Genomic DNA, 144,179 nt, shown 5'->3' with positions numbered 1-144,179 from the left:
ATTTAATATTTTTGATCCATAATTTAAGCCATTTGTTGAGATTGTCCCATTTCCAAGTGGAAAGATTTTCTGACTATCTTACAAAAATTAATTTTCTGTGTTGGGTGTGAAATAAGATTCCAATTATGTATGTTTTCCCCGTGTAAGAAGGCAATTGTCCAGTGCCATTGAATGGACAGCCTGCTCTTCCCCACTAATGTGAAAAGCCACTTGTGTCAGACACCACGTTCCCGTGGGAGTTACATGCCTGTCTCTGGATAGTTAAAGCTATCCATTTTATCCCCCAAATTTTATATTTGTATTTTCTTTTTTGTTCAGTTCTCAATGTTTCATAATTTTTGTTTGATTTTGGCTTTGAATTACTTAGCGTTTCTGAAACTTTTCAAACGTCTGAATTTGCAGTTTGTTTACATTCGTTATTGAAACTTCCAAACATCAGAATTTGTTATCGTTTAAGCCACCTTTTGATTTCCCACTGTATTACATAGAGGTCTGACGGTGGTCTCTGGGACACGGGGCTGCTCTGTCCATTACAGCTGTCATTAGTGCTGTGTGGCTAATGAGCTCTTGAAACAGGGCTGGTTCAAATTGAGAAGTGCTGTGTTCCTAAGTCTTAGTTTGAAAAAGAAATAGTATTTCGGTTGTTAGATAAAATAAGATATATCATTATAATTAATTTCACCTGCTTCTTTTCACACTTTCAAATGTGGCTGCTAGAAACACAAATTACCTACATGGTTCACGCTCTCTTTCTATTGGACGGCACAGATCATGGTTGTTTGGTATTTTAAACACTTGCTTTGTGGCTTAGTGTTTGGTCAATTTTCGTAAAAAAAGGTGTACTTGAAAGGAATGCCGAGTATTGGTGGTTACAGGGCTCTCTACATGCTCATTAGATCAAGCTTGTTAATGGAATTGTTGTCTATCCAGTGGTCGGCAAACTCGTTAGTCAACAGAGCCAAATATCAACAGTACAACGATTGAAATTTCTTTTGAGAGCCAAAATTTTTAAACTTAAACTTCTTCTAACGCCACTTCTTCAAAATAGACTCGCCCAGGCCGTGGTATTTTGTGAAAGAGCCACACTCAAGGGGCCAAAGAGCCGCAGTTTGACGTCCACAGGACTCTATCCTATATCTTCCTAATTTTTTACTTTCTTTGTCTATCAGATTCTAAGAGAAGTGTGCTAAAATTCACATACTGGAGCCCTGGCCAGTTGCTCAGTGGTTATAGCATCGGCCCGCTGATTGAATGGTTGGGGGTTCAATTTCAGCATGTACCTAGTTGCATGTTCCCCAGCCCCATACAGGAGGCAACCAATCGATGTGTCTCTGTCACGTCAATCTTTCTCTCTCTCTCTCTCTCTCTCTCTCTCTCTCTCTCTCTCTCTCTCTCTCTCTCCATCTCCTCCCTCCCTTCCACTCTCTCTAGAAATCAGTGGGAAAGATATCCTCAGGTGAGGATAAAAAACAAAACCCACATACTGGAAGTATGCATTAATTAATTTCATCTTGCAGTTCTGTCTCTTTTGTCTCATATATTTTGAGACTGTATGGTTATCCGTGCATATGCTATGTTCTTAGTCTGAGGGTTGTTGTATCTTTGGGTGATTTTTTTCTTCTACCTTTGTATATATTTCTGTTCTTTCAGAGGTTATTCAAAATGTTAACTAGTAATGGTAACATGAGTATTTCTCCTAACTTAACACGAAAATGGGAAACATCAAGACCACTGAAGCTATAGTCAGAACCTCCTATGACATAGGATACAATTTAAAGTAAACAAAGAATTCCCTACTACAAACAATCCAACACGTGTAGTTCCCTAAAACAAACATTCATGGTTTCAAGGTTACAAATCATCAGTCCTTGGAGATACTAAAAGAAACTTTAACACAGGAAAGTTCTTTGCATTTCTTAGAAACTGAGTGAGGATAATTAGTTTTATAATCTTATTTATCTAAATGAAGACTAATGGCTAACCTGGGACTCTGCATTCTTGAAAGTTTTATGGGAGCTGTCTTCTCAGTCTCCTGATGTTCTTCATTAACTGCTACTGAAACACGTGCCCTCTAGTTTTGAACTATAATTGTAACAAATGTATTATTAAAATTATTCAGGGCTTATAATAATTTAGTTCCATGCCCCCATTTTTTCTATTCCATATTACTAGAACTTTTATGTATGCTGGACTTTTGCTTTCTATTCTGCATGCTTCTTAAACTTCACTTTGTATTTTCTATATTTCTTTTTTAAGCTGTCTGTGCTATTTTCTAATCTCCCAAATCTGTCTCCTAATTCATTAATGCTTTCTTTATAAGTGGCTAATCTGCTCTTAATGCAGCCATTAAATTTTTAAGTTCAGTACCTCCAACGAAAGAAGTTTTATTTGATTTTGTTCAAAATCTTTTAGTTAATTTCACTGTATCCTTATATTTAATTATGATTTCTGTTCCTTTATTTCTTTAACCATTTCAGATATATTTCTCTTATAGTTCTGTTAACATCAACAAGCTCTAATTATCCTATTAGTTATGTCTGCTGACTCTCACTTGTTGTGGATTATTTCCTCATTGCTTTGTAATTCTTTAGGAGAGACTCCTCATTAGTAGGGATTTTTAAAGGGAATCCAGTGTACCCTAGATTATGGTTATGGGAGGGTCTTTATAAAGCAGTTTACTTCTGTTGGGTGCCCTTAGACCAGTTTTTACATTAAATTTTCATACTGATATTCCAGAATGCAGGGTGATAAAAGTTCAGACTCAACATTTGCAAGTCACCTAGGCTTCAGGTCTCTTTGCCTTTTAGTGGGAGACATTTGAGTTTTCTAAACCCTTTTTTGCTAGGAAAAGCATTTAAGAAAAATAGAGAGACAGTTCTCTTAGAGGTCCCAGTTTTATAATAGGTTCTCACTAATTGTTCTTCAACTCATGTAGACGAATATGTAGACTTTAAAAACTCATCCTAGCCCATCCAGTATGGCTCAGTGGTTGAGTGTTGACCAGGAGTGGTTGAGTTATGGTTCAATTCCCAATCAGGGCACATGCCCAGGGTTTGAGGCTCAGTCCCCAGTGTGGGGCGTTCAGGAGGCAGCCGATCAATGATTCTCTCATCATTGATGTTTCTATCTCTCTCTCACTCTCTTCCTCTCTGAAATCAATAAAAATATATTTTTAAAATAAAATAAAATACAAGTCATCCTAGCAGTTAGAGTCTACAACTAAATATAATATTTTTCCCGGTCACCATGGTATCAGTTCAAGCACAGTAGGCTAGTATCTGTTTGGTATGAAAGGAAATTCCCATATGAAGTAGATGGAAAGAGTTGGCATCTATCAATGTTCCTACTAAGACTAGGTTTTTACTCTAATGATTGGGATTATTTATGGGCCCTACAACAGGGAATAATATACATTTCATAACTGAGCTGTGATTTGAATCTAAGGATACATAGGAAAGAATTCATGTATCTTGAGGCTTGGTTAAAGAGTCTTCTTTGTGTCTTGAACATGACCTGACAGCAGAGAGCCTATGATGATGGGGACACCTCAGTGTTTGCAAAGATCTAACATCCTATATAATAAAAACCTAGGTGGCGTCATGCAACATCATCACGAGATGGCCGCCCCCACGTTGTCACAAGATGGCCACCACAAGATGGTTGTCACAAGATGGCTGGCAGGGGAGGGCAGTTGGGGGCAACCAGGTCAGCAGGGGAGGGCAGTTGGGGGTGATTGGGCCAGCAGGGGAGGGCAGTTGGAGGCAACAGGGCCTGCAGGGGAGGACAGTTAGGGGTGACCAGGCCAGTAGGGGAGAGCAGTTAGGGGCAACCAGGCCTGCAGGGGAGGGCAGCTGGGGGCTACCAGGCCTGCAGGGGAGGGCAGTTGGGGGCGAGATCATGCCAGCAGGGAAGGGCAGTTGGGTGCATCCAGGCCAGCAGGGGATGGCAGTTGGGTGCAACCAGGCCAGCAGGGGATGGCACTTAGGGGCAACCAGGCCAGCAGGGGAGGGCAATTGGGGGCCATCAGGCAAACAAGGGATGGCAGTTAGAGGCGACCAGGCCAGCAGGGGAGGGCAGTTGGGAGCGACCAGGCCAGCAGGGGGGGGGGGGGGAGCTGGGGGTGATCAGGTCGGCAGGGGAGGGCTTTTGAGGGCAATCAGGACAGCAGGAGAGGGCAGGGGAGGGCAGTTGGGGGCAATTGAGCCAGCAGGGGAGCGATTAGGGGGCGATCAGGCAGGCAGGCAGTCAGGCGAATGGTTAGGAGCCAGCAGTCCCACATTGTGAGAGAGATGTTTGACTGCATGTGTTTCGGACATCTCCCAAGGGAGAGGTGCAGGCCGGGCTGAAGGACACCCCCCCACACCCCTATGCGTGAATTTCGTGCACCAGGCCTCTAATTATATATATACTAGAAGCCCGGTGCATGAAATTCGTGCATGGCGGGGGGTTGTCCCTCAGCCCAGCCTGTACCCTCTCCAATCTGGGACTCCTGGAGGGATGTCCGACTGCCCGTTTAGGCCCGATCCTGGTGGGATCGGGCCTAAATGGGCAGTTGGACAGCCCTTTCACAATCCAGGACTGCTGGCTCCCAACTGCTTGCCTGCCTGCCTTCCTGATTGCCCCTAACCGCTTCTGCCTGCCAGCCTGATCACCCCCTAACCACTCCGCTGCCAGCCTGGTTGATGCTTAATTGCCCCCCTGCCAGCCTGTTTGCCCCCAACTTCCCTCCTCTGCCAGCCTGGTCACCCCTAACTGCCCTCTCCTGCAGGGTTGATCACCTCCAACTGCCCTCCCTTGCAAGCCTGGTCTCTCTCAACTGCCCTCCCTTGCAGGCCTGGTCCCTCATAACTGCCCTCCCTTGCAGGCCGGGTGCCTCCCAACTGCCTTCTCCTGCTGGCCATCTTGTGGTGGCCATCTTGTGTCCACATGGGGGCAGGATCTTTAACCACATGGGGGCAGCTATATTGTGTGTTGCAGTGATGATCAATCTGCATATTACTCTTTTATTAGATAGGATAGAGGCCTGGTGCATGGGTGGGGGCCAGCCGGTTTGCCCTGAAGGGTGTCCCTGATCAGGGTGGGGTTCCCTTGGGGCGTGGGGCAGCCTGAGCGAGGGGCCTGTGGTGGTTTGCAGGCCTGCCACGCCCCCTGGCGACCCAAGAGGAGGCCCTGGTATCTGGGATTTATTTTCCTTCTACAATTGAAACTTTGTAGCCTGGAGTGGAGCCAAGCCTGCTGCTCCCTCCGGGGCGGCAGCCATTTCTGTGGCAGTTAATTCACCTTCTACAATTGAAACTTTGTAGCCTTAAGCGGGTGAGCCCGGCCAGGGTGTGCGGAAAGCTTTGCTTCCCCTGTTGCCACCGGCAACCCTCGCCTGCTCTCTCAAGCTCCATTCTGCTGCCATTTGTTTGAATTTGTTTACCTTCTATAATTGAAACTTTGTAGCTTGAGTGGAGGCTTAGGCCTGGCAAGGGCAGGCAGAAAGCTTGGCTTCCTCTGTTACCTAGGAAACCTTGCTCTCTGTGGCTATAGCCATCTTGGTTTGGGTTAATTTGCATACTCGCTCTGATTGGATGGTGGGCATGGCTTGTGAGTGTGTCGGAGGTATGGTCAATTTGCATATTTGTCTATTATTAGATAGGATATATATATATATATATATATATGTATATATATATATACACACACACACACATATATACATATATATGTATATATATGTGTGTGTGTGTATGTGTGTGTGTGTGTGTGTATATATATATATATATATATATATATATATAAAAGGCTAATATGCTAAGTGTCCGACTGTCCAACCAGTCGCTCTGATGTGCACTGACCACCGGGGGGCAGATGCTCAACGCAGGAGCTGCCGTGATGCTCACAGAGAAATAGCACTGTGGACCTGGCACTCACAAAGCAACACTCAGCTCCCCCCAAGTGGGACACAGGCCCTGCCACCACCCTGGAGCAACAGCCCACCAAATCACAGCCAAAGCTGCCAAGACCCCATGGCGCAAAATGTGGCCCACAGTCCAGTCCATCCTGGAAATGGTGGCTGTGGGCGCCAGGCAATGACATCATGTAGCAGCGCCCGGCTTCCTCTCCCTTGCAATTTATAGCCAGGTGGAAACATTTCACACTGTAACCAAATGTCTGTGAAGTGTTTTCCCGTGCCTCTTCTCATTTGTTCCTCACAGAAGTCCCGGAGTAGGTAGATAGGAGACTTGGTGGAATCCTATTTTCTTCTCATTAGCCGGAAAATGGAGATTTAGAAACTAGACCCAACTGAAAAGAAGTAAGAATGGTGGACCTTGAAAATGACTTCAGGTTTTCTCACTGCACAGAATATAGTCAAACACTGCTGCAGTTAAATATTTTACCCTTTGTTCTCCTTGCATGATCTACAATAATCTGCTTCATGTTAATATTTACTGTTGTATTGCTGACAGTTACCTGAAAGATAAGTTGGGGTGATTCAGTGGGCTGGAAAAAGTGTAGCTACATTGGAATGCAGGTCTAATTAAGCAAATTTATTCTATATATACAAAAGGCTAAGTTGATTTGTGCTTTTGCAATACATTTAAAGCTCTCTCTGGCGCCAATTGCACGCATGTGTTTCGATCTGTCATTGTTGATCGTGAATTTGGTTGACACTTATATTATAGAGAAAGGGCAAATAGCGATATTAAAATAACTCTTCTAATTAATTTCCTCCCAATGTGCACGAATTCATGCACTTGAACACTAGTTGAACTATAATATTTTACTCAGTCTAGGGAAAGAACCACTTCACTCAATAACACCAAAACTGAGTTGCTCCCATCTTCCATTTTTTGAGATGTTGGAAGGTAGAACTTGAAGTTTCTTTTACATTCCCTTGCCATTTTTTTTTTTTCTAGCTCACATAGTCACTAAAGTTCTGAGTGGCTTGTACTAAGCTAAGTGTTTTGGTGTGTTTTTTTTCCCTTTCTTCTTTAAGTCATAAATCTAATGTCTGAGTCTCACTAAACTACTGGTAGCAAATTGGGGAAAGAAAGAACCATTGGAAATCCCGCTCAAAAGTCACTGGACACACCATTCCCAAGTTTATATAGCTTTAGTATTCTATGATGACATATTTTTTACTGAACATTGTTATTTTATCATGTATTTCAACATTATCTGTTCTCAGAAAATGAAAGAAAAAATGATTACTTGATTGAACTGTGTCCCTGTGACTCCTGCTGTTTGTTTCAAGGAGCATTACTGTTTCATTTGTTTAATAACATAGTCATGCCAGATACTAGGGCCATTAGCTTTCACTTTTCCTAGCTGCATGTAAGTACCCTTATTCTAATTATAACCGAGAGGTCATTCCTTAGGAATTACTAACCTTCAAAAGATATGAGATAATTATTCCTTAGAGAATCAAACAAATTTGTAAGACAAATACAGTTGAAATTTCAGACATCAATCTCTTTTTTACCATAGCCTGGGAACAAGGGAACTATGAAATATAATTTTACCCCAAGGTCCAACAAATGACTACATGAAAATGATTTCCCTCCTGCCAAAAAAGAAGAAAAAAAAAGAACACTTTATTTTGGTACATAGCCTAATACTTGTGCAGAGAGTGTTGTTTTGTTTAAATAATAAAAATTCCCTGAAGGAGAAAAATCATTCTCTTCCAAATGAAGAATTTTAAAAATAAATTCAGTATGTATTTTAGGAACCATTTGCTCTGTGTTCGTCAACAATTCTGACTTAGTGTTGAGTCAGTTCCGAATGTAACCAATAGCATATTGGACCAATCTTCTCATTTAGAGTAGCATTTGGCTTATTGGGTTGATCCAAGCTTCCCACTGAAACACAAGTGAAGATATTGAACGAGGTGAAACGCTTACCATTGCCAACAAGTGGAACTCACAGTCAACCCACAGACCAAATCGGAGAGGAATTTCCTTTAGATTCAAGACCAATTATTCTAGATTTTAAAGTGAATAGCCCACCTTCCTGAACAGTGCTTGTGGAAAGAGGGAAAAAAAAAAAAAAAAAAAAACCTCCCTTGGTACCAACCGCAAAATCTTGGAAGCAACCCATTTATAGCAGTTTCCCAAACCAGTGCATCTAGACGCCTAATTCCTAAGGGATGCTCCTTCTAGAAGAGGGCACATGGTCAAAAGTTTGGGCACTTCTGCAAAATATATCTCCTTTTGGAGATTCAGAAAGTACATTAGCAATACGAAAGTTTGTGAGAATTATTACAGAATAAAAGAAATTAATTTAACCACACAGCCCACTCCTCCCCCTCCCTCCCATGTAATAAAACCTGTTAGCATCCTATAGCACCAGTCTCCCACAGAACATGCTTTGGGAATGCACCCGGGTATACAGGTATAGAGATAATGCTTTTCAAGTGCCAGGATATTATTTCCCTGTTCTATTCTCTCTTTTTATACCAAGTTTGAGATAAAAAGTCTTTTAAAATAACTGAATAAGTATCAGGGCTAAGAGAGATTGTGGTAGAGAAAAGCCTTATGAGTAGAGTAGACTAAAGTAAGGCTAATGCAGCATCTAATAAAAGTGAAGAACAGTAAATCATAGAAGGAGTGTAAAGGGTCATGTAGTCGACTATTCAGCAAATGCAATTTAAATGTAGATAATAAGGAAAATATTTGACAAAGCAAGCTAGACTAAAGTTCCTGTGGACAAGAAAGAATGGCCATGAAAATTCTAAAAATAAGTGTAATGAGGGAAATTAGCCTAATTAGTTTGGCCTCCTTGTGCAAAGACAACATGTTAAACAAGATAGTTTGGGCACATAAATAGATAGATTGCTCTCAGTGGAATAAAACAGAAGATCTAGGAGCTCTCAGACCAAAATAAATAAGGGAGTTCAGTCTATGGCAAAAGTTGCCTCTTGAATTAGTGGGAAGAAATAACATTAAACCCTAATATAGTCTCACTATGTGGTAGGCAGTGTCTAAGTTCTTCTCCTGGATTAAATCATATTATCCCCAAAGCCACCTTATGATGAAAATAATATTACTAACCTCAATTAATACTATACCTGAGGCCAATAAGAAAAGCAGAGTTTGAATTCAAACCCAAGCTACAGATCTTGTGCTTTAGAATCTTATACTCATCAAACGATTATATAAAAACTAGAGGCCCGGTGCACGAGATTTGTGCACTCGTGGGGGTGGGGTCCCTCAGCCCGGCCTGCACCCTCTCGCAGTCTGGGAGCCCTAGGGGGATGTCTGACTGGGGAGCAGGCCTAAGCCGTCAGTCAGACATCCTTAGTGCTGCTGCGGAGGCAAGAGAAGCTCCCGACACCACCATTGCACTCGCCAGCCGTGAGCCTGGCTTCTAGCTGAGTGGCGCTCCCCCTGTGGGAGTGCACTGACCACCAGGGGGCAGCTTCTGTGCTGAACATCTGCCCCCTGGTGGTCAGTGTGCATCATAGCAACTGATCATTATTCCATTTGGTTGATTTGCATATTAGCCTTTTATTATATAGGACTAGAAGCCCGATGCACGAAGATTTGTGCTAGAATGGGCCTTCCTTTCCCTGGCTGCCAGCACTGCCTTTCCACTCTGGCCCAGACCCGGAGCCTCCTCTTTCCGCTCTGGCACTGCCTTCCCATGCTGACCAGAGGCCCTGAGAGACCAGGGGTGGGGCGGAATGCCCCGGTTGCTCAGCGCCTGTGTATGCAAATTAACCACCATCTTTGTTGGGTTGATTTGCATATCACTCCTGATTGGCTGGAGGGTGTAGTGGAGGTACGGTCAATTTACATGTTTGTCTATTATTAGGTAAGATGGTTATCAAATAATTACTGTTAAGTAAGAAAAGCAGGACATAGCCTTGGAGATAGAGATAGGATGACCTCAAATTGTGTGTATTTCCATAATTGTGTATTACGTGTTGTACATATATGTGAAAATAACCAGGCAGGAAAGTACTAATATGGATGGTAGTCTGGGAATTACAGGTGAGCCTAATTTCTTAATTTGAAATTTGATATAATTTTCTAATTTACAACAATGGCATTGCTTTTATGATTGGGAAAAGAGGAATATTAAGAAGTGGAGGTGCCCAGCTGGTGTGGCTCAGTGGTTGAGTGTTGACCTATGAACTAGGAGGTCATGGTTTGATTCCTGGTCAGGGCACATGCCTGGGTTGCGGGCTCGATCCCTAGTGTGGGGTGTGCAGGAGGCAACCAATCAATGGTTCTCTCTCATCATTGATGTTTCTATCTCTCTCTCCTTCTCCCTTCTCTCTGAAATCAATAAAAATATATTTAAAAAAAAAGAAATGGGATTTGAGGAGAGAAAATTTGGAGAGAAACAAGATATAGAGAGAATATAACCTTATTATGTAAGATATAGAATAATATTCTTAAAATAAATACATTTAGCTTATGGCTCACACTGCAAAATTGTTATTAATTTTTAGGATAAAATGTGAAACTTCAAAAAAGGCCCTTGGTTCCTCTTGGCTGCCACTAGTGACCCTTTGGAGAAAGACCGAGAAGCACTGGGTGACCGGAAACGGTGCAGTTGGATATCTAAGGTGTTAAAATAATTATGAAGAGTTCCACAACTCTTCCTGGCTAATGATACCACGTTATTAAGATATCTAATGAAAGAATGATTACAGGCACCATGTTTCAGAAAACCCAGACTTTTCCGCTGTCAAACAAATGTATTCTGCAGGTTTATGGTGAATCCCACAATCTTGGTGTCATTGAGGCCCAACCCTAACAGAGTTACAACAGAAAGAAATTGCTTGAGAGGCCCTAGATCATTCTCTCTGTCATAGAGCAAACTGTCAGAAGACACCTGACATGTATATAAATTCACTTCTTTAAAAAAAAAAAAAACGTAGGGAAGGAGCAGTTGAATACGTGGACTCTGAGTTGCTGGCGGCCACGGTGATGTTGAACTGTGCCCCGCAGAGGCCTTCCCTGGCCCTGCCCGCGCCAGCCCAGGCCGAGGCTGTGGCTCTGCCTCCTTCAGCCCCTTCAGTTCCCGCACTTAGGATGCTTGTTTTTATCTGTCTCGCCTCCCAGACTGCAAACTCCTTGAGAGCCTAAACCACAGTTTCTTATCCATATCCCATCTCTTAGTGCAGAGGAAATACTTAGTTGTGAGAATGAATTAAGGAATTAATGCCTTTTAGTTCCACACAAAATGGTCAGAAATGGTTCTCAGAAGACTGGCCAGGGCTGGGGACAAACTCAGAGGTCATAAAAATGATACCACCTTTCTCTAGACTCTTTTCATTCAAAACCTTTTTTATTTTCATACCTATTATCTCTCTTAAGCCTGTGAGGAAGGCAGGTATTATCACAAGCATTTTCTTAAGTTCAGAGAGATGAAGTGGCCTGTCCAAGGACATATAGCTAGGAAGTAAAAACAATGTTAAGAAGTGTCACTTATGGAACATTTTTTATGCTAGACACTGCTCTAAGCCAGCGATTTTCAGCCTTTTTCATCTCACGGCACACGTAAACTACTTAACTAAAATTCTTCGGCACACCAAAAATATATTTTTTGCCAGTTTGACCAAAAAAGGTATAATTTTGATTCATTCACACCGACGGCTATTGTGTTTTTCTCATCTGTGCCATCTTTACTGCTGTGCCATCATATGCGTATCTTACAGGTTGGGGTGAGTAAATTAGATAAATAGAAGTAAATATAACACTATATATATATATATATATTTATATATATATATTTTATATATATATCTTTTATATATATAAAATATATATATTTATACATATATATTTATTTTTTTTTTTTTTTACATTGTAAGGGGAAGAGGTCAGTCCCTCTGACTAAATAGTCAGGTATTGTATATTTTAAAAATTCTTGTGGCACACCAGTTAAAAATTGCTGCTCTAAGGAGGTTAATTACACTTAGTAATTGAAAACTCACAACTCAATGAGGTTTTTCCCCCATTTAAATTGCAGAGCAACGGGAGGGGAAGAATGATTCAGCAACTTGCCCAAGGCCAGAGAAATGGGTTCCCAGGCTAACAGGCTTCTCTAGGCTTCCTCTAATTTACCTCAAAGTTGTACCATCCATGAATCTGGAATTTTCATCAGACTCTAAATCCAGGGCTGTTTCTACCAGAGTATATCATTTTTCTCATCTGTGCCATCTTTACTGCTGTGCCATCATATGCGTATCGTACAGGTTGGGGTGAGTAAATTAGATAAATAGAAGTAAATATAACATGTATATAATATATGCATAGCTCATAGGTTTGGATAAGTTAATTAGCTAAATACATGTACAACATTAAGCAGAATACCTTTCACATAGTGAACACTCATAAATGTTGGCTTTGATTCTGGAGTGTTAGTCAGGGAGGAGATGAACTCTCCAGTAACTGTCCACTTGAGAAGAAAGTTGATAATCAATTTTTAAATTAGTAGTAATAATAAGACCCTTTCTCCCCATGGTGGGTTGCTGGATCAATAATAATTTGGAAGCAATTTGAAGCTTGTGTATAAATATATTATTCAATTGTGTCTTATATGCAATGCAAATATCTATACTGTGACTTCAGCCCATGTTCTTTTGCTCACTCTTCAGTAAAACCTGATAGACTGGTACTCTGCGTGCTGTTGGGGACCCTGCCCTCTCTTCCTACCTGGTCACAGAGCAGAAGGGAATGTGCAGGCTGGCCCTTTGCTTTAGGACCTGCTCCTCACCAAGACTGATCCTCTTCTCTAGCTCGTCTGTGCTTTGGCTATTTTCATGGCACAAGAAAACAATTTCCGGAGACCAAGACGTACAGAGGGACCTGGCAAGGAGTTTCACCTGTCTTAGTCCATCTTAAATGCAATGTGCAGGGAGTGCTTAGTTATTGCCCACATCGCTTTTGGTCCTGGGGCAGAAAATGGTGAACTTTCCTAGACAGAGCCTGATTCCCTGTTTGCGCAAAGACAGGAGGTGGGAGGTGCCTGATGCGCGCAGATGAATCCATGCTCTCACCGCAGCTCCAGAACCGATGGAGGGAGAGGGCCCGGACTCCTTTTTACCTCATTCAGGGTCATCAGAGGGTTTCATCAGAGCTTTATGATGAAATCGATTTAGTACCTCCTGGGACTCGGTCCATTAGCACTTTGCTCAAATCCTCCCCCAGGAAATATTATTAGACCTTGAACCAAGGGACACGTCTCTCCGTATGGAGACAGTGAAACAGCCTCTCATTTTTCCATTGGTGTGAACCTGCAGATCCCTTTCGTGAAGGGATGCGCTCCTGCCAGGTCTCACTCAGGAACTATCGCCGCAGGTTGTATTCTCTGTCCCAAGAAGGAATTGCCTGGCATGTCTGGCACCAGGAGACTGTCAGGCCCCCAGGGGGGGATTTTCCCGAAAATCCCCTATGTCAGCCTTTCTTTTTAAATAGCATTTCTCTGTGGGAATTATAGGTTCAGTCCCATGTCAGTAAATGGTCCCCTAATAGCCCTCCGTGGCAAAGTTATGACTTATCCCCAAAGAAAAATGCTGCCTTGTGAGCAAGTTTTATCGAGGCTAAGAGTCAAGTCATAAAACATCAGCCCTCACCCGGAATGCCTGTTTGCTAAAACACTATTTATTTTTACATAAATATTTGTCTTGTTTTTTTGCTGGGGTATATTTGCTTGTGTATTCAAGCAGGCCATATACATAAATTAAACATGTCCAAAGTGTTATAATGGGAACATAGATTAGGAGCTGATTATTTTGGCTGCTGGTTATTCAAATATATTAAGCAGCTCCTTGCTTTATTTAAAGAAGACATTCAAACACATTTCTCATCTTGAAAAAATCATGTAAAACTATAAGTATTAAATTAAAAGATGACAGACCACACAGCTTTTTACCATTTTGGCATTTTATGCTGTGAAATTAATTTGTATGCATATATGTTAGGTTTGGTCCTTATGAAATAAAGCAAAAATTAGTTCTCTGTTCATTTGCTATCATAAATTATTATGGTCAGTTACACAACCATGTAAATATGTACATTAAGCGCTTTAAAATAATTCATACTAAAATTATGGAAGGTCCACAAGTAGTCTTATATGATTATCTTAACTGTCCATCTATCTATCTACTTGCTAAATCATATGGTCTCAGAATCTCTGCGATTTTCCCCTAATACATGTTATAAAATTGTCTTCTCTTTACAGTAAAGAAAATAATAATGGTTGCTTCCTGACTTCATTGATAAAGCATGTGTGTTTCCCAACTCTAAATGTGCCTTCTAATTGCTTTGGGTGAAAATTTGAAGTTAGTTCTGCAAGTGAGCACAGAGGTGGAATGAGAGTCTCCGCTTCTCGCTTGATTTTTCCTTCGCAGTGTCTGCAGAGTGAACCGGTTTTTCTCAGGAACTCCTCCTATTGCTAAGGCCCCAAGGTAGATTATGAAAACGCTATGTATAAAAAGTAGATGGAAATAGCCTACACTGTGCTTTCATAGGAAAGATGTAAGCAGTCTTGTCAAGAGGGTGTTTGCATATATTCATTATGTTCTTTTTTTGTCAAGTGTTGATAAGAGGCTCATTACGCTTAAGTTTGAGCTTGAACTTGGAATGTAGTATTTGAAAAGAAGGTGCTGAAAGCAGTTTTAAAACTTCTTTATGTCTCTGCTAAAAATAATTAAATGGAACAGAGGAAGAAAAGAAAAGCTGTCACCTTCGTGTCAAATCAGCTTACTGTGGGTTCTGACACAAAGTGGAAACCGGAAAGGAAGTGCTGTGGAGCCCTTGAGAGGGAAATACATTTGGTGTTGGTTCATTCTGCACCTTCCTAAGGACGCTGACAGAAACTGCATGGGAGATTCTGATGACAGAACTTGAGCCTCAATTAGCTCTCGATGGGAAAGCCACGTGAAATCCACTTACACAAAAGGATCAGTAGATTACAGAAGATTGGGATTTGATATTTTTGGCCTGAAAAATAAAGTGAGAGCTTGATGACAAGAAACTATTTTACTGTTACTGTTTACTTCAAACTGGTTTGGAAAATAAAAAATGATGTTGTGCTTATTGAACAATAAGAACTTATCACAATTAGAAGCTAGAAAATAAAAGTCATCAGAAAATAAAAATTCTATCTAAGTCAGGTACTATACTTAAAAAAAGAATACTATTCTGGGAAAGATAAAACGATAGGGGCAGACCCAGATGGGTGGGTGCCAGGGGTCGGGGTGGGGGAAGGCGTTGACTGCAAAAGGTGATGGAAATTGTGTCTCAATTGTGGTGGTGGTCGCTAACTCTGCATTTGTCAAAACCCATTGACCTGTACACCCCAGAGTCAGTGTTAGTGCATGGAAATTAGCAAAAAATTCAGTATTGAAAAATCACCTTATCACCTAAAGTAGTTTTAAGTTAATTTTAAGGTGCAAAAGTTCATCACTACTTTTTTTTTTTTTTTTTTCAATCTCTTGACATGATTTCTGATTCGAGGCCAGGGGAGGCAAAAAAGACAAGTCAGGGGAAAACTGTACCTCAAGGTTTGTGCAAGTTCTCCGTAGACCATTTAAAAAAATATTTTGAAGAAAGTTACAATATTTTAAAAGTAGGAAAAACAAACACCAGAATTGTCACACCCAAGAATTAACAAATGTTTAACAATTCGTTGTTTTTGCATTGGGTTTTTCTATGTAAATAAAATAGAACTTTTTAAAGGTGATGCTCCCTTTATTATCCTCTCTTAGCAAGTTCTACTACCTTCAGAAACAATTTTGAAAAAGAATTAGAGTAGACAAAGAAACGTGGGGACAATTATTGCTGCTCTCTTCAGTAAATGGAATGAGTTAGTCACAGTTATCTCATAATCATTGGGTACACATCTCCACAGTTGCTGCCCTTGGAAAGGCCAGGTTAACACACATATCCTATATAATAAAAGCATAGTATGCAAATTGTCCCCTCAACTGGGAGTTCATCTGGGAGTTTGACCAGGGGGCAGGGCCGGTGGGGGGAAGGGAGTGAGGGCCCAGGCGGCAGCCGATAGGGATTCTACCAGTGCATGAATTTCATGCACTGGGCCTGTAGTCAACATATAAAAGACACACAAACACATGGTGACTAGCTCATTACACGGAGCCAAGTACAAGCCTAGGAATGTTTCATGACTAGGCTGGATGGAATTGGTAAACCTGGACATCCACGACCAGCATCCAGTTTTTCCAACCTCCTCACCCACTTCCTCCAAGAATTCCCACAACAGACTCAGTTCAGTTCAGAGGGAAATAACAAGACACAACAGGTCTGTACTTAACAGGATTAATAAAGTTTTTAGCTCTAAAGTGCATCAAATCAAAGGGACCACAGAGAAAACAAATTTGGTGCTAATGCTGAACCTGCCATGTTAATTTAAAAGAAAATAACTGCAGATGGCTTTTCAAATTGCAAAAACTGCCTGAGCTGTCCAAATGTCGTCCCCACTCCCTTTCTACTGCATGCCTGTCTCTGACAAGAAAATTGCTCGTCTTAATCTGAAATAAAGCAATTACCAAACAGAGATGTGTCATATTTATAGTCTGCCCTCTGTTGCAGGAATAACTTGCTTGCAGCATTGAGAAGTCACTCAAAATTGCTTTCTAAATGTTTTGTGGAATTATCAGAGCCCCAGAGTAGCATATTAGCCTAACTTGTTTAACATGACTCTATTTGTGTAAGTACCAGGTCATGGGCCTACATGAGGCTGATGTCATCTTGCCAACAGCTACATTAGCTGCTAGCATCCCCCAAGACCATCAAGAACAAAAATTGTTTCTTCAAGTTCAAATTCTTTTATTTTATTTCTTGTTTTATTTATTTTTTGTTTTAGTCTTTTTTTTTCAAGAAAAATTATCTTAAATATAAGAATGTTACATGCAATAAACATTAATATCTCAAGAAAATGATTTTAAATATAAGAATGTTACATGCAATAAACACCAATTATTCAAGAAAAATTATCTTAAATATAATAATATTTTATGCAATAAACATTAATATTTTAAGAAAAAAAAGGATCCTATATAATAAAAGCATAATATGCTAAGTGTCCAACCCATCGGTCAACCATTCAGTCGACTGCTTGACCAGTCGCTATGACATGCACTGACCACCAAGGGGCAGACACTTCAACCGGTAGGTTAGTTTGCTGCTGGGGTCCAGCTGATCGGGACTGGGCGAGAGGGCCGGACACACCCTGGAGCCCTCCCACAGTCCCTCCCCAGCTGGCTGGCCCCCATCAGCCCCGATTGGAATTGGGTGAGATAGCCCCGATCGCTGGCCAGGCCGAAGGACCCCACACTTGCATGAATTCATGCACCAGGCCTCTAGTTTTAAGTATAATAATATTACCAAAACTGTACTAACATAGTATCAAATCACAAAAGTTGTAGGAAATATAAAAAATCTGCAAATAGCAGGATTAGTTCTATTATATTCTAAAATATTCCCCCCACCCCGGCTCTATTTTTGTTCATTAGTTTATGTTGTTCATTATATTCCACAAATGAGTGAGGTCATGTGATATTTTTCTTTCTCTGACTGGCTTATTTCGCTTAGCATCATGCTCTCCAGGTCTATTCATGCTGTTGCAAATGGTAAGAGTTCCTTCTTTTTTACAGCAGCATAGTATTCCATTGTGTTTTCTAATCCACTCATCTGCTGATGGGCACTTAGGCTGTTTCCAAATCTTAGCTATTGCAAATTATGCTGCTATGAACATAGGGGTGCATATATCCTTTTTGATTGGTGTTTCAGGCTTCTTAGGATATATTCCTAGAAGTGGGATTATTGGGTCAAATGGGAGTTCCATTTTTAATTTTTTGAGGAAATGCCATACTGTTTTCCACAGTGGCTGCACCAGTCTGCATTCTCACCAGTAGTGCAAAAGGGTTCCTTTTTCTCCACATCCTCACCAGCACTTGTCATTTGTTGATTTGTTGATGATAGCCGTTCTGACAGGTGTGAGATGGTACTTCATTGTTGTTTTGATTTGCATCTCTCGGATGATTAGTGACTTTGAGCATGTTTTCATATATCTCTTGGCCTTCTGTGTGTCCTCTTTCAAAAAGTGTCTATTTAGGGCCTTTGCCCATTTTTGATTGGATTGTTTATCTTCCTTTTGTAAAGTAGTATGAGTTCCCTGTAAGCTCAAATTCTTTTAAATGGTAGTTGAGACCTTTACAATCAGACTGCAACTTGGAGCTCCTATTTTTCACTCCCTTCGAAAGGAGCCGTTTGATCCAGCCAAATTTGCATGCACCCCACTCCTTGGCCTTTTGTTTTTTTAATTTAGTTATATTTATTATTGAAAGTATTACAGATGTCCTCTATTTTCCCCCCATTGACCCCTCCACCTTGCTCCCACCCCTTCTCCAGGCCTTCACTGCACTATTTTCTATGTCTATGGGTTATCCATATATACATATAAGTTCCCAGATTAATCTCTTCCCACACCCACCCGCCTCCCTATGAAATACATCAGTCTGTTGCATGCTTCAATGTCTCTGGATCCACTCTGTTCATCAGTTTAATTTGTTCATTAGATATAAGTGAGATCATGTGATACTTATCTTTTCTGACTGGCTTATTTCGTTTAGCATAATACTCTCCAGGTCCCTCCATGCCATCTCAAAGGGTAAGAGATCATTTTTTAAAGCTGCATAGTATTCCATTGTGTAAAAGTATCACAGCTTTTTATCCACTCATCTACTGATGGTCACTTGGAATGTTTACAGATCTTAACTATTTTAAATAATGCTGCTATGAACATAGGGGTGCATATATTCTTTTTGATTGGTGTTTCAGGCTTCTTAGGATATATTCCTAGAAGTGGGATTACTGGGTCAAATGGCAGTACCATTTTGAATTTTTTGAGGAAACTCCACACTATTTTCCATAGTGGTTGTACCAGTCTGCATTCCCATCAACAGTGTAAAAGAGTTTCTTTTTCTCCACATTATTACAAGTATTTGTTGTTTGTTGATTTATTGATGATAGCCATTCTGTAAAGTGTGAGGTGGTGCCTCATTGTCGTTTTAATTGGCATCTCTCTGAGGATTAGTGATGTTGAACCTTTTTTCACATGCCTCTTAGCCATTTGTATGTCCTCTTTGAAGAAGTGTGGAGGGGGAGCAGGGTGAAGGGAGTTAATGAGGGAAAAATAGGGGACATCCGCAATACTTTCAGCAATAAATATAAATTAAGAAAATTAATTCTGCATGCACATTCTGCACATGCTTTGTTAGATTTTTAACAATAAATTAAAAAGCAAATTGGCTTTTTTGTCTTCCTTTTGTTGAGTTGTATGAGTATTTTATATATTTTAGAAATTAGCCTCTTATCAGATATATCATTGACAAATATATTCTCCCATACAATGGGTTCCCTTTTTATTTTGATGCTGGTTTCCTTTGCTGTGCAGAAGCTTTTTATGTATTTATTTATTTTTCAAGTACTGAAATACATTAATTAATTTTAACAATAGATTCATAAAGCAGTCCAAATGACACTATCATATATTTTACATAAATTAAAATTTCTGATTTCTTCTTCACAGTTTGTTTTTTCTTTAATTCTTTATTATTTCAAGTATTACATGTGTCTTCTTTTCCCCCCATTGACCTCTCCCCAGCACTCTCACCCCCCAGTACATGCCCTCACCCCCCTAGTGTGTGTGTCCATTGGTTATGCTTATATGCATGCATACAAGTCCTTTGGTTGACCTCTTAACCACCCTCCCCTCCCCTGCTTTCCCTCTGAGGTTTGACAGTCTGTCCGATGCTTCTGTCTCTGGAACTATTTTTGTTCATCAGTTTATGTTGTTCATTATATTCCACAAATGTCCACTCCTTGGTCTTGTCTCTCCACACTCATTCTCTTGGTGACTTCAGCCAGTCTTGTGGCTTTCAATGCCATCTACAGGCCTGTAACTCCCCAAATTATATCTGTATCTCTCTCCTAAACTTCAAAGGCATGTACCCTATTGCCTACTTGACACCTGTACTCAGATCTCCAATGTTTGCTTACTCAAAGTTCAACACTGTTACACTATCAGGAAGCTTGTTAGAAGTGTAGGACTTGGGCTCCATCATGGATTGACTGAATCAGAATCTGCATTATAACAAGATCCCCAGATTCGTATGCACATTAAAGTTTGAAAAGCCCTGGTCTGTATCACAGTTGGGATTTAGCATATTCTATCTTTATGATGTTGTTTATTTTAGGCCATTATTCTATCAGATTATGAACCTTGCATGATTCGATACCAAGTCTCATGTTTGCTTTATACTTCTAGCACCTAGCAGAGGAGACTTTAACAGAATAAATATACAATGTGCTCAACGGGCACTAAAATGCAAATAAGCACATTTGCATGAAGGCCTATTGCATTAGGATCTTGGATGGAAGAAAGGTGACTGACTCACATCACCAGCCATTCACTGGCAAAGGCATCGTTCTTATCACTGGGGCTTCATAAGCTTGCAAGTGGCACTTTGTGACTGGTTCTAGGAGGGGCTATATTATATTTTAGGATGTCAATCAAGTAATACTTTTACAAGACGACATTACTAAATAATGCTACAACAATCTCTTTCTCTGGCTTATTCAAAATTTGAATTTGTCCAAGGAGCCAATTAGAATCACTGGCCCATTTGTCTTGCTCTCACCTGGACATCTGTACAATAATTGGGGCATGTCTGAGGTTTTTCCTTAAAATATGTGCTCACCAACACTGGTCTGGGCTTACGCTGGATCACACTGGGCCTGTGTTTTTCAGCAGAACAGACAAACATCCCCATTTCACTCTGAGCTATGGCGTTTCCTATTCAATATTCCAGTTTTGTTCCTGTATTTGATACTCATTTAAGAGGATTTCACAGGACCCACCGGATTTGTGAAAATCAATGGGCAGTATATTTACCTCTCAGGCAACCTCAGAATGGCCCTCATTTACATCAGGAATTGCAATAGGGAAATGGAAGTAGTAGCAATGGGGCTGCTGAGGTTGGACAAAATCAGAAGTGGGGGAGGGACGAAGTCAAATCATTTAGTGATGAACTACCGTGCAGGGGAAGGCTGGCTTTGAGACAGAACTGTGATAAGATGAATACTAGCATTAGCTTATTTTTTAAAGTATGTTTAAGGTACCAGTGCTCATTGTCCATATAAATAAGGTCTCCAGCTAAAACATTATTCCTTACTTTTCAGTTTGTCTTCTATCTGTACCGCCGGGTTTTACCCTGCAGCAGAGTTTCCCAAACGTGCGTGCAGGACGATGAGAACCCCCGGGGAGCTTATTAAACACTTGCTTTCCCGGAAACCCACCCCAGACCTGATTAAGGTTTTCCCGGGAAGTACCCGGGAATGAGCCTTTAACAACAACTCTCCAGGTAATTCCTACTTGAATTACCTTCTACTTAGTGTTTATTTCTGTAAGTTTTTTTTTTTTTTTCTGAAACAAATTAGAAAGCTCCTTTGCCTGTTCATTCATCTATTCAAGAATGTTTTGAGTCATTTCTGGCTTCTGGGCCCTGTGCTAACCCTGGATCGACTGAAGATGAGTAAGACCAGGGCCCTGCCTTCGAGGAGGTCATATCACAAGGGAAACAAGATACGGCACAGAATGTGGTGAGGACCAGGTCGGAACTAGACACAAATGCAACCCTTCAGTTTTATCTGTTTGAAGGAAATGATGAGCCTATGAGTTAAACACAGAGCCAAAACAACAGTTTCATGGAACCTGCATGTGTACCACTCCACACTACAGGGAGATATTTTTTGAAGCGTGTAGCTTGCCCAGCACCTGGCACTGAAAAAATTTATTGAAAAATTCACGAATAGGACTACCCACAAAATTCTGTACTAAAAGCAAAGCAAAAGGATTCTCCCAAGCTAACAGGAGGGGCACAGAGTTCTCGCTTTACAAGTTCAGCGAGGGTTTCTACTCCGCACTTCCTCATTCAGGTTCATCACTGTCTAATGCCGAGGTTGCCATGGACTGGAATATGATGTCCTTCCCACAAGCCACTTTGTTCTGTATCATCAGCATGACAGAGAGCAGCTGCCCTTACTCAGGATTTCTGCATTTTTTGTGTGTGTCTCTTGATAACCCTTTTTTTCCAAATGCAAATTATTTAATATGAATGTTATTTTTTCCAAGCAGGGCATAATGTCTAATATTAGACTTTCTGCCAGGGGAATACCTTTCTAAAGAGAGCTTAGTGCCATGTGTTTTTTTAGGCCTAGATTTAATTTTCCTGGAAGGAGTTGCTAATCTGCTCTGGAGGGACTTCAGGTTGAAAGCCTTCTTGACAAAAATAATACATAAATAATAAAGTCAAAGTAATGCCAGTTTCTCTGCTCTCTACATTCCCATACAAAGAACCCCACTTAAACCAGAAACACACACAACAATAATACATATTTGTATCCTGTCATATGCTCCCTATTTTACTAAATAACTGTGTTCTAAGTGTCATCATTATAGCCAGCACGCAATTAAAGAGAACACACCTGACTCCATGGCCAGTTTTCTAGAAGCTGAGATGTAGGGAGAGCTCTTCTCACAGTAACGGTTTCTTCCCAGGTCTGAGGGAATGTGGCTCCATTACACATGAGCTTTGTGAACCGTATTTCTTAAGCAGGAATATTCATGTAACAATTGTGCCCGGCTCTCTAGGAAATCATGATAAATTGCTGTGGTCAGTCATGGAGCTCTGGTGATCAGTGTCCATGTGACAGCCACAAGGCATCAGTCAAGTTAGCTGTCTCCTGTCTGATGCCTCAGGGTTTCCCTGACGTAGCTGGACCTTCCAACAGGAAGACTGTCAGCCTGCAAAAAAGAGTATTTTCCCAGGCTGTCTGGTCACCATACTTATTACCATTATTTTTGAATAGCAAATAAACCAAAATAATAATAAATCTTCAGAGGACGAAATGATATTGATAATGATGATGATTACTGCAACTGGCATTAGTTGAATGTGACCCAGCACTGTGCCTAGAGCTATACATTTATTATATCACAAAATCTCATAGACATGAAATTGTGCAAAAGAAACAAGACACTGAAGAGTAGGATTCCATGCTTTACCCAAAGTTCTAGAACAGTCGAAACTAACCTGTGATGGTTGGAATCAGATCAGGGGTTGTTCGGGCAGGAAGTGAGGCGGGACTACAGTGGGGCCTGAGGGATGATTCTGGGGGGAGGAGAATGGTCCATGTCTTGGGGAGTTATATTGGGAGACCCAAGCACCCATGGCTTTCTGGTGAACTTTCTGCCCTAAGGTTGGGCCCATGGATCGCACCTCTTACAACAGTGGTTCTCAGCCTTAATTTTTCAATGAGACCCACCTGGAATGCTTGCTTAAAATGCAGATTTCTGGGCTCTTCTCAGCATGACTAAACAGGACTCACTGGGAATGGGACCCTGGAATCTGGACATGAAACTGTCACCCCCACTGTTTCTGAAGCAAAACCCCAAGGCCTGCACCACCCTGCTAACGTCAGTCAGGCTTCCTGCCTGGGGCTGGGTATGTTGAGGACCAGGTATGTCTGTCGATGGTTCTCTAAAAATGCGTCCCTCCTCCCAGAAAAAAATCGTTCAAAGCACGCGAGAATGCTTTTGTGTTTGAAGGAAATACTCTTATCTAAAAGAAAACTACTGTGCATGGAAGTGCCCAGTAACCTCAGGCCCTTTCCTGAGCAGTGCCCGGCCACTTCATATGGGTCCCCTTTCCATGCCCTGATGATGCTCTTTGTTTACCTGGGCCAACTGGTTTTTAATTGATTTTCTAATAAAGGTATTTCTTGCTCTCTTTCACTCTGATTAAGAACCATAGCATGATCTCATCGGGCCTGGACAAGTATTGATGGCCTGAGGTATCACGGGGCTCATAAAGAGTGTTATCCAGTATTTTTTAGTGACACATAAAAACTCCCTCATGAAAGATACAGGAGGCAGAGCATAATATAAATGTCACTCTAGAAACAGTGGTATTAGGGTCTATATGGCCAGACATTAGTGATTTCATTAACGCACTAAGACAGGTCTCTCCCAGGGATAAGTGGTGGTGAGTGGGCACTGGAGAGTGAGGATGCAACAGGGAAGCCATTGCAACACAAAGAGCAAGCCCTGTAGGTCTCTAGGTTTTTCTAGATAAGCTGTGGCAATCTAACAAAATGCTTCGGATGAATAAATAGGAAAAGAAGTTAATTCAACGCTTTATTTACCCATCTGCAGCTTTTCTTCCCCCCAAAGCACTATATCAAATACTTCAGAAAGAATGAGGTGTTGAAAGCCGGAAGTGCTTTTGGATTTATCTTCTTTTACTCATTAAATCTTTAAATTCAATGTGATCCACTCTACTTCTTGGATTACCGAGGGGAGGAAGGATTGAGGGGCTGTGAGAAAAATTACTTGGGGCATTTCCAGCTACTGCTCCTGGATCCCATTTCAATGAATAAGTATTTGGTGCAGAGAACAGAAAACTGCCCAGTATTAGCACAAAGACCGCCAGCCTCGCCGTGGAATGACTGGCTTTGGAGAGTCCAGGAAACCCCACTAGGCCAAAGGGCAGGAGAGACTTTGAAGCTTTTATCCCGATTAAAAATGTGGTTATTCTGTGATATGTGCCCAGTGCTGACCTGGGGCCATGGAAGATAGGAAACATTTAAGACCATCCATTTCCTTCCAGCAAGAGACTGGCTGAAGGACACACACTGCATAGGAAAGGAAACACACACACATACACATTCACACACCCTGAGAGTTCAAAGAAGCCAGTGTGTAATAGCCGTTCCAAAGAATACACTTGGAAGGTTATTTTAAAAGTTTGATATGTTAAAAATCAATAGAGAGAAACCACTTCAAAGACAGCAGAACATAATTTTCTTTTTACATCTGTCTCTGCTTTCTCATTGTCCATTGACTTTATTACATTCACGGGATTCTGTGTTAAGCAGGTAGGGAAAAGCACCAGTGGAATCTGAATTATTACCATTAATGTAACTGCATGTATACTCACAAGTAGCTGCTAAGGCCTGGGGAAACTCAGTGTGTGTGTGTGTGTGTGTGTGTGTGTGTGTGTGTGTGTGTGTGTTCCTGCAAAACTGTAATCAGCTGGTGAGTTTTATGAACAATCATGGATCTTACTCTCTGTGCCATCAGTTTTCATGTCATGGACATTCCACCTACAGTATCATCTAATTTATTCAATCACTTAACAAATAATTATTATCAGGTGCACCCTTTTCATGCTTTAATTTCTCACTGATGCTTCTCCAGTTTGCACGTTGTTTTATAACTAGAAGCCCAGAAAGAGTGGTAAGAACCACTTATGGATAGGTGCAGAATGAGACTGATTGAGGGTCCCCAGTGATGAATAATCTATAAATATAATTGAGCCATTGACCAAAATTTGATTTATTTTCTCTCTTCTCTGACCTAAACATTAAAACATATTTTAAAAGTAACATACGCCCTGACCGGTTTGGCTCAGTGGCTAGAGTGTCGGCCTACAGACTGAAGGGTCCCAGGTTTGATTCTGGTCAAGGGCATGTACCTTGGTTTCGGCAGCTGATCGATGTTTCTCTCTCATGGATGTTTCTAACTCTCTATCCCTCTGCCTTCCTATCTGTAAAAAAATCAATAAGATATATATATTTTTTTTAAGTAACATACATTTGCTGAACAAATTTAGAAAACACAAAGAGGCAAATAAGAGATGAAATAGAAAATATAAACCACTGATAGTGCCATTATCTCCTCCCAGAGATAATTGCTGCTAACCCTTTTTTGGGCTTTCTTCCCAGTCTTTATCTGTATGTGTATTATGGGTTTTGTATGGAATTTTGCAAAAATGAGATCAAGGTGTATGAACAGTTTGGGATCCTGCTTATTTGTTTACTAGAGGCCCAGTGCACGAAAATTCATGCACTCTGGGGGGTCCTTCAGCCCGGCCTGTGCCCTCTCGCAGTCCAGGACCCCTCGGGAGATGTCCAACTGCCAGCTTAGGCCCGCTCCCCAGGGCCTAAGCTGTCAGTTGGACATCCTTAGCACTGCTGTGGAGGCAGGAGAGGCTCCCGCCACCACCGCTGCGCTCGCAGCCATCAGCCCAGCTTGTGGCTGAGCGGGGCTCCCCCTGTGGGAATGCACTGACCACCAGGGGGCAGCTACTGCATTGAGCATCTGCCCCCTTGTGGTCAGTGTGCGTCATAGCGACCAGTCGTTCCTGGTCATTCAGCGTTAGGGTCAATTTGCATATTGTCCTTTTATTATATAGGATGTCCTGAGTATTGTTTCCTTTGACATCATTAGAATATAGTTGAAAGCTATGGAATTATCTTTCTCCTACTCTGTGCAAGTGACCATGAGCCTTTGGCTGTCTGTGGTCCATGTCTTCTCTGGGCATGCTTTTTCTATGTCAGGAGATAATAGTAATAGTTAACATTCATTGAACACTTACTATGTGCTAACCGCTTTAATAGAATTCCCTCATAAACTTCAAAACAACTCCCTGAGGCCCATTTTACAGATGAGGACATTGAGGCACAAAGACCTTCAGAGACTATAGCTAACACTATATGGTAAAGTCAAGACTGAAATCTAGGCAGCCTGACTCCACGAGTATAGGCAGTGCTCCTACTGCCTGAAAATGTGTTCAGATCTGTCAGGTTTGAACAGGACTCAAAATCTTTGAAGCCAACCGTAAAGCCAGTAGGCAGCTTGGACATCATCTGGTGCAACCCTCTCTATTTCAGAAGGGGAATGTCAGGTGGCCAGGCTCCCAAGTCACCTTCTGCTGTTCTTTCCACTCTGCTACACTGCCTCCCTGCCGTCCCACTTCATTTTCCCTTTTCAAAGCTCTGTGACTTGAGTGTTTGGGGACATGAAAGATTAATAACCTCGGTCTGGACCAGGCGGACTGTGGGCCGGCCTTGTGAGAACTTTTCCCACACTTTGGTGCCAACAGGTCTCAGGCCTGAACTGCACGCCCCTGTTATTCTTTCTGGCTGTGGGCCTCCCTGGAGCCAACCAGACCCACCGTGACAAACTGAACCAAAGTTTTGAGACTGAGACCCATGGGACGCTGCTACCCAACTCGTCAAGGAGCCAGCTCTGGACGTCTTTACCTTCATTCTAAAGCTAGTGTCAGACCAGAGACATGCTGGAACCTTACCAAGCTGACATTTTAATCTATGTAACTAAATCCATCAGTGAAACACTAATGCTGTCTACATTATTTTTCTTTTCCTAGTCAGTTATTAGCAGCCAGAAAAAGTCTGTCTCCAGGAATTCACTTCCCCCAGGACCTGAGTCAAGTGCCACAGGGTTTAGTGAGAAAAATGTCAGGGCCTATCTCTGGGTCCAGAACTGGGTCCTGCCGGTGAGCTCAGCGACTGTGGACCTGTGGCTTCTCCTCTCTGGACCCATCCTTCGTCAACAAACCAACTGGCTTGGCTTAATGGATTCCAAATCTCTTCCCAACTTTAAAGTTTCTATGGTCATTGTCAGCCTCAGAAAAAAACAAATTGTAAGCTTGCCTCAATTCTCATTAATGTGTGAATTCATTCATTTATGTAAGCATATTTTTAAAGTACTGGCTTGCACCCAGGGTTTGGAAGAGAGTAGTTGACAAACACACATGTAATCGATCAGTTTGCTGTGGCAGGTGCCACCAATGAAACCTGTGGGAGATATGAGAGTATGTGAGAGGGCCTGACCGCAGCTGGGTGGCCAGGCCATGCGGGGGAAGTGGCATTTCAGCTGAGACCTGAATGCTGTGCTGACATCAGCCCTGTGACAAAAGAAGAAATGAATTTTGCAAGCAGAGAAAACCCCAGATTGGATGGCCCTGGGCTAGGGAGGATGTAGAATCATTCAAAGAAACAAAAGATCCTCGGTGAGACTGCAAGTGTATTCAGCAAGGGGAATGTCTAATTGTCCTTAGACCCAACTCTTTCCCTGGTCATGGCTAAGTCCCTGCCTAAATCCCTAACCTCATCTCACGTCACTTCCTCTGTCACTCACTCTTCTTCAGCCACAATGCCCTTCTCCTTCTCTACCGTGTCACTTACCTTAGCTTCAAAAGTTTGCAGATGCTAAGTCACTCTCCCTTCTGCCCTCCCAGCGCCCACTACCTCCTTAGGCTTCTGGAATCCATTTAACTACTACCTCTTCACAGAGGCCTTTCCCAACCCTCTTATCTCAGGGAGGTCAGCTCTTCCACTCCATTAGTGTCTATCTCAGAAGCTGTTAGTTTCTGCCAGGGCATGTGTCATGGTCATGGTTATTTTGTATACTGGTTTATTTCCTTAGGGTAAGTGCCATATCTGTGTTGGTCTCTTCATTAGGTATTGTGGTAGGAAGGAGGCTAGTGTGTAGGCAGATTATAAAAAGCCTTATAGAGCTAACTAAGGAATTTGGGGTTCATCCTGTGAGTGAAGGCATACATTTGAGGGGTCTCAAGGAGAATGTGGTCATATCTCATGTTTGCGTAGAAGAGTGCTTTGTGGAGACTGGCTGGGAAAGAGGCATGAGAAGATGTGGGGAGACCAGGTAGAGGTGATTGCAACAGTCTGTCTGAGAGACGGGAGTGACTTGGACTGGCATGGGGACTTGAGAGGTATTCGGGAGACAAGAATCCATACAATTTGGTGATGTTTTGGATATGGGAGTGAGGGGGAAGCAATCATCAAAGGGACCCATGGGTTTTGGCGCAAGTAGATCCTTTCACCAGGATGGAAAGACTAGAGAAGTAGGCTTGTAAGAAAAAGATAAAGGATCAGATTTGGGATAGTTTATGTTTTGGGTGCCTGTGAGATATCCCAGTTAGAAGATACCACAAGGGCTGTGGAATACATGGGTCTGGAGTTCAGAAGAGAGGCCTGGGCTGAGAAGGAGTCAGTGGTTAGGAAGTGGCAATGTTCTGAGGGGCAAATGTAAGCCTGACGGGTAGGCTCCAAGGGAATCAACAACCTCCCCTTGAGGGCCCTGATGGGGAAGTCTGGCAAGACAGCCAGGTTTGATGATGGCGGGAAAGCAAATGAGGTTCATCAGAGAAGACTTTGAGGATGTGGGAGAGCTTTAGGTCAGAGTGGGACAGTTCCAGGTGGCACATGTGAGGACTTGAGGGGTGTGAAGAAGAGTGGGGGATGAGTTAAAGGCCAAAGAGAGAATTAGAGGAATTGGGAATGTGAGAGAGAAATGTGCACCGTGGTTGATGGAACTAACCTGAGAAACTTCTGTCTTTCTACATTTCTAAGAGACTGACACTGGAGGCCTGACCTTCCTGGGCAGTATAAATTTTATACACGTGGTCCTTGGGTACTTTGTAAGAGGGGGAGGGGCAAAAGTGCAGGGGGAGGGGGGAGAGTGGGTGGTAGGTAAAGTCTATTAAGGTTTATTCAAGAAAATGGGAGCTAAACAGGTACAACCAACCCCTTTAGGACATGGGTTGGCCCCATGTCCCAGGCTTCAGGGAAACAGCTTGGCTCCTCTCCACTCCGAAGGTAAACGCTTCCCAGCCGTGGAGTGATCCTTGCACTTCATAAAACACATAACCCTCCGAAAGTGGGTTCTCAAATTTGAGGTTGGTTGTGTTTATCAAGTAACCAAAAAAACTCAGCTGATTTGGGTTGTGGTCAGTGGCTGCTGGATTCTGCAGCCACTGAGGGAAGGGGGCGGCGAGAGGTCAGGCTCACCTGGCCTTGTTTGTGCCTTAGCAGAAAAGCTGCCCAAGATAGACTCTCTCCCGCACACACTAACAGTTTTTGACCTCTAAAACCATTTTATTATGGAAGCATTCATAGGCACCTACTATAAGCTGAATTGTGCGGCCCCGCCCCAATTCATATATTGAACGCCTAACCTCCAGTGCCTTAGAATGTGGACATCTTTGGAAAGAGGGCCTTCAAGGAGGTAGTTAAGGTTAAATCAGGTGATCTGGGTGAGCGCTAATCCAATGGGGCTGCTGAGCCTATAAGGAAGGAGGAGACGCCCAGAAGAAAGACCGAGAGAAGGTACAGGGTAAAGGCGGCTTCTTACAAGCTGCGGAGTGAGGCCGCACAATGCAACCAGCCCAGCTGACACCTTGGCCTAAGACCTGGACCTTCAGAACTGTAAGCAAATGAATTTCTGTTGTTTGAGCCACTGCGCTGTTTCATCCGCACGAGGTACTTTGCTGTGGCAGCTCTAGCAAGCTACTCCAGTACCCCAACATGAAAAGAATGGTGTGATGAATCCTGGGTACCCCCCACCTAGCTTCAACCATCGTCAGTCAATAGTTTGCTAAGCGTGTCCCATTTTTATCCTTCCGTGTTTTTCCTGGAGTATTCTCAAATAAATTTCAGACATCATCATTTCACTGACAAATATTTCAGTATGCACCTCTGTTGAAGGCTGTTATTTCATGTGAGGAATCCAACATTTATTTTTCACCTGGGCCATATTCAAAATTTCCCATTTGTCTCAAACATGGTGTAAGTTTGTATGTTTACAGGTAGTTTTAATTCAAATCCAATTCATGTATTTGGTTGTTGATTCTCTTAACCTTTTGTTCTACAACAAACCTCAGTCTCTACCCTTTTCTGTGGCATAAATTTAGGGGAAAAGCTGAATTATCTGTCCTGTAGAAGACCTCACATTCTGATTTGGTTGGTTGCTTCTTCCTGGTCTAGTTTAACTTGATCCTTTCTCCCCGGTATTTTCTGTAACCTGATAACTATATTTAGAGGCATAATTAGATTGAGGTTCAATATTTTAAGATTATTTCATTGGGGTATACTTTTGAATTTAATAATGCTAGAAAAATCAAAGACGTTTTCTATTTGAAATACTCTGAACAACACAGAAAACTGCAGCTAGCAGAGACAGTGACTTGGCAAATTAAACACCAAATAAAGAAAGGAAAACAAAACGAAAGAAATAAACGAAGAAGATGCAAAGGTCCCCGTTTTCACTAAAAATCTGCCCTGGACCAGATCCTCCTGACTGCAGGCAAGACCACTGTACACTTTCCAAGTCACAGAGAGTCAAGTTATTTTGTTTTTTCTCATTTATTTTAAAGCCATGTTAGTGCAGTAGCCGCGTAGCTACAAACATGAAACCTCTGTGTGTCCTCCCCCTCTCCCCACCCCCCCACCCCCCCCCACTGTCCTTCATCTTTGCGTGCTTCCTCTCCTGTTGCTTTAGTGCTTCGCCCCTCGGTTTCCAGAAGTCTGTCTGCCCCTCCCAGGGAATCGGGCTCCCCTGAAACTCTGTTTACAACAGCAGAAGACTGGAAATGACCTCCATGTCTATCAAAGGAGGATTTGTTAACTATATTATGGACCACTGAGCAGCCTTTATGATTGTCTAACCACTATGCTGAACACCTGAAACTAATACAAAATAATATTGAATGTAAACTGTAATAAAAAAAACAACAGCATGAGTATTCGAGAGGTATGTCAGTGAGCTAATACAAATATTTTATTTTTCTGAATTTTGCAATGTTAGTGGTATTTGGCAGTTTTTAAAAATTTGTGCCCTGTGATTTATTTTCTCATTCTAAATAAACACTTTGGTGGATTTCTGTAGAGCTATGTGTGCTAACAGGACATCGTCTCCAAAATATGTCGTGCAGTGCAGAAAGCTAGATTTAAAACTGCATATAGAGTAGGCTACCATATGTGTAATACAATGTTTATGAATCGCATGGAGTATTATTGTAAGAATACATAAACTAGGAAGTTGGGGGACCAAGGGGCTAGGGCGAAAGATAGATTTGCTTTTAATTGCAGACCATTGGTGCCTTTTTGAGTTTTTAGCGATGTGTATAAATTACTTTTTAGAAAAATAAACTAATTAGATTAATTCCTTGGCTAGCAGGGTGGACGGACTGGCTGTCAGTGATGCTGCAGAGCTGAGCCGTGGCTCTCGGCTCTCGGCCGTGTTTATTGAGCCCGGGGGATGACAGACAGCAGTGGGTTTTCATTGGAATCGCTTTCAGCTTGCATTTGACCACTTTGAAGAGGGAAACCAAACAGACGTTTGGAACAGTTTTTAAGTATCAAACGTGTTCTGGTTTCAAAGGATTTTAACTCACAAATAGATCTTTTTCTGCACTGACATTCCCCACTTTGAGAAACTCAAACAAGTAGCTGTACACCCCCCCCCCAAAAAAAAAGGTATAAATTATGATTACTTCTGATCATACATGTAATGTCAAGTCTGGAAGAAAGAAAAAGAAACTTCCAAAATAGTCTGTGTTAGTGTTTCCATAAAACATGCCATGTACTATACATTGCAGGGCACCCGCCAAGGAAGTCTATAAATAGAACTGTGAAAACAATAACAGGGGCCCACAGGGCCTGGTCATTTTTAAAGATATGAGAATGAGCTCTTGGCTCTATAATTGGAGAGCTGTTAAGGAACCTGCCAGCAGAACTTATTTGTGTGGATTTTTTTTTTTCCATTACAGTGTGTGTGGAAAGACATTTTCAAACAAAGTGTAAAAGCCATTCAAGAAAACGCAAAGCCCCAGCTATGAAGCCTGATAAAGTGGTCCAGAAAAACTGTATTTACAAATTGGAAAATAGTCACTGAGAGCTTTTGTTAACCCTCCAGCTCCCATGCTGTGGGGAAGCCTTGCTGTGGAGGTGGGCTCTATAGGAAGGATGCCAGCAAGCACAAGGAAGGGAGAAGAGAAAAGAAAAAAACAGATAGACTTCAAAATAGTGATCACAGATCACAGGTTTACCTTGTCAGGGCTCTGAACGTCATTCATTAGGGGAGACAAGGGCCTATAGCCACTAAAGGAGATGCTTCCTGTCTCTAGGCCTCTGGAGTCTCCACGATTGTAGGTACCATGGCCCAGGATTCCTCTGGAAGGATTGCCTTCCTCCTTGTTCGGCCCTTCATTTAACAGTGAAACCTGCCAGGTCGGTGTGGTTCAGTGGGTGAGTGTGGACCTATGAACCAGGAGGTCACAGTTCGATTCCCGGTCTGGACACATGCCTGGGTTGTGGGCTTGATCCCCAGTGTGGGGTGTGCAAGTGTGCAAGAGGCAGTCGATCAATGATTCTCTCTCATCATTGATGCTTCTCTCTCTCTCCCTCTCCCTCCCTCATTGAAATCAATAAAAATATATTTAAAAAATAACACACACAAAAAAAAAAACACAAACAAAAAACAGTGAAACCCATCCTATACCCAGCCCAAGTGTGGGAACTACTGAGTGCTGGGATTCTTCCGGCAGCTCTTTTCCCTTCCAGTTAAACAAATTCCTCATTCATTCTTTTGGGTTAAGGAATTGACACTGGGTATACCAAAATGCTATGACATGACAAGCATAGTGTGGTGATCAAAGGCCCCTGACATGGAACCAGAAGGACCTGGGTGTGAATCTCAGCACCTCCACCCGTTAATTGTGAAACGCATCTCAGAAGCTGGAGGGAAGGTTGGAAACTATACAGGCAGACCTTGTTTTATTGTGCTTTGCTTGATTGCATTTCACAGATGTTGTGTTTTTTACAAATTGAAGGCCAATCTCTGCCAGCAAAAATATTACAACTTGCCTTATTGCAGTGGTCTGGAACTGAACCCACAGTATCGCCAAGGTATGCCTGTAATGCCATTACCTGTAGCCAAAGATCCCTCACCCTAGAACTGGCCCGCCCCCTTCCCGGGCTCCTGGATCCAGTGGGAGGTCAGGCACAGGAATGATCAGAACATATGGGAAATGTGACTTATTTCCAAAGAAGACCGAATGGGAGAGCAGGTGGCTCACGTAGGGAGGGGAGGGCTTCAGAAGAGGAACATAGTAAGGGAAGAGCATTGCAGTCAAAGATGAAACACCAGGTAGGAAGGTTTGGAATACTTGTACTCCTAGCTCACCATGTGGCAATGACTCATCGATCACCTTGCATGAGGTTGCTACTTTTGCCTTGGGCTTCCTTTAACCAGGGCCTGCCACACTGTGGTGGTAGCAGGGCTGTGTTCTCAGCCCTCTCTCTCAATTCCAGGACCCTGTTGGCTCTTTCCTTCTCTGCCCTTCTGCTTCATCTCTTCCCAAGAGGAAGAACTTCTAACCTGGACAGCTTACAGGGTATTTTTATAGAAGTAAACGTATTGGGGTAATATTGGTTAATAACATTATATAAGTTTCAAGTGTACAGTTTACAATATATCACCTGTGTATGACATTGTGTGCTCAAAGTCTAGTCTCCTTCCATCACCATATATTTGACCCCCTTTACCCTCTTCTTTCTCCCCCTCACCCTCCTTCCCTTCTGGTAACCAAAGTACTATTGTCTGTGTCGAAGAGTTTGCTTTATTTATTTATTGCTTTCTGTTTTATATCCCACATTTGAGTGATATCATACAGTTATTGTCCTTTTCCATCTGACTTATTTCACATAACCTGCTACTCTCAAGATCCATCCATAATGTTGTATACGGCAGTATTTCATCCTTTTTTATGGCTGAGTAGTATCCCATTGTGTGTGTGTGTATGTGTGTATCACATCTTTATCCAATCATCCACTGAAGGCCACTTAGGTTGTTTCCATATCTTGGCTATGGTGAGTAATGCTAGATTGCAGGGTATTGATAGGCCATAGACACTAGTGGGCAGGACCACTGTGTATAAAATAATTATGTACCTCTTTGAGGATTCTCAGAGATCCCTGCCCCAACCTCAGGCGTTCCAACGCACTGAGCACTTTCTGCTGCCTACACTGCATGATGTAAGGCCCCTCCTCTCCAAATTTCCCCTGAGGCCTTAGGTTGTACTATAGGAAGTGTAACTTCATTGCATTGGAGAAAAATCAAATGATGGCTAGATTGAATAATGCTCTGGCTATGAGAAACTCCATCCCCTTGCTTAAACATGCTTATACTTGGCATAATACTGGATGCTGGCACTAGTTTTGACATTTATGATTTGGACTGATAATGAATGAGTTTACTTGGGAGCCATCACTGGCATCAAATTTGGATTACAGATAAATTGGATATTGTGATTTTTACCATTGTGAAATGATTTGACATGATTGACCTATATATTGATTAATTCTTTCTAGCAGTAGTCTGTCTATGATTGAAGAGCATGTCCCAGTCCATTCTGAGGCGTCTTGGAACGCAGAGCACTGCCTTTATGCAGGCTGGCTGGGGTTCAGAATGATGCAGAGGTTTCCAGGTGCAGGGTCTGGGGACGGTGCCCGCCAGCGGGAGGTGGGTCCTGGGTTAGCAAGGCACCTGGAGCAGAACAGCCGTGTTGCTGGTGCAGATTTCTACACTGTGGACCGGTTCTGGGGCCAGCGACTGTGGCCGAAGCCCCTCAGTTCCCGTGGCAGCCCCCTCCTCCTGGCACAATAGAAACGCCAAACGACACAGAACAACTCAAAAGTGGGCCTGACAAAGGGAAAGCAAGTTCTGGGGCTCCTGGTCTCATATCCTGTAGCCGACCTCCGCCTCTTCCTTTCCATTTTCTTCTGGACACCCACGTGGCTCACCACAGCCTCTCAGGCCAGTCTCCACTGAAACATCAGAGAGACTTTCCCTGACATCCTCTTTGCTGTTGCAAACTCCTGTTCCCAGCCAGCAATCTCTCTCTCCTTCCCTGGGCTTTGGTTTTCTTCATAGTACTCGGTACCACCGAAGATATAAATGTTACGTATTTATTTGTGTATTTCTTTTGAACTCCACCTAGAACACAAACTTCATGAGGCCAGGCGCTTTCTTTCACTGCTATATTCCAACACCTAAAACAGTACCTGGTACACAGTAGGCAATAAATACTTGCTAGATAAAAGAACGAGTACTAGCTAACAATTAGTAAGCCCTTCATCAGCTGTCTGCAGGCTATTGTGAGAACATCAATGCAGCTTTTAAGATACGGCTGCAGGTCAGACTTTGAGCTCAGGAGTGTTGGCAGTGTTCTTTCTCTTAAGGAAACCAGGCTTTCTGTGTGCTCATATGTGTGACACACCATCATGACAACCCACAGCATCTTAAGAAAGCTCACAGTGGCTTAGCTGGTTCCACGGTGTTCTAAATAAAGGAGAAAAGAATGCTTATCTAAAAAGGCAGTGGGAACTTATGAAGTAAGCATTTATTCTGGGTTTATGTATCATGGTTTTGAGGCAATGTGGGAACAGAATTGTATTTACCCTTCATATTAGAAAAAAATGTGAGAATAATTTCTCTCCCTCTCTCCAGGAAACCTAGTCTTCAGGGCTACTCCTTGTCAGTCCCTACCCATCACGGCCTCCTAGTGAAACCGTGACCGAGGCTTGCTTCATGCTATGTCCACAGACATATGGGCGGGCTCTCCCTCCAAAAAGCCAACTCCTATTCATTAGGGGTCAGGCACGAACTACTTAAGCACTACATATGTGTTTCATCTGTGCAACAAGTCTCTGAGGCTGGTCCTTTTATCCCATTTTACAGAGGAGGACACTGAGGGAAAGAGAAGTGTTGCCCAAGCCATTCAGCCGAGAAGTGGCGGAGTCAGGACTCAAACCCAGGCAGCCTGAAGCCAGAGCCTGCCCAGCCCTAAATCTGAGCACATCCTCTTCGTCATTATCTATCCATAGAGGGGACGCGCATTCCCAGGCAACCAAATCTCCCCCTCTCGCCACCCACTCATATACTGTTCATTTTCTTTTTGTTGGAAGTAAACTTAAGGATGACATCAACTTGGATATTTCACTTCAACTCAGACCAAAAAAAAGTCACATCCTTTTACTCTGTTTAAAACCATCTTAGATTTTTGTGTAACTCGATACCTTAACAAAGAACCGTGAAGGAAAAAAAACAACAAAGCTATGTGTTACTGTTGCATTACCCTTGTGGCCGCTTTGGTTCTACGTTAGAGCTTATCATTTCCCCCATAAGCCAGGCTAGGGAGGAGGCGATACGTCTTTTTGGCTCTTGAACACTGCTCGCCTCCAAGCCTCATTATGGCAAGTCACTTTCTGAAGCTGGGCTGGAGCTCTGGACAAATGATTGTATGACGCTTTGAATAAACATACAACATTTAGGTTATGCTGTTTCTTGAAATGATTTATCGTCATTTTCTTCTTTTAGCCCTGCTCTCTGAACATAAAAGACATGAGATTTGCTGTATATCCAAACCAAATCCCCTGTTTGCTCTGATTAAGCATTCATGGGCCTTGAATACAGCGCAGGCTTGAGATTTGGGATCATTCCCTTTGGGAGTGGCGAAATTAAAGACATTAGCCAACAGAGATAAGCGAGGGCACCAGAGTTGACTTGCCATTAAAGTAGATCTGGTGGGCAACAGAAATAGAAGGGAGGAGAGCTGTCTGCCTGCTCCTCGCCAGCCACGGTGGATCAAGGTCTCTGGTCCTGTGACTCGCGGCCTCTCAGAGTCTCCAGAGCGAATGGCCTGGAGATAGAGGAACAAGGGGGAAGTTGTGCTAGGAGACAAGTCCATGCCTGAGTTCCTAAGAATCTTTGTACCGAGGAGGGCTTTGCTGGGCAGAGAGGGTGCCTCGGTGTGGAAAGACTCGGTACGGCTGGGCTGGGCACAGCTGGCAGTGCGGACTACCATTAAATTAGCCCAGAACCCCAGAAATGGGGAGAGAGAAACCACCGTCTTCTGTGTCCCCACCCTCACTGTACAGAGAGGAAATACTCACAGGTAATCCCAATTAGCAGCTTTTTATTTTTCACTATTTCACAATTGGCTGATCTGTCTGCATTTTCGTCCTATTTGTGGATGTTGTAAGTGGATCTTGTCACGTTCTCCCAGAAGCCAATGCCTGGAGTCAGGGAGGGCCATGGGGCTGGACTCCGTGTCCTGTGAACTCATGTGGACCAGATATGATGGAGTGTTTTTGTTGCTGTTAATCCTCACCCGAGGATATTTTTCCATTGATTTTTAGAGAGTGGAAGTGCGGGGGAGAGACAGAGAGAAACATCGATGTGAGAGAGACACCAATTGGTTGCCTCCCACACATGCCCAGACCAGGGCAAGGGATCAAGCCTGCAACAGAGTTACATGCCCTTAATCGGAATCGAATCCGGACCCTTCTGTCCACAGGCCGACACTCTATTCACTGAGCCAAACTGGCGAGGGCAATGTTTTCTTTTTTTAATATCACTCTGAGTCATACGCATCGTCACTTCAAGTTAGAAATATTTAACTTTTCTGGTTCTTTCATTTAAGACCAGACCAGGAATATTGCCTTCTGGGGCACATGCGCTAAAGCTGGAAAAACCAGCAAGGGGGGGGGGGGTACAAGACAAAGCAGCCTTGCCCTTGTGAGCCACAAGAACCGAATCCGGAGACACCCCTCGGAAAGCAGAAGGTTATCCGAATGGGGGAAGCCTTGCATTTAAAATATATGACTGATTTCATTTATCTGAAATGCTTTAAAGGGCAAAACTAATCCATAGTGATAGCCAGCAGATCCGAGATAGCCTGAGCCGGGGACACGGAACAGGAGGATGGACTGGGAAGGGGGCAGGGTGTGTGTGTGTGTGTGGAAATGTTCTACATCTTAATTGTAGCAGTTGCACAGATTAAATTTATAAAAACTGTACACTTAACCGGAGTGCATTTTATTGTACATAATTCATGCCTCAAAGTTGATTTTAAAACATGTAGACTGGCCTAAGTCACTGAGAAGCCATGAGGAACCTAAGTCATCTTTTAATATAAAAGAAAATAGTTGAGCTAACACTCCAGGAGTCATTAATGGTAGAATGGATCCCCCCAGCCCCCCTCTCCCCCCAAACAAAAATAATATATATCCATCTGCTCTAAGTGCCGCGGCTGACAGGCTGGGCTGCTGCTGCCAGCTGCTATCGGAGGAGTCTGGGCTGGCTCTGGCCGCCGCCTGCTCTCCCCCAGGCTGCGCACCGCTTCCCCTGCGCGCGCTGGTGTGGGTGGTTTGTTTCATTCCCGGTGATGGATCGCAAGGCACCCGAAAGAACTGCAAGATGTGCTTTATCCTCCCCCAGGAACATGGAAGGAAGTATCCATCAACTTCGTGCCCAGCGTGTCTTCCTTTTCCGTTCCCGACTGGCAGTGGGGCGGTTAGATGTGGGGCAGGAAGGTGCGCGTAACCCAGGCCGGGTGGGCAGGTCCGCGGAGCCGCTGCAGTCTGATCCCGAGCTGTGGCCCTCCCGGGTCCCAGGACCCAAGGCCACACTGGCCAGACTGGTATTGCCCCCCCCCCACCCCTCCCTCCTGCCCTCTCCCTGCACCCGATGGTCGCCCCACCGCAGGGGCACACAGCACCCTCCCCACCTGACCCCCGTAGAAGTGGAGAGTTTGGGTTTTGTGATTCAACAGTTGATAGTGAGCATTCCCCCAGAGGAGAGGTAGCCGGAGCCAGGCCATTTCTCTCTCTCTCTCTCTGTGGTCCCTCAGGCTCTCTGGTGTTTACACTGAGCTCCAGGCGGGGGAGAGAATTTACTGCCTTATCACGGAGGGAAGGGCTGTCGGCTGGCTGGGGGATGTGCGTCTGGCTGGCTGGTTTTCCAAGGGAGACTTTTGGCTTCGTATAGGCGGCTGGTTATTTTATTCTCTCTCCTCCTCTGCCCCAAGTTCCTCTTTGATGATTTTCTGTCATGTTTATTGGGATAACGAGGATTTATTTTTTTTCTTCCATTCCAATATTAATGTCAGGAAGCTATTTCTATAGGAAAGTATTCTCTTAAAAACCGCAAATTTAATCAATGTAAAGATTGCTTGCTATAGCTATTTCTCTTTTTTAAATGTATTGGCAATTAAGAGGATACACAAGAATCTTTAAAATAATGTACATACAAGGCATCAAGAAAAGGATAGGGTGAATACACAGTGTCAGTAAAGAACGTGACTGTTTCCTGTATAAGATCTGTGAGTTCCTCTGGGATCCAGGGTCTCTCCCTGATCCCACCTTCTCCCACCCTGAAGTTTCAATTAGTCTCTCACTATTTCAGTATGTAATTTTACTGTGTGTTTCTATCTGTAAAAATGAACTTTTTAGAATCATATACAAATTCTTTGTTTACAAATAACATTATGTTCACCCGCTTTGCTGCATGTAGCGTGATATAAGTCATTCATGTTCACTGCTGGGTTTATCTTGTCTGTCATTGGTGGACATTTGGATTATCTCCAATTTCTCCTATCACAGATGGTGCTGCTATGAATATTTTAATACATTTCTCCTGGTGTTCACTCTAGAATTCTCTAGGCCTACGGCAGATAGCTGGGAATGGAATTATTGAGTCATTTGCTAATAATGCCAAGTTTTCCATACTGATGTACAGATTTACTCTCTTGCTAGCAGTATTCGTAAAAATTGTGCATACCTTCACGTATTTGATATTGTCAGATTTTTTTTTTTTTTTTGTCAATTTAGTGGTAACAAAATAGATCCTTCTTGTGAGCTTGTGATTGCATTTCTCCAATTACTGGTGAAGTTGCACATCCTTTCCTTGGCCATCTGGATCGCCTCTTCTGTGAAGGGTCTGTTTTCCATTTCCCATTTCTCCTTGTTAGTTATATGCTTTGCAAATATCTTCTCTTGAAGATATTGACATGTACTTTCACTGTCTTAATGGTAAATTTTGATGAACAGAGTTTCTTAGTTTTAATGTAGTTTAATTTATCAATCTTTGTCTATATAGTTTGTGGAGCATTTTGTATGTTACTTAAGAAACCCTTCCCTGATCCTAGGTTATAAAGGTAGTCTCCTTTAACGTCTTCTAAGGGTCTTATAATTTTACCTTGAACATTTAAGTCTTCAATCTACCTGGAATTGATTTTCATAAGATACAGACCCAATTTTATTTTTTGTCATCTGGATATCCAATTGTCTCAGCATCATTTATTGAAAAGTCTCTGAAATGCAATGGGTACAATCATAAACTAAGTGTGGGTGTGTTTTCTGAGCTCTCTGTTCTGTTCCTTTGATCCATTTATCTATCCCCAATTCATTACCACAGTGAATCAGTCATTTTATCGTCATTGTAAATGCTGATATCTATTAAGTTAAATTCACCCTTGACCCTTTTATTTCCTATATAAATATTAGAATTAGCTTGTCAGTTTCATAGGAAAAAAACTTTGAGGACTTATATTGGAATCATATTGAATCTAAGTAGCAATCAGGGGAACACTTATACCTCAATGATGTTGAACTTTTCAATTAATGAACATGATATATGATTTGATATAAAGTTTCTCTAATGTATTTCAAAAAGCTTTACCATATTCTTCATATGGTAGTTTTATGCATCTTTTCTTAAATTTATTATTACAATCTTTATACTTTTGATGATATATTAATGGCATCCTTTAAAAATTATATTTAACTATTTAGTGCTGGAGTATAGAAATGCAGTTAATTTTTGTATGTTGATTTTTCTTAATCCAACAACTTGTAATTCTTTATCAATTATATTTTCTACACAATGTTTTTTTTAATATATTTTTTATTGATTTTTTACAGAGAGGAAGGGAGAGGGATAGAGAGTTAGAATCATCGATGAGAGAGAAGCATCGATCAGCTGCCTCCTGCACACCCCCCACTGGGGATGTGCCCGCAACCAAGGTACATGCCCTTGACCGGAATCGAACCTGGAACCCTTCAGTTCCCAGGCCGATGCTCTATCCAGTGAGCCAAACCGGCTAGGGCTACACAATGGTTTTTATCTGGGCATATGGATAGTTTTATTACTTACCAATTTTTACACCTTTTATGTATTTTTCTTTCCTCATCTTTCCTGGAGAAAGGTTGAATAGAATTAATAATAGCAGGCAACTTTATCTGATTCTTATAATCACATGGTGTTGGTACTGTGATGAATTTCTATAATTGATTTTCTAATGTTAAATTAACCTTGAAATCTAGGCAAAACAACAACAACAAGCAAACACTAACCCTCAACTTGATCATGTTGTATATCTTACATTGTTGGGTTTGGTCTGCTAATATTTTTCTTAGGATTTTTCCATCTAATGTCCCAAGCCTTTATTTCTTTTTTTTTTTTTTTTTTTTTTTTACTTTATATTTCTTTATTGATTAAGGTGTCACATATTTGTCCTCATCCCCCCATTCCCATCCCACCCCTCTCCCCACGCATGCCCCAATCCCCTGTTGAACTTAACCGTTGGATAGGCTTATATGCATGCATACAGGTCCTTTGGTTGAACTCTCCCCCTCCCCCCACCCTTCCCCTACCCTCCCCTATCCTCCCTCTGAGGCCCGATAGTCCGATCGATGCCTCCTTGCTTCTGGTTCTGTTCTTGTTCCTCAGTCTATGTTGTTCATCATTTCCCCTAGATGAGCGAGATCATATGTCACTAGATATATACTAATAAGAACTAAATGTGAGACGCGCAATAATAGTTATGCTGACAGGCAAATGAATCAATCTGTAGCGAGCTTCCCCCTGTACCAACAGTTCTTTTGAGACCAAATTTCAATGTCCAGTAGTTCCTTATGTGTACATGTCAGCCCTGACCCCTCAGCTCTGGATGGTGGACAAATGGTGGTAATGGAGGTCCGACTCCCTCTGGCTTGGTCTCGGCCGAACCCAGGGGCACGGCGTCACCCGGATTAAGGGGCACGTGGCCTCACCCATACCCAAGGGGCGTGTGGTCTCACCCGGGCCTGGGACCCAGCCTCACCCGGATGGATCCAGGGGCGCATGGCCTCACCCGGACCCAGGATCTAGCTTCACCCGTACCCAGGGACGCTTGGCCTCTCCCAGACCCAGGGGCACGTGGCCTCACCCGGGCTTAGTTGCACAAGGCCTCACCTGGATCCAGGGACACATGGTCTCTCCCGGACCCAGGGACGCTTGGCCTCTCCCAGACCCAGGGCCACTTGGGCTCACCCGGGCCTAGGTGCACGAGGCCTCACCCGGATCCAGGGACACATGGTCTCACCCGGACCCAGGGACGCTTAGCCTCTTCCAGACCCAGGGTCACGTGGCCTCACCCGGGCCTAGGTGCACGAGGCCTCATCCGGATCCGGGGACACATGGTCGCACCCGGACCCAGGGACGTTTGGCCTCTCCCAGACCCAGGGCCACTTGGGCTCACCCGGGCCTAGGTGTACGAGGCCTCACCCGGATCCAGGGACACATGGTCTCACCCGGACCCAGGGACGCTTGGCCTCTCCCAGACCCAGGGGCACGTGGCCTCACCCGGGCTTAGTTGCACAAGGCCTCACCTGGATCCAGGGACACATGGTCTCTCCCGGACCCAGGGACGCTTGGCCTCTCCCAGACCCAGGGCCACTTGGGCTCACCCGGGCCTAGGTGCACGAGGCCTCACCCGGATCCAGGGACACATGGTCTCACCCGGACCCAGGGACGCTTAGCCTCTTCCAGACCCAGGGTCACGTGGCCTCACCCGGGCCTAGGTGCACGAGGCCTCATCCGGATCCGGGGACACATGGTCGCACCCGGACCCAGGGACGTTTGGCCTCTCCCAGACCCAGGGCCACTTGGGCTCACCCGGGCCTAGGTGTACGAGGCCTCACCCGGATCCAGGGACACATGGTCTCACCCGGACCCAGGGACGCTTGGCCTCTCCCAGACCCAGGGCCACTTGGGCTCACCCGGGCCTAGGTGCACGAGGCCTCATCCGGATCCAGGGACGCATGGTCTCACCCGGACCCAGGGACGCTTGGCCTCTCCCAGACCCAGGGGCACGTGGCCTCACCCGAGCCTAGGTGCACGAGGCCTCACCCGGATCCAGGGACACATGGTCTCACCCGGACCCAGGGACGCTTGGCCTCTCCCAGACCCAGGGCCACTTGGGCTCACCCGGGCCTAGGTGCACGAGGCCTCACCCGGATCCTGGGACACATGGTCTCACCCGGACCCAGGGACGCTTGGCCTCTCCCAGACCCAGGGCCACTTGGGCTCACCCGGGCCTAGGTGCACGAGGCCTCACCCGGATCCAGGGACACATGGTCTCACCCGGACCCAGGGACGCCAAGCCTTTATTTCTTAGAAGCAAAATAATGTCACCAGTCTTTACCCAGTTTCAATAGTATTGGCCTTTAGAAGAGTTACTAAAACTACATTCTACTTTGTGACTTCAAACATGCTTCCTAATAAAAACCTTCCATGAGCATCCTGGGAGTAAGTACCATAGCCAGCTGGCATTTCACTCCCCTTGTATATCTCACATCTTTTGAATTTTATGCCTTCAATTTATTATTTGAACAACTTTTTAAGCAGCATGAGAAACATCTAAATTTCTTGGACTGCGCAAAGGTGATCTATGGACTTACAGTATTCTCACCAGGTCCCCTTTAGTCATAAAGAAGTTTCCACATTTTGTATCCACGTAGATGATGGCCAGTTTGTTTGTATGCACCCAAATAACTATCCTTATTAGATTGCCCTGCTTCCCTGGCTTCCCCTCATAATTGAGCCCTGAGCCTCTTAGGACAGCCTGCTGTCTCTAGTCCTCGTGGGTCCTGCCCGCAGAGCAGGGTGCGCTCCAGAAACAGGGACCATTGCCCTGCTCCTGGGGAAAGATGCAGCGTGGGCAGTGTCTCACTCGGGCCTCCATGCTTCTCAACTCTCACTGAAGAATTCAAAAACACTTGTCCAGCTTTGCAGTCAGACTTCCCACAAGGGAGAAAACAACACTGGGTTAAAGCTACATGTTCTGGAAAACAAAGTAAGCAGCAGACCCCTCATGTGAATTCCTGAGATGGCACATCCCTCAGGAGCGGCGTCCGACCTGACCTTCTCCCCAGTGTCTGTGTTTCTGCCCCTTCCAGGTCACTCCGAGGAAGAATCGGATCGTTCATTTTGTTAGTGATCCCTCTGGGTCTGGGATCCCTTTTATGGCATTGGGACTGAGACCCTCCATTTTATTAGACGTGTCAGTGGACATGGTTGTTTGGAAATGAGAATGATTGAATGGGGCCATTATGTGGAAGAATTTTTGAAAAGTGAGGGCATAGCTAAAACAAACACTATTTTTAAACTGGGATCTACTGACCTTGGGAACCAAAAGTCATCATTTACCAAGTAATTCTGCACAACTCGCCATTGTTCATCTCAACACTGGTGGCAAAACATACTGTTCACCTGGGACCCCCTAATTGGCTTGGCTGGTAATGGGACCCTGGGACCCAGTGCTCCCAGTCTAACTCTTCTTGGTTTCCTGCTACAGGGTGAAAGGGGGCAGGTGAGAACTCCTGGCCAGAAGGTGTCTCTTGAGGGCCATAGGAGAGGCCCTCGAACTGAACTCACAGAGCTGGGGTGGGGAGAGGGGCAGCTATATGTTGATATTTTGATTTAAACTATTTTAATAAATGAAAATCTCTTAATGTTAGAGCCACATGTGGACACCCTAGCTTATGTTGAGTTTAATAGACCATACATGATTATTATAATAATTTGAGTTTGCTTTAAAATCGTCCAGCAGAGGGCGAAAAGTAGAGGTGGGGAATCCATGACACCAGAATGACAGAATGGGGGCCATTATTGAGGCTGGAGGCTGGGTAGATGGGAGTTCATGATACAATTCTCTCTACTTTTATGAAGGTTTGAAAATTTTCCTGCTGAAAATTTTTTAATTGCATGGATTACAATGGGAAAAGAAGAGATCAGTCTTGTCTTGTTGATCCAGGTCAGCGTTGACCCTGTGGTGCATATTCAGGTCCCTTCAGGAATGACAGCAGGCCCTCTGTCTAGTTGCTGGGAGTCCTCTGCCACCAGCCCTTTACACGGGTTGTCTTTGCTGGAGAGAGAGACACTCCTCAGTGGCTCCCCAATGTGGGGTCAGAAGGCCTGGCCTCCTCACTCCACCATCCCAGCTTCAGCTTCCAGTGAAATTGCACTGTGGCTCCTTTTCTCCCTCTGGCCAATCCTACATCTGTCCCACCCCCTCCACAGGGGATAATCCCAAGAGCACTTCCTAATAACCCTCCTCCATGCACATCTCGGATTCACAGTCTGCTTCCTGGGGGTACTCAGCTCTTGACTGCTATAAACACAGAATCAGAGAATGCTGATGAAAGGGACCTTAGTGCTTCCTGACACAAATCCCTCATTTTACAGGTAATGAAATGACACACAAAATTACTTGTTCAGTACCAGTCACTTCACCAGTTGATACCAGGACTGAAATGGTGGAACCCACAATTCCTAATGCCCACAGGCGAATCTACTGCCCTGTTCTAAAGATTTCACTGGCTCATGTGGGCCCAGTTTGAAAATGAAGCGAGTTGCTTAGTTGATACTGTCTGGGCTTACAGTGTGATTGATGGCTGAGAGAAACTGATATGTCACATAGTTTTAACTGCTTGTAACAGAATAGTCCACTAAAGGTCATTAGCAACAAGCACATTTATTTTCATTCATTCATTCATTCATTTAACTAGAGGCCCAGTGCACAAAATTCATGCACGGGTAGGGTACCTAGGCCTGACCACCAATCAGGGCCAATCGAGGCCTTCTGGTTGCTGGCCGGGGCCTGCCTTCGTTCTGTGCCACCCCGTGGTGGTCAGCGCATGTCATAGCAAGCAATTGAACTCTCTGTTTCCTGGTCGAACTCCTGAGAGGACAATTTGCATATTAGGTTTTTATATAGAGAGATTCTTTATTGTTTAAAGTATTACATATGAATCCTTTTCCCCCCATTAACCTCTCCCCACTCATTCCCACCACCCCCCCCCCAAGCACATGTCCTCATCCCCCCTACTGACTGTGTCCATGGGTTATGCTTATATGCAATCATACAAGACCTTTGGTTGGTCTCTCTCACACACCTCTGCAGCCCCTCTCCTGCCTTCCCCCTGAGGTTGGATGGTCTGTTTGATGCTTCTATGTCTCTGGATCTATTTTAGTTCATCAGTTTATGTTGTTCATTAAGTTCCACAAATGAGTGAGATCATGTGATATTTATCTTTCTCCGCCTGGCTTATTTCACTTAGCATAATGCTCTTACCATTTGCAACAGCATGGATGGAACTGGAGAGCACATTTATTTCCTTGTCCACCTGGAAGGTAATGCAATAGTTAGAGATGTCGTCAGAAGCCCAACTTCTTCGTATCTTTCTGCTATAGGATGTTCAGGATGTTGGATTTTACTCTCATAAGCGCTGTGGCTCCAAGTATCACTTTCACCCACACAATATCAAGGCAGGAAAGGTGTATATTAATTGTTATTATCGTAATTAGGGAGAAAAACCTTTCCCAGAGCTCTCAGCAAACTCCTCCTCAGACCCCCCTGGGTTTAATCTGCTACTCAGAATGCCTAGCAGAGTTCTTTCTATCCTGGTAAATGTTCATGATTATACAGGGTGTCCCAAAAATGTATACACACTTTAAATGATTATAAAGTCAGTGTTTATTAACATACAGTTCATTTTCAAAATTTGAAAGAACCTACAGAAATGAGTAATTTTTTTATTATTATTTTTTGGACAATGGTAATAATGAGAAGCAATGGAATCGCAAATACCAAGAATCATTTCTTTTGGTATTTGTGCAGTCTCAATTCATTGACTGTTGCCAGTTTTGTACCATAAACTTTATCTCTTATGTATCCCCATAAAAAAAAATCTAGTGACACTTTAGGATAAATTTTCTTTGTTCAAAGTTTAGCTTAGCTTCACCTATTATTTCAAATCAGTTCAACCTAAAGAGGAGTGAAACATGAGTTTATCAGCTGTTAAAGTGTGTATATACACTGAGTGGCCAGATTATTATGATCTCTGAACGCATAATAATCTGGCCACTCTGTGTGTGTGTGTGTGTATACACACACACATATATATATGTGTGTATGTGTGTGTGTGTGTGTGTGTGTGTGTATATATATGTATGTGTATATATATATATATATATATATATATATATATATATATATACATATATATATATATATATATATACATATATATATATACATATATATATATATATATATATATATATATATATATGTATGTATATATTAGAGGCCCTGTGCATGAATTCGTGTGTGGTGGGGTCTGGTCAGCCTGGCCAGGGGGAGGGGACAGTTAGTTGGCCGGCCTGCCTGCTGGTGGAACTCCTGGTCAAGGGGACAATTTGCATATTAGCCTTTTATTATATAGGATATACACCGAGTGGCCAGATTATTATGCATACACTGGCCACTCAGTGTATTATTATTATACACTGGCCACTCAGTGTATATTTTGGGATATCGTATATTTTTAGACACCACAGATAAATAACTAGTCAGGACCCAATAAAATGGAAGTTCATGGTGTATACAAATACTTACCAGTCATTTCCCTGCAATCTAGGGGAAATTCTTCTCCCAAAGGTTTGGTTTTAAGCCATCTGCTTTTTATCAGTTCCATGACTTAATGTAACATGAATATAGGAATAGAAATGATTATACACACTTTACCAGCTGATAACTCATGTTTCACCAACATTTTAAGATGAGAACGGTGTTAGACTTTAGATCCATAAAGTCACGTATTTATTATTACATTCAACTAATCTTTAGGAAGCCCTTATTCTAAGCCAGGCCCTGTGCTTGCACAGGAAAGCCAAGGCACGTGAAAGAAGCCTCTGATGGAGCCTGCATGCTGCTGGGGGTGGCGATGAGGTGACATGGCTCTCCACAGTGGCACCCAGCCCCCTCTGGTGCTGACTGTGCACCAGGTACCGTTTGAAGTGCAGTATATGCACTGACCCAGTTAGTTCTCCCCACAGTCCTATGTGGTAGGCACTGCAAATGTCTTCCGTTTACAGGTGCAGAATCTCAGGCACAGAGCTGGATTTATCATATTGCCCAATGTTATGCAGCTGGTAAGGATCAGCCAGGATCCGAATCCATGCTGTCTGCTTCCCAAGCTACCCTTTCAATAATCAGATAATCTTATAGATCAATGGAGCATGGTAACTCTTCTGAGAGCTCAGGAAGAAAGGTTCAATGGCACTGTTAAGCATAATTTAAGAGGAAATTACCCACGTAAGAGGTTAGGGAGGCTTCCCAGGGTAGGATGGTTAGGATGGCATCTGAAGGCAGAGTGGGCATTATCTAGGTGAAAAGGAACTGGAGGAGTCTATATATATATATTATTGATTTCAGAGAGGGAAAGAGAGATAGAAACATCAATGATGAGAGAGAATCATTGATCGGCTGCCTCCTGCATGCCCCACCCTGGGGAACAAGCCCACAACCCAAGCATGTGCCCTGACCAGGAATGGAACTGTGACATCCTGGTTGATAGGTCAACACTCAACCACTGAGCCACACCAGCCAGCTAAAGAAGTATTTTTATTTTTTAAATTTTTTTTCAATTATAATTGGCATACAATACTATTTTAGTTTCAGGAGTACAGCATAGTGATTATTTATATAACTTATGAAGTGATCAACCCATTAAGTCTAGTACCATACATAATTATTACAATATTACTGACTATATTCCTTATGCTGTATTTTATAGGCTCGTGAGTGCTTTAACTGTTATACATGTTAACTTCTTCCCCTTTTTCACCCAGTTTCCCAACCTTCCCTCTCCCCCAAATCTGGCAACCAGCAAAATATTCTCTGTATTTATGAGTTTGTTTCTGTTTTGTTTGTTCATTTATTTTGATTTTTAGATTCCACATATAAGTGAGGTCATATGGCATTGGTCTTTTCTTTGAACTTATTTCACTTAGCATTAATACCTTCTAGGTCCATTCATGTCACAAATGGCAAGATTTTACTCTTTTTATGGCTGAGTAATATTCCATTGTATGTGTGTACCACATTTTCTCTATCCATTCATCTGTTGATGGGCACATTCATCTATTGATGACATTGCCTCCATATCTTGGCTATCTATATATATAAAAGCCAAGCGACTGGAACAACCGGTCACTATGACATGCACTGTGGCCAGCCAACCTCCCATGGCCCCTTCCCCTGGCTGGCCGGCCCCAATCGGGGTGGGCTGGCTGGACCCTACCCATGCATGAATTCATGCACCGGGACTCTAGTTGTAAATAATGTGCAATGAATATAGGGGTGCATATGTACTTTTGAATTAATATTTTACATTCTTCAGATAAATACCTCAAAGTGGGATTTCTGGATTATGATAATTTTATTCTAATTTTTTGAGGAACTTCCATACTATTTTCCATAGTGGCTGCACCACATTACATCCCCACCAACAGTGCACGAGGGTTCCCTTTTCTAGAAGAGTATTTTTTTAATTTTTTTTATTGATTAAGATATTACATGTGTCCTTATCCCCCCACCCTCCGCCCACCTCCCCTGCTCATGCCCTCACGCCCCTGGTGTCTGTGTCGATTGGTTATGCTTATATGCATGCATACAAGTCCTTTGGTTGATACATCCCTCTTACACCCCTCTCCCCTACCTTCCCTCTGAGGTTTGATGGTCTGCTCGATGCTTCTCTGTCTCTAGATCTGTTTTTGTTCATCAGTTTATGTTGTTCATTATATTCCACAAATGAGTGAGATCATGTGATATTTATCTTTCTCTGACTAACTTATTTCACTTAGCATAATGCTCCCCATGTCCATCCATGCTGTTGTAAATGGTAGGAATTCCTTTCTTTTTACAGCAGTATAGTATTCCATTGTGTAGATGTACCACAGTTTTTTAATTCACTCATCTGCTGATGGACACTTAGGCTATTTCCAAATCTTAGCTAGTGTAAATTGTGCTGCTATGAACATAGGGATTCATATATCCTTTCTGATTGGCGTTTCTAGCTTCTTGGGATATATTCCTAGAAGCGGGATCGCAGGGTCAAATGGGAATTCCATTTTTAGTTTTTGAGGAAACTCCATACTGTTTTCCACAGTGGCTGCACCAGTCTGCATTCCCACCAGCAATGCACAAGGGTTCCTTTTTCTCTGCATCCTCGCCAGCACTTGTCATTTGTTGATTTGTTGATGATTGCCATTCTGACAGGTGTGAGATGGTACTGCTTGTCATTTTGATTTGCATCTCTCAGATAATTAGTGACTTTGAGCATGTTTTCATGTCTCTTGGCCTTCCTATGTCCTCTTTCGAAAATTATCTATTTAGGTCTGTTGCCCATTTCTCTTCAATAAATGGTGTTGGGAAAATTGGACAGATACATGCAAAAAAATGAAACTAGACCACCAACTTACACCATACATAAAAATAAACTCAAAATGGATAAAGGACTTAAATGTAAGATGGAAAACCATAAAAATCTTAGAGGAATCCACAGCAAAATCTCAGACATATGCCGAAGCAATATCTTCACCAATACAGCTCCTAGGGCAATGGAAACTAAAGAGAAAATAAACAAATGGGACTACATCAAAATAAAAAGCTTCTGCACAGCAAAAGAAACCATCAACAAAACAAAAAAGCCCACTGTATGGGAGAACATATTTGCCAATGTTATCACCAATAAGGGTTTAATCTCCAACATTTACAGGGAACTCGTACAACTTAACAAAAGGAAGATAAACAACCCAATCAAAAAAAATGGGCAGTGGACCTAAATAGAGGAGTATTTTAAATGAAGAAAATGCCTTTTTATGGGAAGGAGCAAAGGGAGATCAAGAAACTACCTGCTTCCCTCTCCCCAAATCCCCCCCCCCCAAAAAAAGTGTAACAGAGTCTTTATATTTCTGATTCCTGTTTGCAGAGCATCCTCATATTTGCTCTTGTGTTTAATGCTTACAACCCAAAGTGGGTTTCAGGACTTAATTTAACCACGGCCACCGAAAGAAGGCAATTAAGTCTCCTGACCCCAGTTCCCATATCACCAAACTGAAGTGGCTTAAGAGCCCAGAGTAGGGACGAACCACCCGTGGAGGACAGCGGAAAGCAGCAAAGGGCAGGTAGATCAGCAGTGACTGGTAACACTGGTGCCTGAAGAGAGATGTTTTATCTGGAGGTAGAAATGAGGTACCGGTACAGTCAAAATCAGAGCCAAGACACAGTTAGTATGAGAACCAACAGAACTCAAACATTGCTCATAATGCTGATGTTAGGACAGGGCCACACAGCTTCGGGAAGGTGTAAAGAACCAGAAAATAGGAGGTAAAAATCAAAGAAAGTCGGGTTCTTTTGAAGAAAACTATCAGTGCTTATTATCAAAAACATTCTGTGACAGACAATAAGCAGCTAAGAGTTTACCATCGCGCAGAAAGCAGGCAGGCTGTATTTTACACCAGCCTTGCAAACAGTTCTGTTTCCTCGGGAGGAAGAGGAATACCCTGGGACCTCAAACAACAAAACTGTAAATCATGGATGGTTGGCTCTAGAATCCTCGTGTGCTGCTTTCCCTGTAGAGGCGCCTGGGAAGGCACAGGGGCATTTCTTTAAGTTGTCAGCTGAATCCAGGGCGGTGGGCAAAGCCACGCCCTGGAAACACATTCTGCCAAAAGGCAGAAGTGTTGTCAGCTTGCCTTTCCTTTCAGCCCAGGTGCCGGGCAGTGGGTTTTATTATGTAAATCCAGCCAAGCTCCAGGAACGAATAGGAAAGCTTCCTGATATTTGGGGTATAAAATAAACACATTGCATCGGCTCTGGGTCACTGTCTCTCCATCAGAAGAGGACAGCGGTCCCACGTGGCCCAGCTTTTTCCTTCTATCTCTATGTCCTGTTTCTTTATTTCATTTTTCTCAATCCCCAGCCGCCCCTACTCAGGAACTGGACCCGCTCTCTAGCCGCGCTGAACACGGAAAAGAGGGAAATATTTACATTTCCCCTATTCCACATTTACATGTTTACCTTGCACTTAATCCACTCTTAAATTATTTTGAAATCTTCCAAGCATGTGTCATAATTGGGCTCAGGAAAAGCTAGTCAAGGATTAAAATGAGACAAGACTCCATCACCCTTAGCTGGGTAGCTCAGTTGGTTGGAGCATTGTTCTGATGTGCCAAGGTTGTGGGTTCAATCCCAGTCAGGACACATACAAGAATCAAGCAATGAATGCATAAATAAGTAGAACAACAAAAGTCTCTTTTCTTTCTCTCTTTCTCTCTCCAATAAGTAAAAAAAAAAAAAAAAAAAAAAAAAATTAAATGACACTATTCAATAAAATAAAGCTGCAGATAATGTATGCAGGAGGATAGTCCATAGAAGGATAATTGAAAGTAGTAGAACATTTTTTCAATATCCAAACGGTGTAATTACATTTAGCTGTCTGGCATGCATCCCCGTCGCTACTAATGAACAGGATGCCTGTAGTAAATGCCTGCTGGCATTATGAGAGGACGTAGGTGTGAACCTTAGACCCGGAGCTCCCCTGCTAGACTATGAACTCCTCCAGGCAGGGACTCCGCTACAATCGCCTTTAAGCCAACTGTAGTGCTCAGCATCCTGCCATAGCACATAAAGAGGGTCAATAAATGTTTGCCACTTGTCTTTGTTGTTTCCTTTCCTCTCTCTCTCCTACTTACCTTTTTTTTTTTTTTTCAGTGTCATTATTCCATCACTGTAAAAAATGTCTCCCTCCTGTTTTTTCTTGGCTTCAACACGTGCCCTACTGCCTGACAGTGGATCCACAGGCACCATTTAACCTTAGCAGTGGCAAGCAGACTGAGTCAGAGAGAAATATTTCTTCACTCTAAATCCTGACACAGGTTGATGAGGAAGATTGTAAAATCATTTCCCCAGGAGGTCTTTGAAAACATAGAATGTCTGAAATGATTCAGGGGTAAAGATCTACCTAAAATATTCTTTTTTAACATATATGTATGTACACACCCACGTTTTCTGTATTATAAAAGTTATCCACGTTCATTGCAGAAAACTTTTACAATCTAGGGCAGTACCAAGAAGAAAATAATAACCACCACCCATAACCATACCATCTAAAAATAGCTACAGTTTGTGCTTTGGTGTATTTTTTTTTTCTATTTTTTAATGTATCTACCCATATACAATCATTCTTTCATATAGCACATCCTCATTAGGTTCCTACCAACGTTCTATGGAGAAACAGATAATAAATAATCATCATAAAAGGAAAATTATGCAGCCCTGGTTGGTGTAGCTCAGTTGGTTGGGCAATGTCCCATCCAAAAGGTTGCTGGTTCCATTCCCAGTCATGGCACATGCTCCGGTTGTGGGCTCCATCCCTGGTAGGGGACATGCAGAAGGCAGCCGATTGATGTTTCTCTCTCCCCCTTTCCCTTCTTTGCTCTAAAAATCAATTTTAAAAAAATTTAACAAAAAAACACACGTGTTTTTAACGAAAAAGAAAACTATGCAGTATGGTAGAAGGCGTTAAGTATATGGAGAAAATTGTGCTGTTTGAGTAAAGTAGTTGATGATGAGGCAGAGTAGAGGGTATTGCAATTTTTAAAAAAAGGTAGAGAAATAGCTTTATTTTGTCAATGAGATCCTTCGTTTTATCCTTTAAAAAATTTTTATTGTGGTAAAATTGACATTAAACATTATATTAATTTCAGGTGCACAATGTAGTATTTGATATTTGCATATATTGTGAAATGATCATAAGTCTAGTTCACATCCATCACTATATTCAATCGCAAACTTTTTTCTTGTGATGGAAAACTTTTAAGATTTACTCTTTTAGCAATTTCAAAATACGCAAGACAGTATTATTAACTACTAGAGGCCCAGTGCACGGGATTCGTGCACTGGTGGGGGACATGGCCTGCAGGGATCGGCCTGCTGTGAGAGCGCCGCTCATTCCAGTCAGCCCAGCGGCTGTGGACCTGCCCTCTGAGTGGCTGCTCCCTGGTCTGGCATCTTCCATGGACCCAGTCTCCTCTCCAAGAGACCCAGTCGGGGCCAGGGCCAGGGAAATAGCACTGAGAGGCGGCAGAGTAGGCCTCAGTCCTGTGGTGGCCACGAACCCATGTCCCAGCCCCCAGGGTCAGCTCTGAAAGCTTGGTGGCAGTGCTGTACAGCCTGTCGGCATCCAGAGGAGGCAGCACGGAGCAAGGAGGAGGAGCCTGGGGTGAGGAGGCAATGATCGCAGCCCAGATGCCTGCCCATCAGCCCGGGGTTCGCAGCAGGAGAAGCCACTCATCCCAGTCAGCCAAGTGGCACTCCTACTGTGGTAGTGCACTGATCACCAGGGGGCAGCTCCTGCATTGAGCATCTGCCCCCTGATAGTCAGTGCGCGTCACAGTGACTGGTCAACCAGTCATTCTGATCATCCTGGCATTTGGTCACTGGGCTTTTATTATATAGGACTAGAGGCCCGGTGCACAAAATTCGTGCACCAGAGCGGGGGGGGGGGGGGAGGCCTCAGCCCAGCCTGCACCCTCTCCAATCCTGGACCCCTTGGGGGATGTCCCTCTTGCTATCCGGGACTGCTGGCTCCTAACTGCTTGCCTGCCTGCCTGTCTGCCTGATCACCCCTAACTGCCTCTGCCTGCCAGCCTGATCGCCCCCTAACTGCTCTCACCTACTAGCCTATTGCCCCTAACCACCTCTTCCTCGGCCCCCGCCACCGTGGCTTTGTCCAGAAGGATGTCTGGTCTAATTAACATATTGCCCTTTTATTAGTATGGATAGTCACCATGTTGTATATTATATCCCCATGACTTATTTATTTTATAATTGGCAATTTGTACCTTTTGCCTCTTTTTACTTACTTTGCCCAGCCCCCAAACCCTGTGACATCTCTTCTTTCATTTCTGAATTGAGTGCTCTCTCTCTCTTTCTTGGCGAGTATAGCTAAAGGTTTGTTAATTTTTATTAGTTTTTCAAAAACAATTCTTAGTTTCATAGATCTTTACTATTGTCTTTCTAGTCTCAATTTCATTTATTTCTGCTCTGATCTTTATTTCTTTCCTTCTGCTAACGTTGAGCTTCATTTGTTCTTCTTTGTTTAGCTATAAATTTAGGCTGTTCATTTGAGATATTTCTTGTTTCTTGAAGGAAGCTATGAACTTCCTTCTTAGAATTGTTTTTGCTGCATTCCGTAAGTTTCCCTTCTTTGTATTTCAATTTCGATTTATCTTAAGGTATTTTTAATTTCTTTTTGTTTTTTTCTTTCACCCATGTTTAGTAGGTAGCATATTGTTTGATCGCCACATTATTTTCCGGTTTGCTTCGTCTAACTGATTTCTAGTATCATACCTTTGTAATCAGAAAAGATGCTTATTAATGATTTTAACCCACTTGAGTTTATTAAGACTTGTTTATTTGGCCTAACATGTGAGCCATCCTGCAGGATGTTGCATGCGTGCTTGAGAAGAATGTGGATAATGTTGCTCTGGATGGAATGTTCTGTATACATCTGTTAAATCAATCTCTTCTGATGTGTAGTTTAAGACCAATATTTCCTTATTGATTATTCAGAGGTAGGGAACGTTTTTTTTCTGCCAAGGGCCATTTGGATATTTATACCATCATACACAGGCCATACAAAATTATCAACTTAAAAATTAGCCTGCTATGTATGGTAAAACATTTAATTAAGTCACCCCTAATGCCTTGGCAGGGCCAGATCAAATGATTTTGAGGGCCATATATGGCCCATGGGCTGGACACTCCCACCTCTGATTCTAGATGATCTGTCCATTGATGTAAGTGGGTACTAAAGTCTCCTACTATTATTATACTGCTATGTGTTTTTTTTCTTTAGGTCTGTTAATACTGGCTTTACATATTTAGGTGCTTCTATGTTAGGTGCATAAACATTTACAAAAAGTTACAATATGTTATAAAATTCACATATACCCTTGCACACAACTCGTATTATCTTCTTGTTGGATTGACCTCTTGATCATTATGCAGAGCCCTTCTCTCTCTCCTATTACAGTGCTTCTTTTAAAGTCTGTTTCTTTCTGATCTACATATAGCTGCCCCAGCTTTCTTTTGATTCTCATTTGTGTGAAATATCTTTTTCCATCCCTTCACTTTCAGTCTCTGTGTGTCCTTACATAGATGGGTTAGGATTGCAATTTTAAATGGAGTGGGCAGGGGAGGTCTTACTGAAAAAGTGATATTTGAACAAAGATGTAATTGGGATAATTTCAGACTGATAACATAATTTGCTTTGATATTATATTCTTTTAAACATGCTTACTTAATAGGTGCACATCATTCTTATGAATTAGTATAATTTTATTTAATCCTATGGCTGGACATTTATATCAACTCCACTTATTTATTCTATGGTAGAAATTCTTAAATATAATATTTGTGGCAAGTATTGCAAATAATAAGATAAAGGTAAGCTTTAGCTCAGAAAAGATGAGGCAATACCAAGACAAGAATATTAACTTTCTGTTAAATATGTTGCAATTGTTTTCCCATTCCTCATTTAACTTTAATCAGTTTGTATGTGTTTTTAAAAGAACATTTGTTAAGATTTGGGTTAAATCTATATATTAACTTTTGAAATTTTAAGACACAGGAAAGCAGAAGAAAAATTTAAATACCTATAATTACATCTTTCAGAGTTAATTTATTTTGTCAATATACACACAAAGTTTGTTAAAATTTTCATTGAATTAGAAGTGAATGTTTTCTAAGTATTTAATTTATAAGTATATTTTGAGTATGCTACTTTTAAAGTATTAATTCACAACATAATTTTGTAATAAGTGTATGCTATTTGTTTTTGGTCATTCCATAAACTTTCCTCATTTTATAAACTGAATTGTCTAACATCACTATTATAAAATTTACATACACCCTTGCACACAACTCTTTCTTTCATAATAAAGACATAAATCTGTCATTTGTGTTGCAAATATTTTCCCTAATTTGTTGCTTTCATTTTAATTTTACTTACGCTGTTTTTTTGACAAAGAAATTAAATCTATCAATCCTTTCCTTAAGAGATTCTTCTTTCACCTTTATGTTTTAGAAGACCTTTAGCACCCTGAGTTATTGTTTTTAAACTGTTTTCCCTGGTGGGAATTCTTTTGGCCTAAGGTATGAATGACATTTACTGAACCAACTTTATTTCTTTTGGAATAGTTAGGGTTTGGCTAACCTTTTATAGGCCTTTTTTTATTATTCTGTCAGTCAGGACTGATTTTAATACTACTTCAAACCATGTGTAAAAGCATAAGTGGTGCTTCTATTGACATTCCAAGTGTTGAAATACTGAGCATAGGAAATGGATGGGTTGGAAAAGGCCAAGGCACTGTAACAGGCTCTTCACATGTGGTATTTTATTTACTCCTCACAAGGCTCTAGAAGGGAGGTGCCATTCTGATCCCTCCTTTACAGACGAGGCCTAGCGGAGTAGAAGAAACATCCATGGTTGTGTAAGAGGACTTCTCAACATTTTTCCAGCAAAATTCAGTCAATGCAATAGAAAAATAAAGATAAGGCCCTAGCTGGTTTGGTTCAGTGGATTGGTTCAATGAAAGGTCCTGGGTTCAATTCCAGTCATAGGCACATACCTCGGTTGCAGGCTTGATCCTCAGCCCCAGTTGGGGCATGTGCAGGAGGTAACCAATCAATGTATCTCTCTCACATGGATGTTTCTCTCTGCCTCTCCCCCTCCCTTCCACTCTCCCTAAAAAAATCAATGGAAAAGTATCCTCGGGTGAGGATTAACCAATAATAACAATAATAGGACTTATTGGATACATCATATGGCATCTTTACTTCTCTTCTCCAAACTAGTTTAAGTCACAACTGACTAGTAACAACCACATTTTATGATGATACTAGTGACCCGGTGCACGGATTCATGCACATTGAAAGGAAATTAATTAGAAGGTGGCTGGTGGGGCGGGACTGGGTGAGACGGGCTGGACACGCCCTGGAGCCAACTTCTTACAGTCCCTCTCCAGCATCTGTGGAGTGAGCAGGGTCCCTCCAGCAGGGGGGGGTCCCTCAGCCTGGCCTGCGGAATTGGGCCCAAACCGGCTCTCCGACATCCCCTGAGGGGTCCCGGAGTGCGAGAAGGCATTCTGCAAAACTGCTGTCATAGAAGGTGTGGGACGCAAACGCAAGTGTGCAGTAAAACAGATTCGGGGCCGACAGTTTCCCCACAACAACATAACCCACAGCCGAAGGTGGAATCGTGCAGTCCTGCGAGGAATTGGGCTCCCTCCTCTCTGGTTTCGGGGTGCGTCACCTGAGAACCGCTGCTGCCAAGTCACTGCAGCTTGGCAGCTCCTGCGTTGAGCATCTTCCCTCTGGTGGTCAGTGCGCACATAGTGACCAGTTGGACAGACAGAGGGACATTTAGCATATTAGCCTTTTATATATATAGATGTATAAAGCACATTCACCCAACAACTGATGCTTGCTTACAGCATAACCCTTTGAAAGAGGCATGGACCAGGTCATTGCCATTGGGACAGCTGAGAAAGCAGAGGTGCTGAGGTTAAGTAAGTGGCAGAACTGGGATTTAAAACCACAACTTCTACCTCTGCCATCAGTGCCTCCACTGAGCTACACCTTGCAAGTTTGGTGTTTCTCTTTGGGGATGTATTTGATTCAAACCTCAAAGTATTATGACGTTGTTATTACTGCTGCTATCTGACCATCTCTGACCTTTTCAGCAATGAATATGCTGCATTTTAAATTCTCATGACTGTAATTATCTGGGCCATCTGATACTTTATTACACATATTGAACATGAAATATGATAGGTGTTCTTTCATCTAGTCCATCTTTTAGTGAGTGAGTTATATAGTTTGGACTCTTCCATTTAATGTGTCCCTTGAGAAGACATAAAATTATATGATGGCAATAAATGTATCATTACAGATATGATTCTTTAACACTTCATTAAAACTACCTTCATCTTTTAGTAGCGCATATAATTACCCCAAAATGGCTTCTCTTTATGTAGAAAAATAGAATAATTTCAACAATGGCATTAAAAACAACAACTTCTCAGCATTTCCCAGGAAAGAACAGTAATTTTAAGGGGAATAATTAATATAAGGGCAGTCTTACATTTTCATCTTTCATGTCCTATTCAAATGCTGCCTCTCCTGTGACCTTCCACTCTGAAATAGTTCTCTCCTCTGAGCACCATGGTAAGAGTCTTTAACATTCTGTTAAGAGCAAAAATCCCACAATGTACCTTATATAGCAGCTATTTGCGCACACATCTATTTAGATTACAACCCCCTTCAGGGTGGAATCCATATCTTAGTCTTCTTTCTCCCATCATATTTAGTCAGTTGCCTGGTACACAATGTTGAATTGAGTAAGAGGTCATCAAAGTTCAAATAGTGAATAAACGTTAATTTAAGGGCTTTTGGTGGATATATAGTTAATGTACAGAGCATGCCAAGCCAGATGCAAGCTAACCTGGAAGCTAGTTCTGAAATAGAAAAGATAATCTAAGTATTTTTAAATAAACAAAATATTAACAGAATATTAAATATGTTATGGTATAAACAGGATATATGTAATAACATGAAATATCTGTAAGTATATTAATATATACTTTCCACTATTTTAAGATTTCTCTGATACCAAAGTGAATAACTTAATCTGCAGAATGCAATGCAATGGCAACAAAATGTGGATTTTTTTCATATTCAGTAACTTTAAAATTGACTGGTAACATAGGCGTAATGCTGGTTAAAGGATCAAGGTGATATTTATGCTTCTCCCTTCAGGTAATTTTGTTTTGTTTTAATTTTTTTTATTGTCTAAAGTTTTACATATGTCTCCTTTTTCCCCAATTAACACCTCCCCCCCAGCCATTCCCACCCAGGGCAAGCTCCCACTGCCCCATTGTCTGTGTCCATTGGTTATGCTAATATGCATGCATACAAGTCCTTTGGTTGCTCTCTAACCCACCTCCCCTGCCATTTGTCTCTGGATCTAATTCTTGTTTATCAAATTATGTTGATCATTATATCCCACATATGAATGAGATCATGGGATATTTATATTTCTCCGACTGGCTTATTTCGCTTAGCCTAATGCTCTCCAGTTCCATCCATGCTGTTGCAAATGGTAAAAGTTCCTTCTTTTTTATAGCAGCATAGTATTTCATTGTGTAGATGTACCACAGTTTTTTAATCCACTCATCTGCTGATGGGCACTTAGGCTGGTTCCAAATCTTAGCTATTGTAAATGGTGCTGCTATGAACATAGGGGTACATATATCCTTTCTGATTGGTGTTTCTAGTTTCTTGGGATATGTTCCTAGAAGTGGGATTACTGGGTCAAATGGGAGTTCCATTTTTAGTTTTTTGAGGAAACTCCATACTGTTCTCCACAGTGGCTGCACCAGTCTGCATTCCCACCAGCAGTGCACGAGGGTTCCTTTTTCTCCACATCCTCACCAGCACTTGTCGTTTGTTGATTTGTTGATGATAGCCATTCTGACAGGTGTGAGATGGTATCTCGTTGTTTTGATTTGCATCTCTCGGATGATTAGTGACTTTGAGCATGTTTTCATATGTCTCTGGGCCTTTTGTTTGTCCTCTTTCAAAAAGTGTCTATTTAGGTCCTTTGCCCATTTTTGATTGGATTGTTTATCTTCCTTTTGTTAAGTTGTATGAGTTCTCTGTAAATTTTGGATATTGAACCCTTATCTGAAATATCATTGGCATAATAATTATAAAGGTATAATTATAAAGGTAGCATTTGTATTTCAACTGCATTTTCAAACTTCCAGTAACATTTTAAGGTGAATTTTCTTGTTCAAAGTTTAGTCTGGCTAAAAAGAAACATCAATTGAGCTATCAGCTGTTAAAGTGTGTATACATGTTTTTGGGACACCCTGTATGTATGTGTATATATATGATTAATTCCTTCATTTAATCTCCTTCATTTAGTAGAAGGGCACACCATTGGGAATTGTGACATATGTACATTTAAAGTTTGTATTTGTGCCAAACATACCAGATTGACATTGCTTCTCCTGTGTATGTACCCTGCTGCAATCATAGACATGTTCAGACAGACCCACACAGTAACACTGGAGTTCAAGGGATAATATAAGAGGCAAAGGATAATAGCAGAGCCAGTGAAACCACCTGGCAACTCTATAGACCTTAGTAAATAAAAGGTAGCCCTAGCCCAGTGATGGGCAACCTTTTGAGCGTGGTGTGTCAAACTTCGCCAAAAAACTGAGCATAACTCGGGTAGTGTGTCACTTTGAGGAAAAAACATGATTTCACGATATTTATAGTTTAAATAACATAAATGTATAATTGTTATATATAATTGTATTTAATAAACCAAAAACTAAATATTTAGTGCTGACACGCGTGTCAGAGGTTCGCCATCACTGCCCTAGCCAATTTTCTCAGTGGTGAGAGCATCGGCCCTCGGACTGAAGGGTTGCAGGTCCGATTCTGGTCAGGGCGCATGCAGGAAGCAACCAATTGATGTGTCTCTCTCACATTGATGTCTCTCTCTGTCTCTCCCTCTGTTTTCCACTCTCTCTAAAAATCAGTGGGAAAAAATACCCTCAAGTGAGGATTAACAGAGAGAGAGAGAGAGAGAGAGAGAGAGAGAGAGAGAGAGAGAGAGAGAGAGAGAGAGAGAGAGAGAAAGGTAGACCAAAGGAAAATCGGGGTATGAGCTCTTCTCTACACACTTTTCCTTTCTTTTCTTTTTTTGAGGTTTTTCTAAAGAATCTTCCAAAGACAAATTGTGGATGTCATTTGTTCCGGGCAAACGTCCATTCACAGGGAGGTAAGAGAAAGGAGTGTGCATTGATAATAGAGAAGAGATGGTAGGCCAAATGTGGACAGGCAAATACAACTTTCCTTGGTGAAAAAAAGACTGTGGGCTAAATTATTTCTGAAGACTACTTATAAAATTAATATCTTTATGCAAATTTAACAAATTTCAAGTAGTTACCTAAAAATCTTGTTAGTAACCAAGGCAAGACCATTAATCTCATCTGCCAACAATAAAGCTAATTCAGGAATTGAAATTCCTTCTTCAAGGCAATGATCAAGTGAATACACAGCTATACCATCTCATTCAGTCTAAACAGGATGACAGTGATATGTGCTGGATAATGCCTCTAATTCATGAATTGACATACCACCTCAGGGCATCACTTTCAAACTGCACTCATACATTCTGAACTGAATTCAAGTAATGCAAATATGGTCCTGCTTGAAATTCAGATTTCTCTCAAAAAAACAAAAACACAACCCTGAGATGTTTAGTAAGAAAATCTTTCTCCATTTTTCAGATTACAGAAAGAAAGTGTAGAAATGAAACCAGTTCGTTAATGCCTAATCCTGCTCAATCCATTCACTAATCTGGTAATTTGCTAAAGAACTGAGTAATACATTGCAAACCTACAGTATAAAGCATAGATTCTCTCTCTATTGGGCTGGCATTCACTGAAATTTACAATAATGTCAAAGTAGGATTTTGCAGTAATACTTCATTTGCTCTAGCCAAGTTTTACTCTAAAATATTGAGGAAAATTCGGTACTTGTCTAACGTGTCTGCATGCTTTTGACTGGTTAACATGTTAATCAAGAAAAGGGCTATGCTGTCCAACTATTAGATAAGCTATTTGGAAAAGAAAAAATATTTGTCTATGAATTTGTGGATGAAATGTTTCTAAGAAGAAATTACAAATGGACCCTATTTTAGTACTTTCCTATTTTGAATGACAGACCTAACATTCTCAGGAACCTTAAGAATATAATGACTATATTTTTCAAAGCCTCCAGGGATTATTGTACATTAACGTATCAGAGTCAGCAAATTACTTATCTATAAATTAATCTAATTTCCACCCCCTTCCATTTGAAAGCTCAACTTCTGAGTCTCCACTTCAGCAACTTTATATCTGAAGCGCCTACATCTGTAAAAACATTCCTAATGAAAACACGAAGACAATCCCAGAGAAGCAAATAAAATGAGATTTAAGTATATAGCAGCCTTCCTACAAGCACATTCCTAACAGTGGATTCTAATTTGATGCCAAATAGAGGTTATATAACAGAATCAGTGGGCCCTCTGGTTCTTTTGGTTTCAGTGAAAAAATGTAGGTGCTTAAACAAATCCGTATTTCCCATTTACACCAGGATAGATGTTACATCTTTCTCTGAGGAATGGAAGCGGAGGGCCCACTGGATAGGAAGAAGTGGAATTTGATTGTGCTCTAGGGCAGGTGGCAGAAAAGTACATGCTGAAAAGTCTGGGCTCCAAGGCCTATGTCACAGTTGCCAAAACACAAATATCAAAGACAGATTTAAATTTCAAGTCATAACATATTAAAATTATTCAACCAGACTTTATTCAGCATCCCCACACAAATCATTTTATCAGTTAATAAGACCACCAGACAACATTAAGACTGTAGCCAACAAAAAGATACTAAGCCTATGTTAGGGAACTAGTAATTCATTGTCTAATTTATATGCCTGGTCTGGGCTATCTGCTATATGAAACAGCCAGTGGTTTTTAAAAACACTGTTGTTGTTCTATTTTGAAAGGTTAACAAGACATTAATTTTATAAACCTGAAAGCAGTACAGTTCCACATTTCAGGGGCCCTGCAGTTTACTTTAGAGGACAGGATGAAAATGTAGCCATTAATTTTCACTTATTTCATATTTTGTTAACAAAGGTGCTATAAACATATAATGAAGTATCTAAGCCAGTCACTCCTGCATCGAGGACTGAGAAGATAATATCTTCAAAAATGGATTGACAGGCAACTCGTGTGCAGAAAACTTTTAGCATGAGAATAGTGGGTAGCAGATGTGAGGCAGAGTTTGAAGCAAACTTTTCTCCTTGTGGTGAAAGAACATATATAACAATGTTAACCATTTTAAGTGGATCATTTAGTGGCATTAAATATATTTACAATGCTGCAGAACTATTTCCACTTTCCATAATCCAGACAATATACAAGCTTTTGTTCAATTATTTTTTCCATCACCATTTACCCCCTCTATGCCCTCTTCTACCTCCACCCACCCTTCTCCCCCTCACAATCACCACACTGTTGTCCATGTCCATGAGTTTTTTTTTTCCTCTCAATCCTTACACCCCCACCCCACCCACCCCCAGACCTGTCTGCCTGCTATCTATGAGTCTGTCTCTATTTTCCTTGGTAGTTCAATTTGTTCATTAAATTCCACATATGAGTGAAATCATATGGTACTTGTTCTTTATGAATGCAGCAAATAATGAGTGCCTACACGAGGCAGGCACTATTTTATTTTAGTCTTGGCATATAGCAGAAAGTAAGAGAGACCTGATTTCTGTCCTCGTGAACTTTGTTATGGTCAACTATGCTTCTCATTATCCCCAAAATCTATAAAACATGTGGGAAAGTACACCATTTTGATAAGAAACCAGTGGCGCATTCCTGGTGTCAGTAACCCATTTTCAACATTACGGGATTGCTCAGAGATGTTGCAGCAGAACATTATCTTCTTTTACTATTATTTTTGGACACTGCTTTATTAGGTAGCAGATGGTAGAATAGTTGGGCTATATTCTTACCTGATGGACAAATGTTATATCCTTATGTCGGCCTCCTGCATCTCTATCATTTAGTTCAACATCGATAAAATGTTGTATACCGCAGAAACTTGTCATATTCCCAATTTTAAATATCAATTTGAGATTTCATATATATGAAATGTCTGGAATAAGCAAATCTATGGAGTCATAAAGTAGATTAGTGGTTGTTAGGGGGTAGGAAAAGGGGAGAATGGGGAGTGATTGCTAATGAGTATGGGGCTTATTTTGGGGATGATGACAATGTTCCAGAATTAGATAATAGTGATGATTGTACAACTGCATGAATATACTAAAAACTACTGAATTGTATATTCTAAATTGGTGAATTTTATTTATGGTATGTGACTTTATTTTTTAAAAATCAAGTATTCAGTCAAGCTGGACATAATAGTAGTGAGAGGTCAAATTTTAAAAGTCCACAGATACTACCAGAGGACCCTTCTTACAGACTACAAGACGCAGAGCAGTCCATTCGGAGGTGGCTGAGGACAGGGAGTATGTATTGGGATTATCTGAGAACTCAGATTCAGGCAGGGCAGTATCTGGACAGAGCAGTGAGTGGACAAGAAAGTCATCTGATCACACTACATGATCTACTCTTAAGGTGTTTGTGCTGGGCCCCAATACATCCTTAAGTCATACTCAAACTCCCACATCTGCTAGAAGCAAAGGAATCGGCTCTCGGCAGAAAGTCCTGGATATACCTATAAAGGAACTCTTCAAGTTTATACAGACATGGCACCACACATACCTGGTAGACATGGTATGCCCCGTCCATACAGTGTGTGCCAACCTTAGACATGGAAACTAGACTTTCTCCATGAAAAGGAATCATATTTTAAAGATGAATTTTATTTCACATTAAAATAGTTGATGAAAGATCTGCAGTTATATGTAGTAATGAGGAAATTTATTCATTCACCACTCACTTGCTCAATTCATTCATCCATTGTGGTCATACTCGATTCCCAAGGATTGGCACTACTTTTAAAGCAATCAGTATAAACATGTTAAATACCACATACAAATGAAATGGCTGTTGCTGAAGGTGTTAAAATTTCACACTTCCAATTAAAAAAAAAAAAGACACTTAAAAAGTTTATTTCTAGTCTGCAGAGGCAAGATTTTTTTAAAGGAAAGAAATGGGGGAAAAAATAGATACAGAGGCAAAGAAGCATTGAACAGACTGCCAAACTACAATGGAAGGCAGGGGAGGTTGGGGGCTGTAAGAGATCAACCGAAGGACTTGTACGCATGCATATAAGCATAACCGATGGATAAAAGACACTGGGGGCGAGGGGCAGGTGAGGGCATGTACTGGGGCGTAGGGGAGGCCGGGAGGAGGTCAATGGGGGAAAAAAAAAGACATATGTACCACTATTTGTAATACTTCAAACAATAGAGAGAGAGAGAGAGAGAGAGAGAGAGAAAGGCATATACAATGTAAGCACTTACAGACCAAAGATACAAAATGACTTGAGAGGGGAAGTGTCAAGCACAGGCCCACTCGATTTAGAACAAAAGTAACAGACTGCTCAGGAACTCAAACATGCATACAATTACCATTTTATTCGTTAAAATACATAGCCAAAAGATAGCTTTACAGCAGGCAAAATAAACCACAGATCCATTTTAGAAAAGTCCTTTTTGTTTCTTTAAATCTAAGGCCCCCTCTAGTGTTTGAGAAGAGTCACACGCAGTACACAATGCAATTGAAGGCAGTCACTATATTTTACCCAAAACCTTCCGAAACAAAAAGAATACTCTGTTCAATTAACGTGGCACGAAATTCGATGAGATAATGCCTAACCATAATTAATGTTTCAAATTCTTGTTATGATTCACATATTCATTATTTTCTCATTCAGTAATTTCTTTCTTTGTTATTTACTGCTGGGTTGTTTTTAGATTAATACTTTGTTAATAAAGAAAAAAAAAAAACATATAATGCATGCGGGGACTTTAATTTCCCAAACAAGAAACATACCTCCTTGGAAAGCAACAGAAAATTAATTTAGTGTACCAAATGGCCTATTCTGCTTTTACAGAAGTTATCAGTAAATAGTATATATCCCACCTGAAGTACATACTTAAATTTATTATATTTGGGAATCAGAAATTTCAAACTACATATATTTAAAGACTCACCAAATTGGGAATTTTCTAATAAGACTTTTCAGTACCCTTTAAAAGGATGAGGAAAGTGCTCTGAAGAATATGATGTAAAGGAATTCTTAAGTTTATACAGACATGGCACTACATAAATCCAATGATTTAATCTCATGTACTTTTTAAAAAGACTAATTAAAATTATAGGGAGAAAAAATTTTTTTTCATTCTACTTTCCCAGCTACAGTCTTTTTTAAAAAGTATCTATTTCTATATTACAAAGTTAACTAGTCTTACTATTACTGGAAAATAAAAAGAAATCTCTATTTTCAACAAAAGTAAATGATGCAATCTTGAGCAAGAGGCTGACAAAGACCTTATTAAGCTGCTACTTCATATTCTTAAAAGTTAAGAGCACATTGGAAATTTGAAAATTCAATAGGGCTTGAAACAAGTTTAATCTGTATAAACTTTAAATAAACGACTAACTTGTCTCTCAGTATTACCATATGGCTTCTTTGCATTTATCCTGTTTTCAAACGTGTCACTTGCTAATGTTAGAAGTAAAAAAGATAGGACATCTAAATGAGTTAAATAAAATAGTTTACATTTGCAATTGGTCTAAACAATTAAAATATCTATATTCAAAATGAATAGGACACATTTTTAAAGTGCAACATGTACTCTTTTGGCTCAACATGAAAAGTTATATAACTGGAAATTACTATAGTCATTTCTCCCAGGACAAATTTAATGAAAAGCTGTTTTGAAATCTCGGCCATGAAATTATAAATTACGAGGAACACTGAAAAGGCATTTAAAATGAGTATATAAAATGCAATTATAAATAAAACCAAAATGGGAGAGGTAGCACAAAGTAAATAAAATCAAATAAATACTATACAATAGCATATCCAATTTTTGCTTATAAAAAACTGAAAATTGCATCTTAAAACATCCATTTTGCCCTTCATTTAAGGGTTTCACAATGAAATTAAAATTTAGACCTGAAGTCTATAAAGATTTTCCAAATGTTATTAATTACTGGTATTGCTTTTTGCCAAAACCTCTCTGATCTGTCGGTCAAGTTCACTTATTATTCGATCCTCGTGATTATACACACCCGTCCTCATCAAAGTATCCCGCTCTTCTATTAGGCGAGTCAAATAATCATCCAAACCTTCTTCCAGGGCATTGCCATGTGGACCATCCACTTTTCCACTTGCAATCTCTCTGGAATCCTGGCACTGTTTTTGTTCTTGTTGCCTTAACCTGAGAAGTCAAGAACAAACACTACTCTAGTAGGCAACAAATATTGTTTTGGTTTTCTTAACAATGCCATTTAAAACAAAATGATTTAATGGTAAAACACATTTTTAGTAATATTTTCAGGAAGAAAACGAAAACCAGTGTTACACTTGGCAAGTCAGAGTTAGCACACTTATAAAAGACAGTTTTAAAAACAATACTTGTTTTTCTAATTATAAAATACATGAAAACTGTAGGAATTTTGGAAATGTTAAAAAGAAGAAAACCATCATAATCTTATCCAGAGATAACCAATCTGAGTAATTTCTTTTTTAATAAAAAAATGCATATATATTTTAAATATTTTTCTGAAAAATTAATATTACACGCAGTGCTGTACATTTTTTTTTTCACTTACTAATATAATAAATGTTTTTGCCAGGGCATCATTAAGTGTTCTTCTAAATGGCTTCATAACATCCCATCATTTAGATGCCCCATTATTTAATCATCCTTTATTGTTGACCTTTAGGTTGTAAAACCTCTGATATTATTACTATTCTGATATAACATTTCCTTCTAAATTCACTCAAGAAAACTTTTATATGTACCAAACAGTGCTGGTTTTGGGGGATACTGCAATGAATCAGAAGAAAAGTCCTTACTGTTATAAAGTTTATTTCACTAATTACTATGGGAAGTGAAATTCTATAGATGCAAATGCCTGGTTCAAAGGGCATGTACATTTTAACTTTTACAGATATCTTCAAATAATGTTTGTGATGGCACAATTTGTAAAGGCCAGGTTCATGTTCTAATTAATTTGTAACATCTTCCAAGTCTGCAACACAGCAAATAAATATTTGCTGAGTTAAAAAGCCTTATAGCACGGCACTGTAGACCTTGACCTTTTCCAACTGATACTTATACATTAATATACTAAATGTAGCTATTTAATTCAGCTCTAAACCTACCTAATACAGGACTGAGTTTTCCCCGCATCATGGAGATGTCATGGGATATTTCATCCAATGAACTCAATTGTATTCCCCCAAATTAATATGCCAAGCCCTATTCCCCAATGTGATGGTCTCTGACTCTGGAAGATGATCAGGATGATTAGGTTTAGATGAGATCATGATGATGGGGACCTCATGATGGGATTAGTGCCGCTGTGAAAAGCAGCACCACTGCTGCTCACTCTCTTGCTCACTCTCTTCTCACCTTGTGAGGACAGTGGGAAAGCAGTTGCTTACAAAGCAGGAAGAGAGTCCTCACCAGAAAACAACCATGCTGGCATGCTGACCTTGAACTCTGTCCTCCAGAACTCTGAGACAATACATTACTGTTGTTTAAGCCACTCAATCTATGGTACTGTATGGCACCCCAAGCTAAGACAGTATGCTTTCCTGAAACAAAAATACTATCTCTTGAAAAACTAAGTTAAAAAGTCTTCCCCCAAACTCACCTCCAAAAAGATTATAATTTGTTCTGCTGCTGCTTCCTAAAGATGACTTTTCTAACAGAAACACTACTGAAATTCTAACTCAGATGAACAGGCCACACAGAGAAGAGCACTGCAACATATTATTTAAAAATACAACCTCTGGAATCAGATTTGACCTCTGGCTCCAATGATTTACTAGCTGTGTGACCTTGGAAAGGGTACTTAACTTTCTTTAATTCTTGGGTGTCCTGCTCTCTAGAATGGGGATAATATCTTTCTCAGAAAGTTACTTTGAAGATCAAAGAAAATGAGACAGGCATATGGTTAGGGCTCAATAAATAAGAGCTATTACTTACATTAATACTATAAATCTGAAATGTCATATACTTTTTATAATTAAGAATTCAGTATAATCAATTACCTTGAAATAGTAGCAATGATCCCGAAGTAGTCACACAAAAATAAAAATTAAGACACCAATGCTATCAATGTAAATGAAAAAGCTCAATAGATTTAGTATAGCTACATTCATGACAAAAATTTTGAGTGTAATAATGGTCTTTGGCCTAAGTTTTCTATTGTACAAATCAGCTACATTTTATAGTATACTAGAGGCCCATTGCACAAAATTCATGCAAGAGTAGGCCTTCCTCCCCCCGGCTGCTGGCACCAGCTTCCCTCTGGCACTGGGACCCGGGCTTCCCTGGTAGCCCCAGCTTTGTCCAGAAGGTTGTCCGGAAGGATGTCCAGTCTAATTAGCATATTATGCTTTTATTATTATAGATGATCTACTTTATTGAAAAACCTGACATAATTCCCCTGGACCAATAACCAATTAAAAGGCTGTCCTATTAGAAATTTCCTTTTGTATGAAAAAGCAATGTAATGTTCTAGTTACTATACCTGTTTAATTCATTTCTTATATCCAACAATTCTTGTCGCTCAGTTTTTACTGTATCTTTTTCCTCAGAAGCCAAGTAACGTAGTCTCATCTGTTCCAATTCTTCTTGCTGTTTTTTAAGACGAGCCATTTGATTTTCTTGCTCCCGCTGGAAAGAAACAAGCCAGATCACAAATATTAGGAATAAATATACTTCATATGACTTTGACTTGTGATTATAATCCTATTTGACGGTACCCATGATATAGCCACACACTGCCAATTCTATGACACACACATTATCCAGAAATGACCAGGTTTGTTTATTTGTTTTTCTTTAAAAAAAAAAAACCACAAAAAACAACAACACCTCTTTCCATTATTCTCTTTCTGTTATAAGCCATAATCTTTACAGGCCCAATCAATGAAGTTAGCTGAATAGCATAAGATAAAAGAAGTTGAAGGCAAGAAAGAGTCTGCTGACAACACGATAAATTGCTACAAGGATCAGTGGCAAGAGCAGCATCTAACAAATGGTTAATTATACAAAGATGTACCAAGAAAAATTCAGTAACTGTCACTAATTCCATTGTCACTAATTCCACTCCTCTCTTAGGTAACAATATTCCTTTTCACTCTTTTCTCCAGGCTCATACAAAAACCTATGCATTTGACACAATTTCTTTAAAATACATGTGTAACATTCCACAGAATGAATACTCCATGATTTTTTCAACCACTCTCTCAATAACAGACTTTTAGTACAATAAGCAATACTGCAATAAAACACCCTATCATCTAGTATCACTCACAAATATTTCTATATATTTTTTTAGGGATGGGTGCTTTTCTTTCTTTAGGACACAACCCCAAAATGGGAGCGGTAGGCCAATAGGTATATGTCAAAGTAAACATTTATTGATTAAAATGAACCACTCAACCACCATCCAGATAAGAAACAAAAAATTATCAGAATTTCAGATGTCCCCGTTTCCATCCTTCCCAAACATAACCACTACACTATTTTCTAACACCACAAATTTTGACTGCTTTGAACTTATATAAATAGAATTGGACAGTATGTACTATTTTATGTCTGGCTTCTTTCACTTAACATTATTTTTAAATTTATCTCATTGTAATTTTATTTTGCATTTTTTCAAAGACAACTGAGGTGGAACATGTTTTAATATTTTTAATGGCATATGGCCTTTGGCATTTAATGGCATCTTCTTTTATAAAGTTCCTGTTCAACCATTTGGTACTTTGCTCTACTTTGCTATCCATCTTAATATGTTTGTAGTTCTTTATATACAGGGTGGGGGGAGAATAGGCTGTTTGTATGGGAAATAGTACAATAACTAATAAATGATATAAGAATAAACTCTTATGTCCCATACTTACAACTGTAAACCTACTTTTGTCCCACCCTGTATACTAACTAGATAAGTCCTTTGTCACTTATTTAAATTCCAGGTATTTTCCACTAGTCTTTGTCTTGCCTTTTCACTGCTGTAATGGTATTTTTGACTTAATTTTAATACAGCCCAAATATATCTATTCTTTTTTGGCTAGTGCCTCTATGTCCAAGTTTTTGCCTGCCTCAGTCTTGAAAATACTCTTATGTTACCCTTTTAAGGCTTCATTTAGATCAGTAATTCACATGCAGTTGGTTTTGTGTGTGGTGTAAGATCAAGATTCTTCTTCTACCCATATAGAGCTCAAATTGACCTAGCAATATTTACTAAAAGACACCCCTTGCTTGGCAATATCACCTGCCATATGTCACCTCTGTCGGTTATATGTATAGGTTTGTTTCTGGACCCTGTAACCTGATTTATTTCTCTATCCTTGCATTAAGAGTACACTGTCTGTTACTATAACTCATATAATAATAAATCTTGATATCTGAAAAAGTCTTCTCTCTTTGGCTATTCTTCAAAATTCTTATTCTTGACTCCTGCATGTTCATATAAATGTTTCTAGGGCTGGGGGAAAAAAAAAAAAAAGGTCCTGCTGGGATTTGATTATGCTAAATCTACAGATCAATTTGGCCAAAACCATTGATTCTTTAATCAGTGAACATGGTTTATTACCTCTCCCATTATTTAGGTCTTCTTTAATTTTGTTTAATACTTTATCCTTTTCTATAAACTAAGGGTAATATTTGTGGAAGAGTTTTAAAAATTTTTCTTCTCTAATTGTGCCTAGTATAGAGAACTGAAATTGTTCTTTTCATATGGACCTTGTTTCCAACAAACTTACTAAATTCATTAATTCTGGTAGGTCATATGTAGACATTTGGTTTTCTGAGTATATAACAATGTCATCTGCAAATAGTGGCAGTTTTACTTTTTCCTTTGCAACGATGCACCCTTTCTTTCTCTTGCCTTATTACACTGGCTAGAACCTCCAGTACAGTGTTGCTAAGAAATGGTGATAGAGGGCATCTTTCTCTCATTCCTGATCTCAAGGAAAAACTTTCCTTAATTTAGTTGAAGTAAGGTATACATCACATGATCTCACTCATTTGTGAAATATAATGAACAACATAAACTGATGAACAAAAACATATCCAGAGACAGAGAAGCATTGATCAGACTGTCAAACCTCAGACGGAAGGCAGGGGAGGGTCGGGGGAAGGGGGAGAGATCAACGAAAGGACTTGTATGCATGCATATAAGCATAACCAATGGACACAGACACTAGGGGTGAGGGCATGAGCAGGGACGTGGGGGCAATGGGGGGGTAAGGACACATGTAATACCTTAATAAAGAAAAAAATAAATTAAAAAAAGATAGGTTTTATGTAAATATCCTTTATTAGATTAAGAAATTGCCTTTACATTTTTAGTTTGCTAAGAATTGTTATGAATAGACATTGACTTTTTCTACATTTTTATATGATTACTTAATTGTCCTCCCCTTTAAAGGTGGTAAATACCCAACTTTGCCTTTGTTTAATAAATAAAGGTGATTGTGATATTTACAAGTTTTATATCTATGTTCTTGAGACTGGTCATTTTTTTTTGTTCTTATAATACCCTTATCAGGTTTTGGGATCAAGGTTATGCTGGTCTCATTAAGAGAGAGAGAGGGAGAGAGAGATGTTCTCTCTTCCTAATTTCCAAAAGAGTTTGTATAAGATTAGTGTTATTTATAAAATGTTTACTAAAATTCAAATGTGAAGCCATCTGGGTCTGAAGACTTCTTTGTGTGAAGGTTTTTTCACTACAGTTTTAATTTCTCTGATAACTGTATAACTACTTATATTTTCTGTTTCTTCTTGTGTCCGTTTTGTAAGTTCTGTTTTTTCAAATTGACATAAAAATTTTTGGACCATCCTCTTATCTCTTTAAATGTCTGAAGAATGTGTAGCCCAGTCCCCCTTTTTTATTCCTGGTATTAGGACCTAGTAATTATTCTCTTTTTGCCCTTGAACACTTTTTGCCAAGGGAGAGGTTCCTTCCAAAAAAAAAAAACCCCAACTTTTGGCTTTGTTTATTTTGTTGTACATTTTCCTCCTATTTCATTAAGTTCTACTTGTCTTAATTATTTTCTATCTTCTAATTTCCTTCACTGACTGTTTGAAAGGGATATTTAGAGAAAACTTTATGCTTTTCTTATTTTCTAAGTGAACTTGAGGTTACAAATGTCCCCTAAGCACAGCTTTCATTAAATCTCATGTCTTATGTCTATTTCATTATGAAAAACATTTTCACTGGGTACAGAATTTTAGGTTGGTAGTTATTTTCTTTCAGTACTTTATGGCTGTTTTTCCACTGTCTTATGAAATCCTTCACTTTTGTTGAAAAGTTATCTGTCAGTCTTATTGCTGCTCCTATGAAGATAATGTCTCCCTCCACCCCCACAGCTTTTTAAGATTTTCTTAGCTTTTTGACAATTTTACTGTGATGCATCCAAGATATGATTTACTTTGAACTCTCCTGCTGAGAGTTCATTGATAGTCTTAAGACTTGGTATCTTTTTCACTTTTATAGACTTCTCAGCCAGTATCTCTTCAAATATTGCTTCCCTCCCCCATTTTCTATTTTCTCTTAAGTGTTGCTATAGGCTGAATATTTGCATCTTCCCAAAATTCTTAGGTTGAAACCTAATTCCCAACATGATGTTGTCAGGGGATGGGGCCTTTGGAAAGTGCTTAGGTCATGAAGGCTAGCCCTTATGAATGAGATTAATGTCCTTATAAAATAGGTCTGACCAAGCTCCCTAGCTCCTTTTGCCATATGAAGACACAGTAAAAAGATGAAGACACATAAATGGAACTGGGAAGCAGACCCTCACCAGACATAGAACCTGACAAGGTGTGTACCTGATCTGAGTTTCAGCCTTCAGAAGAGTAAGAAACAAATTTTTGTTCATAAGCTATGGAGTCTGTGGTATTTTGTTATAGCAGCCCATGTGGACTAAGACAAGGGTCTATAGTTACACAAAAGGTAGTCAGTCTCATATACTCTATCCCATATGTTTTTTGCTGTATTTTCCTTTTCCCCCCTCATTTCTGCTTAAGTTTACACATCCTTGCTCCTACAATGCCCAATCTGCTCTCAATTCATCTACTGAATTCTTACATTTCACTCACAATACTTTTCAGTTCCAGAATTTCTACACGATTCAAAAGATTCCACTTCATTAATATGTTTTTCTGTCATCATCTACTTTCTAGAACATAGTGATAGTAGTTATTTCAAACTTTGTATCTGGTGATGCAAAATCCAGATTACCTATTGATTTATTTCTTTTGAGCAAAAGCTATAAAAAAGCACTCCACAATAAGGACATGTAACTGGTTAATAAACATATGAAAAGATGCTCAAAGTCAGGGAAATGAACATTTAAGCCACAACATACTATTTTCACACTCACCAAACTGGAAAAAATTAATACATCTAAACAGCCATTGGACATGGTGTGAAGAATAACAACAATTATACACCACTCTTGGGAACTGCAGATTTACACAACCACTTTAGAAAATAATTTGAGAATATTTAGAGTAGGAGTTGAGATGAGCAAACCCTACTAACAAAAATTCTACTTTTAGATATAAACACTACAGAAATTCTTACATGTTTCTACATGTCCAAAATTTTTGTGTTGTCTTATTAAAATAAAACTTGGGAAAAATATGTCTGAGAGAAGACTGGATAAATAAATTGTGGTATATTCATATGTTCGAGTTTTATAAAGCAATAAATTAACTATAGTTACTTGCATCAAAAAAGCTAAATCACAAACAATTCTGAGTCTTGGTGGTCACAGTAGAATGATCTCATGGATATAAAAGATAAAAATATACAAAAGTGAACAGTGCTATTTAACAATACTTTAAATATATCTTATAAAATTATAAAGAAAATATGTTAAGGGACCCACATCCTACCCAAAGGAATAATAAATACCAAATTCAGAAAGTAACTACCTTAGGAAAGGATGCAGTTGAGAAAGGTACACAGGCTTCCAAAGCATGATAATGCTCTATTTCTTAACCTAGGAGGTGGGCGTTGTATAAGAATCTTTTGTTCCTTTTTGGAATGTACAATATATTTCGTTAGGAAACGTACACCAAATTGTTATATCTAGCTGAGGAGGGGTTAAGGTTACTGGTGATTTTTATTTTCTATGTTATATGGTGCTGTCAAATTTGCAAGCAGAAAAAAATAATAAAAAGTTGATTATTTATTTTTAGGTTCCTTTATAAAATTTTAGCTTTATAAAACTTGAAACATTTTAATTCTAAAACGTAAGAAAAACCTTGAATTTTTAATCAAGGATCCAGCATTTAAAATAATCACACATGCACACACAAAAATTAGAGGTTAGTGAAAGAAATCCTCTCTGCTGCCAGGTGCTCTGGGTTAAAGGCTCCTCAATCAAGTGAGTATAATCTTTATTTTGCCTTGGCTGCCTATAAATCCAGAGAGGAGATGTAAACATACATACACTAGACTAAACAGCGGCTAAAAAGTGGCCACTACATACTCTCCCACTCACACATACCATGTAAGTCTGTGGGAAAAAAGCTTACAACTAAACTAAGGAACTCAAGTAAAGTTTTCTGAAAATAACCCAGAGCTGACAAGTCAGGAGGAGGGCCTGGATGGTTTCAAGACACAGTTTTTAACCAAGACTTGGACCTCCAACTGTTTTCTTAAACAAAGATTTACATCCTATCCTTGGCTAAATTACTTATAAATTAATCAAATTAATTACTCTGAGTGGATAAGCAGGAGGCTGGACAAGATAGTGCTGATGTTAGCCAATGAAGTCTGTGTTGTTTTAACTAAATATATCAGCTTAGTTTTAAACAGATCTACTGTGCACAAATATGGTCAGGGACGCACATCCTACCCAATATCTTAGTTCTTAGTCCTGTACCCAAGGAGTAAAGGGTTAATCTTAATTTGAATATTTTTAGTACAATTTAAGTATTTGTTTTGGTTTAAAAATATTTCTGTACTATATCTTCATGGAGGTGGCAGAAAAAAGAAAACGAAGTTACCCCTTAAATATCTCACAACTAGAACTTCTTAGAGTCAGTGTTACACAGTATACCAGAGGTATCAAATCCAGAATGTATGTGTATCACTTTCTTGTTTTCTAAGTTATGAACCATTTTATGTGACATTTACTTATATTTTACAGCTGTCACTTACCCATTTACAAAAAAAAAAAAAAGTTTACAACTTAGAAACACAGACTTTAAAATTGTGAATCTGAAGAAAATATATTTTTTTCTAAATAATTAGAAGATTATGATTTTTTAATTCACAGACTGACTACACTAGATCACCTCTGAGTAATGGAAATCTCTGTTTAAACATTTTTCTGGCAATAGGCACTAAGCATTAGATCTTATTTCCAAGCTTTACCAGCTGGGTTTTGTCATTAACATTTATTAACAATATAAGATATGGCTTTTGCTGTCTAATCTGTTCTACACAAATGTTTTGTATGGCCCTCCAGAGGATTTTGCTGTGACAAATTACTGGCAGAGATTATAGTCCCGTGGCTATTCACCAGAGGCAATGTAAAATTAACATGGTACTAATCCAATTTAAACAAAAAGTTGCACAAACAAGTCTCTGAACAAAAGCAGAGAATTCAATTTTACATTCAAACACCATAATGTTTTTAATAAAACATTTTAGAAAAAAATTGAAGTAATTTTCACATACATGAATCGTGCCTATTTGGTAAAGTTATTAATTTTAACCTTCCAAAAACAGTTTGTGACAGAGCACAATTCACTATGGTAATCTCAAGGTCTATTACATTTCTTCTTCAAGTATTGCATCTCAAATGTGGTCTGTAGAACATCAATGATTCCCAGTGAAGCTGAAATCTGTTTACAGAGTTGTTTCTAAAGCAGAAAGTTTGTGGGACAAGGAATAGAATTGGTCTGTAATAAAGATCACTGCACTCAAAGAATGAGACTATTTGTTTTCATGAAGTACAAATTTAGAGTTGAACCACTAATTTAATGTTGTTTTCTTCTTAATACTCTTACAATAACTCAAGAGAAAGGAGGCATCTGAAATTTTGTGATCCTATTATTAGAAAAAAATAGCTAAATTACTTTGTCAATGGTTTTTAGGCAAGAGGGCAGAAAATAAATAGAGTAAACAGGAAATGATAAAGATTGTAAACATATCAGGATGCATGTTAGTAAGTAGGGTTAATTAGGTGGACACATTTTATTCTGAATCTACTTTTAAAGGAAACTCAGTGTAACACTAACAAAAAGCCATGAACTTGAAGGATTCTATTCAGAACATTATTTGTTTACTTTCTTTTATTTTAAAAACTACCTCAGTGAAAACAATGCCATTTGTCAATATACACATATGAACATAACTTAATCAGCTTACTCAAAGTAAAAAGGTCTTGCATGGATATTTCTTAATAAGAAACATGACACTCTGATGAAATTACTCTTTCAATAATTATTGATCACTCATTTCTATAAAGGAGATGCTCTAATCAGCAACTGACACGTTTCAATCTTTTCATTACTAGTTTTGGTAATGCCTTACAATTATCATTACATTAGGTTCTTCTCTTTCACTCTGCAACTTCTTCAATAAAAGGCACTATGTTCCATATCTTCCCCATCTACTCTCTATTTTACAACTTTAAATATTTCAAATTTAATAGTGATACTTGAAACATTGTCTTTGAAACATTTCTCCCTTAGGCTTGAGTGACAAAATAGAACAAGCAGTTGTCTTCTTGTTTTTCTAATATTTTATCTTCCTTTGCATTTCTCACCAACCTGTTATATTCTTGTTAAATATTAGATGAACATGAAGTTCCCAGGGGAGAAAACTGCTGTATCTAGAGCATCTACCAGTGTGCAAGGTACACACTAGGCTCTCAATAAGTACTTGCTAAATGAATGAAAGGATGAACAAATGAAATAACTATAGATGTTTCTTTAGACTCAATGCACTCTCATCTCTCTATACCCCAACTTTAGGGAGCATACCAATTGACTCTTGAATATCTGCATATTTAATCCTTACATGTGGGTGTTATTTTTCCTTCTGTGCAATTTTCTACAGAACATCGATTAAAACTACCATCCAAATACAAAGTAGTTATTATTCAAACTATATCCTATCTGACTTCCTTACTATTCAAACTACCAGTATATCCTACCCGACTTGCTTACTGCTATCTAAAATAATAAAAGGGTAATATACTAATTAGACTGGACGTCATTCTGGATGTCCTTCCTGACAAAGCCGGGGCTGGAAGGAAGCCAGCCCAGGTCCCGGGTGCCTGCGGGCAGCTGAAGGAGGGAAGCCCAGGTCCCGGGTGCCAGAGGGGAGTCGGTGCCGGCAGCCTGAGGAAGGAAGGCCTACTCTTGCATGAATTTTCGTGCATCAGGCCTCTAGTTACTATATAAAATCCTCCTGTTCTCTAAACTTAAAATTTAAAACTCTTGGTGCCCATCATTTCTTTGAACAACTAGTCAAAAATATCTCCAATATTTGTTCTATTCATCAATATCCAAAACTATCATCTAAATTATGTGCCCATCAACTAAAACCAAGAACACTACACAATAGCTTTATGGCTCATCTCCTTTCAACAATTATCATTTATTGAGCACGTACTACTTACCAAACATTGTATTAAATGCTTTTAAATCCCATTGTATTAAATGCTATTTAATTCTCAGAACAACCTGTGAGGAAAAATTTTACTGAACAAACGAGAAGACTAATCAGAGAAGTTAAATTATCCAAGTTGCAGAAGTAGTTAAGAGATAAAGCCAAGATACAACCCAGCTCTCTTGACTCCAAAGCTTTATTCTAAACTACTATATATGCTTCCTCTGATAGAATGTGTATTCTGTTATTTTTAACATCTATTCTCATCACATTATCTCCTTGCTCCTAACTCCACAGACTTCTCCCTATTATACTATGTATAACCTAAATATCTTGACATCATGACTCTATATTAGCTTCTTCTTTCTCAAAATAACTTTAATTCTCATTATCAGAACTAGTTTATCTAATAGCCAACAATACCATTTGGCTAGGATATGCCAAATCATGACTTCTTCTGCGTAAATATTCTGTCAGCAATCTCTAATGTCTTCCACAGCTCACTTTCTTCTCCTGGGAATTTGTTCATTATTTGGCTTCTATGGAATGAAGCCATAACATTATAAAGGGGAAAAAACTCAAGCCTGGACTCTAGTCAAATGGTTCCAATCCTAACTTGATTACGATGAAATGAAAAGACATGAAGCACAATACCTAGCATATAATGAGACTAAATTTAATGCTAACTGCTCTATCAGTATCATTGTAATTATCCTCCTCTTTTTCTCTAGTTATTTCCTTTACCAGTTTCCCTTTCTCTTTCTTAAACATAAGAATTCTAAATGCCATCAGTCAAAGCAATCACCTTTGCAAAAGATTCTTTAATCTGTTTTTAAGCCCAATCACCCTCCCAACATCAGATTCACAATTCTGTTTGCTGAATTTTTTTTGTAAAAATTAAAATGTCCAGACTTGCAAGTCTTATCCCTTTCCCACCATCAATTCTTTGTCTTAATAACCACATTGGCGATACTCTGCAGCCCAATCAGGTATATTGTGCTACACAGAATCTACCAAAACATATCTTTTAAAAGAATCTCTCATCCTGTTCCCACTGCTACCACTTAAGTTCCAGTCCTTACTTCCTAAATGACCTCTAAAATGGCCATCCTCTGATCTCCAAGTAGAGTCTAGCATACTGAATTCGTGTCTGTTATAATCATTCTAGCCATTGTATTTATAACACCCCCATCTCCAACATGCTACATTCCTAAATCACAACCAGTTCCCTAGAGGCCATCTCAAATATCTTCTCTTCTATGACACCTTTTCTAAGTCCCATTAAATAGACGTACTCTGTATGGCTTTTTTAAGGACTCCTAATATTGGGCAGCAAATGTTATATTTATAGTTTTCTTCCCTATTACTAAATTGTAAGTTCCCCGAGGGAAAGACTTTTGTTTTATTTATGTCTATAAATCTAGGACAGTGCCTTGAATATAGGAGACTCTCAGTACAAAATATTATTCACTCATCTATCCTCAGTTTTGTGAACATATAAAAATTTACTATTGTTAATATAGTAGTCCCTCTCTTCTCTGCGGTTTTGTTTTCAGTGGTTTCAGTTATTCATGGTTAGGGTCCAAAACATTAAATGGAAAATTCCAGAAAAAAAAACACACCACAATTCATACATTTTAAATTGCCCTCCATTCTGAGTAGTGTGATGAAATCCCATCTGTCCTAACCCTACCTCACCCAGTATGAGAATCATCCCTTTGTCTAGCATATCGCACTGTATATACTACCCACTCACTAGTCACTTAGTTATCAGGTCAACAGTTGTGGTATTGCAGTCTTGTGTTCAAGTAATCCTAATACTATAGCATAGTACCTATTCATTCACCTCACTTCCTCTCATCACATAGGCACTGTATCTTCTCACATCACCACAAAGTGAATAAAATACAATAAGATATTTTGAGAGAGACCACATTCACATAACTTTTATTATAGTATATTGTTATAAGTGTTCTATTTTATTAGTTATTGCTGTTAATCTCTTACTATGCCTAATTTGTAAATTAAACTTTATCATAGGCATGGAGGTATAGGGAAAAAAATAGTATACAGGGGTGGGCAAAAATAGGTTTACAGTTGTGAATATGCAAAACAGAAAGCTTATTCTTATATTATTATTATATTATTTTCCATATTAACAACTATAAACCTATTTTTGCCCATCCCTGTATATAGGGCTCAGTGCTATCTGTGGCTTCAGGCATCCACTAGGGGTCTTGGAATGTAGCCCCCATGATTAAGGGGGCTAATATATTATTTTATACTTATAATCGCAACTCACCTACAAGCTATGTTAGCATAATTTTATTTATTTATTCTCATGCAGTTTAGTACATGAGAAGAAGGTGGTAACATTTAGTACAACATCACCAAGATATTTAATAGCATTTGATGTTTATGGAGACATATAAATCTGAAAGACCTTCTTTATCAAATTTCATTTAGAATGAAACTGACACACTAAAGAAACGCAAAACTTATAAGGATCAATAATGGTTAGCTTTAGCTTATGAGTTTTAGGTCAAAGTAGATTAAAAAAATCTTGCTAATGATTTATTTGATCTTAATCATCTGAAGAAATTATACCTAAAGTTAAGATATATTTCTCATGAAGCTAATAGCATATGCTATCTAGCAACAGGAAGGGGGGGAAAACATAAGAATTCAGGACACTATTACTTTTAAACTCATAAAATTATGCAAATATTTCCTGTGATTCCTTCCTTAATTGAGTAAGTTACCTGTGTCTTCCTAGGAATAACATTTAAAATATGTTCTTAAATTTGAGAACGTGTTCAATTTAAGTTATCCTGAAATTTCTCCCCTCAAACGTACTCGCAATAGAAAAAAATTAATACTGAAGAAAAGAATGGTAGTTGTATAAGTAAAATAAATTATCCAATTTCTTCTGAGAAAGAGGATAGTTGGCAATTAAAGAAAATAGCCTAAAAGTTTCAATTTTTAATTAAAAAAGGAAGATCTTATATAACACACACACACACACACACACACACAAAGCCCCAATCTCAAAAATAGCACTGGAGATTCAAATGCAGACATTTATCTGACATAACAGGTATTGCCAAATATGCAAACTTGTAAAGAATCAAGGGAAAAAGACATAAAAAGAATAATCCATCATTAGTTATAAACTACATACCTGTTTAAGTCTGGCAAGTTCTTTCAAAGCTCGTCCCCATTGCTGCTTGTAATGCAGTTTAGATTTAGTTGCAGATTCCAACTTTCTTTCAAGTTCAACCTAACAGTGATTAAAATCATATCAAGTGAAACACTATACCACTGTGTACAATCACTGAAAGATAATATATACAAAGAGTCTGGCTTAAGAAAAGAGTTTATGTAGTGTAACATACGACATCATCTAAAACTGTTATATAATTTACTATAAATATTATGGCACATGAACATTTTCTTGTTTAAAATATAGTCGTATTTTTACTGCCTAACAGCCTATACTAAAAGGAACTGAATTAGTCTTAACCTCCAGACAGTTACTATAAATGTATTTAAAACATGTATATTGCATAAAGATAGAATGAAAAATACTCTTTTTTTTTTTTTTTTTTTAACAAAAAGCAGTTCTGTTAGCATTTCAATTTACTTGGTACTCTAAATCTTAGAAAACAAATTATTCCTTTTGGAGGCCTTTCATTATGTGGAATTTTGTCTTATAACAAAGAAAGCTATTAGATTCTTTTACTACTATATTTTGGGAAAAAAACATAGATAGAATGCAGTTTACTAAGGAAGAGGACAAAGTAAAAAAATATTTTAAGAATGATAAAATAAACCAAATGAAAGACAAATAATGCGCCTAGTAACACTTATCTAACATTTATTTTCTATTTTTCCTCAAATATATAAAGAAAAACATGAAAGTGATTCAATTAAAAAAATAAGGTTATTTATACTTGCAGCAGGCAATCTGTTGTGCATGAACTGAAGCCAACTTGGCTATGTTTTGGAATGTCCTCTCTCAGTGTTTCAACCCAAGTACCAAACAAATTGATGTAGCCAACAGACAGTTTTACTAGTTAAGTGATAATGTAATAATGGGCCTGAATTAGAGTAAAATACTGTTACTCTAAACTGGTCTAATTTTTTTATATGAAGTCGACTTTTTCCCATACTCACAAATCCTAATGTTTTGCAGAAAAATAAAACTAAAGACACTATCCAAAAATTCAAACTTCAGAAAACTCATGAAAATAAAATGAAAGGAAGAGCAGATTGCCAAATTCCCTTCACAAGAGCCCAGAACATTCTCTGCAGTAATATAAGACTTAATGGAGTCAAGGTCTTTTCTGCTTTACAAATCCCTAGTGCTTGGATTTAAATGTGTTGACATTTCACAACTAGACTCATGCCTCTTAAATTGAATAATACGCTAAGATTGTCAAAGATGATCTCTTCCACTTACACCTAAAGATTTATACGTATTAGTTGGTAATTTAACAAGGACATATGTCACAGGAATAGGAAAAATCATTTTATAGCTGTGAGGTAAAAAAGTAGCCTTCAGCAATAAAAGTGATCATGTCCATAGGTCTTAGGTGGGCCCAAGGCTGAGGGTTAGGACAGCAATGAACCTAGAGGGATTACTTATGACTGACTTCATCAGAAAAAGCTGTCTGGGTAGGTTACATTGGTTTTGCCATGATTATCAAAATAATTCACATTTGCATAGTTATTCAAACTAATTTAAAACACATGTATAGTCAATACATATAATTTCTTTATTCTTAACAAATAAAAAGACTATAGCTAGCAAATCTGAGACACAAACCTCGCTTTTCTGATTTATTCCTATACCAAATCAATGATTAGGAACTTTTTAAGAACACAGATGCTTCTGTAATTCTAAATAGATGGACCCAAGTCCCAGAAAAATGCACACAAGTTAAGGGCCCTTATTGAGAGAAGATTTGAGGCTTGGGGAAGCATTTGCACTGATATGTCATATAGATTTCTCCCTTAAAATTTTTCCAGCTTTATTCTTTTATATTCCTACTGCCATTTCCTTAGCTCAGGCTCTACTCTTGTCTCCTCGGCCTCAAATCTATTCACAAATCTTGCAAACCACTATTAGATCAATTCACTCTCTACTAAATAATCTATAATAGCTACTTCTTGCCCACAGTATTGAGCCTAAACTCTTCTGCTAGGTTTCAAGGCACTCCAAAATATCATTTCCATCCTACTTGCTCAACCTACTTTCTTGGTATTCCTCAACAGGAAATCCTTTACTCCAACCACCAGGTTGGGGTCCTCTACACACCCCTTCTCTTTGCCCAAATTACTTACTAAGCCTATCAAGTCTTTTTCTTCTCTGCTAACTTAAACTTCAGGTTAAGTTCAAATACTACCTTGACCCAGAGCTTTCTTAAAATTACTGTATTCTGAACACTAAATAATTACTCTTTTCTGAACTGCAAAGCGTTTCTATTACATTCCCTGGTATTTTATTATACACGTTTGTTTAAGGCCCTCTGAGCCATTTCTCCAATTATATTACAAGCTTTTTTCTTTTCTCTCATTTTCCCCTTTGTCCTAAGGGGTAAATACACAGTAGATACTCATCAAATATTCTTAAATTTTACCTTCAACTTCTGTATCTCCTACTGAATTATAATGCTTTCCATATGTTATTTTTAAAAGTGCCTATTATTTTTAAGCAATCTAAAAGACATTTCCTAGCAAATCATACTCACTTCTTACATAATAAAGGGAATCAAGAATTGAATGTAGTAAAACTGTATCTTAATTTATTTTTAGGCCATTTCAGTCAAAATGGGAAAATCTGTGTTATACTGAAGAGAATGGGTAATCACAAAAGAAAAAAAGCTCTCAGATATAATCACAAGATTATAGACTTAATCAGATACTTTTCACTATATCTTCCTTCTTGTACTTTTATGTCTTTGTTACTACTTAAGAAATAAGATTCTGCCCTCTTCTGGCCCCAAAAAAATTTACAAAGAACTTTCAGAACAGCGGGGAGGCGGGGCAGGGGAGCAACCTTGTTTTACTAGGCCATGAAACATGCTGAATGAAATCATTAGGTCTGATATAGAGGCAGTGCAATTATGCATTTTTTTCCCCCTCTCTCAAATTCATGGTGCTGTTTATATTTTTAATGTTTAATGATCTTTACTTTTTTGGTAGAAGTGTAGTTGGAAGAAGGAATTTTAAAAATCACTTAAATTTATTTATATAGCAGATATTATCTAGTCTATTCAGAAAAGATAAAAAGTTAACGGTTCTCCAATTTTGAGATATTTGGTCTCTGAATTTCCCCAAGTAAAATGGAAATATTCTTTGACATCTACTTAACAGCTTGAGAGAATTGATGAGATACTATCTGAGTGCTTCAAATATCTCTGGTAAGTACCACAGAATTCATATTTATAAACACAGGAATACTTTAATACTTGTTTTTTCATAATAGGGGTGGGAAATGGCTAACTGGATTCAAGTTCATTGGTAGAGAAATGAGAAGGCCAAAAATGGAGAAATGAAATTGCCTATCTATGTAAAAAGCAGGACCAACAAGACTTTGCAATTAAGTAAATGCGGGATAAGAAGAGGAACCAAGAAGAGCAAGGCAATTGATAGGCTGCAGAACCACTAGAAGAAACCAGTTACAACACTTCAAAAGATTTTCTTTACCACACTTATTCCTAGCTCCACATTTTCTAGACATTCATGCTTTTTGCCTCTTGGTGTTTCTTTTTCAAAGACTAACAACCATCAGTTTCTCCTTGCTATTAATTTCTTATCCATAAGCTTTTCTCAACATTGGCAGTCCCGTGGGCTCATTTTTTTCAATGACACATTTAACACTCTGTAATTTGGCTTATTAAAAGGTAGTGACTTAAACCGTCAAACCCATGACCTTTCCTCAACCATTCTTGACTTTCCTTCCATTCATTAGAAATTACTTTTACTTCCTCATTTTAAAAACTTCTTTTTGGGTGCCACACTAGACTGCATTTATTACTTCTCTAAATCATGTTAGCCTTCTTCCCTGACTCCTGCTTTTTGTCTATGAAGCTGAACTTTCCCTGTAAGTTATATTTTCAGTTTTCCTTACTAAATGCTCCTTGAACAATTCATCTAATTCTAAGGATGTTACTTTATTCAAATGACTCCCAAGTCTGTATGTCTAACCCATTTCTCTCTTCCTACCATATTTTCTCATTTTTAGTGAATTTCTCCACTTAGTCTGCTAACATCTCAAACGTAGTATGTCTAAAATCAGAATTCTCTATAACTTCCACCAAAAGTTCATTAAAATTCATTTATATTAATATTTATTAAGCTAATTTACAAATTTGAGCATAATCTCTGACTTCTATTTACAGATAAAATACAAATTCTTTAACTTAGCATCTAGGGTCTTCCCGCATTTTCTTATCAGTCTTGTTTTTATTTTGAAACCACTACTATACTGATTAAACTCTAGGTTCTAGTCAAACTATTTTCCAAGTATGCAACAGACTTTTTAACCTCAGCACAATACCTCTCCTTGGAATACCCTCACCCACATATTTACCTGTTTAAAATTTCACCTATCCTTTGGGTTCCTTTTCATTTCTTTGTTTTACTTAATGTGTAAATTGCAGAATTGATTTGGTTTTCCTTTTGCAGTCATAGCATTTATTAAGAGAAAGTGAGATGACACTTGCTACCATTTGCCTTTCACTATAATTATTTGGGTAAGTTCCTTGTTTCCTTTTGTAACTTACTTGACTCTATCCTGAACATTTTTTAATCATTCATAATAGCATGGTGTCATAAATAGTATACATCTTTGCTGGTTAATGAAAAATCAATTAGATCAATCAGCATCCTGCCAAAAAAACAGAAATCACTCTAGGCCATTTAATATAGGCATCTGGTTATACTTTTAATGAAAGACACTAGAACCAGGGAAACATCAGAATACTGCAGTGAAATGTTACATTGTATATGTAAGTGTCATCACTGACTTCATAAGTTGATCATTAGGACTAGTTAAGTGGGTATAAATTGACATGGGTACCTTTTCCAAGGTGAGAAGGCTTATTTCAGACTGTAGGCGGATTTCTGGTTTGTTGCTTTGCTGATCCTTGAACTGCTGGAACTCTTTTTCCAAAATCTTATACTTATTTTCAGCATCATTAAGCTGTATTAAAAAAAAGTATTACAGCCATTTAAAAAAATATATGTAAAGTTTACACAGATCTCTAGTAATCCTAAAAATTTAGTAAATCAACTGACTGACAATATACAAAAACTTTTTAAGAATACAGAATTTCTTATCAAACCAGTATCATGAGACCATTTTTGTTAAATTACCTTATAAAAATACTGACACTTAAGATGTCATGTGTAAGATTACAGATATAGCCAATTATTATCAATGAAAAGTTTAATTTAAATACAGTATTTATTCTTAAAATTAGATACTATATGAATTTCATAATTCAAACACTATTACAACTTAAGGTAATTTAAAGATTATTTGACCCAACCCCTTCATAGTTATATTTTTTTCCTACCATTCAGGGACATTATCATACACAATTATTGTGGTTACAATCAGGTTGTAAAGCTATTAGGCATAGTGGGCTTTTTTTCCTTTGCTAAATGGTCCATAAACTACATTGATTTTTTTGAGTTCTGGTAACTACTATCAATCCCTTCTACCTGTCTAGTTAGAATTATACATATAATACATGTAAGCTGCTTCAGAGTAAGGGCCTAAGAAGTTTGTTTTCATACAGAGAAAATATAACATGTTTATAGTCATGAGCTCAGCAACATGGGCATCTCAGAAATTTCTGCAATCCCCCCCGTTCTCCCCCAGGTCTTTAGATAATGTTATAAGAGTTCCCTGGGTTATTCTTCTAAAATACCAGTTTTTCCCATAAGCTCATTACAGCAGTCTGGGACAAGGTGGAGACCAGAACTCCGCTGGGGATGAACACGTCAGGAGCATTGGTTCTAGAGGCTGAATCTTCCTGACAAGTGGGAAAAGCATTCAGTGAATCCCATCATGACTGCCTACTTCTGCAACTTTATCTTAAATGAGATCTCCATAATAACAATCACATTCATATTTACAACCACTAAATAATGTGACCTGAACTGCTATGGAAGCTATTCTTCATGTCAGAATTTACTGAAGACTTTGGAGGCATTCATCATACATATCTAATCTACAATGAAATTTTTCAAGAAAGATAAGCTTAATATTTAACATTTAACAGCTTGATTCTCTCTCTCTTTTTTTTTTTTAGCAAATATTTATTAAGCCCTAATTATTCGATAAAGACTAGCTGGGCTCTAGGTATACAGATTATAAATCAAAACAGTTTTATGGAGTTAACAATCTGACACTGATTGACTTATCACACTAATGAAAAGAACAAAACTGCACCAACATGTCATAAAGAAAAAGAATGAGAGAATAATATCCTATGAAAATATATAATTGTCCCTGCTCCCTGAGTAATTGATGCTTCAGCTGAAAATTGAAGGATGAGTGTAGTTCACTAGGCCCAGAATAAGTAGCACACACAGATATCCTATGGTGAAGCTCAGCATGCTTGAGCACCTGAAGGGAGACCAGTGTGGCTGGAGAGTACAGGGCAAAGGTGAGAGAGATAGGCTGGTTCCAGGCTATGCAGGGGCTTGTAGGACAAGGTAACTATTCTGAGCAGTAAGGTGACATTGAAAGGTTTTACAGGAGGGTATCATGATTCCCAAATGTTAAAAATATCACTCTGGTTGCAACAGGAAGAACAGAAATAAAGAACACTTACAGCAAGCATATCCTACGAGTTTGACATGCTTGACTTTACAGAAAGCTCAGGCATGGATGGGAGGATCATATTGGGTTTCAAATGACTTTAGACATCCAATTAGAGATATCAAAAAAGCAGTTAAATTTATTGGTCTAAGTGCAAAGGAAAGATCTGGGATATAAATGTGAAAGTCCAAGAGGTACAGATTGTCTCCGTTCCCATGGACATTAACAAGATTGTTTAGTACAAGTAAGTTTTGCACTTGAAGGAGGTCTAACATTTACTAAAGAAAATAAGCCTGCAAAGGAGCCTGAGGGATGGCCAGAAAAGTAAAGGAAAACAAGGACAACAGTGTTGATGTTGTCAGTAAGTCTGAGTGAGATAATGAATGAAAAATGCCCAGTGAATGTAGTGACCTCTTTGACAACGGGCTGGTTGGAGCAATGGGGATGGGTTGTGTGAGGTGAGGAAATGGAAAGCAGAGACAATTCTCTCATGAAATTTGATTCTTAGCTGAATTCAGTCCAGTGATATGAAGTTTATACATGTTTGCTAAAAGGAGATTTATCAGAAAATAATTTTAAGCTGAGATTTATCTGAAATATAGTACAATTTCATGCAAATAATTATAAGGGAAGAAAAATTATTCCAATATGGTCCTTAGCTTTGACTTAGGAAAAGAAGATCCAACTTAAAGTATATTTGAAGCTCTGCAATAAATATTAATCATCCAAATTACTGCGAGTTTTTATAACATTTTAGTGAACTATATCAATTATTTCTAGATGCAAATAAACTCTTAAGTGTAAAGAGATGACAGGTATTTCATCCAACCTGCTGCTGAAGTCGGTGTTTGTCCTCTTCCAGCTGCTTGATCTTTAACCTTTCCAGTTCTACTTGGTGAACACAATCTTCCTTGGCCCTACGGATAGAGTTCTGAAGTTCTTGCAGGTTCTGTTCACGTTCTGATTTCAGTTCCCTTCTTTCTCGTTGAAGCTTAAAACAAGTGCATCTTTTAGAGGTTGGCCTATTATGAGCTACATTATACTGTTCAATATTCTATTATCCATATATATAGTCAAATGTTCAGAATACTTATTTTCAATCATTTAATTCTAATATACAAAAATCTATGTATGACCTCTATAAATTCAACTGAAAATGCCCTGATCACTTAAAATTCCCATTTAAATTAATCCATTTTAATATGTAAGCAAATACACCTAAATTCCTTTTCTTCTTTTAGAAATGTTTTATTTTCCACCCATTCACACAGAAGATAACAGGTTCTAAGTATTAGGAACAAATATACATTTTATTTTATTTAGGTTTAAACATCTAAATCAAATCCCAGAATATGGATAAAGATAAGGTTAGGGTGATATGTTGAGAAAACTTTAAGAAACAAATTTGGGTAGGGAAGGAGTATATAAATTTAATGTGGAAGAATTTTATTTTGAAACAACTTTTACAACAATTTAAAAAAGTATTTAGGGTAAAATTTAATAGGACCTAACAAAAATGTTAACTAAGCCTAGTACTCATTTGTTTTTGGACCTAATCTTTAATGGGCAAGAATGTAGGATATTTCCTTCTTACTGAAAAAAAAAAAAAAAAAAAAAAAATCATGATTCTAGACCCCTGAACCTATGCTACATTTTCTCTCTTCTCTAGGTAGGGTAATTATCCATTTAAAGTTTACATAATGGGGAAGTTAACCAAATATCTCCACTATTGCAGAAGTCAACCAAACTGGCTGAATAAGCACTTTCTATTCCTCACCTTCTAAAACATAAAACATTCTTTACCCAGTTGAAGAGTTTTCTCCATAATATCTGGAAGACAATTTCTATGTGATTTTATATAAGTACACAGAAAAAAGAAATGAAGCCCCGCCTATGTGGCTCAGTGGTTGAGTGTCGACCCCATGCACCAAGAGGTAACTGGATTGATTGCTAGTCAGGGCATATGCCTGAGTTGTGGGGGGCATGCAGGAGGCAGCTGATTAATGCTTCTCTCACATAGATATTTCTATCTCTTCCTCGCCCCTCTTCTCTAAAATCAATAAAAATATCTTTTTTAAAAAGGAATGAATGGTATTAACCTAACATGGATTCCATGAAATAAGGTATTTGATAGACAAATATAGTACCTCTGATTCTGTAATGGCCAGCTGGTGCTCTCTCTTCTCTAAATCAATTAGGGTTTTTTGAAGTTTTCCTTCCAGAAGAGTATATTCAGCCACCTAAAATAATAAAAGCTACCTTATCTTTTTTCTCAAACTCAAAACACACAATTTCAAAACTACATACACAAGACACTATCATTAACTTTATTCCTTCCCCTCTTAAATTTCTATACCTTTTTCTTTACTAGTGATTCTCTCTCTCGATCCCTTTTCTTCCATTCCTCTGCAAGAGCTTGCATATGAGCTAGTTCTTTCTGCTTTAGCTACAAAAGGAAAAATAAAGTCAGAGAAAAATCCTAAATATTTCAAGTAAATAAATCAGTTGTTTTCAGTTAAAAATTAAACAATCACAGATATGTTTATTGCAGGTGTTCTATTTTATTTATTTTTTTAAAGATGCCTGAGGCAGCCGAAACCGGTTTGGCTCAGTGGATAGAGCGTCGGTCTACGGACTGGAAGGTCCCAGGTTCGATTCCGGTCAAGGGCATGTACATTGGTTGCGGGCACATCCCCCGGTGGTGGGGGGTGTGCAGGAGGCAGCTGGTCGATGTCTCTCTCTCATCGATGTTTCTAGCTCTCTATCCCTCTCCCTTCCTCTCTGTGAAAAATCAATAAAATAAAATAAAAAAATTAAAAAAAAAAAGATGCCTGAGGCAAGTAGTACCCATATAATTCAGGGGAGTACATGGTAAGCTGTATTTTCTAACTCTCTTGTTTAGAGACTGATAATTCCATGTTCCAGGAAGGTATACTAAATGACCGGAATGAAAAGAAACCTTCAAGTCAATCTGAGCTGTAACCTTCAGTTCTAATTTGCTTAAGATCATAGACAAAGTTGAGGGAATCCTTCTGAGTGGCTTCTGGGTATTTTTGTTGTTTTCTTATTCTCAATTTTTCTTTAAGCGTAAAGTATTTTTGATATTCAAAGGGACTGGTAAGGGACCATGGAACATAGTAAAAGCCTAGTATGGGGAAGGAAAAACATACTAAGTAGATAAAAATAGAGGCTTAAAATAACGTTTAAAAAGTAACCTGATTTTCAAAAATGTCTTCTTGTCTCTCTTTCCACATTTCTAGCTCAAGTGCTGCTTTGTATTCTAAGGTTTCACGAGGCTCTGTCTGGACTTCTGAAGGACAAGGTGCGGGAGGAAGAGAAGATGAGTTCTGTTGTACAGCAGTTAAACCCTAACATATGAATAAAAAAAGCACATTGAAACAAATACACTCACACACATACACATTAGATCCATTTTTAAAGAGTAATTTAATAACACTCAATGATATTTACCTGAGATGAATCAGAGACAAAAATCTCACGTGTTTTTAATATTCCATAATCTTCTAGAGTCATGGTGTAAGAAAGATTTATTATCCTGTTATTTGACCTACAATGAAGTCAGAAATATATTGGAACTCATGGAAGCATTTTATATTATTCTTCCTCTTATGTCTCCAACACTATAGCATTGAGTAGACAACATTTCCTGCATCTGACATTTGCTACTGAAACTGCAGCTGCTTCTATGGGCTCCAAGACCTTCCATATATACGTGATTTGATTTGATCACAAACACCCTATTAAATACATACCTATGTTTACTATAAAAGGACCTACAACAGCTATAGATTACTTGGAAAAATTGAAAAGTATAAAATAAAGGAGAAATTTTAATCTCCCTGCTCATAACTAATTACTGCTGAAATTTACTTACTTTCCTTCCTGTTTTATGTATATGTAAATACACATGTAATCATGCACATTAAGACCATATCCATTTTGTCCTCTTTTCCTATTTATATCAAGATCATTTTCTCATGTCATAAACAGTAATTCAAAAACGTAACTTTTAATGCCTGTAAAATGTACTAAACAATTTATGTAGTAAAATAAACTTAATTCCCCTAATCTTGACTATATACAGGTTATTCTGAGTTGTTTTTCTACTTTTCCTGGAGTGAACACACTTGTACGTAAATCTTCTGCTGGATATGAGCATTGCCTCAGGCTAATTTCTATAAGTAGGATAACTATATTTTTATTGATATGAGTACCTCCATGTAGTAGTAATAATTAAATAAAAACAAAACAAAATGTTAGAAAAAAATAAAACCTTGGCAATAAAAAACCCATGGCTTTGTCTAAATCAAATATATCCTATAAACCCTTGGTCAAACAAAACTTTAAGAGTTCTAATTGTGTAGGATCCTTTCATTAATCAACTAATCTCACAGGTTTTAAAAGAAATTAAAGCGTAATGAAGCACTGCCACATCTGAAGTTTTCACTTAGGTAAATCTAAAACTTCTCAGTCTACAGAGCAAGGCAATAAAAGTTAACATTCACAACCAACAGAATTAAAATAACTTCATATAGTAAGGATTTGATTATTTTCATTATATACTACTTATGACAGTGTTAATTTTTAAGAGAGATTTTCAATAACAGGAGTTGAAACGAAGAATTTTCATTTACCCGGAATATCTGGTTCTCTAAAACACCTGTTCCCAGATCTTCCAAGTGAATAAAAATTTTACTAAACCTTCATTCTCTGTAAGTGGCTATTGATGGGGAAGTGTAAGGGAAGAAATTTCAATAAAACTTTTTTATTTCAGCTTTTTACTGAGCCTGATTTCCTTCTACTTTCTTACTATGCTTTAAAAATAAAGGCATGTTGTATAAAATATCAAACTGAATTTAAATTTCTATTGTTAAATTTTTTAAAATCACGCAAAAAATGTATTTGTCTGAAATATGTGAACTCCAGCTTTTCACTGTGACAATGAATTTCAGGGCCAAAAAAACCCCAATTGTCTTTAAAACTGCAAATCCTCAGACTTCAACAATAAGGTAAAAGTTAAAAATATTTTTTGGGTGGAAAAAGTCATTCCCAATGCAAAATAATGTAAAAATACATTGTAATTTTGACATTAAATTAGGAAAGGCAAGGGTAGATGGGTAGAAAATGATAACCCACTTGTATGCATTTATGCATAACCCATAGACACAGACAATAGGGTGGTGAAGGCCTGGGGTGGAGGATGGGGCAGGCTAGAAGGAGTCAATGGGGTAAAAAAGGGGACATATGTAATACTTTCAACAATAAAGTTTAAAAAAAATTCTGAATTTAAAATTGTCAGTCTAAACAGAGGAGAGGGAAATAAATATTCACCAGTCTGAGTAAATATTACAGTACTATAACAGCATAGATTCTTAACTTTGTGAAGGTATAATGGGTATCAGAAAGCTAAAGAGCAAACTAGGATATAGTTCCCACAGGTCAAGAAAGATCAGAGAAAAAATGATATGAAAAGATAAGGTTATAGCTAATGAGAATTAAAAAGCAAAGCTAAGATCAATTTTGCAAAATGTATTACCCTTGTGCGGCTATAATAGGCACACTTTCACTGTAAGTTTGACGCCAACACTGTTCACCATTAGAACCTAAAAAGCGAGTTTTTTCTGAAGATAAGATGTTTGAAAGCTGGATTCTAGCGATTCCCAGAAGTAAATCTTTACTCATTTTATCCTTGTGCCATAATTCAATCAGCAATGGAATCCTGAGGAACAGAGAAACATGTATTCATACCTATCAACTTTGAACAAAGTCTTTTTTGGACTAAAATCTTTGAATTTCCTTAATGTAGTCAAAGATGTGTTTGTTATTGGAATGTAAATGCTCAATTCCATACATAACAAACAGAAAATTCGATTACATCTTCTACACATCTTTCTATACAATAAAGAAACCCTTCAAACACTATTAGTCCCACAAATAAATTTTAATTATCCTTCATTCTTCCTTTTAAAATATGCATTTTAAATTTTGATACTCTGAGCACATAAAGTGACACTTCGCAGAACTCATTTTCCTTCACAAATCTATTTCAAGTAGCTGAACCAATACCTCCATTTCATATAAATGAAAAAATAGAAATAAAATAATATACTACAGTCATTCAGTGAATCAGCAATAAAAACAAGCAAAACTACTTTTCAAAGTTCCTTCATTACTTAGATTGTTTTAACAAAGTTCTAATATCTAAGCTTAGGCAAGTAAGATAAAACTTCGTGGTGGAAGCACAAATGTCACAGACTTTATTAGTATATTTGTTTCTAGATTCTCAAATGCGTAAACTGCTATGGATTTAAACCTATAGGAATTCCTCTTGTTTATAAGAAACAAAATTTTAAGAGCTGACTTGAGAAGATAATATCATACACACAGGGTAGTGCATACATTACCTTAAGAAGGTATCTTGCAGCTGATGAGGCATAGTTGCGAAATCAAATGCACAGTAAGATTGGGGAAGAAAAACTTCCATGTTTTTCCGAACTTCAACAGGAGGATTAGTCATAATAGGAGCTGCACTTCCAAAAAATGGATATGAGTACCTAGAATTTCAGAAAAACAAAATCTTAGATAAAATTACAGATAAAATTTATAGTATGTTAAAATATGATTATGGGCAAATAGAATTTTTAAATAGATAAATGACAAACACATTATGGTTTTGCTCTTATCACCAATTTAAAAATTATACAAATGTTTTCAGTGTGGATACGAAAATTATAGAAATTATAGAGCAAATGCATTAATAGCATAGAACTATTTCCCAAGTTGCTTTACAGATAATTTCTTAATGAGGCTCTGGGGGAGAAAGAGAATTCTGGTATTTTGAAGGCAATGACAAAAGAGGAAGAGAGTCATTTTGAAGCACTCCAAATAAGACTCCATTAAACAAAGACTGGGTTCCTATTTGTTTAAGAGTTCCTTGAAGGCTCCAGTCCTATCTTTTCATCTTTACACTCCCAGGAACAAATAAGCAGATTCCACCACATAGTCAACACTCAAGAAATGCTTGATAAATTTAATTTCTAAACCTATTTTCCTTTATAGAATAATGTCTTCATCTTTTATGAGCTAAAGAGCCCTTAGTCAACTCCAAAAGAGTGCATTTTCGGTACACTGTCATTCAACAGAGAATCAAGGTTGAAAGCAATTCAGATATATTACAGATGAATCAGAGTGACATAACATTATTTCTTCTTTCCATCATAAAAACCACATCAGATTAAATGAAAGAATGCCTGACTACTACTAAACTCTTTTTTGTATTTAAAGCCAAATATAAAGATACTAGAGGCCTGGTGCACAGATTTGTGAACCAGTGGGGTACCTCGGCTTGGCCTGTGGGATCGGCTAAAACCGGCAGTCCTACATCCCCCGAGAGATGTAGTAGTGAGCGAAGTGTCAGGTGGCCAGGGAGGAGCGCTGCTTCCACTCATCCCGGCCCAGCTGCACCTGCTGCTGCCACCGCTTGGTAGGCTCACTGGCGCTCCACTGCGATCTGTGCCCTGTGCTCATCCTAGGGTGATACCCATGTGTCCATGACCGAGAAACAGCTGGGAGCTTGCACCCAGTCAGTCCCAATCCCGGCCTGAATGGGGGAGGGGCATGCAGGGGGAGTGACTGTGGGAGGCTCGTGCGGCTGCAGCTGCAGTGGCACTCACTAGCCATGAGCCTGGCCTCTGGCGCCTGTTGGTCAGCTGAGCGGCACTCCCACTGTGGAAGCGCACTGACCACCAGGGAGCAGCTCCTGCGTTGAGCATCTGCCCCCTGGTGGTCAGTGCACGTTATAGCGAGTGGTCAAGTGATCAAACAGTTGCTTAGGCTTTTATATATATAGATTATAATGCTCACTTAAATTTCATGTTATATCTTATTATTCATTATGAAAACTGGAATTTTAACCCACTAGTAAAAATTGCTTTCCTTTTTAAGAAGAATCCTTTGCATTCATTCAATGCCAGTATGATTATGCATTGAAATCGGGACATCTCAGAGATCCCTAGAAATCAAACCTCTACCACCCCACTACAACAAGTTGTGATGAAAAAAGAAAAAAACAAACAAAGCAAACACAAACTTTTTCAAATACCAGTGCTACCTCACAAATTCCATTACATACTAGTAGTTATAAACTACAATTTCATACCAATGCAGAGCATAACATACAATTTATCAAACAGAGAAAAAGTTAAACAACCAGCATTTTTAATAATAAAATGAACCAAAGACAAAACCAACAGTCCTTTTAAATTTTATTTTAAACTAAAGCTGACATACAGCATTATATTAGTTCAGGTATGTACATTAGTCCTATCAACAAGTGAATTCTACAGAGTGCTGGGTGGATCACACTTATTTCCTTGGTTTAGAATATTCTTCCCCTTTTCTTTGCTAAGTGAGTATTAGCCACCCTCACATACTGACTTATTGCTAAACTGTCCTTCACTAGGTTGAACTCACACATACCGTGTAGTGTATGTATATATACATACATACATGCAGTGTAGTGTACCCCTAATATAGCCCTAATACCAGGCACATTTCTGGCACTTCATAACTAAAATAGCCCTCTGGCAAAATGAAATACAAAAGCTAATATTAGTGCTTTCTAAGTAGGCTTGTACCAGGCTTCCCCTTCACAGCATCTCATTTTAGATCGTCCCTGTTTCTCTTCTCCTGCCACAGTCCTCTGGAGGTATTCTGAGATCAGATTCCCTCTAGCGACAGCAGAGAGATCTCAGTTAAAGGAGTAAAGACAAAAAACTGAGATAAAGAATAAGTAATAATTCTATTGCTAAAAATAATTTTAAGAGATGTTATACAAACTCTGAGAAAAGCTATGGCTGTGAGATAAAACCTTTTTCTAGCCTTCAATTTTCAAATAAAAACAACACTTTAGCAATGACTCTCAGCCTCTAACATGGTAAAATGCACAACTTAAGCTGCAATGAAAGATTTCCATTCTATGAATTCACCAACACACTACACGCTGGGTCCCTTTAATTCTGTCCATTATTCACACCAAAGCTCAGAGGATTTTGGAAACAACTTCATGAGAAATCAAAGAGTTGAAAAATTACATGCAAGTATGAGCTGAATTACGCATCTGAAAAGCAGGTCTGCTTCAAGTAGCCGCAGGAAGCAATGTGCAGCTGCTGATTTCCTGGGAATGGCAATCCCAGGGGACAGACAGACTTCCTCACCTGAATCTCCTGAAGACCAACACCTTTATTACAAATGCCACTGCGTGCTCCAAAAAATGTACGAGGAGAAATTACTCCAAACTAAAACACAGTACTGTATATTTAATTTATATCTTAGCCACAACAGTCTATGAAAATGTAATATTACTAAAACAACCTACTGTATAAAGCCATTTAACTGACCAAAATGTATATTTTCAATTTTTCATATTGAACAGTGTGGACACATTCCACTTACAGTTCACAAAGTATGGTTTTTAGATTCACAGCTATAAAATATAGTTTTGGGAAATACAACCTCACATTATGATGCAGTTTATACAGAAAAATCAGGTGCCTTCCATTATTTTGACCTGTGGCACTATTTCTAGCAACAACACACTTTAAGTTCAAGAGTCACCGTATTTTAATAGAACCATTAATAAATTATTATAAATACTTTCAATTATTACACTAGCTTAGTAGACTGTTGCCTCTCACACCACCAATGCCAGCCTGGTTTAACTCTGAAGTCACTGGGACACAGCCTTACCCCCTTCTAATACTCTGATTCAACAAACGTTATAACTTCTCTGGTGGCATTTCTTTCTCTGCAACTTGCCCAATAGAGAAAAGGCATATCTCCTTGGAAAATACTTTGAAACCAAACTAAATCAAATCATACCTTAAAATACAGTTGATTGGAAAACCAACTTCCAAGTCATGGATACTCCGTAAGTCTATCGAAAAGCAAAAATGGTGTGATGTGGCTGGAACAGCAATCTTCTGTCCTGAAGCTGTTTCTGGAGCACTGGATGCCGTCACCGGCTGGGCCGGCAAAGCAGGTACAGAAGAACTGATGGCTAAAATAAAGGTAAAAATGTTTGGTTTTGTTTTAAATTCCATTTGCTAACACTTTCTCTTAAGTTATCTAAATAATTTAAAGGTATCTCCTTGACCTTCAAGCAAGGAATTTGACTATTTGATTTTATAAACATAGGAATTGAGGCATAAATATCTAAAAGTGACTTGTCCAAGTTATGCAAGCTTTAATTCCCATTGTAGAACTGTGCAGGGAAAAGAGCTTCCTCTTTATGTGCATTGCAACATAAAAGCATCAGCACCATGCTTTTATGTATGCCAACAGCCTGACAGGCATTACCTTATTTCCAGGAGGCAGCTGAACAGAACTCAGCATTTGAAGGGTTTGTATTTGAGACTCAGTGCAAATATAATTACAATACTTTTTAAAGTAGTTTTAGTTATTTTAGGTACATATGACATAGTCTAACAAAGATCTAAAACTTGAAAAGACAGAGCTATCTAGTTTACTCCTGCTATAGGCCAGAGATGTTTTAATGAATGGCCCAAGTTGTACAGTTGCTCAGTGACAGAGCTACAACTGACTCCCAAATTTCTAACTCATAATCCAGCACTACTTTACTTACTTACACTACTAACTACGATTGTGGATCTTTATGTAATGGGTGGAAAATTTTTATAAAGCCAGATGAAGATGATTTCTCAGATTCTCTCTCAACTGTTAGGATAAAAATTTATTATTACAAGGTTACTTTAAGAAACAATAACTCTTTCCTCTAAAATTCAAATATATTCAAGATATTTGAGAATTTACTAGTTAAAACTATCTAAAAGAACTATCTTCTTTCATTTCTTTTGAACAGGCTACTATTTCTAGTGCAAAAGTGAAAGAAAAATTTTCTTACCTTTTTGCAAATTCTATAGTGAAATTAAATAAATTGCAATTACTTTAAATTGAATTTTTTTAATTGCCACACATTATTGGTTCTTTAAAAAACTCAATTTTTATTTAGATCCCATGAAAAGTCTCAGAGTCATTTATTAGATGGCTACAAAATCTATATTTAAAAGGTCTGTAAAAAAGAATCTTACCCTTTGGGTTTGGTTTTGTGTCCTTATCATACTGTAAGCTTTCCACTTCACTTTCTGTTGCATCATCTTTTGTTGGAGGTGACTGGTTGTGAGGCATAACAGGGGACACACTTGGTGAATTTGGCTCAGTAAGTTTCTCCTTTATGGGAGTTAAAACTCTCTTCTTTGAATGCTGTGGCTCATGTTCATTCTGGGTCTTTAATTCAATTAAAGACTAAAAACAATTTTTAAATAAAGTATAATTTGCAAAGAACTTTCCTTCATAATTAAGCAAAAAATGATGTTGTTTTTTAAAAATATAAGCTTCCTTTCCCAGTCTGGATATTCCTAGTCTATTTTTCTTCATAATTTGCAAATATCCTTATAGCATCTAGGACCAGAAAAAGGAAGATGAACAGGAAGGAAATATATCCAGAGCTAAGAACCAAAATGCATCCTAATGGGTAAGAGGAATACTGGATAAAAGAAGTCAGACATAGGTGTCCCTGAGAATGGTTATTTCTACTAAAACCTGAATTCCTTTAAAAAACACACATCAATGTCTACTAGGATTTTCTTCCTCTCCTTTGGTCTACTTCTCTCTCTCTCCTCTCTCTCTCTCTCTCTAAATAAATATATTAAGCTTTCACTTCAGTTTTTCAATATTTAATTCATAAACTATATAAAGATAAATTCTTTAAAAGAACAGGATTCTAAACTTGGTTGGGGGATGTATACACTAAAAAACCATGTATGTTCAAATAAATGCCCATCTCTGTTGCCTAAAGAAGAGTATAGGAACTATAAACCCCAATTGATCAAGAACATTATCTTAGCTCAGGTGAATCAACCCAAATAAATACCATTAATGCAGATTTCCAGAAAACGTTCTCTTTTACTGGAGCTCCTTTTCTGCCATAGTCATTGACTATGAGTTGGGGGCAGGGGAATGGTTTCCACTCCATAAGAAGACTATACCCAAAGGCTCTGGATACAGTCACTATACCACAGCAGCGGAAGCAACAATGCTTTTCAGAAATGTCTTTTCAGAGAGGACCTATCATAAAATGTAGGCTACCGATTAAGAGTAATAAACACTTTCTTAATGCTGGGTAACTCTTCTGAAGTTCGACTTGTGTGAAGAATCATAAGTGAAACTGGAGAAGCTGCTGTAGGGGAAGGAGGGTCACTACTTGCCTTTGCATCTATGCCTTCTCTCTGCAGAGCCACAGACACTCCCACAGTTGGGGCCAGCTCCACAGGAATAGGTGCAAGCTTTTGTTTGGCTCGGTTTGGAGGGTCAAGGGTAAAAGCACCCTCAACTGTGACTGGGCGCTGGTTGATTTCTGTACTACCCTTTTTCAATAATCCTGTTAAAGGTATTTCTGTACTTCCAAGTGACTGGTCTCCACAGCAGAGATGGATCTAATATGAAAGGGAAAATCAAGACAGGGTTTTATGTTTTCTTCTTTCTCCTAAAATACAAACTTAAAAAGTTATAAAACTTAACAAAAACTTACCTTCCACAGAAGGCAAGTATAATGCAGGTCATCTTACTAACCTGCAGCAACTAAGTAATAGATTCCCATGCGATTGTTAAAACTACTGATCAGGCTCACAGTTTACCAAGAACTCAATAATAAAACTATTATTTCCTTTTCATTTTTTTCTTTTAGTACTGTACACATATAATACAACCTTTTCTTTTTTTCTGTCTCTTTGGTGAGCTATGGTAACTTTAATATTTTACTATGCTATTTTACATATGCAAATTATATCATGTGTACATGAATTTAAATAAAAAACAAATACCACAACATTTTTTTCTATTTCCATTTAAACACAGCTCTAAAAAATAAGTTAGTAGATCCAGCCACATTTGGAAATTAAAGAACCTCAAATAATTTTGTTTCATTCACCCATAAAATACCTGGAGTGTTTCTTTCTCTCTTTTCTTGCTCTTCAGATTTTATTTATAAAGCTAGTGCTTAACAGTAAAAGGTGAAGGAGAATATCCCTGGATGAAATGTACTGTTAATCACTAATAACCACTAATAGCTAATCAAAACTTCAGCATTACCACCTTTTGCAACAACAACAAAAAGGCAATTTCAGGTGCATTTATATAACTACTAGATGCCCAGTGCACAAAATTCGTGCACTCTAGGGCGGGGGGGTCCCTTAGCCCAACCTGCACCCTCTCACAATCCGGGACCCCTCGGGGGATGCCCAACCGCTGGTTTAGGCCCAAACCCTGTAGATCGGGCCTAAACCGGCAGTCAGACATCCCTCTCACAATCCAGGACCACTGGTTCCTAACTGCTTGCCTATCTGCCTGATCGTCCATACCACTCGCCTGCCTGCCTGATTGCCCCTAACCACTCGCCTGCCTGCCTGATAGCCCCTAACCACCTCTGTCTACCTGCCTGATCATCCCTAACCACTCGCCTGCCTGCCTGATAGCCCCTAACCACTCACCTGCCTGCCTGATTGCCCCTAACCACCTCTGCCTGCCTGCCTGATCACCCCTAACCATTCTGCCTGTCTTCCTGGTCACCCCTAACCGCCTCTGCCTTGGCCCCTGCCACCACAGCTTCATCCAGAAGGACATCCGGAATGACGTCCAGAAGGTAGTTCAGCTGTCTGGTCCAATTAGCATATTATGCTTTTATTATTATAGATATTCTTTTCCCTTACTATATCAAAGCCTTGGCAAACTTACCATTCATATGAATAATAAGCAATCACAACATGAAAATATTTTTAGTTCTAATATCAGAAATTACCTGTAACTTAGTCTTAATGTTAGTAGGTGTGTAGACTTTAATGGGCTGAAAAGAATGAATTTTTATGACTTCAATGTCCATGAGAATCAAACTAACAAGTCAGTACTTTAGGTAAGGATTGATATGTTAGATATAGAATAAAATTAAATGTGCTTTTTCCTGCATTTTATCATTTCATAAAGCCTTCAGCTTTCTAAATATCTTGGCTTTAGCAGAACAACCTCTAAAATTTAGTTCTTCTAAAATTCCTTAATGTCTCTTTCCACCTCCCACCCAAAACACACGCCTGATCACTTCACTATAAACAAATGACTATCTAACCCTATAGATGACCACCCCAAGCTGATTTAAAGCAATTGTAATAAAAATAAAACAGTAGTTTTCACTAGGTAAGGTTCAGTTTTAGAGTCTACTTTGAAATTCGTTTAAAAAAAATATTCAATTCAGGGGCAGATTTTTTTAAAAATTGTATTATCTCTTTGCTTTTAATAGCAAGAGGAATATAAATTCTGAACTCTAAAGTGGGACCTATGTGCCTACGGCTACCATCTCCATTAACAGTAACAGAACCTTCACTATGCTCACAGCTTTAGGCTCCAGGTATAATTTTTTATTATAAAGGACTGATAATTGACACAATTCTTTTCACAATAACTAGGAAAGAGGTACATCTCTTAAAATTCTGAAGTAACTACTATGGTATGACTTTACAAGTCAGGATAATTACTAAAAAATTTAAAGATGTGGCAGAAAAATGACCTTCACCACTGAAATAATATGGTTTAAGTACCTCTCTAATGCTTTAAAAATTCATCTCTAATAAAAAATAATTTTCTGCAGTACGTACCTGTAGTTTAGATTGAAAAGCCAGGTAAACACGAAGAATTTCTACACTGCTTCGTATTCGAACGGATGCTCTCTCTGGCTCAAAGTTTGGATTGATCAAATCGTTGAAAGGTTCATTTGTAACATCATTTCCCAGTAAAGAATAGTAAAAGAAAAACTCGGGCTGTCTTTCTGGAAGTTTCATGGTACATGGAATTAACTAAACATTTAAGAATTAAAAAAAAAAAAAAAAAGGATTACTTCTTAAACCACCAAACATGCTCAGTATGTCTGATCAACTCCAAAAATATTTGCAAAAATGTTACTGCTTTTTTTAATTTCACATCTTAAATCAATCACTCAAAATGTGAAATCTCTGCTAAATTGCATCCAAATTATTAGTTTACTTAATTTTGAGAAGTTTATCTGAGAAAAGGACAGAGACAAAAATAATTTTATAGATTTATATTGTCTTACATTTCATTAAAATGATCCGTGAATACATCAAAGTTCTTTTAGAAGAAAATGATTAAGTGTTTTAAATTAAGCTTTCCTTATTTCCACATACCCTATTTCATCTTTTCCTTACTCTGTCATCCTCTTCATAAATGAGAGGTGGTTTTAAAAAAATCTTAACCAGGCTATTCAATATAACACCTTGGTCCAGGTTTTTGATTTAAAAAATAAAATAAAGCTTTTTAGCTACTATATCAAAATTTGGAGACCTATAAATTAACAATTGCCAATGGATGCCTTCTGCATTAGGAGTGTTCTCAAAGTTGGTAGTTTCATGGACACATAGGATGAAGAAATAGGATTTTTGTCCCATAAAATATGAAATATCTATCAGACCTTTAATTGTTCACTAGAACATTATTAAAAATAACAATAAACTATAAACAACTGATTATTAGGAGATGGCTTAAATGTATTATCGCGATCATACCGAGTGTCTGCTAAATGATGATACAGTAACATGCAAAGTACCTGAGATATAGTGTTAAGTATAAAAAAGTTATAGGACAGTTTGGACAGTTTATATGAAAGTACTATAACTACTTAGATTAAAACAGATTAAAATGAATAAGATTTAAGTCACATAGTGAGCACATAGTAAATATTCAATATTTTATTATTTTTTATTTCATACTAGAGTCTCGGTGCATGAAATTCATGCACAGGTAGTGTCCCTAGGCCTGGCTGGCAATCAGGGCCAATCGGGGCCTTGCAGCTGCCGGCCGGGGCCTTCCTTTGTTCCGCGCCACCCCCTGGTGGTCAGCACACATCATAGCAAGCGATTGAACTCATGGTCTCCCGGTCAAACTCCTGAGGGGACACTTTGCATATTAGCCTTTTATAAATATATATGTAAGATTTTTGAAAAAATTTCTTTCAGCTGCTCTAGGCCAACATAATTTCAAAAAACACTGGGCTTGATCCTGAGAAGGACAATGTATGGAATAACATAGAATTTCGTGTTGAGCCATTTAGGGAAGAGGCAATCTGCCATGGGCCCCAAACAACTCTGAACATTTTTTCTGACTATGCCAAGACTGCAAGTCTCTGACCACCCTCACCCATTTCCTAGGGCCGTTTATGCAGCTATTAACCTTGAGCTAAGGCAGTGGTCAGCAAACTCATCAGTCAACAGAGCCAAATATCAACAGTACAACGATTGAAATTTCTTTGGAGAGCCAAATTTTTTAAACTTAAACTATTAGGTAGGTACACTGTTATTAACTTAATTAGGGTACTCCTAAGCTGGCTTTTGCTAAAAACTCAAGGGGCCAAAGAGCCGCATGTGGCTCGCGAGCCGCAGTTTGCCGACCACTGAGCTAAGGTAACATGTCTTCCAGACAAAGACCAGGACTGCAAACAATAAAAGTGGTGTATTCCCAAGTTTTGTGTCCCTCAGCTGTGATGCAAACTGTGTTCACAGAGCAACCTGGGCCCCTGTATCACCTCCATGGGACTGAAGAAAATATACCGATATTCAGGTTGCTTGCTGTGCTGCATCCAAGAAACACTAAAAGGCTAATTTGTAAATACCAGACACAACAATTATTAAGCTATGACTAAAAAACAGTGTCACCTGCTCCAACTGGGTGGCAAATGCTATGGTCACTGACATAAGGAAGAAGTCAGTGCAAGACTCTGCTGGTCCGATCTGATGGTAGCCTCCTTCCTCATTCAGCACGGCCACAATGTCCTTGGGGTCAAGTCCAGGCAGGCTAGCAGGTACTTTATGGAGAAAAACACAATTACATTACATTGTAGTTTGCCATAAACCATTAAAAAATTCTGAAAGCTGATTTACTGTTTTATTTGCTTGTTAGTTTTCTGGATACAGGTCATATCTCAGTAAGGTTTCCATTGATTTTTATGTATAACCACCATTTTCTTTCTGCACATAAAAGTCATATTTTGAAATAAGGCAACCTTTTTTAAAAAATATATTTTTATTGATTTCAGAGAGGAAGGGAGAGGGAGAGAAGGTAACATCAATGATGAGAGAGAATCATTGATTGGCTGCCTCTTGCACGCCCCACACAGGGGATCGAGCCCACAACCCAGGCATGTGCCCCCAACCAGAATCGAACCTGGGACCCTTTAGTCCGCAGGTCAATGCTCTATCCACTGAACCAAACCAGCTAGGGCAAGACCTTTTTAAAACTTCAATTTAATAATCCACATAGAAAAGGCATTGCAGGTTTTCTGACAGAAGTGAATCTAAAGTGGAACTGAAAAATAAGCAAAATTTGGCTAAAAAGAGAAAGGTGACTGAATAGAGAATGAGGGAATGAAAAAGTATGCTAGGCAGAGGGAGCAATATGTACACTCAGAAGCAAGAGAAAGCATGTGGTTACAGACTGATGTGCTGTAGGACTGACATGAAAGAGCTGAGGCTAGGGGGATGCATAGAGGCCATATCAGGGTCTTCTTCAATGCCATGTTTAAAAAACCATCTGGATAGTTTTCTAAGAATAAGAGAAAAACATGGAATAATTTTGAGAAGAGAACTGATATAATCAAATAGGTTTCAGTATGAAGAGGGACAACTATATGCAGATTTAAACTCATGTTGTTCAAGGGTCAACTGTATTTTAGATCCACAACTGGGAATCCAACTATGCTGAAGACCAACTTAGGTAAAACACAGATTTTCGATGGCATGGGGGTTAGCGCCCCTATCCCAAACATCAGTGATTTTCAACCAGAGTTTCTGATGAGAAATCAGGTGTCAGCCTTATAGGAACTCCTTTGTAGGTAACAGCATCCACCTACTCTACAGGCCAGAAGGAAATGGCATGAAGTACTCAAGGTAATGGAAAGCAAGGATCTCAGACCAAGATTACTATATCTAGCAAGGCTATCATTCAAAATAGATGGTCAAATAAAGAGCTTCCCAGACAAAAAAAGGCTAAAGGAGTTCATCTCTACCAAGCCAGCATTACAAGAAATGCTAAAGGGATTGCTGAGAAGAAACAGAGAAACCTAGCCATACAGAATTAAAATGGCTATAAATAAGTATCTCTCAATAATAACCCTAAATGTAAATGGATTAAATGCTCCAATCAAAAGGCGTACGGTAGCTGAATGGATATTCCTAATTGCCAAAACTTGGAAACAACCAAGTTGTTCCTCAGTGAGTGGATAAAGAAACTGTGGTATATCCAGATAATGCAGTATTATTCAGTGCTAAAAAGAAGTGAGCTAGCAAGGCATGAATAGACCTGGAAGAACCTTAAATGCATATTACCAAGTGAAAGAGTACAATCTGAAAAGGCTAATCCTACCTAATAATCCTACCTAATAATAGACAAATATGTAAATTGACCATACCTCTGACACACCCACAAGTCACGCCCACAAGCCACACCCACCGTCCAATCAGAGTGAGTATGCAAATTAACCCAAACCAAGATGGCTACAGCCACAGAGAGCAAGGTTTCCTAGGTAACAGAGGAAGCCAAGCTTTCCGCCTGCCCTTGCCAGGCCTAAGCCTCCACTCAAGCTACAAAGTTTCAATTATAGAAGGTAAACAAATTCAAACAGAAATGGCGGCAGAATGGAGCTTGAGAGAGCAGGCCAGGGTTGCCCCAGGCAACAGGAGAAGCAAAGCTTTCCGCACACTCTGGCTGGGCCCACCTGCTTAAGGCAACAAAGTTTCAATTATAACCCCAACAGAAATGGCTGCCGGCCCGGAGGGAGCCCCAGGCTTGGCTCTGCTCCAGGCTACAAAGTTTCAATTGTAGAAGGAAAATAAATTCCAGATACCAGGGCCTCCGCTTGGGTTGCCAGGGGCCATGGCCAGCCTGCAAACCACCACAGGCCCCTCACTCAGGCCGCCCCACGCCCCAAGGGAACCCCACCCTGATCAGGGACACCCTTCAGGGCAAACCAGCTGGCCCCCACCCCTGTACCAGGCCTCTATCCTATCTAATAAAAGAGTAATATGCAGATTGATCATCACTGCAACACACAATATAGCTACCCCCATGTGGTCAAAGATCCTGCCCCCATGTGGACACAAGATGGCCAGGAGGAGAGGGCAGTTGGGAGGCACCTGGCTTGCAAGGGAGGGCAGTTGAGAGGGACCAGGCCTGCAAGGGAGGGCAGTTGGAGGTGATCAACCCTGCAGGAGAGGGCAGTTAGGGGTGACCAGGCTGGCAGAGGAGGGAAGTTGGGGGCAAACAGGCTGGCAGCAGAGTGGTTAGGGGGTGATCAGGCTGGCAGGCAGAAGTGGTTAGGGGCAATCAGGAAGGCAGGCAGGCAAGCAGTTAGGAGCCAGCAGTCCTGGATTGTGAGAGGGATCCCAGATTGGAGAGGGTACAGGCTGGGCTGAGGGACAACCCCCCTCCATGCACGAATTTCGTGCACCGGGCCTCTAGTACAGTATAATTAACAATGTGACACTATGGAGATAAAAAAAATATCAGTGGTTGCCCACGGAAGAGGATTTTTAGGGCAGTAAAACTATTCTGTTAGATACTATAATCTAACAGAAGGTTATATCATTACACATCTGTCAAAACATATAGAATGTACAACACCAAGAATGAACTCTAGCATAAACTATGAACTTTGGGTGATAATGATGTGTCAATGTAGATTCATCAATTATAATGAATGTACCACTCTGGTGAGGGATGTTGATAATGTGGGAGGTGTATTTGTGTGAGGACAGAGTTATATGGGAACACTCTATACTTTGCAATTTTTCTGTGAACCTAAAACTGCTCTAAAAAATAAAACTTAGTAATTAAAAAAGAAACAAATGAAAGTTTTGTTAAACTATAGTTAATAGAGAAGAACATAACTATTTTTGGCTTTCCTGCACTCATCCTAGGAAGAAAATTTCCCATGCAATTTTTAAAAACAATGCCAAATTTTACTTTGTTCTGTTATATATCAAATTTAAAAAAAAGAAAATCTTTCCTAATTTCTAAGCTATGTAAACAAGAGCTAAAAGCAACAACTGCTTGTGTAACAATGTCACAACATTTGCCTGATAGAGGAGAGTAAAATCAGTTTAGACTCCTGCACATATCTTCCTGCACATACCCCACCACCCTTCCTAAAGTTCTAATCCACAGATTCGACTTCTTGGAGAATGTCCTTAGAGATGATGCACAAACCTTTTCCATCTCGAGGGGGAGCCCCCTTTGCCTTAAAACTATCCACTGGTGCCTTTGAATCTGTTTCCAAAGCAATGCTTATCTGTATTTCAGACTTGAACCTGGTGTATTTGTTGCTCAGCAACTGGTACCATTTTGGTGCCTGGAGAATAATAGCAAAACAAAACAACAAAAAACCATAATAGTTAGTAGGGAATAAACAGTAGTGGGAAATATTCTATAAGGTTCTAAATATATTTCCTGTCATTTCTCAGTACTTCCTCCTCTATTAAAATATTTTTTCCATTTTCCTCAAAAGAAATTAATCCTGCTTATGAGGCTAACAGAATTTCCTCTTGAAGTAAAAGTTTAGGGTGTCTTTCTTGCTCCTATTCCTATGCTTCAACAGACAATATATTAAAGAAAACACAATATATTTCTTTCTAGCTTTACTCTTATGTCCCCAATCTCCCATCCCTTAAACAACAATAAAAAAAAGACTACCAATTTTGCATTTCCCTAAACCATAATTTTTCACTTTTTTTATTTTACCTTTTCTGCCTGGCACATTTCTGCTTTGTTCTATTTATATCAAACAAGGAAAAGAAAGTTTAATATTAACAATAACAAAAAATTAACAAAATACTAAAGGTCTAATAGTTGAGTTCTGAATTCTGAACCATGTATTTGACTGACATTAACACACTGTGCACCAGTAGTTCCATTGCTAGCTTTACCCAGTGGCCAGATAAGTTTCTATTGAACGAGGACAAAAAACATTTTACAAAGTATCATACTTTAAAAAGATATTAGCTTGTAAGAACATGTAATAAATAATTTCAAAATGCAATGACTATTTAATTTTAAGGCGTGCCTTTAACATTTATGTAAAACACTGTGTAATGTGAAAACACAAGAACGCTCATCATCCACCCGCAATGTGTTAACATATAAAGTCTTTCTCACAAGATAAGGTCTTAAATTACCTGAATATTCCCCCGCAGAGTAACCTCAGAAATTCTAGTACCAAAACCAGCCTTCAAAATTTCATGGCCCAGGACCACGTGTATCCCGAGTGCAGGAACCACTGGTCAGCAGGGCACCATCTCAATACCTAGAAACAGCATTCTTGCTCTGACCATTGTTCTATCAAGGCATAGTCTGGTGCTTACACTGATCAAAACCAAAAACTGCTGTTTTGGTTTGATAAGTTATTTGTAAGCAAAATAGAATTAACTAGGCGCCACAGATTTTTAAAAATTCACAACCGAGTGTTTTTTTTTAAGACAAAAATTCCTAATTTGTTGAGGTACTTTTATGTGGCACTTTTTAAGAAAAAATTTGTTATTATCCTTATAACAAATATTTTCTAATTTTTAGTACAAGCCTGAAAAAAATATTTTTATCTACTTGTAGACTTTATGATCTATTTTTGTTATATAACTCAGAAAAATAAATCTGGATTTTTCTGTTTACTAGAGGCTGGTACACGAATTCATGCACGGTTAGGGTCAGGCCAGCCGACCCAATGGGGGCAAGTAGGGGGCGGGCCAGTGGGGGGAGGGACCGTTGGCAGTTGGCCAGCTGACCCTGTTCCCGATTGGGGTAGGGGGACCAATCAGGGATGGCGCCAGTGGGGAGAAGGGCCACGGAAGGTTGGGAGGGCTGATCGGGGCCCAGACTGGGCCCGTTGGCTGCCACAGTGCGCGTCATAGCGACTGGTTGTTCCACCGTTTGGTCGCTGGGCTTTTATATATATGGATATTTATTTACAGAAAATAACATTATTTTTAATTTCAAATATTTTACTGACCAACTTCATATATTTCTGCTGGCAAACAAAAGAATAAGCAAAACAATTGGTTTTCCTAAAAATAATGTAATTTTGAAACACTTCTCCTTAACTTCCAATCACTAATATGATGATGAACTATCCTCAAGAAAGAGATAAGAAGCCTTAGTGGATAGAGCGTCGGCCTGTGGACCGAAGGGTTCCAGGTTCAATTCTGGTCAAGGGCACATGCCTGGGTTTCGGGCTCCATCCCCAGGAGGGGGCATGCAGGAGGCAGCCAATCAATGATTCTCTCTCATCATTGATGTTTCTCTCTCTCCCTTCCTCTCCCATCCTCTCTGAAATCAATAAAAATATATTTTAAAAAAGAATGAGATACAGAGAAAAGAAATGCCAAGAGCATTCAGAGGCTCCTCTGAAGGATGTCCTCTCAGATACCCTCTTCCTAAAAGGAATGACCTTCTCTGTAACCAAAGTGACTGTAGAAGTGTCTTCTGGACACTTGCAAGTTGCAGCAGAGAAGTTGGGTAAGAGAAACATTGGGCCACAAGCATGGCCCCTGGTTCTGAGTTCAAGACTAAAGAAGGAAAAACTTTTTAGGACCTAAGAGCAGATTGGTGATGAGTATCCAAGGATCGGGGATAAACAAGTCCGCTTTTAAAGCATTTTAAAAATTCAGTTTCTTTTGAATGATTCTGAATTTGGGCCAGGTTGATTGGCTCATTTGCAAATATCAAAAATTTAGTAACAGATAAATTTTTCTTCACAAAATCCTAATTTAAGATTCAAATCAAGAAGAGCGAACTTTAAAATAAAAAAGATATTTTTAATTTATTTTCTTTAAAAAATTGTGGCAAAACAAAGACATGAAGAAAAACTAAAAATAAACATATTTAAAGTCAATAATGTACAAAAAGGCTAAAAGATACTCAAAAAGACATAAGAAAAAATTATTTTCAATAACAAAAGGCACTAACACTGAAATAAGGACCCAAAGTTCTCTTTATTTCTTTTCATTTTTTTTAGTAGGATGAGAGGAGGCTGCTTTTACATTGCATTAAGTGGGCTACAATAAGTTCACTCTCTCTATTATGTAGAGAAGGCAAGGAGTAAGAAGCAGGGAAACCAATTAGAAGGCTAGTATGACAGCCAAGGTAAGAAACGATGGTGGCTTAGGTTCAGCAGGGAAAATGCAGAATAGTAGGTGAATCGGGAGGAGAAAATACTAACTGGAAAGAGGCAGAAAACTGGGTTGACAAGGAAGATTCTATATTTCTAGCTTGTAGAACTGAAAGGAGATGGTGACCACTCACTGAAGCAAGGGACAGTGAAAGAGGACCACCTCTGAAAGCAAAGCCAAGGAGTTGCAGATGTTAAGCTCAAAGTAACACAGGTTTGAGCTCCGAGAAAAGTTTCTTTGAGAATGACAGTTCTAGGTCAATGAAATTATTAGAAGATCAGGATTTTCTAAACCAAATTCACAAACTAGAACATAAGAACTGCCTTTCAAGCCCATAATCCATCAGGCCCAGTATTCCGTACCCTTCTCATCAATCTGATTGGTACATTTTGAAAAATAAACAACTGTCTAACATAATCAGTAACAAACATTAAAAGGGCAATACCTGCTTTGTTTCTTGAGCAGTTCTTAAGTCTAGAAGAATGTAACCTATAGTTTCCTTGGCTGAAGTCAATGCATCCAAGGCAAAACACTGGAGTTTGATAGGAGTACGCTGTAGCCTGTAACGTAAAAATTCAGGTGATAAGTAAAACGACTTTCACTTAATATTGAACTGATTTTATACTACCCTTGACAAAGCTGCCTACTACCATCAAGATTCCATATTTTGTGAAACACTCTTCAACTGGCAAGAACTATTAATCTACTTATCTATATACCAACTATTTACAAAACATGTCAAAATCTTAGTGTCTCATCTAAGAGGCTGTCATCTAGGTCAATGTTTTTCAAGCTTCTGTAATGTATGGAAATCTTCTGAAGTAAAAAATTACCACTATTCATTAAGATTGATTTTAAATTGTTTTTCTTATATCATCACACACATACAACTACAAATATACACATAGGATTACAGTTCTTTTGATAGCTAAAAACCAAAATAAAGTAAGGAATTAGATACCATAAAATCATAAGCTATTAAAATCAACAGCAATGTAATACATGACAATGTCCTGTAAACATGGCCTGACTGGTACAGCATGGGCTTTTTTGCATCTGGAATATCTATACTGGCTCTTGCGGTAAGCTGATTAAATTTTGTCATCATTTTTATCTAGTGCGATGACAGTGAAACCTGCACTTGGCACAAAAATCGTCATTAATATATTCATTTTATCTGTTTTATTTTCTTGGCCTATACATTTATTCAGAGTGGTACTGGTGAGCACTAATAAAAATGTAAAAACAATCACCAATGTAGGCACATATATCTTATATCAGGACTCTGTCTAGGTAAATATTTCAGAAGTCACTGAAAGCAAATACAAAATTTTGATATTCTAAAGAATTTAATTCCCTTATAAATAAACCCATGGACTGATCTAGCAAAAAAAGGAAGTAAATTTCTTATTGCTCTAATTTTTAACTTTGAATTTTGTTTTGATTTAGTACTAAATACTGAAGTGATTGTGTGTTTCCCAGGGGAATATATTTTAAATCCTTTTAAAAATAAAAGTATCAGTGTTCTTTCCTACTTCTGGTCATGAGAGTTCATGAAATAAATAAGAGACTATAACTTATAGTCTGCTTTATATACGTATAAAGTGTTTAAGTGTCTAAAATTAAGTGTAAAATTAATTAGAGAGCCCTTTATATAATTGTACTATATACATATCTATATGTCCTTGGCAAGCCAGGTAAAATATATGATAAATAGAAATTGCAATGAATTCCAAAGCATATTTAATATTGGGTAGGCATTATTATAGCACTTCTAGAATATCTATTCTCTCAGACATTAGCAAAAAAAAAAAAAAAAAAAAAATGTCAGGTATAGTGGCTGAAAACTTAGGTAGGCTCTGGTGGTTTCTCATCTGTAATGTGGGGGATATAATAATATCTATTCATAGAATTGTTCTGATTTTTAAATGAATTTCTTTCAAAATTTCCTGGCACATTAATAATAATATTTGAGTGTGTTTTATTACTATAATCTAATAATATACATATATAAATTTATTTACAACAGCCTGAAAAAGAACAGAACAAATTGAAAATAACAGCCACCTGTGCTGATGGAGTGCTTTCCTGTCAATTTCCCAGGCTAACTCGGTAGCAAATTCTGGCTGGTCAATGTGGTCCACAGGATCAGTAGCCAACTGTTCTCCATCAAACTTTGCTTCTACTACAAGCATATGCTTTGGACGTTTGGGGAAATGGCGACCTGGAAAAAAAAGAGTATATAGATTAATAAAGGTATACAAAACTCAGCCCTGGCTGGTTGGTGGCTCAGTGGTTAGAGCAATGGCCTGTGCCCTGAAGGGTCCTGGGTCTGATTCCTGGGGGCATGTAGGAAGCAACCAATTGACATGTCTCGCTCACACTGATGTTACTCTCTCTCTCTCTACATACTGTATATATACTAGTGACCCAGTGCATGAAATTCGTGCACATTAAAAGGGAATTAATTAGAGGAAATATTTTAATATTGCTATTTGCCCTTTCTCTATAATAGAAGTATCAGAGATGAAAGAAAATTAGTAAAATGTATATGAAAATCTTCCTCCTGTCAGAGTCTGGGGCATGCCACAGAAACCAGAGTCAAGTCTCTGCCCACTCATGTGCACCTCGAAATCTCACGAGACCTAGACCCAGCTGGTCCCACCCTAATTGGGCTAGATCCAGACCTGGCCAGTCCCACCCCCGTCAAGCCCCGCCGGGTCGGGGGCACCGCCTCAGGTCGCCTGGCCCAGCGCCGAGGCTTGGGAAGTGGCCTGAGGTCCCCCGGCCCAGCGCCGGGGCAGGGGGCATGCCTTGAAGTTCCCATCAAGCCCCGCTGGGCGGGGGGGCGTGGCCTGAAGTCCCCAGGCCCAGGCCAGGGGGGAGCGCTTTGAGGTCCCCTGTCAAGTCCCTCGGGCAGGGTGTGTGGCCTGAGGTCCCCCGGCAAGCCCCGCCGCGTGGGGGGCGTGGCCTGAGGTCCCCCAGCCTGGCACTGGGGTGGGGGGCACAGCCTGAGGTCCCCTGTCAAGCCCCACCAGGCGGGGAGTGCAGCCTCAGGTCCCTGCAGATTGCTTGTTAAGGCTTGTTATGGGAACTCGGCCTCCATTGTGGGCGCTGCCATCTTGTGTTATGGGATCCCTGCCTCCGTTGTGGGTGCAGCCATCTTGTAACGGCATGACAGTCAATTTGCATATTCCTTCTTTATTAGATAGAATATCTCCCCCTCCTCCCTTCCACTCTCTAAAAAAAAGAAAAGAAAAAAATAACCTCAGGTGAGGATTAACAAAACATATGATTATTTAGCACTAGAGGCCCGGTGCACGAAATTCGTGTACATGGGGCGGGGGGGGGATGTCTCTCAGCCCAGCCTGCACCCTCTCCAATCTGGGACCCCTCAAGGGATGTCCGGTAGGATCGGGCCTAAATGGGCAGTCGGACATCCCTCACAATCCAGGACTGCTGGCTCCCAACTGCTCGCCTGCCTGCCCTCCTGATTGCCCCTAACCGCTTCTGCCTACCAGCCTGATTACCCCCTAACCACTCCCCTGCCAGCCTGATTGATGCCTAACTGCTCCCCTGACAGTCTTGATTGCCCCTAACTACCCTCCCCTGAAGGCCTGGTCACCCCTAACTGCCCTCCCCTGTAGGCCTGGGTCCCCCCCAACTGCCCTTCCTTGCAGGCCCAGTCGTCCCCAACTTCCCTCCTCTGGTCACCCCTAACTGCCCTCCCCTGCAGGCTTGATCGCCCCCAACTGCCCTCCCTTGCAGGCCTGGTCCCTCCCAACTGTCCTCCCCTGCTGGCCTGATTGCCCCCAACTGCCCTCCCTTGCAAGCCTGGTCCCTCCCAACTGCCCTCCCCTGCTGGGCATCTTGTGGCAGCCATCTTTGACCACATGGGGGCATCCATCTTGTGTGTTGGAGTGACAGTCAATTTGCATATTACTCTTTTATTAGCTAGGAGGATAGAGACCTGGTGCACAGGTGGGGGTCGGTTGGTTTGCCCTGAAGGGTGTCCCTGATCAGGGTGGGGTTCCCTTGGGGCATGGGGCGGCCTGGGCAAGGGGCCTGTGGTGGTTTGCAGGCCGGCCATGCCCCCCGGCAACCCAAGTGGAGGCCCTGGTATCTGGGATTTATTTATCTTCTACAACTGAAACTTTGTAGCCTTGAGTGGAGTCCAGGGCCGGCCAGGAAGCTTGGCTTCCTCCATCGCCGGGGGCAACCCAAGCCTCCTGCTCTCTCCAGCTCTGTGGCTGCCGTCATTTTTGTTGGGATTTATTTATCTTCTATAATTAAAACTTTGTAGCCTTGAGTGGAGACCAGGGCCAGCCAGAGCGGGCGGGAAGCTTGGCTTCCTCCATTGCCGGGGAAACCCAAGCCTACTGCTTGCTCCGTGACCACAGCCATCTGGGTTGGGTTAATTTGCATACTCGCTCCTGATTGGCTGGTGGGCATGGCTTGTGGGCGTAGCAGAGGTACGGTCAATTTGCATGATTCTCTTTTATTAGTGTAGATGTACTTTAAAAACTGATTACATACATATTAAGAGTAGTTGACTTTTCATATATTCAATAAACTACCTTGCTAACACATATTCACATATGCACTCAAAATCAGTGTTCATAACAAACATTAATCAAATTTAAAGCTATACTTATAAACTAGTGCTTCTCAAACACTGAATGTACCTATGAATCACCTGGGACCCTCTAAAACTGTAGACAGGGTCAATAGGTCTAGGATGGGCCTGAGAATCTGTATTCTAACAAGATCACAGTTAATGTCGATGCTGTTGCCCTTTGTTTACACCTTGAGCAGTAATAATTTAGAAATAAAGAATTAAAAATGTCATTACACCAATTTTAGATATTACTGTACCAGTACAAAGTGCTATAGAACAAAGTCATCTGGAGATAGTTAGGAAATAATCAAATTAGCAAATAAAACAAATTTATCTGTATATTGATTTTTTTGTTAACAGTTAAGAAAATTTTGTAAATTAGCTAAAAGAAAATAAACACATGTATTCATTCATTTTGTTCTCAAGGACAATGTTGTATATTTGCAAGAAATATTAAGCATTCTATCTACGCATCACATTTCATTTGTACTGCCTGACCCTGTTTCTTCACTGTTTACCAAAGGCATGTTCAGAGACAGGGATTATGTCAGATGATGGGATGCAAAAAAAGTAAAACAGAGTACTTGCCCTCAAGGAATGGAAGGTCTAGTGGAAAGAAATAAAACCCTAAAACAGGAAGCTAAAGAACTAAGGAAGAAGCAGCAAGAATCTTACAGTCAACCTGTTTGTAGGTCTGGTGAGGCAGATCTTGGTTAAGGACTTTTAATCACTCTTAAATAAATTCTTCCCGGCTGCTCCTCACCCTGGTACAAGCTTAGTTAGCAATTAAGCTAAGAAACACCTTGATTGCAAACCTGTGAATTTCACCTGAGGCTCTCACTGAACTCCCCAGTAGGAATCTTGCTACATATGGCCTGGCTCTCCCAATTAGCACTCACAGAAGTTTCTCTCTGGACCTCATTTTCAGTTGCTCTAAAATATCACTAGGTTCCCCAAATGAATTTCACATGTCAAAAAACCTATATTTTCAGACGATCATAAGGATGACCTCCAATAAGCTTGAGAACAGAGGCTATGTAGTACAATAACTAGGTACCTGCCTCGTCCCAAAGACAAGGGACACCTTGAGAACAGAAACCCTGTCTTTTTCATCCTTAAAATTGGGTACATGGCCCAAATTCTGCTCGTGGTAGAAACCCAGTCATTTTCTTTCAAAGAAAGGGCATTTCTTAGAAGTGTCGTCAAGAAATTGCAAGCAGTTCAATACATGCAGTTGAAGGGCTGGGAACACATGAATAGGTGGCAGGAAGGGAGAAGGCTGAAAGGAATGCAAGTGGTCTTCCATAAAGGGTATGCTATTCTAAGAAATACAGACATTATCCTTTAGGACAGCGAAGGATTTTTAGAAAATGGGATATGCATTTCAGAAAGAGTATCCCCAGGTAGTAAGGTGGACGGGAGGTATTTTCTAGAAAGGAAGGAAACACTTACGAAATATTATTACAATAGATTAGGTAGATAATGAGGACCCCAAAGCAGGGCACTCACAATGGAAGCTCATTTATTTAAAGTTTCTATGAACCATCTGCTATTATTTTAAAAATAAAAGCAACAACTCCTGGTGACAATTTGGAAGTTGGGGATAGGGAGGAAGAGGATGACTCTCCCAGGTTCCGGGCTTGAGGCAACGGCGTGGTTAAGATGAATAGAAATACAAACACAAGAGGAACAGTTTGGAGGGAGGACCAAGTGCCAGCTTTAGATTTGTTTGTGGCAACACCTAACTGACATCCCTGATTCCAGGTTCTCGACCCCGCACGCTGCTAGTACTAAACTTGCAAACAACTTTATCCTGCCTGGGAATATAGCACGCCTCTCTGTTACTTAGCACATCAAACTGTCTTTCAAGATCCTTCAAGGCCTTTCACTCTAGTTACACCAGCTTCTTTCTCACCACATTCCTAAGTATTCACCTTCCCCTACCTACCCTGCTCGTCCGCTACCTCTTCACCGTCCCACCTACCATGCTCATGCCCTCATCGCCCCGGTTGTCCAATCGCCTGGAAGGCCTCTCTTCTGTCCACCCATCTAAAGCTTACCATTCAGAGCACTTCAGCCATCATTCCCACCCATCCCCCAAACCTATGTTCATAGCTCATATCATACATGTTCAAGATAGGATATACCCCAACATACTGTGTCCTGCCTGCACACTGATTTGATACTCCCAAGTAGACAAGACCCCCCACATCCTTGAATGGAAAGAGGGTGCCTCCTATTTCCATTTCCTCATGGGATACAGCGCTAAGTCCAAAGGCTTTTGTTGACAAAACGACAATGGGATTTCAGGCCTATGACTTCCAACAATTAGTAACCTGACAGTTAAAACTGTCCCAACTCTTTATGGTTTCTTGTCATTCTACTGTTCCAAAACTCAAAAATCAGGGGTTTACAGTGTCTACTTCCCTCACCCCACAAAAAAAAAAATCACACAACACGCCTTGCTTTTCGACACCTTAAGTGCCCTTTGCGCTTCCCTTTGCCCGGAAGGCCCCTTCCTCCCTGTTTTCACCTGACAAATCCCTAACCTCCCTTTAGGAACCAAATCAACTTCACCTCCTCCAGGGAGCCTCCCCCCCGCTTCCCCAAAAGGTGGGCATCCCCTCTTCCCTACCCCGTGAATCACTAGTTGACACATCCTCCAACCCTAGCTTTCAGCACCAGCACTAGTTTACCCTGCCATTCCCAGCACAGGGCCTGGCCCTCGAGGACGCTCCGACAAACACCAAGGTCAGGGCGTGCGGAACCGACACCCTCTGCACAGCCTCCAGGTCCTCCATCCAGACCTGCAAAGGCAAAGGCCTCCGCAGGCCTCCCAAACGGCAGGAACACGTAGGCGAGTCAAAGGGAGATTCTTGCAAAAACGCCTTCACCGGGCGGTCGCTGAGCAGAACGTGCTTTCCAGGCCACACGCTGGGCTCCCCAGTGGAAGGCATCGACGGGCTGCGGCTGGAAATCGTTTCCCCTCCCTCCCCGGGGGCCGCGGCCGGCGCGCTAAATACCACCGCTCCCTCCCGGCGCCCCGACTGCCCCGGGGGGCTTTCAAATCAATTGCCTCTCAGGCCTCACCACGTACAACTCGGAACAGGTCTTTGGGGACCACGGAAGCGGAGACGGCAGGGTCCTCGGGGTTCACACAAGCACAGTTCACAACACTCAGGAAGCAGCGCTTGCAAAAGGAAGTCCCGGGCCGCTCACCTTCTAGGATGGACACGACGATGAGCAGCTGGTCGGATTTGGAGACCATGGTCGCGGTCTGCGGCCCGCAGGCGGGGTCTGCTGGAGGGAAGGGGCCCGGGTGAGTTTCGGGTGACCCGCGGCCCCCGGCGGGGCCCCCACCGCTCGCTCCCGACCCCGCCGCCGCCGCCTGCAGCGCGCCCGGCTCCCCGACCCCGGGCCGCCAGCCCGGCTCCTAACCCGGCCCGACTCAAGGCAAACTGCGGCTCTGCCACCCGCCGGGCCACTCTGCAACCAGGGGCGACCCGCCGCCTGAGGACCTTTTGCCGCCTGCGTAGCCGCTTTTCAAACGCCCGGGCCGCCGCCGCGGCCGCCGCCGCGCCCCGCTTCCGCCTAGCAACCAGGCCCGCAGGCCCAGTGCCCGGGGAGGCTGGAGGACAAAGGGCGATAGAGACCAGCGCAGGCAGGGATAGAACGCCCCTCAGCCCGCCTCGCCTCCTGCCCTTTTGCACTCGGTTCCAGAACCCTGGGGCGAGGCCCGGTCCATTGCCTCACAGCGCCCCCTGCTAGCCGGACGGGGGATGGCGGGCGAGGTGGTGGGAACCAGCTGCGCAGGCGCACCGCTGCAGCAAACGCTGCCAGTGGTTCCCCTACGCGGGGGCGCGGGGGGGGGGGGGGGAGTGTAGTGCATTCTCTGCTTTGTGCCCGGGACACAACCTGGGAAATACATCAACAGAGATCCAAAAAAAGAAACCCAGCTCTTTTCAGGGCTCCAGGGTCAACACTGCCTAAAGATCAAATCACAGAAAAATAATGACTCAAGTCTGAACTCTAAAACTGTCCTGACGCGGCACCTCAACGTTGCAAGCTTTGAAAACAAGTAGCGTCAATACAGTAATTACTGTAACCGGTGGTGGTGACGTCAGCTCTCCGAGAATTTCCTGTACAGCAAAAAGGATTCTAAAACCAAAACATTGTCACGTGAGCAGAAAAATTAAAGGTATACGTTCGTCGGCTCAGTGACCACAAAGTGATTAATTAGCAAGATCAAGACCAAAGATTAAACAAGGCGTCTAAATGCTGTCAACCGGCATTTTCCCCGTTACATCTACCACCTCCCCCGCCCCCTAATTCAGGCTTTAGTTTAGGAAAGATTAGAAATCTTTTGGAGGTTATCCAGCTTGAAACTGGACCCTGAAGGGAGGAAGAGGAGAGAACAACCCCCACTCTCCACCACTCCCTCACCTCCCACTTTGTGCCCAAAAGTAAAGGAAGGGGACGTGGAGATTGGACTCGATTACTTCTAGTGCCCTTCAGAGGCATTCCTGAAATGAGGCATTATTATACAATTTAAAATCAAAGGAATGATCTGCTTTGGGTTCATAGTTAAACAATGCAGTCTTTTAAAAAAATATTTTTATATGTTTTTATTGATTTCAGAGAGGAAAAGAGAGAGAGAGAGAGAGAGAGAGAGAGAGAGAGAGAGAGATGGAAACATCAATGATGAGAATCATTGATCGGCTGCCTCCTGCACGCCCCCTACTGGGGATGAGCCTGCAACCGGGCATGTGCCCTGACCAGAACTGAACCCCTGACCTTCTGGTTCATGGGTCCACCGTCAACCACTGAGCCACACTGGTGGGGCTACAATGCATTCTTTTGTGGAAGATGTGAAACAGACTCAAAAGTAGGCAGGATAATATAATGAATCCTCAAGTGCCCCAAGCACAGCTTCAACAATTACCAACTAAAGACCAATCATCTCCACTTGTTGCACTGTTTTGAAGGCACTCCCTAACAGCATATCAATTTATCTCTTTCAATATGTTCCTCTAATAAGTAACAATTTTTAAAAATACCTTAACATTTTAGATACTTAACCACACACAATACCAGCATTACATGTAAAAGTTAACAATAATTCCTTGATACCATTAAATATCCATTGTTTAACTTTCCCTGATTGGTTAATAATTCTTTTCTCAGTTGTTTTATTTGAATCAGGATTCAAACAAGTTTCAAAACACAATGCATTTGGTTGGTCTGTCTCTTGTCTCTTTTAATCTATAGGTACTCACTCCAATTTAGTTTTCCTTAAAACTTTATTGAAGCAACTGGTCATGTAGACTTTATCACAGTCTAAATTTTGTTGATGCCATACTAGTGTTGTTATTTAACATGACCTTTGTTGAGAGGTCTGATAAATATGTCCACATTGACAACACTAAAGATTAGCAATAAGCAAAATACAAGGATATCAGGGGTGTAAAACATTAGCTGACATTCAATTCTACTAGACAAAGAGAGGCCAAAGCAATGAGACCAGCGTCTCCAGTGGAAAGAATACTGAGATCAGGGTTTGGGACCGACCTCAGCCAGTTACGTGCTGGGTGACTTTTAGGCAAGTCATTTTACCTCTCTGAGCCTCAGTTTCCGGTATGCAATGGTAATATACATGAATCCTTATATCAGAACATAAATGTAGTAAATGCCATTTAGTTATTATCTTTTTATATGAGCAATATTAGACCTTAAGTAGTTGTTGTAAAAGAACTTGGAACTGCCATCAATAGACCTGGTTGTTTCGCTTTAGGATATCTAGCAGGGCTGAAAATCTAGATTCACTGAATACCAGAGAATAACCTCAGTCAGAAAAAAACACCAACAACTGACAAATCATTAAAATTAACTAAGGAACTTTTTCACATAGTAAAATTTCACATAGTTTCCTTTCCTGGGCCCCCCAACCCCCAAAAGGAAACACTATTGCTGTGCTTCTAAAAGCATCTCATTATAGCTACTGAAAAATCAATCTAGTTGTCAGGGTGTTGTTAGGTTGTTGTTGTTTTTTACAGGCTGTACAAAATTAATTGCATGAAGTTTCCCATCTATCTCATCTAGAAATGGAATTATAATTCCATCAGCATCTATAGCCTCCTTATCTGTTATTCAATAATCTAATTTTCTTTCATGTGTGATACTAAACAGTTGCACTGTTTTGAAGGATATCAATTTAACAGCATATCAAGTTATCTCTTTCAATATGTACCTCTACAAAAAACAATTTAAAAAATATCTTAAAATATTACTTAACCACACATAGCTCATTATATTTTAGCTTAAATTCATCAGAGAAAATTTCATTACAAGTTTATGAAGCATCAATTATTGTTTCAAAATATGTAACTAAATGCTAATAAAATACAAATTTTTAGTCTATTAGACAATGTGAGATTCATTACACTATAAATATGCAAATGTAAACCTACAAGTTTGATTAAATGCTTGATTCTGAATTCATTAGTTTGTCAACTTTAAAGCTTATCATATTAGGTAGCATTCTACTTCTATGAATTTACACACATACCAAAAAGCAAACAAACAAATTAAAAATCTCAAAGTTTTTTGTTGTTGTTAACCCTGACTCAAGGATATTTTTTCCCATTGATTTTTTAAAAATATATTTTTATTGATTTAAGAGAGGAAGGGAGAGGGAGAGAGAAATAGAAATATCAATGATGAGAATCATTGTTTGGCTGCCTCCTGCATGCCCCCTACTGGGGATCAACCCTGCAACCCAGGCACATGCCCTTGACCAGAATCAACCTGGGATTCTTCAGTCCGAGGGCCGGCCCTCTATCTACTGAGCCAAACAGGCTAGAGCCCATTGATTTTTAGAGAGAGTGGAAGGGAGGGCGAGAGACAGAGAGTGAGAAACATCAATGTGAAAGAGACACCTCAGTTGGTTGCCTCCCACATGCCCCCATGGGCTGGAATGGAGCCTGCAACAGAGGTAGGTGCCCTTAACCCGAATCAGACACATGGCTAACGCTCTAACCACTGAGCAGCTGGCTAAGGCAAATCCCAAAGCATTTGGACTCATTTTAAGGCTTTCTTTTCCTGTAGCTATTTTACATTTTGGAAAACACTTTACTTCTAGTATGTGTGTATGCTTATCTTTTCAACAGCTCTGTGGCCCACCATAGGAGGAATCATGAGTGTTCTCCTTCCTCAGCCCTTCTCCTTGTCTCCTCCCTGCCACACAAATACTCTCTCACACACTTTAAAATTTAAGGCAGCCCTAGCTGGTTTGGCTCAGTGGATAGAGCATTGGCCTTCGGACTGAAGGGTCCCGGGTTCAATTCCGGTGTAGGGCACATGCCTGGGTTGCAGGCTCTATCCCCAGTAGGGGGCGTGCAGGAGGCAGCCATCAATGATTCTCTCTCATCATTGATGTTTCTATCTCTCTCTCCCTCTCCCTTCCTCTCTGAAATCAATAAAAATATTTTTCAAATAACAAAATAATAAAATAAAATTTAAGGCAAGCACCCAGGGTTAATAAAATTCACACATCTATTGAATAACAGCTGTTATTCAAGAGGTGTTTAGAAAATAGCCTCCTTCTGGAAGAGGGAACAGGAGTGGAGGAAGGCACTAGTTTTCACTTAGTGCCAAGGTGATTTGACTTCCGATTCAGGATCTGATCTCATTTAAGTTGGCAGTTAATTCCGGTGCCTTTAATCCCTTGAAGAAGGGCCACAGATGTCGATGGTAGGAAAGGCCATACAACCCAGTAGCAGGGTCACATATACTTGCATTTCAAGGTCCACTATTTATTAGTTTTATGACGTGGCCAAGTCATTTTTTCTCAGAACTCAGTCTTCCCATCCATAAAATAGGATTAATAGTCCTTCAGTCACATGGTTTCTGCAAGGGTTAAATGGCATTGCTTCTGGGAGGGGCCTAGGCTTCGATGCAATTCCTGAATATGGTAGCTATTTTTTATTGTTAATGTGGAGCAAAGATAACCAGATTTTATACTCCCTCATCTTGGCCTATACATATGTTCTAGGGGCAAACAGTCCCTCTCCCTGGCTTTTGAGAAAGACCACAGCCGAGCATCCCAAAGTCCAATGCTCTTCAGGTCAGGCAGGTGCTGTTAACTAATTGGTGAAGTGGGCGGGGCCAGGCCTGAGCAGACAGAGCCCCTGCTGGGACAGCCCTTCTCTGTCCCAACTGGTAATTGCCATGCAGTAAAAGCCAGTTTTTGCCAAATGTCCACAGGAAATTAGAATTATAGATTTTTATGTGAACTCATCCAATTTTTAAATGCTGGTAACTAATTTCATTTAAACAAACAAAAAATACTGCATGAGTTAAACCAAAACTTCCGCCAGCCACAGGTTAGTGACCTCTGGCCTAAATTCATTAAAGAGGTTATAACAGATGTTTTTGAAGGGTAGAGAAATGAAAGTAGTAAGGAAAGAAGTAGAGAATGCCTAAAACTGGGAAGGAGAGGGATAAAGGAGAGTGATGAGGACCCACATTTCACTCCCTGGCAGAACATTTGGGAGGGGACAGAAATAGGTACTGGCCCCATGGGATCCCTAGGATAGTGAGACTTTAGATAGGTTCTTATGCCCCTAATTTGACACAGAATTCACAGACTCACTAGACTTCAGGGGACAGTGGTGGCTCGGATGATGGGCAGCTTATCAGTGACCAGGCTAGGCAGAAACGTGTAAGGCCTCCCCAAATATTTGTTCCACATCAGACCCCAGCACCTTGGAACAGCACTTTGTGTGTGGAGGAGGGAGCCCCATTGATGAGTGAGATTGAATTGCCTGTTGCCTGGCAGAAGGCGCTTGGGGTTGAATTTAAGAGTGAAAAGAAAACCAGCATTTCTTTAAATATGTATATATATTGATATAGTAATAAAAGGGTAATATGCTAATTAGACCGGACATCTTCTGGACGTCCTTCCTTATGAAGCCAGGCTGAAGGGAAGCCAGCCCGGGTCCTGGGTGTCTGCAGGCAGCTGGAGGAGGGAAGCCCGGGTCCCGGGTGCCGGAGGGAAGCCGGTGCCGGAAGCCAGAGAAAGGAAGGCCTACTCTTGCACGAATTTTCATGCATCGGGCCTCTAGTATATATATATTTATATAATTTTAAAATTTATTTATTTATTTATTTATTTATTATTTATTTATTTATTTATTTAGAGAAAGGTAGGGAGAGGGAGAGATAGAAACATCAATGAGAGAGAAACATCGATTGGCTGTCTCCTGCACTCCTCCCACTAGGGATGGAGCCAAAACCCAGACCGGAAATTAAACAAGTTCATAAGTTCAATGCTCAACCACTGAGCCACACTGGCCAGGCAGAAAAGCAGCATTTCTTGCACTCCCTCCTCTGTGGCCTAAGCTTCATGGGGTTACCTTAGGCTGGGATGAGCTCTTAGCTGCTCTATCAGTGTGTCACAGTGGCTCTCTCTGAGGCAAGGTACAGGGTAGAGGGTGTGAGAATGTCCTCCACTCCACAGAGGACAGACAGCGTTGGGGACAATTCTGGAACTGTGGAAAAGGGCTGCAGGCCATCAGAAAAGGCTGCTTTGCTGCTTTGGAAAGACTGGGCCATGGATACAGTACCTGCAAACTAGAGTCAGGGACTTTTGAGGGCTTCATTTCAGGGGGAGAAGATAGAACTGACAGTAGATGCTAAAACAGAAGACCTGCCACTGTGACATTGAGAAACACTATGTGACATTGTGGGACTTTGATTCACCTATTACGTAATGTCTGAAGTGTGTCAATTTTTCCTCCTTTTAAAAAGCTTCCCTTTGAAATACTGAAGCCAATCGTGGAAGAAGAGCTGGTGCCAGCCTACTCAGCTGTCTGCTGGAGAAATTCCCCAGCTTCTGGGTGAGCGTTTTGGTGCATGGAGGTCTGACCCCACAAAACGGAAACACAGAGTTTGCTGTAAGACAAGATACCTCTGGTTCTATTTAATGCTGATATTCCAAGTACACCCAAAGGGTATAAAATGCTTCCCTACCTCTATGTTATAACAACAATAATTACAACAACAGGCAATAAAAAAAAAAAAAAAAAAAACTTCCCTTGAATTCAAAGAAAGGCTCTAAATATATGGCCCAGACTCAGAGAAGATAGAAGCCTCTCTCCACTTCTCACTCACTTCCCCGCAGTGATAGCACTAACAGCTCCCCTGCCAGCAGCCAGCAAGCTTAGTTGCCCATTTTGATGAGAGGTATAAGAAAGCCAAGCTGTTACGCCTTGATGGTGGCATACATCACAAAACTGTCTTTCCCAAATGATTGCATGTGTTTGTGCTGCCAACATAATACTTTTTATTTGCATAAGTGTGTACACTTCCAAGCAGGTAGTAGCAAGTGTAACAGGAAACAGGATGTTGAACGTGGACTTTGTTCAGCCCTGGAGTCATCACCCATGACCCAAAGGATGAAAAAGAGGTGTCATGTCTTCCTCATGAGGAAGAACACCCACCAAGGCCCAGATTTATCTCCTAGGGTTTGTAAAAGATGACCACACTGGCTTTGCTACCTAGAACCATCAGCCCAGTACCCACTTAACGCTATATTCTAAGATGATAAGCCTGAGGTTCTTCCTGTTATAGAGGGTGGCAGGCTTCCCCTCCTCACCCCAAGCTGAGTGAAAGGGAGTGGATCCCAAGGAACCTCCAAGAGGACAGGCCACCAGGAGAGGAGATTGCAGCAGTAAGATGCTGTGGGGGAATAGAATCCAAGATGGAAGTGAACCTGGTTTCAGAAACTGTTGATTAGGAGGGGTAAAAAGTAAGTGAGTTAGGCAGGTTTCCCAGAACAGAACAGATTGCCTTGGGGGGCCCTCCACTCCCATGACCCTTCCACCAACATTGCCCATAGAAATAATTCACACGTGTGTTCTAGAGGAGACTCGGTATTTGGCTGGGATCCATTGAACGTGCATCAGAGACCAATGGATCTTGAACAGAGAAAGAGCAACAGACAATAGAGGACCACACCTACACCTGCCAAGTGGGGATATTTGCAGTCTTTCTCCACCTCTGACCCCAATTCTTTGGAGGAGCAGGGGTGCCAAGAGAAAGAGAGGAGAGGGAGTAAAAAAGTTGATCCCATTTGTTTCCTAATCTTCAATCTCTTAGATGGAAACTTTGCTGGAACAAGGAGGATGGGAAGAGATGAGATTTCAAACAGAAACCAGGTGGAATTTTAAATTGGGTTAAATGGGCCTGAACAGATCAGAAAGATATGGACTCTGACTCAGCTGTCGAAGGGGTGGGAGAAGGAGACTCAATGTAGCACAGTTGAAAGCAGTAATTGGAGAAAAATAGAACCATTTCATATTTGTACTGACCCAAGTTCATATTGTTGAACAAGCCAGTTATTTATTATTAATAATAATAGTGATGTCTTATTGACTTCCAATCTTTCCAGCAACACTGTGGAGAGTAAATCAGGGATTGCAGACTTTTTAAGAGAGGAGAAAATCTGAAGTTGTGGAACTTGGGCAGTTTGATAACAGAGCTCAGGTCTTCTGAGTGCTGTATTAAGCTTCCCCAGTGACTCTCAAGCTGGGGTTCACATATGACCTCTAGTTAGTCAATGATAATAAATTAAAACATTGTTTTTATATTAAAACAAACATGAAGCAATACAGATATAATAGCCTGATTTTAAAGATAAAATATAACCCCTCAAAGAACTTTGTTTTGGACTACATCTTCAGTTTTCCCCTCACCCAAACCCAATTCATGTGACCCCTAAACTCCTCCCCAGTTAAGCGGTCACATAGTGGACCCTTTGTAAAGTTCCTCACTTATATCCTTGAGCCAGGTTCACCTTAAAAGCTGTTTGCAGCCGTGAAAGGGGAAAACACGATGTTTAAAGAGAAGTAATATTTTACTTCCACATAATGCTCCATGGAAACTTGGAAAAGTTTAAAGTTATCCTAATCATATGTTGAAATCATCATTTCAGTAAAGTGAATGAAGTTCTTAGGAAGAAGGTTGACTTCCATATTCTAGTTACTCCCAATTTAAATGCTCGAACATTTAGCTGAGAGGTACTCCTAGGGTTGTTGAGTGTGATAACAGAACATTAGTACATGCTATAAATTGTTACAGATGTTAATTGCTTTTTTATGATAAAAATGATTAATGTCCCAGATAAAAGTATATTCCAAGGTAAAAGACAGTGATTTAAAAAAAAAATTGGCTAAGAATCTGCAATGTCAACATTCACTGGCTTATTCTAACATTAACCAGAAATATACAATCTTCCAACAATTAGTGAATGTAAATTCTCCTTAGAGAACAAATCTATTTTGTTCATTACCATATGCCTAGTGCTCAAAAGAGTATCAAGAGTAAATTATTGTAGAGGCTCAATAAATTATTGTTAAATAAGTAAAGTTAACTTTACAACAGTGTTAGGATTATGTCTGCACCAGTGATAGAGAGTAATAGACACATAATTGTTACATGTGTAGAGGACAAAGGGGAAGACATAATTTGGTACACATCAAAAAATGTAGCTTCAAGATTGGCTTGTTCAGACCCACCAGCCATTCTCTGATACATTAAGAAATACCTTGTAATCTATTTAATTTTAGAAACTTCTTAACAATAGGAAAATAAATGATTTATTGGATTAAAAGGGAAAAGAATGGTTTATGGTGATGCTTTGGGAAAAGGCTCAAAGATTTAAATGACTATAAACAAATGGTTTTTCATTGGATATCAGAGAAGAGAGTGAGTGGGTTAATCTTGAAAAACATGATTATCCTACAAGATTCAAAGGGAGAAAGGGAAAACTTAAAAGAAAAAGAAGAGAGGTATAGTATTAAGCTTCTATGTTTCATTAGTGTTCTCATTGACTGTGCCACAAGTAGCCTGGCAAAGAGGATTACTCCATAGGGAATGAGAAGAAAGAAAAAAATATTTAAAAATCTAGACATCTGAAGAATTTAAACTAATACTCATAGATACAATGCGAGGTTTTTTAACCAATAGGATTTTTTTTATTTGTCACCATTAAAAGTCTGAATTTTAAACAGATTCTTGGATTGGAGACGCATACCTTTCAGCTCATTTAACTTTTAGTACCTGTCTCATCCCCAGGAGCTTTTCCAGAACTGCTATCTTCACCATGAAGCTCCATGAGTTTTACCAGTTCAGTGTTGGGCTTCTCCAACATTTTGACTTTTAACAAAGAAGAGTGGGGTGAATATATTGATTGGCAAGCCTTTTCTATGTCTTTTCCAATGCAATCTGGAATCAGGTTATTGATCACTTCTTTCAAGTCATTTGTCTGCACCTCTTGGGTCATGATTTCCATCATCTTCTGGATTCCATGGACCTATTTATGCTGAGCATAAGACATCTTCCTAATCTGATTGTTGCATTTTTTTAGTAAAACCAACACAAAATAGATGACACAAATAATCATTGATAGTCTTGATATCAACATGAGCTTCAATCATCGTCTGCCATTTTTTGACCATGGAGCACATTTTGTCGGGGTAAGATCCATGCCATGGAAATTAGTCAGTTTTTGCCCTGAACCTTCTCAGTAATTAGCTTGAATTTTCTAAATGCAACTTTATTATTCTGCAGTTAAGGTAGGCTCCTTTCATGGCTCTTGCCCAGCTGGCATGGCTCAGTGATTGAGCATTGATCTTGACCTATGAACCAAGAGATCTCAGTTTGATTCCTGGTCAGGGCATATGCCTGAGTTTCGGGCTCAATCCTTAGTAAGGGATTCTCTCTCATTATTGATGATTCTATCTCTCTCTCCCTCTCCTTTCCTTTCTGAAATCAATAAGAATGTAGTTTAAAAAAACAAAAAACAAAAAAACACCACCTTTGAAACCATCAGATGCGATTATGGCACCTTGAGTTCTCATGACTAATGTTTTTCCAATATTGCTTATATTGAACATAGCTGGTGCTTTCACATTATAGCAATCTCCTTTAGAAAATGGATTAACCACACAGGCAGTATTTATTAACAAATTGGTTTTTGTTATCTCTAATGGGGAATATCAACACACCAAAATGAAGTCTACTCAGCAGGATGAAATTAAAAATACATTTTAATACTTGTTTGTTATTATTTTCTTACTGGAAATTTTAACATTGTTTTGATACAGTGCATCCAAAATTCTTGTTTAAATCAACCAGTCATTATGTTAACAGCAAAAGTCCAATGAAGTATAATCTATTAATTAAGTTCCATGAGATAGGGACTTTTTTGTTCAACTCTATCCCCAGGGTCTATAGGCATTCAATAAATATTTGTCGAATAAATGGATTGTTGCAGAAGACCAAGAAGACCAAGGATGCTTCTGAGGAAGTTGGAGGGACACTGTTTAATACGCCAGCGAACTCAGGGAATAGTCTTCCAAATCTGAGTGAAGGAACATGCATGGGGCCCTCCCTTATATCTCCCTCCCTGTGATCTTTGTCCCACAAGCATGGATTATGCTTCCGGTCCTTTTCTCGGGCCTTGCAAGAAGGCCCCCAGGTGTTGGGGGTCTCCAGGCCATATCTGATGGTCTGGCCTGGCGTCAGAGTTAGGAGCCCTCCCTCTGGGCAGTGTACTGTCCACAGTCCAATGGCCTCTGTAACCGGTTCTGCAAGACCAGTATCTGGGAAAGAGGTAGTGACTTAATTATAGGTTATCAGGAATGTACACTGAGCTTGCTGACTTGGATTCAGATCACTAGCCTCCAAATATGAGGATTACATTGGAATTACCCCTTTTAGCCTCCTCAGGATGAAACTATAATGGATTTTAGCCAGTAGATGGACTCTACACCTTACATGATTTGATATGTTTGACTAACATCCTCTATTATTGAGTAGATTTATCAAAATATTAAATAATTTCTTGGAATATTCATTTCTTTAAAATAAAATGCTATAATATTATTTTGTTATATTTGGCTAGTAGCCTTCTACTTTTGTCAAACTGTATACTTCAATTTTTTTTTAATGTAGAAATCTTAAGTTTTCAAGAACTTTCTCCTTTTTCTTACCTGGCCCAAAATAGAACCATAAATTCCTAGGAGTTTCTTTAAATTTCAAATACCCAAATTAACCTTGCTATCTACCTTGGAAAATTTACCTCCGAACTTAATAAGAGGAATCGAATACATTTATCATATATCTATGTTCAGTCAAGTACGCTGGTGATTTTTCTTTCCTTCTTCTTCTTCTTTTTTTTTTTTTTTTTTTTTTAATTAAAGTAAGCTTCAAAGTTTAGGACAACTGAGCAGACATTCCAGGACTTGAGTTTGCTTCCATTTAAAAAGTATTAAATGATATAACAAATGCATTGGACCCAATTATCATCCCATCTAAATAGGTAACCTGCCACTTCTAAGAGTAGAGCTTAGGGAGTGCTCATTTTACATACACAGTCGGGTTTCTTTTCTTCTCCTCCTTTTCCCTAAAGTGTTTCCACCTAGATCAATTAGCTTTCGCCCTACCAAACCTGGTTCTCAAGAGTATGGGTGCCTAATGTTATCATTTTGATATGAAAAGGTGGAACCTCATAGCAGTTCCCTTGAATTCATTAACTTTAAATCAAAGAACAAACTTCAATCTGGTACCCAGTAATCAGACAAAGTTATTTCATGCTCCTTTTTCTCCCAGTCCCCTCAAACCAACCATGGCTATATTCAAAGATATGTCATTTATTTTGGTCAAAATTTCACTCGTTAAGATATTTTGTTTATGAGTCCTCTTCCCCTCAAAACATTCTTATTGGATTAAAATGTTTTAAATATTTGGAAATAGGACCTACAAATTGTCTCATATTGTTTGTTTGGACCCTATCACATATTCCCTTTCCATTCTAAAATCTCAAACATAAATATCCACACACACAAAAAGAATAGAGTTAATTTAATACATTTCCCCTTAATTTAAGAGCTTTCTATTTTGTTATATCTATTTCTCTTTCCTATTTTCCTATGGAAGAGAAATAGAAATCAATTTAAATTTAAATGACCAATTATTTTCTCTGTGGCCACATGCTATTATAAGGCATAGGAATGTATGAAAATAGCAAATTAAATATAAGTAAATAATGGAGGATGGATAGCAAAGTGCCTATGGATCTGTATTCTGCAAAATAAATACTGCTGAATTTAATGGAGAAAAAGTAGAAACCCCAAAATAAACATCTTTGAAGGGCAGCAGATTTTCTATCAAAATGTAACACAGGTTTTCCAGTTATTTTGGTACCTAAGTAATCTTCAGAAACATTCACTTCCAATGCAGTTACATTTCTCCTAGAAAATAATCATGTGGATCATCTTGCATCTGTTTTTATATCCAGCCCCTCTCCCTACACCCTTAAATATATTGATTTCCTAGACATACCAGCTACAAAACAAAATATGAAATGATTGCACTGGAGAAGGAAGAAGATGAATACTTTTTTCAAAGTTGCCCTGCTTTGATTTTTATAATTTTAAGGTTGTGATTTTAAAATATTTCAATTTATTTAAAGGAATGAATTGTCTGAAAAGGCACTACTTTTAAAAAGTATTGGGATTATTTTTATGATACTATAAATAGTTATTGAAATCTCTCTTTAATGTCATTCCTCAACCTGATGCTATGATACATAAATTATTCACAAAGAAATGTATCTTGATTACTTTTTATCAGCATTGATATTTTAGGATTAGATCTCAAGGACATGATAGGTAAAACAGTTTAAGCACAAATTCCCTTATTGAAATTTGCTTTAAGGTCATTGGCATTTTGTGCCAATGAAAGCCTTCAACTCTTGTAACCAACCATATTATTATGCTGCATTGAATGGAAACTTTAGAATTCATATTTTAGGTGCTATTTGAGGTAATTCACTTAAATCAACAGTTACAGAGACTAAAGCAACTTTTCTTTCCCTATTCGTCCCAACCTATGAAGTGAAACTCAGTTCACACTAAGATCATAAACCTGTATTTTGAGGAAATCTTTAATATAGCATATGTTGTGTCAGCATTCGTATGCTTTCATCTGCAAAAAATGGAAAACTTTACCCCAACTGATGTACTGAGTAAGGAAATGTATGCACTCGGCCCTTTAGAGGTAGGAAGGGTTTCACGGTTGGTGCAGTCTCTGCAAATCCCCCATTTACATCCTACACTTGGAGTTGTTTCGTTCTCAGGTCAGCTCCCCTCATTGGGGAGAGGCTGTGACAGTCCCAGGCTTCCCAACAGTACAAAGTGACTTCCAGAGAAAGAGTGTGTCTCTCCCAGGGGCTTTACCTTAGAAGCAAGGACTTTTCTTTAGATAGCTGGCATCCCATTGGCTCCCATTGGTTCTCATGCTCATTTCTGAACAATCCTATGGCCAGGGGATTGCTAGGGCCGATTTGCCGGGGCCCTCTTCCAAAACCAGTCATTGCTTCAAGGGGTTGAGATAACCTATAAATCAACCAGACCTAGCTCTGAAGCTGAAGAGGAAATATATCTTCCTCTGAAGCACATGGGTTTTATTTTTTTATTTTTTTAAATATATTTTATTGATTTTTTACAGAGAGGAAGAGAGAGGGATAGAGAGTTAGAAACATCGATGAGAGAGAAACACCGATCAGCTGCCTCCTGCACACCCCCTACTGGGGATGTGCCCGCAACCAAGGTACATGCCCTTGACTGGAATCGAACCTGGGACCCTTGAGTCCGCAGGCCGACGCTCTATCCACTGAGCCAAACCAGTTTCGGCTGAAGCACATGGGTTTTAAAAACATAAAAGAAAGGGTATGCGTAGGAAGGGAGAAGGGAGAAGGGAGTAGTTCTATCAATGTTTAGCAGAATATGGTAAAGCTGTTTTGTTTAAGTACATAATTGTCTATGATGTTGATCTAAATATTCAATAAAAAGCAATAAAATATTATAGAGCAGTAATTATCAAAGTGTGTGTGGGAGAGTACTAGAAGCATTGAGGAGTATTTTTAATCCAAGTAAAATTCCCTTCCCCCTTCTGATTTGCACCTGCATGAGGCTAGCTTTCTTATCCCTTTGAAAATTAGTTCTCTTAGGAGCCATGCTGGATCTGATGGGTGAGGGGGTTAAAAAGATTGAGAACCATTGCCATACAGAAAGCCAAAATAAATGGCTGTAAAAGAATAAAATGAAGTATCCGGTTATTGAAATTCCAACCTGTCGTCAGCCTCTTTTCACTTGCTGTTTTGGTTTCACAATCCTGTGAGAAAAACTATTGTTTCTCAATCTCTTCAAGGTGGGGGTGAAGCGAGGGAGAGAGGGGGAGAGGGGGGGAAGAGGGGAGGAGAGGGAGATTTCACTAACCCAGAACTAAGGAAATCAGCCAAACTTGTTTTGTTGGCCCTGTATCTCACCTAGGACGGTGTCCCTTGGTAGAGAATGGTTCAGGAATAATGTAGCATTACTATCCCTTTCTCAGCACCTCTGCTGAGGGCAAAAGGAATTTCTCTCAGAGTCCTGGGCAGCAGGGGTCACTATTTTAGATGGTAGAGACTCATCTTGGAAACATTTGAAGAAAACTTTTTTTAAAAACATGAGTTCTGTTTTAAATTCAATATTTTTTAGAATTTTAAACAAAATAAAAAGTAAATGTAGACAATTAAGATCATATAGAAAAGTATAAAGACTTAAATTAAAAATGTTCATAATCTCTCCAGCTAAAGAACCATTGATAACATTGTCATAATTTCCAATTATATATGAATCAATTGCAATGTGTATATATAATGCTTTTAAAAAGTAGTACTTTACCAAAACCGGTTTGGCTCAGTGGATAGAGCGTCGGTCTGCGGACTGAAGGGTCCCGGGTTCAATTCCGGTCAGGGGCATGTGCCTTGGTTGTGGGCACATCCCCGGTGAGGGGTGTGCAGGAGGCAGCTGATTGATGTTTCTCTCTCATCGATGTTTCTAACTCACTATCCCTTTCCCTTCCTCTCTGTAAAAAAATCAATAAAATATATTAAAAAAAAAAGTAGTACTTTACCAGAATGCTGTCTTGTAAACTGCTTTCTTTGTTTAATATTAATAATTTAATATTAAATATATTAATAATTTTTCTAAAGCCACCATATAGTTATATAATAGATTATTTAACCAATTTTGATTAGGGATAGATTTTACTCTTGGGGATAAAACATTTTACAAAGCTATAATGTCCAATTCAAATATAAGCCTAGCCTCTTATTTGAGCTACCTGAGTCCGAAAGTTAGCATTAAATCAGAAATTCAGTAGGGAAGCAAGGAATAAAACCTTAAATTAGAAAACAGAACTGTGACAAAGATAGAGAACAAGACTGGGAAATAAGTATGCGTCAGATATGTGCTGGGATTTCCTGGAAGTTTTCATATCCAAGTCAGAAATGTTGTTTTGTCTACGAGTGTCTGGACTAAACTTCTGTTTAGCTGCTCCTTTATTAAGATGAAAGACTTACTCATGTCAAGGTTGGAACTGAAGTAAAAGGGAAAGGATCCAAAGAGTGAGCCCTGCCCTGTGGATAGTAGATACTTTATATGGCAGTTTTCAGGAGAACAGAAGGGGAAGGCAGCTCTGCCCCACTCTTCTCCTTACAGTGGAGAAGGCCTGCCACTCTGGGAGTGAGCCAGCTTCCTGGAAGCAGTGTTGACTACAATAGTACTGAGAGCTGGCCAGTGTGGCTCAGTGGTTGAGCTTCAACCTATGAACCAGGAGGTCATGGTTTGACTCCCTGTCCGGGCACATGCCAGGTTGCAGGTTCAATCCCCAGTAGGGGGCGTGCAGGAGTCAGCCGATCAATTATTCTCTCTCATCATTGATGTTTCTATCTCTCTCACCTTCTCCCTTCCTCTCTGAAATCAATAAAAATATATTTAAAAAAATAGTACTGAGAGTGATGGCTCAGGGTAGACTTAGAAGTGTTATTGCTCTGAGGAGTGAACAGCTCAGAGTCAGTAAGACCAATAGTGTGCTTAGCTTACACTCAAAAGCAGCATTTCCAGGACTTCAGATCCCTCATAGACCACCTTCATGATTTTTCCATATCTGCCACTCATGCTGCCATTAATACTTTCCTTTCAACTTATTTTTTCTTAACCTAAATATTTCATTTTAAATAAAATATAACAATTTTAATTGACCATCACTGCAAATGAAAATGGTGAGTGACCTCATGAATTCAATGATAGCAAACAAGCAACAAAAATAGTATTAGGCCTGGCCGGCATGGCTCAGTGGTTGAGCGTGGACCTAGGAACCAGGAGGTCACAGGTTCAATTCCTGGTCAAGGGCACATGCGCAGGTTGCGGGCTGGATCCCCAGGTGTGGGGCGTGCAGGAGGCAGCCGATCCAGGATGCTCTCTCCTCATGGATGTTTCCCTCTCTCTCTCTCCCATCCTCTCTGAAATCAATAAAAACATATTAAAAAAATAAAAATAATAATAGTTGGGACTAGATGCTGTTGCTTACCAAAGGCTCTTGAGCACGAGGCCTGGCCTGGTTGTTGTTCGTTTAGCAAAACAGTGGGGGAGTGGGTAGGGAGGAATTAGCAAGTGTTAAAAACATTACCAGCAAATCCAGACTGCCCAAGGACTTCCTCAGAAGAAAGGCAAGGGAATTAAATCACTTTCACTATGACTCAATGTTATTTATACCACCTGGCTTCCTGTCCAGTGGTGTACACCCCTCACTAGCAAACACTGTGCTAGAGGAAGCTGCCGACTATAAAGGGATGGGGAGAAGAGCCCAGTTAGGCCAACCTTAGTAGCTACTATGAGTGGAGACGTTACCATAAACCTTTATACTCTATAAATAAATGATAAACTGGACAGGGAAGGCTCTCATATCTTGTAAACTCTCCTGTTATGGGGCATATTGTGCTCCCCCTCCCTCATTCCCAAATTCATATGTTGAAGTCTTAATTCCCAGTTCCTCAGAATGTGACTATTTTTGGAGATAGGGATTTTAAAGAGGTGATTAAGTGAAAGTGAAGTGACTAGGGTGGATCCAAATTCAATATGTGTCCTTATAAGAAGAGAAAAGTAGGATACACACACACACACACACACACACACACACACACACACACACACACACACGGAGATGACAGTTAATCTACAAGCCAGGAAAGTTGCCTCGGAAGAAACCAACAGTACTGACACCTTGCTCTTGGACTTCCAGCTACCCAGTCTGTGGCACTTTTTTTGGCAGCCCTAGCAAACTAATACATCTCCTAAGTGGGGAAAAATTCAAAAGAGACAGATTTTTGTACAACTGTTTTGACTTGTTTCCTGGAATATTACAAAGGAACTAATGTCTAGAGCACATGTAGAAACTATTTAAATTTGGTTTCTCAGTGGTAATGGTTATTTTAAAGCTACTAATGGAGACATTCTTATGTACATATACTAGAGGCCCGGTACATTCATGCACTGTGGGGGAGGGGGACGTTCCTCAGCCCAGCCTGCACCCTCTCCAATCTGGGACCTCTCAGGGGATGTCCAATTGCCAGTTTAGGCCCGATCCTCAGGACTAATCCAGGACTGCTGGCTCCCAACCGCTCATCTGTCTGCCAGCCTAATCACCCCCTAACCACTCCCCTGCCTGCCTGATTGATGCCTAACTGCTCCCCTGCCGGCCCGATCACCTCCAACTGCCCTCCCCTGCCAGCCTGGTCGCCCCTAACTGCCCTCCCCTGCAGGCCTGGTCCCCCTAACTGCCCTCCCCTGCTGGCCTGATTGCCCACAACTGCCCTCCTCTGCCAGCCATCTTGTGGTGGCCATCTTGTGACCACATGGGGATGGCCATCTTGTGCAAGGACATGATGGTCAATTTGCATATTACCTCTTTATTATATAGGATGGGCAGCTGATCAAGTCAAGTGATTAAAAACAATCCCATGTATCAGATGTGTACTTCAAGGGAAGAAACAGCCTAACAGTTTTAGGTTAAAATGGAGCCATGAGTCTGATCAACAGTGTTCTTAGGGGTATGGGCCTGCCACAAGATGCAATTGGATCTTTTTCCAAAACGAGCCACTCCACCCAAAAAAATCATATAATAAGCAATAAATTATAAATTAATCTGGTTGTCCTCACCAACTGATAGCCATCTGTCCTGGTGTACAAATTTCAAAATCTGACCCTGTTCTCTAGGTGGGTCTGAGACCCAGTCTGGCCACTTGGAGGAGTAGCTTGACTCCTGAGGCTGACAGCAAGCTTCCCTTACGGAATGCGGATCATCCCTCCAGGCATATCTTCCTCTGCCTTCTTTCATGGTCGGAGGGATGATCCAGCTGATAGATTTGTCAGTAATACAAATAAAAAACTTTTCTATGTTCTGTTACTTCAAACCCCTTGAGACTGAGGCAGTGCTGGGCTGCGGAACATCAAAGTGTTAGTACTGCATGAACTAGATGACCCAGTGGTGTGAGGGAGCACCATCTGACTCAGCAATGTCCCATTCCCAGGAGGCATATACCTGTGCTATGGTGCTTCACACAAATGTAATGACTTTTGTCACTTGTCTTTTTAATTTTTTGCTATTAGTCTCTCCTGCTAAGTCCCATTGAAAGCAGAAATTCTCTAGTTGACTACTTTATTCTTGGCATCGAGCAGGGTGGCTGACATATGGCATATGCCCAATGAGTATTTTTTTGCAGTGATGAATAAGAACCACAGGCATAAGCTTTGAAGCTAGAGCAGCTAGAGTTGAATCTCAGCTATGCATTCACTAGCTCTGTGACCTTGGGCAAGTTACTTAACCTTCCTAGGTCTCAGTTTCTTCATCTGCAAAGTGGCTGTAATCATACCTACTTCATATTATTGTAAGGATTCGATGAACTAACATAGCACCTGGCACATAAGTATTTAGCAAATAATATAATTATTATAAGAAAACTGAAAAACTGAATTTGTTTACTTAATTGACAGAGGATGGGCTGTTTGGGCCAAAATAGATCATGCAAGTCATTGGTTTTATTACTACATATTTTTTCTATATACCATGTAGATTGTCATTAAAAGAATTCTGACCACCAAAAATATGTTTGGAAATAATCATATTATACTATCTAATCTAATAATAGACAAATATGCAAATTGACCGCTCCTTCGCTACACCTAAGCCACGCCCACCAGCCAAGCCACGCCCACCAACCAATCAGGACGAGTATGCAAATTATCCCAACAAAGATGGCGGCTATTTTGCATATCAAGACAGTGTCCAAAGAAGCCAAGAGCTGCAGAAGGGAGTAAAGCTTCGAAGAAGCAAGCAAGCCGGGGGGGGTGGGGAGGGGAGGAGAAGGGCGGGGCGGAGGCGGGGCCAGGGGCGAAGGGAAACTCGGGTGGGCTGGAGGAGAAGGCGGGGCAGGTGACAAGGGCGGGGCGGAGGCGGGGCCGGGGGCGAAGGGAAACGCGGGTGGGCTGGAGGAGAAGGCAGGGCGGGTGACAAGGGCGGGGCGGAGGCGGGGCCGGGGGCGAAGGGAAACGCGGGTGGGCTGGAGGAGAAGGCGGGGCGGGTGACAAGGGCGGGGCGGAGGCGGGGCCGGGGGCGAAGGGAAACGAAGGCGGGCTGGAGGAGAAGGCGGGGCGGGTGACAAGGGCGGGGCGGAGGCGGGGCCGGGGGCGAAGGGAAACACAGGCGGGCTGGAGGAGAAGGCAGGGTGGGCCACAAGGGCGGGGCAGAGGCGGGGCGGGGGTGAAGGGAAAAGCAGGCAGGCTGGAGGAGAAGGCGGGGCGGGCGACAAGGGAGGAGCAGAGGCGGGGCAGGGGGCAAAGGGAAACGCGAGCGGGCTGGAGGAGAAGGTGAGGCGGGTGACAAGGGGGGGGGCGGAGGCGGGGTAGAGTGCAGCAGGAAATCCTATTGCAGGATTTTTCCTGCAACGGGAAAGCTAGTAGTAGTAATAAGAGTCTACTTTTTTTTATTTTAGAATTTTTGTACTCAAATCTGGTCAACCTATTTTATGCATAATTGACTCACAACACATTTTGTAAATGAATGCAGTCATTTATTAAAAATAGTCTATTATAGAATAAAATGTATTAAATGTAACATTATTATGTATTTAACAAAGCATTCTACATCTTTATCCATTATTAAATGTCCATAAAGGCTAATACATTAGTGCAAGTCATTATGAAAACTTCAGATTATGACTGATTTATATAAGCATCTGCATGAAACCCTTCTGTAAAAAAATGCATGCAGTTAATGTTTTTAATCACCTGACCTCTAGAAGCTAGTATAGATGTGTGTGTGTGTGTGTGTGTGTGTGTGTGTGTGTGTGTGTGTGTGTGTGTGTTTATCAGGACTCAGCTGCACCTGAGTCCTCTGAGTATAAAGAATTGTAGTTTAAAAGGAAAGATAACAAAACTTGAAGTTCCAGTTTAGCCTTAGAGAGATATGTCTAATGACAGCCTGTTATTGAAGAACAAAGAGCCAATGGCCAATTTTCCGTTTCAATTGTTATTTTTGCAGAAAAAAATACAGGTTTCTAATAATATATTCTTATCTAGGAATCAGCCTTATAAAATGCTGTGTTTCTAGTTTTGATTTTTTATTACTTCTGGGACTAAAATTGATTTTCCATGGTAGGTGATTCACACACACACACACACACACACACACACGCGCGCGCGCGCGCACACACACACACAGTACATGCAGAATATGCATATAATGGTCTATTTTCAGTGGCGATTCTAAACTCTGTGAAAACCATGAGACATGTCTTTATTTGATTATTTTTTAAGTAAAACCTGTCTTGCACAATTCTTTAATAGAGTTTATAAGGCCTTGTTTTATTATGAATCTATTGTGTGACACAATTGTAGATCCGTTTAGCTCATTTTCCCAAAGCCTCGCAAAGCAATCTATAAACAAACACTCATTGTATATGCTGTAAGGGAATACAAGAAAATTATGAGATGAAGTCCCTGCCCCAAAGGAGTTCAAAATCTAATTGGGAAACAAGATATCCTCGTAAAACCAGTAGTGAACATATGAACAAGACAGGATTTTAGACACACACGCAAGTCACATTTTATTCTGATTTTATACAAATGTTTGGTATGTCCCACCCTTCCTCTCAGAGATGACTACAGTTAGAGGAAGAAGAGATTCACAGTTTTATGTTTCATCCTGAATTAAAATGGATGAATGATCCCATGGCTTTCATGAGCAGAGTACTGTGTCACCGACGTGCACATTGAGTAAAGAGCTCATTCTTCCCCTGGAAGGGGTGAAAGCGGAGCCAGATTAAATACGATGCTTCCTCTCTCCTTGGGAGGTGTTCTTTCTGCAGTTAATAAAAGCTAAGAAATTCTGTTGTGAATCTGTTTCTTGATGACCTAGAATTTAAGCCGAAGTCTCTACTCATTGTTTCCATACAGGAAATCTGCACATATTGTATTACATCCTTGATAGCTTAAAAAAATTTTAACCAAAACAATCTATACAATGGCAACAAACCCACATGTGACATACTTTTACTCTCTGATTTTTCACTCTTCTCTGCAAACCTGGGCAGGTGGCACCTGCTTATTTTCCAGACTCAGAAAGAGTAAGAAAAGCGATCATCTTCCTGTACATCACATTCTTTAGAGCCCCTGGAATAACGCAAAACCTGGAAACTTAGTTGAAAGTCTGAAATTTGCCCTGTTCCTAAGGAAACAATGGAAAAGCATTAATTTAGGATGACTCGCTCTCCCCAGAGCGATGTGGAGGACCTAATTAGAGCATAACTGGGACACAGGTGGCTACATGATTTTCACAAAGGGAGCCTGCTATGTGCCAATTTACTTCCTGAGTTCCAGTTATTTTCTGTAAATGATACAGAGAACGAACATTGCAGACTACCATTTTAGAGTGCACAAGAAGAATTCACGAGAATTATAAACTAAAAGCAGTTTGTGTGCACTCATAACTTAGTTTTGTGTTCTTCCGTTTGCCCTGATTTTCACTGCTAGTGAGTAACCAAATTTGTCAGATGACTATTAGAAGTTACTTTTCAACTGTCATTTGAACTCTCTTTTAAGAGTAGAAAATAATCCGTTTGTATCATTTTGTCCAAGCAATATGTATTTTTTTCTTAGCAGAATTCTAGTAATTTGCATGTACACTTAGGGATAAGACTTAAAATTTGAGGCTTCCAAACAGAAATGTGAAAAAATCAGTTTCTTTAGAAATTCAGTAAACTCATCTTGCTTAGT

General features: G+C 39.9%; 1 protein-coding gene and 1 pseudogene across 2 annotated transcripts; both read right to left on the bottom strand.

Moving 5' to 3' along the window:
* Nucleotides 1-45,612: 45,612 nt before the first annotated feature.
* CEP120 (centrosomal protein 120) lies at nt 45,613-121,584 on the bottom strand. Of its 2 annotated transcripts, XM_054714959.1 has the most exons (23): nt 121,479-121,584; nt 121,180-121,257; nt 115,410-115,566; nt 113,788-113,902; nt 110,392-110,533; nt 106,845-106,993; nt 104,775-104,972; nt 102,339-102,566; nt 101,163-101,376; nt 99,934-100,111; nt 96,459-96,608; nt 95,591-95,773; nt 93,505-93,601; nt 93,249-93,401; nt 92,390-92,479; nt 92,181-92,273; nt 90,863-91,024; nt 88,282-88,404; nt 83,377-83,475; nt 71,079-71,224; nt 68,604-68,752; nt 46,931-46,982; nt 45,613-45,721 (listed from the first exon to the last, which is right to left on the bottom strand). In XM_054714959.1, exons 2-23 carry the CDS (start codon nt 121,226-121,228, stop codon nt 45,637-45,639), a joined length of 3,012 nt encoding a protein of 1,003 aa, XP_054570934.1. In that variant the 5' UTR covers nt 121,229-121,257; nt 121,479-121,584; the 3' UTR covers nt 45,613-45,636. The 2 variants fall into 2 exon arrangements, with proteins under 2 accessions (XP_054570934.1, XP_028000942.2); XM_028145141.2 differs by lacking the exons at nt 45,613-45,721; nt 46,931-46,982 and having other exon boundaries at nt 66,922-68,752.
* Nucleotides 121,585-131,065: 9,481 nt separating this feature from the next.
* LOC103286201 (40S ribosomal protein S3a-like) lies at nt 131,066-131,915 on the bottom strand (annotated as a pseudogene).
* Nucleotides 131,916-144,179: the final 12,264 nt, after the last annotated feature.

The sequence above is a fragment of the Eptesicus fuscus genome, chromosome 4 (assembly GCF_027574615.1).
Source record: "Eptesicus fuscus isolate TK198812 chromosome 4, DD_ASM_mEF_20220401, whole genome shotgun sequence".
Lineage (NCBI taxonomy): Eukaryota > Metazoa > Chordata > Mammalia > Chiroptera > Vespertilionidae > Eptesicus > Eptesicus fuscus.
Note: the sequence above shows the minus strand (reverse complement) of the source record. Positions and strands in the feature narration are given on the sequence as shown.

Excerpts from the sequence above, each read along its gene's own strand:
- CEP120 (XM_054714959.1), bottom strand. The coding sequence starts at position 121,228 with ATGGTCTCCAAATCCGACCAGCTGCTCATCGTCGTGTCCATCCTAGAA. Across the intron at positions 101,377-102,338 it reads GAGAAGGCATAGATGCAAAG|TCTTTAATTGAATTAAAGAC; the intron begins GCAAGTAGTGAC and ends AATTGTTTTTAG. Across the intron at positions 71,225-83,376 it reads AACTTGCCAGACTTAAACAG|CGGGAGCAAGAAAATCAAAT; the intron begins GTATGTAGTTTA and ends GTTTCTTTCCAG.